Below are 144,179 nucleotides of genomic sequence, written 5' to 3'. Positions count from 1 at the left end.
TTCAGAGATGTTGAAGGGAGACTCCTGTGGTGGCCCAGTGGTTAAGAATCCGCCTGCCAATGCAGGGAACATGGGTTTGATCCCTAGTCCGGGAAGATTCCACATGCCATGAGGCAACTAAGCCCGTGGGCCACAACTACTGAGCCTGTACCCTAGAGCCTGCGCTCTGCAACAAGAAAAGCCATCACAAATGAGAAGCCCGCACACCCCAACTAGAGAAAGCCCAAGTGCAGCAAGCAAAAAATGAAGACCCAGCACAGCCAAAAATAAACAAATAAATAAACTTTTTTAAAAAAAGAAGAAGAAATGTTAAAGAGAATGTTAGGGAAGGTTTGGCAAACAGGCATTCCCATTTGCTGTCAATGGTAGTGTACATCAATATATCCTTTTTTGGAGAATAGTTTGTAAATAACTAAATGCATGTAACAAGAAATTGAGAGGGACTTTTTCCTCTTCTTAAATTTCATTTTAAACCCAAAGTTCATACTATTGGACACTAGGTAAGAAAAGAGACGTATACGTTTTCAAGACAGCCATCAGTCACCTTGAGATGGGAGTCAAATACTTTCCTGGGGCTTCTGGAAGGAAGCAAAACTGGCACTCTTACCATCAACACCTCAACAACATGCTGAGTCAATTTAAGAAGACTCAGAAAGAGTGGGAGGAATGGTCACTGGTGGTCTTATGAGAAAAGACAACCATGATCACTGTGAGAAGCTTTTCATTCTTATTTTTGAGAGGGAAGAAAGGATGCCCCCTCCTCCCTGAGCCCAACTGAATGTAACTCCAAGGGTGGCAAGGACACTTAGTTGGTCTATGGGTTGAGAGGACCCTATAGAAGGTTTCTGGGCTTGAATTATCTTGCCAGTACTTCACCTAAGAAGGTTACCCATTCAGGGAGCAACAGCTGTGAAGCGGACCCCCATAGTCCAGTGGTGGGTGTTCAGGAAGAGGCTGAACTACAGCCATGTTGCCCACACTGGGGAATCATGCAACAGAGGAGGCCTTGTGAGACACCTCCACCGAACTGAAGATCTTGATGCCTGCCACACAAATAGCATCAACCATCCACATGGTCAGCCAGAGAAACAGCACAGCCCAACAAGAGATGTTTAAAGTCAAGAAGGGTTTGCTTTTTCCCCACCTCCATTCCTCTTCTGTTCTTTCATTGAAGGAGTCCTTGCAAGTATCTCAAGGGAAAAAGGAGAGCTTTGAATCAGCTTTGAAGTTTTAAATGGACTGGGAAGTTATGGAATCTGCTCAAGATGCCCTTAAAAGCCCGAAGGGTGTTCAAAATAACACAGCTGAAAATGATGGTTTGAGAAACAAAACCATTTCACGTTTAGACTCTACAAAGAAGAGTCTTTAAAATAAACGAGTTACATGCATATGCCCTTTGATCCTGGAATTCCACAGTTAGGAACTGAGACTAAAGATGTAGTAACTAACATATGACATATTATATATACAAGGATGGTTATGGCAGCATTATTTGTAATAGCAAAAACAGCAGTTACAAAAAGAAAAAAATAATAGCAACAAAATGTTAGAAACAATATGATACTGTCAATAGGATACTTGTTAAATCAATTATCTTATAAACACACGTTTAAAAACAACAACAAAAATTGGTGGAATTATATGTGTTGACACAGAAACAGTTCCAAGATGTTTTTTTAAGTAAAAAAGCAAAGGCAGCACAATAGGCATAAATCTTTAAAATTAAAAAATCTGCTTGTATAAATATTTTTAAAATATACAGTACATACTGTATATTGTTGTTTTTTAGTGGCTAAGTTGTGTCCAACTCATTTGTGATGCCAAGGAATGTAGCCTGCCAGACTCCTCTGTCCATGGGATTTCCCAGGCAAGAATACTAAGTGGGCTGCCATTTCCTTTTCCAGGGGATCTTCTCGGCACAGGGATCGAACCCCTGTTTCCTGCACTGGCAGGCAGACCCTTTATCACTAAGCCACCAGGGAAGCCCCACATACTATATATACTGATATATAAATTAAAAATAATTCTGGAAGGATCCACAAGAAATATGAGTGATTTCCTTTGGCACAAATGACAGCCTAGTTTTTCATTTGATACCTTCAGGTGCTATTTGAATTTGTTACTAATTTTTTTCATGTGAAAATTAAATAGGTTGTACAACAATGTGAATGTACTAATGCTACTGAACTGCACACTTAAAATGGTTAAAATGATGTTTTATGTCATGTCTATTTTCTGCAATAAAAATGTAAATAAATGAACATAAATTCATTTTAAATAAAAGAAATATCAAGAGAAGAATAAGGAGCTGCAAGAAGAGAGAGTATGTGAGAAAGCTCTGGCAATGAAAACAAGTCCAGTGCCTTGTCTTGGGCTCTCACGGGAGGAGCCCTGTGCAGGAGCACAGGAGCACAGGAGGCCTCGTGGGGCGTCCATGGAAGGGGTTTCAGAAAGGAGCCAGGACATGAATATTTGTCTGGAGTAAGTTGGGGAGGGGAACCTAGTGATTTTTCATTTTCACAGGAGTTGTGGTTACACTCTGCACTGTTGTATGAAATTAAAGAGCAGGAGGCTTTATTGGGCAGTGTGACCAGTTTTCTACCTGAGCAACGCAGGGTTTGACTTACACAAAGTCCGGTATAAAAGCAAACTGGATTCATCATGGATGAGACACTGCCCTAGACTCATGAGCTCCCAGAATATCAGTGCTAGAAAGGGCTTCTGATAGACACTTCTTTTACTTTAGGACACTGAAACCAGGGAGTGACATGTCCTGGTCCAAGTTACACAGAAGCTCCTGAACTAGGATTAGAACTCAGATCTCTGGGCCCTTGGTCAAGCACTGTGTTTCTAAAAGTGATACCAGCACTGTTCTAGTCGTGACTTGACTCTCTTCACTCAATTTTTCTTCCTATTTATTATCACTGCTCCTCAGATTTGAAGGTCTGCTGTTTGGTCATTATTCCTTTGATGCATTGCAGGAGTCTCATTGCTGATGTTCCAGAATGTTTACACTGTATTCCATATGTGAGATTATGTTTTGCACTATTTTTCTTCAAATTTATGATGCATATTGTTTCATGCTTTAGAATCTCTGAAATCAAGGTGCCACTGACAGTTGCCACAGGCCAGGTCTAAGTTGTGACACAGCTGTTATTGCTGTTGCCTGTGTGAACTTGTCTGAAATCTTTCATTGACACCTGCAGCAGGGGTAAGAAATATGTGGCATCAAAATTTGCCAATGTCAGCATTTTGGGGGGAAAAAATCCAGAGACAGCAATGGACCCTTCTCTGAAGAAAGGTGGTATTACCAATGCTTTGGTGGTACAATATTTTACAGGACAGTATTTTATGGAAAACACAAACATCATCAGCTTTGGATTGAAAAGTGATTCAGAAGAGCTTGACTCTGAATATGAAGACCTTCTTTTTTATGATGCACAAGAGTGATAGAAGATAATTTTTTAAAATAAGCCTGCTGCTGCTGCTGCTAAGTCGCTTCAGTCGTGTCCGACTCTGTGCGACCCCATAGACGGCAGCCCACCAGGCTTCTCTGTCCCCGGGGTTCTCCAGACAAGAAACACTGGAGTGGGTTGCCATTTCCTTCTCCAATGCATGAAAGTGAAAAGTGAGAGTAAAGTCGCTCAGTTGTGTCCGACTCTTCGCGACCCCATGGACTGCAGCCCACCAGGTTCCTCCATGCATGGGATTTTCCAGGCAAAAGTATTTGAGTAAATTCAAAATAAAAATTCCAAGTCCTAAGTATTTTTGTTATGGTACATAAAATAATGTGAATTTTGCCATCACTGGCAAATTAGATGAAATATGTCAACTATATCAAGCTTTGATATTAAATCTTAAAATGAACTGAAGAGTCCTATTTTTTGCTCTAGGTTTTGACCATTTAAAATAACATAAGATTTAACTAAAGGTCAACTAAGGCTCAACTATGAATTCCATGTAATCTGGGGTCTTTCCAATGCAAAGTTGTTAAGTACATTTCAAGATTTTCTGTGTGAGGTGGTCTATTTATATTTATCTTAGTTTAGGATCCATTTTGGTAATTTGTATTTTTACTAGAGAATTTCCCATTTTACCTGGGATTTGTTTGTTGCCATAGATTTCTCTTATACTTTAAATTTCTCCTCCTCTGTTTGTCATTTTCTACAGAATTCTTTTTTTCTTTCTATAGAATTCTTAATTTTATCTACTTTTGCTCAGTTTCTTTTCTTAATCAGAGTGGATATTTCTTTTTTATAAAGTTTTATTAAAGTATAAAGGGGATAGAGAAAGCTTCTGACATACGCATCAGAAGGGGTACCCAGAGTGGATCTTACTCATCTTTTGCAGAGGAAGGCTTTTATATTTATTTGTAGTATCTACTTTTTTTCTATTAGTTTAGCTTTAATCTTAATTCCCTCTTCCTAATTTCTTTTGGTTTACTTTGTCACTCTTTTCTGCCTCCAATTTCTTAAGATAGAAACTACCCTTATTTTTTACATTATTTTCTTTAATAATTAAAACATTTTAAGATATAGATTTTCTTCTAAGTACAGTTTCTACTGCGACATTTGGGTTTTGGTATAAAGTGTTCTCTTTTTCACTACTTTATAGATGCTTTCCAATTTTGTTTTGATTTCCTCTTTGTATGGTTTTGGTCATCCTTACATTATTTGTTTTCAACTTTATTAATATCAGAGAATGTGGCTTTAGAATCTGTTAAAGTTTTCTCTGCAGTCAAATGAGTGATTTTTGTAAATATTCTATGGGTACTCAAAAATGTTTTGTTGCTATTGTTTGAGGGATATTAGATTCTTAACATAGGTATTACATCAAATTTATTGATTGTACTATTCAACTCCTATGTTATCCCATATTTGTTATATACTAGATTTGCCTAATTCTGAAATAAAGTATTAAAGTTTCTGCTATAATTGTTTTTTGAAATTCCTCTTGTATATAACTTTTTATGATTTCATAAATCATGGCTAAGGTAACTAGATAGTACTTAACTGTTATATTTATATCTTATATAACAACATTTCGCTGTTACATTGTTTGGTATATACATTTATACATTCTCAGTCTACAATGATCTCTATTTTTTTATATATATCTCTATCAGTTCAGTTCAGTTCAGTCACTCAGTCATGTCAGACTTTGCAAACCCATGGACTGCAGCACGCCAGGCCTCCCTGTCCATCACCAACTCCTGGAGCTTGCTCAAACTCATGTCCATCGAGTTGGTGATGCCATCCAACCATCTCATCCTCTGTCGTCCCCTTCTCCTTCTGTATTCAATCTTTCCCAGCATCAGGGTCTTTTCCAATGAGTCAGTTCTTTGTATCAGGTGACCAAAGTATTGGAGTTTCAGCTTCAGCATCAGTCCTTCAGGACTGATCTCCTTTAGGATGGACTGGTTGGATCTCTTTGCAGTCCAAGGGACTCTCAAGAGTCTCCTTCAATACCACAGTTCAAAAGCATCTATTCTTCAGCACTCAGCTTTCTTTATAATCAAACACTCACATCCATACATGACTATTGGAAAAACCACAGCTTTCACTAGACGGACTTTTGTCAGGAAAGTAATGTCTCTGCTTTTTTTATTATTTTTTTTTTTTCATTTATTTTTATTAGTTGGAGGCTAATTACTTTACAATATTGTAGTGGGTTTTGTCATACATTGATATGAATCAGCCATGGATTTACATGTATTCCCCATCCCGATCCCCCCTCCCACCTCCCTCTCTACCCAATCCCTCTGAGTCTTCCCAGTGCACCAGGCCCGAGCACTTGTCTCATGCATCCAACCTGGGCTGGTGATCTGTTTCACTATAGATAGTATACATGTTTTGATGCTGTTCTCTCGAAACATCCCACCCTCGCCTCCTCCCACAGAGTCCAAAAGTCTGTTCTGTATATCTGTGTCTCTTTTCCTGTTTTGCATGTAGGGTTATCATTACCATCTTTCTAAATTCCATATATATGTGTTAGTATGCTGTAATGTTCTCTATCTTTCTGGCTTACTTCACTCTATAATAGGCTCCAGTTTCATCCATCTCATTAGAACTGATTCAAATGAATTCTTTTTAATGGCTGAGTAATAGTCCATGGTGTATATGTACCACAGCTTCTTTATCCATTCGTCCTGCTGATGGGCATCTAGGTTGCTTCCATGTCTCTGCTTTTTAATATGCTGTCTAGGTTTGTCATAGCTTTTCTTTCAAGGAGCAAGCGTCTTTTAAAATTTCATGGCTGCAGTCACATCTACAGTGATTCTGGAGCCTCAAAAAATAAATCTCTCACTGTTTCCATTGTTTCCCCATCTATTTGCCATGAAGTGATGGGACCAGATGCCATGATCTTAGTTTTCGGAATGTTGTTTTAAGCCAACTTTTTTCACTCTTTGTCTATACTGATCCATTATCCTAAGTTTTGCTGCTCACTATCATCTCCTTCCCTCTTTATCACTTCATGCTCTCTGTTATGGCTAATCTGTTTTTTGGCTGGAGCCTTTTCTGAAATATTTTTGTTAGTGGGAAATGTAGGAGTTAGTTTTTGACTTCTTACATACCTGCAAAGATCATTCATTCACCCTGACAACTGAATGTTGTCTTGGGTGGTAATGGAATTCTTGAGTTGCAGTCCTCTTTTGTCAGACATCTGTAGATGCTAATTCTCTAAATTCTAGCTGCTGGTAATAAGATAAAACGTCTGATTCTATTTTCATTATAATAAGGAGCCTATTTTTTCTATACGAAAGCTGGTAAACATTTCTTTTCTTTCTTAGATTTCAGGAATCTTATCAGGATATTTGTGTGTATGTATGTGTGTTTTCATCATTTCAGCTTGGAACTTAGAAAGACCATTCAATCTATAGACTGAGGCTATTTCTTGTTCCAAGGAAATTTTCTCCTTTTCTGTATTTAATTATTGCCTTTCCTTCATGTGTGACTTTTTCTTCATCCTGATGTCCCAGTATTATATGCTAAGCCTCTTAGAGCTATCCTCAAGAGCAGAGCTATTCTCAAGAACAGAGCTATCATTCTCGTCTGTTCTCTCATGATTTCAATTACATTTTATCTTTGCTTTGTGCTTTAAGATACTTTCTCCATACTTTCTCTTCTAGCCTACTAATTTAGTCTCAACAGTGACCATTCTTTCCTTTCATTCATGCACAAAATTAAATTGGAAACTCTTGTTTTCTTCCCTTTCTCTTTCTTCTACCCTCCTTCTCTCCCTCCCTCTGTCCTATTTTTTTCTTCCTCTTCCTCCCTCTCTCCCTCTCTTTCAGCTCCAGAGGCCTTTCTTTTTTTCAGCACTTCTATCTTTCTGATATATGCTTTGTCTGTTCTGACTGATTCTCTTTTCTGCTACTATTGTTATGCCCGTTTTTTACTCAGGGGTGCTCAGGGCTGGCAATGAGTTTCCTCAGAGGCTGCAGCCTTAGATATTGTGGAAGGCAAAGTGGTCTCTCTTTGAACTTCCTTTGTGGAGAGAAGCTGTCCACAAAACTGAAGCAGGGAGGGAGATGTACTGTTTCCTATTCTTCATAGATTCTCTCAGCCTCAGAGGCAGGGAAGATACAGTTCGCTATTCAGTTCTTTCTTGCCTTCTTCAGACCAGAAAAATCAAACTTTATCCTTAAGATCCACAAGATCTCTCAGAGCCAAGTTTTCCCTAACTTTATGAGTTTATTCTACCCCTGGGCATTCCCAATGGTGGTCTCTCTTATTTATAGTCTTTGGTAAGGGGATCCTGGCACCCTATCTTCCCTCTGAGACTCATTCAAAGCCTCCCTTTCATTCATACACTCATAGACTTAGCTGCCACTCAACAAAAATATCAGAGTTGCTAGTTAAAGAGAAGGCAACTCTACTCAAATTACTATCTTCTCAGTGTTCTAAATCTTAAATTACTTACTAAGCCCTTGGAAGGCATGACTGCCTCTCATGTCCTCCATGTCTAATCCTGTGACCTACACGTCACTATTATAATCAAGATGGAGGAGAAGGGAGAAGAAAAAGAGGGGGAGGAGAAAAAGAGAATGAGGAGGAAGGAAAGCAAGATACAAGTGCTAAAAATCTTCAGTGATACAGCTATCTTTTGGAGATTGGTTCTTAGTGCCAAGGGATTTCCTTAAATCAGCATTTGCATCTTCATGACCTTCCCTCTTTCCTAAGTGCCCAATTTTATGACAGCATACACCCACGGGGCCTTGTTTTCCTGGATCTGCTAGTATATGAGTGATTGCCTGATCCTGACATGGTGTTCAAGCATAAAGAAAAGAGATTAGGTGCTGACTGTTGCTGCTGTTTAGTCACTAAGTCATGTCAAACTCTTTGCAACCCCATGGACTGTAGCCTGCCAGACTCCTCTGTCCATGGAATTCTCCAGGGATGGAGTGGGTTGCCATTTCATTCCCCAGAGGATATTTCCAACCCAGGGATCGAACCCACGTCTCCTGCTTGGGAGGCAGATTCTTTACCACTGAGCCACCTGGGGAGACCTAGGTGCTGGATACCCGGGACTAAAGGGCATATGAAGGAAAAGCACTCTCATCAGGGGAATAGGCTTATCAATGACAGGCAGATCCCTCCAAATCTTCATTTGAGAAGAAGGCTATCTGCTTTATGTTAGATCAAGTACTCAGCCTCTGCTCTAAGATGGCTTTGGCAGTGCATTTCTCAAAGGAAAAAAGAAGTCAACAGTACCACACAGTGAGCCCAGTGCTGTGAGTATTGTCACCCAGCGGCTCCTTTCTCTCTCTTTGGTCCATGTGGTAAACTGAAAATGACAGGCACATTCTGCAATCTGTGCTCAATGACCAAACTTTAGTCTTTGGGTGTGCATGTGTATATTTGCATGAGTTATGTGTGTGTGTGTGTGTGTGGGGGGGGGGGGTTGTATAAGGATTTGGACTTCTCTGAATGTAAATACTGGTTTGACCCAAATCAAGTTTCTCTCCTTAATGGTATCTTAAGCATATTATATTTACCTGAGAGTACAAAAAACAAAGAAAAAATAAATAAAGTAAAAGAGTAGATCTTCTCTTTGGGATAGTTTATAACAATTAACATGTACATAGACACATATGATGATTTATATGTATATGAATATACAATCTCACTTTGGTTCACACATCAGTCATGAACCTTCATCACAGGGAGATCCATGAAACACTCAGGCAAGTGTCCTTTCTTCCTTCTGTATACATCAACTCCTGTATCTATACTAGTCAGTCTGTTTCCGAGTCAAGAACACAAGTCATGGAGTTTCTTTCAAGGGTCACTGTCAAGAATTCTCTTTTCTCAACTCATCATAGCTTTATGTACAGTTCTTTTATTATTGGATTTATGTCTCATCTGCACAGAACTGTGATCTTGCTGTTCTCGCATTTTTCTCTAATAGATGTTGCACAAAGACTTAAAAGGCAGGAACTGTTGGAAGTGTGACTCCTTTTATAGTGGTGGGAGTTTTGGACTGGGAGAAAGGATAGAGAGAAGGTACCGAGAGGAAGGGAGCAGCAGCATTTGGGAGCCAGGCAAAGAACAAAATAGTGCACACAGGCGTGTTCACAGACACACACACACTCATACACACACACAAACACACACACTCTGGTCTCACTAGTGTCATTGTGCCTTTCTGCTGACACAGTTTGACGGTTGCCAAAGGGGTCCCTTCAGAGACTGCAGCTGCCAGTGCTCCTCTCCCCACAGCGAGCCACCGTTGACCTGCATGTCCGCAGGATATCCTCCAACACTAGCAGAGGAAAGGCCTTGTGAGGACATAGTGAGAAGCTGCTGCCTGCAAGCTAAAGAGAGGAGTCTAATCAGAAACTAGCCCTGCTGGCAGCCTGATCTTGGACTTCTAGCATCCAGCACTGTGAGAAAGCAAGACTGCAGCCTCCCTGACCTTCCCTGAGTGCAAAGAGTAGATTCCAACAATTGCTAATCAAGGAAGGCACAGGCACAAAATCACTTGAGGCAAGATTAAAGGGACTGAGAAGGGGACGGACAGCTGCAAACGTGTGAGACACGAGAAAAGTTTAAAATAGTTTATAAAGCAGAAAAAGCAACCTCAAATCATCTGCAATTAAATTGTCAACAAAGGTGTATACTTGTGCGTGCACAGGGACAAAAAAAATAAACAAAGGGACCGAGAAGCTCAAAATCAGACTACCACTTGAGACCCTGCAGGCACCCTAATCTCGTCAGTAACCCCACTTTTTTGAAACTGCAGAACAACGAAGAATGCAAGACTGTCACTGCCTTGATCCTTATCACACAGCCCTTTCTAACCTCCCTGTTCACCAGGGAGGGCAGCACAGTTCTTGAGGCACTAGCCTACTGTGTTTCCCTTTTGCCTAGCAAAGGAATAAAGCCACTCTTTCCTCCCCTCCCCCAAACACTTTGATAGATGCTTTCATATCAATCTGGCTAGCACAGATCACAAGAACCTTAGGAAATACTCCCTTTAGTGACAATTGCTAAACTTCAGAATTGCTATATAAGTAAATTTTTCTCTAAGGTATTTAAAAATAGGATAGGTTCTTATCCTGAAGGTTGAGCTATCCTCTGCGTAAAGTGGTCTGATGAAGACTTCTCAAACTGTCAAATCTTTGATTCTGTGATCACTTAGAACCACAGAGGAATTCATATAGCAGGCTACAGTTAAAAATATAATTATAGTCATGTCACAGCTTAAGTCATAGGGATCTAGCAACCATCTGATTCATTTTTATCCACTGGTCATTCACACACATGCCTTTCTTTTATGAGATGCTGCCCTCAGCAGAAATAAAAATGATTGTTTCAAAGCTGCCTATTGACTTGTCATCCAATACAACAAACCCTTAGAAGTGATATAAAGGGTAGACTTTTAATTGCAGAGTCAGGGGCAAAGTCCTCATTACTCCACTAACATTGCCGCTGGCTGCATGTACACTAGTTTAAAAGAAAAGATTAAAAGACCTAAATAGAGGTGACTAAAAAGGGTGTGGTAAGGGATGCAAGAACTTACAAATATTTGAGAGCTACAAAAATAGAAATTTTGAACACAGATAATTGTAGACTCAAAGTTAGAAAGAACCTCAGCGATCACTGTTGAGCTTACAAACAGGTTAAAATTACAAGTGATGACAAATTTCAAAAACTAGCTTTCTAGCTGTAATATAAGTTTAATTTCCAGGAAATTAAACTTATTTCTATTTCACAAATCTTTATTTAGTTCAGCTTAAAAAAAAAACCCAAAGCAACATTAAATCCAGTCTTTATTTATAGAAAATACCCACAGTAACATTTTAAGAATATTTTTTCTTTGAGTTTCCATGGCATCATGAGCAAGTTTACTCTTCCATTTAAATCTTCCAAATAACTAGATATTTTAAGATTGCATTATTTTTCAGATTTAAGTAATAAAATAATCATGTAATATCATAGCTAGATCTAAAAGAAACTAAGGGTAGAAATTATGCATAGTGTTTATAAAAGTGTGTAGTTGAGTTGAACATTTCTGTTTCCTAGCGAGAGAGTTTATATTTATGGAGGATCTATAGCGTTTTTATGTAGGCGGATATCTACATTTTAAAAATCTTACTTAAAAAGAAAAAAAACTTTCTTGGTATTGTTAACTTCATCCCTGCTGCTAAGGATATTAGCCACTTATCTGTGTGCATGCTAAGTTGCTTCAGTCATGTCAGACTCTTTGGGACCCCATGGACTGTAGCCCACCAGGCTCATCTGTCCATGGGATTTCCCAGGCAAGAATACTGCAGTGGATTGCCATTCCCTTCTCCAGGGGATCTTCCTGACGCAGGGATTGAACCTGAGTCTCTCATATCTCCTGACTTGACAGGTGGATTCTTTACCACTAGCACCACCTGGGAAGCCCCAGCCATTTGTTTACCTGTGGTCAAAAGCAGCAGTGCACGACTCGACGAGGTTTTCCTTACCCATGGAAAGGCTCTCCTGCTTTGTGACTTTTAAATTGAAATGTCTGACCAAGCCATCCTCTTATGAAGGTTTTTGGTCACACTGATCTGGTTTGCTGCTTTTGCATTCCACGATTCAGCAGATATTGTTAGTTGAGGCTGGCTTCAATCTGGCCAATCCACTTGAATATATCATCTTACAACCACAAAACGCTTTCAGTTCAGAAAACAGGTAACTTACAGGGAGAAGCAAAGAACATTGGATTAGTAATCACTGCTTGGTCTAAAGTAGGCATTCAATTAAAACAATTTTTTTTCCAATAGATAAATGGATTCTAGCCACAGCTCTGTCACAATTTATCTTAAGAGAACCTGGGCAAGTCACTTCTTCACTCTCACCCATTTCTTCATCTGTAAAAATCCTAGTTCACTGATCTCATTACCATGAAGGGACTTTCACAGGAGAGTAAGCACCCTTGTCGTGTAACTGAGTCATGGAGAGCTTCTATAACTATTGATGCCCAGACCCCACCTCTAGAGATCAGGTTTCAATTGGTCTGGTGATGAGGCCCTGTACTTTTGCGTATTTTGAAAGCTCCCATGGTGGTACTGTATAGTCCATGGGGTTGCAAAGAGTCGGACACGACTGAGTGACTTTCACTTTCACGGTGGTTTTAAAGCACAACCAGGGTTGAGAATAGCTGCCCAGAAATCTTTTTACATCTTTTCCTAATTGGGGAGCATTTGACCTCCTTCAGATCTGTGGTGCTAAGTCAGTCTCATGAAATGCTATCGAAGGGTACAGGACCCATGCAGGGGAATCTGTGTTTAGTTTGTTATACTCATTAAGGAGAGTAGAAATTCAATTCTGATTTGATAAAGCTAAATATCCCTTTTTCAAATCTATGTCAATTTCTTGACTTCTCTAAGGGAAAGGGTATGACAAACCCACACCAACAAACTACCAAACCAAGTCCTACTTCAGTGTCATGAAGATTAAACAAGGCACTTTTGAATGTGCTTTGTAAATATAATGAGCCATCCAAGTATGTATCGTACCAGTAAAAATGCAAAATTCTGAAGTGATAGTGTAAAATCTTATTTCCTGTCACACAACAGAGTACATATTAATTAAAGAAGGTAGCATAATGTAGTGGAGACAGCACTGACCTGGGAACCCGGAGGCTTAGATTTAAGATTCAGTCATGTGAAGTCTTGGACAAGTCTCTCTGGGCTTAAAACTTTCATCTCTCAAAAAAGCGAGTCAATTTCAGACCTCTAAGATTTCGACACCTGATGTTCAGATGGGACACATCCAAATCTCACACAGCCTCTGGAATGTACAGGCTCTCTCTTCGGTACAACAGAATTAGATGAGCCATTGAAGACATTTTTCTTTTAACACTTGCTCTAAGGAGAATATCCTCAACTGGGCAGGTTAGGGAGTTTTACCCTCAGGAAAGATCAGTTACAACTGACAATTTTTCTCTTGTGCCCTCAAATTTCTAAGCCCATCTTTATCAAGAAGTCTTCTTATATACCAACCAGGTAAAGTGCTCTAAGCCTTTTCCATTTCAGCAAATTTTAAACAATGGCTGTTTTGCAAAGTGTGTGTCTTTCCTACCCAGTCTGTTTACCATAACTCACAACCAATCATGATATTCTTCCAAATTCCAGAATCCAGAAATGTCAGTTGTTCTAGAGTCAACCAAAATAATGGCACTGGATAAGGACTGTAATATCAACGTGCTCAGTTAATACTATACTACTTTGCATTAAGATTGCTTGGTTCTGGACTAAATGCAAGAAATAACTGACTTTCCACTAGCAAAATGACCTCACCCATTTCATTTTAGAGTATGCATCTGTAAGTCTGTTAAGGCTGTGGAAGGAGGAGGAAAGGATCTGGTCTAGTTCATCTTTCATCCTTTGCATCTGGCACAGAGAATATAAATGCTTATATATGCTTAATGCATTATTCATGGATTGAAAAAATTCAATGAATAGATGAGCAATGGTACAGCAAGTAATCAGGCAAAAACCAACAGTATAAGATTTTTAAGTAAATGCTTGTCAATTAAAAGACTTTTACTTTTCCAGAATACAGAATTAGATTCCAACAAAACACTTTTAATAAAATAAGGCACAATGTTTGATAAGGCAAAATTCACACAGAGGGTTAATGTTAGATCACATTCTTGTGTGTGTCCTGGGTGGGGGGAAAGGAGGTATAGAATTTAATTAGCTTAAATATTCTGATTAGAGCATTTACCATTACAGGTAATATATAAATCTGATGCAATAAACTGTATCTTGTTCTGAAAATAAAATGTAATTATTGAGTCACATTGCTTAGTTACACTGTTACTACTGTTTTAAACATCTATATACCTATAGATAAATTAATTCACAAGATATCAAATACAGAAAATTAAGGACTCAGATAATAAGATGTAATTTAACTAAAGTAAAAGTACATTTATTTTCAATATCCTTTGTTGATACTTTAAAATTTCAAACTTTATAAAAAGTTAAAATACTGGTTATATAAAATATTTCTCCCATTATATTTTTGTTTCTCAGGAGTACAAAGTGGGCTCAGAAATGCAACAGATACCAATTACAGACACACAAGTCTTTCCATGACTGTTGTAAAGTGATTGTTGAGGTTAATACTCCTTTTCAATAACATATCAATGCCAATCATTTAAGTTAGTGAAAGGATTCTCTTAAAACACTAGTTGCAGACAGAACTAACCAATTTAGTAATGTTTCTGTTGAATCAGCAATAGTGATGTCAATCTTATCCCCAGTTTCTTCCTGTAACTGGAATTGAAAATACAATAGTTTTACCTGATTTATTCACAGCCAAAGGAAGAAAGTAACTTCTGGTAAATGCAGATAGTCTCTCCAACCATGGCTTTCTGGTATAATGGTATATAACCTTCATTATACTAACAAATTTAATATTAAGTAGATTGAATACTATCTCTTACAATAAACTGAGACTAATAAACAAGTTCTAGTTAAGTCTAGTAGCACCCAAATCAATATTACCCTGTGAAATGTTTGATAATGTGTCATGTTTGCTGTTAGTGAACTGTTATTTTCTACATCAATTTTTAGCAAATATGAACCAAGAAGAGACAGAAAAAGAACACGGATATCTACACGCAAAAATATTAAAACATACTCTCCCTTTAACCTGGTATTACAGAGAAAGCACAAAATACGCTAATATCATCTTTATATGATGCTATCAATATGCACTGGCTAGGAACTGGAAGCAGATGTATTTTCTTTATAAAGTAATATGAAAAGAGAATATACCTTTTCACTGATTTTATTTCAGGGACCCTAATCCTTCTGTGATAGTATGCCTGATTAGGATTCCATCTCCAGAAGCCCTCAACTCATAGGCATTAGGCCTGCTTTTAGGGGAAGAAGCCCTTCAGGATCACAGTCATTCTCCCTTCATTCAAAAGCAAGTGGTCACAAGACTGTCACATACAACCTGATGACACAGTTCCCCGAACTTTGGCTCTAGAAGGGGAGATTTAAGGCACACACCTCCGAAGCACGACTGAAGGCACTGCGACCTTTAAAAAGATCATGACTATAATAAAACACAAGGATGGATGCTATTAAACCCATCAGATTAATGTTACACAGAGTGCTTAATACAGGGACAGTGAAGGTCAAATACCTTTCTAAACAACGGAAAGAAGAACTACGCATTCCAGGTCATGTTGCCTAAAACCTACACAGCAGTCTTTACTGTTGTTAAATACTCAACACAACTTCAAAGCTATTTTGGACTAAATGGGGAGAAATATTTATACTGACATAATAAAATCTCTACTTTGGATGAGAAGACTATTTCTTCTCATTCAGGTAAAAATTAGGTATTTCTAAATAAATGCAGCTTTACTAATTTTTATACACTACATATATACACTATGATAACAAGTTCTGCCTACAAAGGGTCTTATTTAGAATAACTTTTTATATAAACAGCTACTGCTAAGATGCTTTGTAAGATCAAACTTTATTTGCACTAATTATTTGCCTAGTATTTTTTTCTCTTTTATATAGTGAAAAGGTAAACATTAACCAAGTGTGTACCACAAATTCCAGGTTACTGAGGTATTACTTGCTCCCTTTGGAAAGACCAAGGTTAGCTGTAAGAAAATCCTATTTGCTGGCCCTGCATTACGGCGGAGTGTAGACAATCTCCCACCAGCAGAAGCTGAAGCAATTTTGTGATAAAGGCTTCCAGATGGTAGTTAGTGGGCCACTTAGTTTCAAAACAATTTAATCTTATTTTAAAAAACTTTCTTGTCTCAAGGATCTCCCTGAGTGACTTCTCTTTCTCTGTCCTTTGTTGTTTTTAAAGATTTCTTTCACTTAACACTCCAGCAATCAGCCTTTTCCTTGTCTTCTATTTTTTTTTTTTTTTTTTTGTCTTCTGTTTAAAATTGGTATTTACAATGCATGGTAGACTTGGTCTGCAGTGGTTCCCCGCACTAGTGTGGACTGCTTTCAACTCTATATTTAACACAAAAATTTCTCAAATTTGAGGTACAGTTCATGATGCCAAGTCTTTACTTTTAAATTTGTTAACTTAAAGTTCCAAATATCAAGAATTTTAGAGTAAGAGACGCTTCCTAAATCAGCAAGCATTTAGAAGTAAAATATGAACAGTAACCCTCAGATCTACCTCTACTACACAAATACAGGGAATGCTGAGAACCCTGACTGGCTTGTCCTTTGGTCAGCCAATCCCTGGCACCATGGAAGCAAAACATTCTATTACCTAATCTTCCGATTTCCTAAAATCCTAGGACTATTTCACCAGCTCAGTTTGGTGACACTTGAGAGAACTGGATTCTAGGAATAAAGATTACTAAGAATGTTCATTTCAATTTCAAACCCGCAATGAAGAATTCCATTCTAAACACACTAATGTTCCTCCTACCCTCTTCCTTCCCCCGCTGTGAATGCTTTGGTTAAGTAGCTTTATCCACACTAAATTTTGGTCATTAAAATTGCCCAAGTGGAGCAATATCAAAAACTTACACAAAAACAAGTGACTTAGTACCTAGAGACACTATCAATTTAAATGTGCAGTTAGCTATACGACTCTGGAACTGTATCTCACTCCTGGTTAATTTTTATAGCCATCAGTTACCAAAACAAGGAAGGCAGAGAAAAGAAACAGGGAAAAGCTTAGAAATTATTAGCAGCTCTTATAAAGACTAAGTCAAGATTTAAAAAAAATAAAGAGATAAAACTGACAGCTAAAATGTAGATTTCAAGTAAAAGTAACCAAAGACAGCTGTATACTAATCAGAGATTTTCAAATGTACATACAAATATAACATTTTGCTGGAAGACATTTTGCTATATACAATGTATACATCTATATTGTGCAACAAAGACTAGACACTATTTCTGGTTGGACTGAGTTAAGCCTGTAAAAAATCAACCAGAATATCTTCTTTCCTGGAAGCTGGCAAGGTTAAGTACCATATCTACATTAGAAAATCACCCAAGCTGTTACTTAAATCAAACTGGTAACGAATTAGGAAGTAAACCTAAAGCATTTCAGCCAGAAAAAATTTGTTCCTATCAATTTTAGTCTTTTACTATGAACACATTATTTACTTTCTATGAAAATATTTTATGAATCTTACCTAAATCAATTACTGACAGAACACTTTGGGCTTGCCATTTAGGCACTGCCTAAGTCACCTTTATCTTTCAGTCTTGTATTAATAGTACGTAGTTTCGTGCATGTTAAGTCGCTTCAGCCCTATCTGACTTTTTGCGACCTTGTGGACCATAGCCCACCGGGCTCCTCTGTCCATGGGATTCTCCAGGCAAGAATACTGAAGTGGGTTACCATGCCCTCCTCCAGGGATGGAACTTGTGTCTCTTTTGTCTCCTGCACTGGGAGGTGGGTTCTTTACCTCTAGCACCACCTGGGAAGCCCAGTTGTGTGGCTCAAATGGAAAAGTAAACAAAGACTTTTTATTACTTCCATTTAATGATATAATCACCTATGTACTACTTTGCTAGGCAGTAGAAATATACTACATAACTTCTATAAACATAGAAAATTTCTGGATCAAAAGGAAAAAAGAATCTTATTACAACAGAGTGAAGGGATTCACTCCATAGCAGCGTTTCACAACTGCAGTCATGAAACTCTCATGATGTTTCATGAATTAACATATAATAAACAAACAAACTATCCTACAGTATATTCTCTTCTAAAATAAAATATATATATGACAAAAACCTAACATATGTACATATCATTATTATACAATAACCTGCTTTTAAGAAAAGGTGTGCCCAGTCATGAATCCCAGAAGTCAGAAGGGAGATCATCTGATGTTCCAATGTGTTTCAGGACTATGTCTTACTCTACAGGTAATATTCTCCAACAAACCATTATGTTATGACAAGTAAGTTATCTAATGATTGCTAGGGTGTGCTGTGTGTTTTATATTACAATGTCAACTTATAGTTGTACTATTAGTTTTTACTGCATGCTAGGTTAATAAAAATTTGGTCATTTCTACTGGCAATATGTGAAACCATTTCTCTGCTATATTTTAAGGCTGTATTAATACATTTAAAATATTTTATCATTATTTTCAAAAAGTACTCCATGGTTAAACTTGTTTTAAAAACTGTTCTACTGTGTAAAAACAATGACTGCTGTGCCCAATTTTGTTTCAATTGTTGTCGTTTCTCTAGTTTTTCTTTAAAATTGGAGGAAGTTACAATTCAGTACACACAAAGTCATATCCGACTCTGTGACCCCATGGACTGTAGCCCACCAGGATCCTCTGTCCATGGAATTCTCTAGGCAAGAATACTGGAGTGGGTTGCCATTCCCTTCTCCAGGGAATCTTCCCAATCCGGGGATCAAACCCAGGATCTCCTGCATTGTAGGCAGGTTCTTTAGTACCTGAGCCACCAAGAAAGCCCTTTTACACAGAGGCAAAGGAGCTACAGTGGACTCCTAAAACCTTTAAAATCTTTCTCCTGTTCCTTTAATGCAAGATATAAAGAAGTTTCCTACCTAACATCTCTTTTTTGTTGAAAGAAATCTGATAGATTTTTCCATCAAAACCTATTATTCTTTCTTAAGTTGAAGCTCGTTGGCTCCCCATTAAGTATAAAAGTGATTTGTTTAGACAAAAATGAAGTTAAGGTGGCTATGAGCTCAGATGTCAGATATACGTTTGTTTACCTAGCTCTGTTAAAGCATATTTTAAACCATTCTGCATAGTATGTCAGGTTATAGGCTGCTCTGGTATCATTTCTTGAATAAATTTCTAAATTCTTGTTATGATTAAGGCACTATTACAGTCACTGCTGGATTATACAAGGGTAACAACAATCACATAGAACAAAGGAGCAGAACTGAAGAGTTTTAAAACCCCACATAAGAGTTATATCCCTTCCTTTGCCAATCAGTAGCTGAGAAAGGTTTAGGTCCTATGTAACCACCTGTGAGCTTATCTGAAAAACTGTAATCTAGACACAGGGGCAATTCAAGAAAAGAGGGTTAATCCTGTTATGGTATAGCGGTCAACCTAACCTCAAGGACAACACTGATAAAAATTACAGCTGTGATAATTTCTATCTTCATGTCAACTGTCACAAGCCAAAGCACTGGTGGTTTATTATAGTACTGCTCTGCAGAATGTTCCATTCTGTTGTGTGATTCATGCAAAGCTTGAAAACTGCAAACAATCAGCTAAATTTGAAACTGCCATTCAGAGCGAATTATATTCCAAGAATCCAAACATGGAATTGGGCTTCTTCCTGCTGAATGGCGAGAAACACAAAATCTCCAACTATGCCATGGACATTTAAGATACAGTTTCTAGTGAACCTCAAAGTCTAGTCTCTTTTCTAACCACCGCTGCTCAGTCTTTTACTGTTTCACACCACCCTGCACCCTTTTCAACCAAGAAGAACTTTCTGCATTCTGTGTGCAGCCACACTAGCTTCATCTTCTGAGTCAGATTCACTCTGGGATGTGGAGCTATGAGAGGCAGAACTGCAAGGGGAAGAGCATTCTGGCGAACACAGGTAGTGCATCAGAGGGAGGCGGTATTTCCCACAGAAGTCCACAAATTTAATTTGTCTGACGCAGCAATCAAAGTAGACTCCTGGAGAGAAGGAAGAATAAGTACAAAGTAATCATTACAAAGCAAAGCAAAGAGCCACGGTTTCTTTTTTAACCCTATATTCATCACTCTGAAAAAATCTTACAGTCTTCTTTTTTGAGAATCTTAAGCAGAGGTAGTGGCTGTTTCCATAGTTGTTTATAGAAATACTGAAAGGTCTTAGAGATATCAATCTGACTACAAAGAAAAGGTCAGGAGGTTTACTTTAAAGGGAGTTGGCATTAAAAGGACACTGTTGACTCAGCTTGTTGTCTCTGGTAACTTGGTGGACAGGGACTGATAGAGATTATAGGATACCTAAAGTGCCCTTTCTCCATCCCCCAAGCCACTCCATGGTACTACCCTACAGTCAAGGAACTTAAAAAAATATAATAAAAAAAACCTACACACAAAACTCCTTTGATAATGATCTTAAAGAATTAATTGTTATACCCAAAATTTGCAGAAAGGAGATGACTGCTGGTACCCCTGTCCTTATGTAATGAAAAGGAAAAATTAAAAGTTAACCAAACGCCATCATATTTCCACAGGGTCCAACGGTACAGCTTCAAAGTTGTCTCACTGCTGATCTCAGCTGACTTTCATGCTGTTATATGCTGCGACACAGACTGAAACTAGTAATTAGCTTTCTTGATGCCTAATTTAGTGCTCCTGATCTGTGGCCCTTCAGCTAAGTAAATATACAGCTAGTGATGACAGGCAAGCAGAGACTGCTGTGTCGTGGGCTTCCGGCTGCTTCTCCTCCTGTAGGTCTCTAACTACGAAGGCTGTCACAACAGCTGCAGTATAATTGGGACACTTAGAACCCTGGGTCCCATCGCCTCTCTGGAGAAGAATCTCAATCTTTACACTCTACCTAAGATTCCTCTGTAACCAACTACTCTGTGTATATAACATATGGGACCAAAATAAAAAGATGCGGTCCAAGCAAAGGACAACTTTTCTCCTATTAATTTTTCTTCTGTTATTTCTCCATTGACTTTCTGATTTTGTGATCCTGTATTAAGTCAGTATAACTGATAGTTTAAAAAGGGAAATTCATAGTATGTTACTTTGAACAATGTAGGAAAGTGGACCAATTCAGTAAACTGATCAATCAATATTAACAATAAGTCCCCATAATGTGCTAGCTTCTAAAACAGATAGAAGTAATAAAGCATTTATAAAATTAAGCATTATAGAGTTGCTGTTGTTTAGTCACTAAGTTGTGTTTGACTCTGCAACCCCATGGACTGTAGCCCGCCAGGCTCCTCTGTTCATGGGATTTCCCAGGCAAGAACATTGGAGTGGGTTGCCATTTCCTTCTCCAGGGGATCTTTTCCACCAAGGGATTGAACCTGCATCTCTTGCATCTCCAGCACTGGCAGGAGGATTCTTAACCACTGAACCACCAGGGAGCCCAGTATAAAACAGCTGAAACAGTATAATACTATCTTGTCATTTGTAAGATCTCCAGACTATACAAAGACAAATTTTCTCACAAAATAAAAAATTACTTTTGTTTATAGAGTTCAACAACCAAGGAATCTTGAGGGGGAAAATGTCAATAGTTCACTTCAGATTATTATCTCAAATTTTAAGCTAATAATGTAAAATGTATTTTTGTTCCTAAGATAAATAACATACCAGTATACTAAAGAACTCATTAAGAAGCCATTTAAGAGAGACAGGAGAATTCTTGTAGAGGTCCATTTCTAGAAAAGAAAGAAAGTGAAGTTGCTCAGTCGTGTCCGACTCTTTGCAACCCCACGGATTGTAGTCTACCAGGGCCCTCAGTCCATGGAATTTTCCAGGCAAAAGTACTGGAATGGGTTGCAATTTCCTTCTCCAGGGGATCTTCCCAACACAGGGATTGAACCCTGGTCTCCTGCACTGCAGGCAGACGCTTTACTATCTGAGTCACCAGGGAAGGACAGATTCAGAGATTAGATACAGACTATTAAGCCTGAGGGCCTGGTGTGAGTGCTGTCTCTTGCCACTGTTAAAGCCAATTTGGAAAGGAAAACCAGAGAAAACCAAAAGCACTTCTAACTTGGCACAGCAATCTCTACTTCTAAGAATAAGTGCCCAGAAATGGCCCAGAGTAGCATCATTTTTCTTTTTTAAACTATTAGTATCCTTGACCTTTAATATTCTTTGAGAAACTTAAATCACCTTCTCTCTTTTTAACCTTGTAACACTTTTCAAGGTATAATAGGACCTTGAGAGCTGGGGAAAACCTCAGCTCTGATCATATTTATGCAGCATTTTCCTGGCACCCACATTTATCCTACAATAATAAAAACCTTCCTGTACCCCTATTAAGTTGGATTTAAAAAAAAAAAAAGTCTTTTATGAGGGAGACAAAATAAACTGACCTGTTATCGTTTACTGATTCCTCAGGCTTAATAGTCTGTATCTAATCTCTGAATCTGTCCTTCCCTGGTGACTCAGATAGTAAAGCGTCTGCCTGCAATGCAGGAGACCTGGGTTCAATCCCTGCGTTGGGAAGATCCCCTGGAGAAGGAAATTGCAACCCATTCCAGTACTGATCCCTGGCGCTTCAGGCCCTTTATAACCTGGCCTCAATGTACCTTTTACTCTTCTCTCGTTACTCCTTTAACTGTACATTTCAAATTGTTTCTCATTTGACATTTTTCTGCTTTTGTTCCCAATTTTACACTCTCCAGCTGAAAAGTTTTCTATCCTCAATCAAACCATATCAAAATTCAATTCACGTTTCAAGAACCGTCTCATCTTTTCTAGATCTAATAAACATACTCTCTCCCTCCTATGATTTCCAATAGTATTTTGGATTCCTACTTTACTCTGAGTTACATCACATTATTCATTTCTCTCCAAATGCTCTAAACTCAAGAAATCTTGAACCACGAGTTTAAAATAATATTGAATTCCAAAAGACACTCTGAAATTGGGACATGTTCACCCTATTCTCATACATTTTGAAATATACTTTACAAAGGCACCTGATACTCAGAATGCTGAGTCTAAAAAAATGTCCTTCAAATAAACATGAAAGGTAGCTAAACATTTTAGAGACTCTTCTAAAGCATTTAGAACTATTTATGCGTTGTGTTTCCCCTCATATTACCAATTTAGCTTATCCTATGATAGTTCCGTGACAGGATAAGACTTTCTGGGTATTTTGCCTTGTGTATGAATTTGAAAGTACCATGAAAAGAAGAAATGAAAGAAGAGAGGGAGGAAAGAAAGGAGGGAGGGAGGAAGGAAGGAACACAGAGAGGGTGAGATGTCTTACTATCTGGTAAAAGGGTAAAAAGATAAAGCAAACAGAAACAGAGACAAATCACCTTTCTCTGAAAGAAGACAGCTAATTATAACATTTAGATCATTAATTTAAAAATAACTAAATGAATGGGTAACAGGACACAATTAACTTACCTCCACACTTTGGGTTTGGACAATTGCTGGCTAAACTCAAGTATCTAAGAAGATTCCCAGGAAGATCATAGGGAGTGTAGGAAATATTTCGAATTTTAATGGTCCGTGCAGCTAACTCCAGGAGAGTTGGAGGATCATAGGTTAAATCTCTAACGAAACGAACAACCAGTGGGTTCCCTCGCAAACTCAGTTCTTCCAAATGAATAAGGTTGAGGATCTCTCGAGGCAGGTATGTCAGCAAGTTATTGTGAAGACTAAGGGAACGAAGTGAATGCAACCTAGAATAAAGGCAGTACAAAAATCAACAGCCATAAGCAAGGTAACTACCCAGAGAGTTAAGTGAAGAACTCAATCTCCCCATAAGAATGAGCCATTAAGGTTAATATCAATGCAACTAAAATTAAAAGATGCTGAAACTAAATTAGAGCCCAAATTTGTGTATATCATAGAATCTTAGAGAGCTCCAAATACTTAGAAAGTATTCTGTGCTAGCTGATATAAATACTAGATGTAAAGGCTTTCTTTTTTGGCATGCTTTATCATTCAGATATCTCAAAAAGCAAAGATTTCAAATGCAACAGGAATCAAGCTCTTTCACATTATCTCACTGGGTATGAATGCTACATAGCAAATATGAGTCACCAAAATTCCATAAAACCTTGGGGATCCTATGCCAAAGTAATACCCTATTTTTGATTACAGAAGAGAGGCTCAGCAACTATGGAAAACAGCATGGAAGTTCCTCAAAACATTAAAAATAGACCTGTAATATGATCCAGCAACCCCACCCCTGAACATACATTCAGATAAAACTATTATTCGAAAAGATACATGTACTGCTATTTTCACAGAAGTACTACTTGCAACAGCCAATATGTGGAACAATCTAAATGTCCATCGACAGATGAATGGATAAAGAAGATGTACTCATACACACACACACACACACAATGGAATACTACTCAGCCATAAAAAGAATGATATAATACCATTTGCAGTTACATGAATGGACCTAGATTATCATACTAAGTGAAGTAAGTCAGGAAGAGAAAGACAAATACCACATGATATCACTTACATGTGGAATCTAAAATATAACACAAATGAACATATCTATGAAACAGAATCAGACTCACAGACTTGAAAACACACTTCTGATTGCCAAGGGGAAGTACGGTAGGGGAAAGAAGGATTAGGAGTTTAGGCTTAGAAGATGCAAACTGTTACATACAAGATAAACAATAATGTCCTACTGTATAGCACAAGGAACTACATTCAATATCCTTTGATATACCATAACAGAGTAAGAAAAAGAATACATACATATGTATAACTGAATCACTCTGCTGTATAGCAGAACTTAACACAACACTGTAAATCAACTGTATGTCAATAAAATTTTTAAAAATAATAAATTTTAAAAAGAGAAAAAGAGGCTCAGTAATATTGAAGAATGTCAGAGCATTTAAAAGTAAAATTAAAAATAAGCAACCCAATTCACAGCATACCTCAGAGCTTTCTGTATCATTTACTTTGATAACACTTAATTCTTTTCCACATACAAACCATGTGGGTGAATGCTGGACAGTAATTCCTAAGCACAGATGTGTATCTACACATAAACTCCTGCAAATACTCACTGTGAAAGCTGAGGAGGCACACTCTGGATTTTGTTGTCACATAATACCAAGTAATTCAGAGAAGGCAGATTTCCTAATTCTGGTGGTATTTCTTTGATGAAGTTTCCTCCAAGATATAAACACTCTAAACTGCAAAAATAAATGAAAAAAAAAGTTGGACAAGTACCTCATTGTCTTTATTAAAATGAACACATATCATTTATCCATTCAGCAAATGGATAAATATTATTCAGGATTTCTTTGTCTATACAGTCTTTGAAGGAAGAATGCAATCTTCAGGGAGCTCGTATTTTAGGTAAACAGGCAAGACACTCCAATGTGAGACAGGATTGTAATTAAATGCAAAATAAGGCATCAGATAAGCCCAATGTGATTAAAATACCAAAATGAGCAGAACAATCCATAAATGATGTAAGGTTTAACAAGTAGAGAAATAATAAAAGGACATTAGTTCTGATTAGAAAGGATCCCAGAAGTGTTGCGACTTCAGCTGGATTATGAATTTAGCCCATTTAGGATAACAGCAGGAAAGAGGAACTTCAGGTTCCTCTTCAGGAAAGAGGGTTTTTATGGGATAATGAGTATACCTTTTGACACATGAAAGAATTCATTTTGAGGAACCCAGAGTACAGCTGGAGAAAGGCCAGATTATAGGAGCCCTGTATTCTATGCTGGTGGGTTTGGATTCAATACATTATCATTCCACTGAAGAACGGAAAAACATGCTTAACTTTATATTTCTTCTTTGCTCTTATTATAGCAACTGTAAACTTCAGAGGCTAACTAAACAAATTATGCAAAACTGAACCAGTATTATGAAATTAAAGTTCCGGTTAATCATCTTATTTTCTAATAATGCTAACAATATTTTAGACACAGCATATATAGAACCAAAATGTACTGCTACTCCTTGTGGTGATGACCGGTAGACAGGCTCTCGCCAAAACTTTCTGGAGCAGCGGGAGCAGAGGTGGCACAATCAGTTCTTGCTGTATACCTAAAACACAGACATACAGATCTTCTCCATTACTATGTTATTTTGTCTTCCTGCTATATCTGCTAACTCAGTAGACACTATCATTCTTTTAAGATAACTTTAAATGCAGGGAAAAATAAGTCTACTCAGTTCAGTTCAGTCACTCAGTCGTGTCCAATTCACCCAAACTCGTGTCCATTGAGTCAGTGATGCCATCCAACCATCTCATCCTCTGTTGTCCCCTTCTCCTCCTGCCTTCAATCTTTCCCAGCACCAGGGTCTTTACAAATGAGTCAGCTCTTCGCATCAGGTGGCCAAAGTATTAGAGTTTCAGCTTCAACATCAGTCCTACCAATGAACACCCAGGACCGATCTCCTTTAGGGTGGACTGGTTGGATCTCCCTGCAGTCCAAGGGACTCTCACGAGTCTTCTCCAGCATCACAATTAGAAAGCATCAATTCTTTGGGACTCAGCCTTCTTTATGGTCCAATTCTCACATGCATACATGACTACTGGAAAAAATCATAGCTTTGACTATATGCACCTTTGTCGGCAAAGTGATGTCTTTGCTTCTGCTTGTCATAGCTTTCTATCCAAGGAAGAAGAGTCTTTTTAATTTCATGACTGTAGTCACCATCTGCAGTGATTTGGGAACCCAAGAAAATAAAATCTGTCACTGGCTGCACTTTTCTCCCTTCTATTTGCCATGAAGTGACAGGACTGGGTATAATGATGCTATTTTTTTTTTTTTTTTTCTTTAATGTTGAGTTTCAAGCCAGCTTTTTCACTTTCATCTTTCGTCCTCATCAAGAGGCTCTTCAGTTCCTCTTCACTTTCTGCCATTAGAGTGGTTGCATATCTAAGGCTGTTGATATTTCTCTTGGCAATCCTGATTCCAGCCTGTACCCTGCATATTAGTTAAATAAACAGGGTGACAATATACAGCCTTATTGCATCCCTTCCCAATTTTGAACCAGTCTGTTGCTCCATGTCCATTTCTAACTGTTGCTTCCTGACCCACGTACAGGTTTCTCAGGAGATAGGTTAGGTGTCTGGTACTCCCATTTCCTTAAGAACTTTTCACAATTTATTATGATCCACACAGGCTTTAGCATAGTCAATGAAGCAGAAGTAGATGCTTTTGTGGAATTCCCTTGCTCTCTCCATGGTCCAACAATTGTTGGCAATTTTATCTCTGGTTCCTCTGCCTCTTTGAAACCCAGCTTGTACATGTGGAAGTTCTCAATTCACACACTGCTGAAGCCTAGCTTGAAGGATATTGAGCATAACCTTGTGTAATGAGCACAACTGTATGGTAGCTTGAACATTCTTCAGCACTGCCCTTCTTTGGGACTGGAATAAAAACCAACCTTTTCCAATCCTGTGGCCATTGCTGAGCCTTCCAAATTTGCTGACATATTGAATGCAGCACTTTCACAGCATCATCAGCATCATCTTTTAGGATTTGAAATAGCTCAGCTGGAATACCATCACCTCCACTAGCTTTGTTCATAGTAATGCTTCCTGAGGACTGCTTGACTTCACACTCTAGGATGCCCGGCTGAAGGTGAGTGACCACACCATCATGGTTATCCAGGTCATTAGGACCTTTTTTGTGTAGTTCTTCTGTGTATTTTTGCCATGTCTTTTTAATCTCTTCTGCTTCTATTAGGTCCTTACCATTTCTGTCCTTTATTATGCCCATCCTTGCATGAAAAGTTCCCCTGATATCTCCAATTTTCTTCAAGAGATCTCTAGTCTTTCCCATTCTATTGTTTTCCTCTGTTTCTTTACATTGTTCATAAAAGAAGGCATTCTTGTCTCTCCTTGCTATTCTCCAGAACTCTGCATTCAGTAGAGTACACTGGAAGGTCAAAAAAGGTTTATCTTAAGAGGTGACACTTGAATGGAGATCTGATTGAAATGACTGAGGGAGTACAAATCTCTGAGGTGGAAAAAAGCTTGGTGTGCTGTGAAAGAGCAACACAGCCAGTGTGGGTACATCAGGGTGACAGAAGGGGTTTAGTGGAGGGTGGCGAAGTTAGAAAGGTAGCCTGGGAAAGCCAGATCACAGAGGACCTTCAGGCCTTAGCAAGGATTTTGAATTTATCCTAGGTAGAAGGGGTGTGAACAAAGGCTAGTTGTGTAACTTGACTCACACTTTAGAAGGATCACTTCAGTTACTGTATGGAAAACAGTAGAAGTGGCAGGGAGAGGTGAGTACAGTGGGAGGGGTGAGAGCAGGAAGACCAGACTGGAACCTATGGCAGTCAACTTCAGATGTAAAATGGTAGAGAGATGCTTGGTACATCTTTTTCTACCCTTTAACTTTAAACCTACTGAGGTATTTCTATTTTAAGTAAAACTCTCATAAAACAGTGCACAACTTGAATGTTGATGTGTTTGCCCTGGTGTTTTCTATTACCATGGTGTATCTCAATATCTTTTCCCCAACAGCCTGCTTTTGGCTGTGTCCATCAAGTTTCCTTTTGTCTCATTCCTCCTTTATTATCTTGAATTGTATGTGCCACATCTATTTTGTTAGTAGTTACCCCTTCAATTTCCTTTGCCCTTCTTCTAACTTCCAAACACACATCCATGCTCCCTTCTCTGTCATCTTCATATTATCATCTTGAATTAATTCTACCTTGATTTGAAAATAAACTAAAATTTATTCCCAATCAATAATTACTCAGAATCATCAGTAAGTTTTATCAATTTCTCTGTTTACCACTGTTTTTGGCAGTTGCTATTTCTTTTAAAGTTCATTTTTCTTAGAGCACATCCTTTAGAAGTTCTTTCAGTATGGACTCACAGTTGTTCATCTTTTAGTCCTTTATCTCAGATTTTTTTTTTTAATCTCTGATGTTTTTATATTTTCCCTTCACACCTGAATAATAGCTTGGCTGGGCATAAAATTCTAGGTTGACAAATACTTTTCCTTAGCACAAGGAAGATACTGTTCTACTATCTTATTACAGCCCATATTACTATTATTCTTTGACGGTAATCTGTTTTACTTCTTATTAGGAGTTTTCATGACCTTTTTTCTTTATCCTTACTGTTCTAAAGGCTTTTTTTATGCTGTATCAAGATACCAGTTTAGAGTGCTCTCTTTCTTTAATTGTGGGAAATTCTCAACTACTATTACTTCTGGCACTGCCTTTCCTATATTCTCTCTATTCTCTTTCTGGAATTCCTAGCAAATAGCACTTTGAACTTCAGGATCTATTTTCCACCTCTGTTAACATTTCTTTCATAGTTTCTACTTCTTTATCTTTTTGTGTGGCATTTCAGAGTGTCTCAGTAATCTCTTTATGCTTACTGATTCACGGCTCACCAGCTGACTTCAGTCTGCCAATCAGCCCACTGAGTTCCTAGTCAGATATTTTTATTTCTAGAAATTCCAATTGGGGTTTTCATAGTTATCAGTTTTAAAAGTTCTTCTGTTTTTTTTTTTGCACTGATGAAGTTCCCTCCTTTATCTTCTGAAGTTAGGAAATAAACTTAAAGTCCTTTATAGGCTGCCTTATACATATTTTCTCAGATAAAATTTCTTCTATTTGTTGATTTTCTTATCTGTATTTCATAATCTCAGATTTCCTTGATGTATGGTGATTCAAAGAGCCAATTTGAATCTGAATCTCTGTCATTTAAAAAATATATTTATGATACCTCTTTTCTATTCTTATTGGGTGAATCTTTTCAAGACTGCATTTCTCTCTTTAGATTTACAATGCTCAGTAAAAGTAAACAGAAAACTTTAATCCTGACAGCCTATTTTATTTTTCTCTTTTAAGTATCATCTTGTGGCAAAAATCAACAGTCTGGATACAAAACTGAATTCTCCTACATGTAAGTGCTTAAGCACTGGTGAAAGAGGTTCCTAGGCAAGATTTTTTTTATCTTACACATTATGGTATAAGCTATTTCTCAGTTACTTAGAAATTTCTATTTTTCAAACATGACAGCTACCAGAATAGAATGGAATGGAATAGAGTAGAGTAGAAAAGAATATTTGGAATCCAAAACAGAAACTTCTCTGGAAAAAACACTTTTTACTGAGACCACTAAGAAAAAATTTTTTTAGCATACTGGGAAGTCCTTTTATAAAGGATCTGACAGTAAAATAACAACTTGCAATTTAGTCTAGTGAGGAAGAAAAGAAAAGAAAGTGATGAAAGGGACAAGTGAATCTGACAGCAAATATAAATATGGTCCTTTCTATACATTTAAGTCAGGAACTAAGAGAAACTACCATCTGGTAGCCAGTTACTACTTAGTGTTTTCTCTTTGTGTTTTGGAGTTGGTGGGGAAGTACACAGAAAGGATGCCAAACTTTTAATAGTTAACGTGACTTTGGCAGAAAAAGATATGATGTCCCAAAATATAACCAAATCCATGATTTCAAAACCATATGAATCTCTTTGCAACTGATGGGTATCATTAATTAGCATATACAATCAGCATATTAAATTTACATTTTTAGGTTTATGTACCACTTCCAAACTCAAATAATTTCCAAAATTCTTGAACTTAAAGCTTTTCAATGATTTGTGGGAATTACATTTCTAAAACACACTCTACTATTTCCAAACATGCTTTTCTATAAGGATAAAGGAAACTACTGTAGAATTTAAAGCAAAACTGTAGTGTTTATGTTTAAAAGTTCTTGTTTTTGTCAACATTGCACGTCTGTCAATCAGCCTTGAAACAACTCTATTCTTTTGGTGTTTGACAAAAAAACAAAAATCAGGAAAGTCATTCTCAAAATTTAGAGAGTTCTTCCTTTCATTGTTGTTTAGGGTTAACAGGCCAACCTTAAATTTGTTTCCTGAAGAGTATCTCACCTCTCCAATCCTTAGGGATACTGGGTGCCTTTCTTCTAGGAAGCCCAGTGACCCACTAGAAAAATACACTAGGCTCCCCTCAGTGCCAAACAACTTAAACACAGGTGTAAGTAGGACATGTTTTGTTTTTCCATCCAAACAAAAATCATGTTAAATATAACAAATATATACATGAGTCCTATATTATGGTTGGTAACATGGAGATGGACTTAAGACAGACTGGTTCATAAAGATGCAGAAAACAGAAAATAAGAGAACAGAAAGCTAAGAATCATACACTTGTGGATCAAGAAAGTTGTTTTCCTGAGGTAGCACGTTCCGACTAAATGATTTTCAAATACTCACCACAGGCTTTTAAAGTACATTATATGTTCAAAAGCAGAAGCACAAATGTAGGAATCATTTCTTGGTATTTGCCCCAGACTAACGCATTGAAAGAAAGAAGCCAGAAGGAAGAATTGAGAGCCAGTGAAAAACTCAGTATGTGACTCTAATGGGGTAAAGAGTTTTGATTTAAATTTTACTGCATTCTTTTATCATCTGGTTGAGTCATCTCTTTTTGTAAGATATCAACCTATTGCAGCTAGCTTCAAAACATTCCAGGACATTAATATTTAGTTTTTATTTCTATCACAATTCTCATATTTTTAATTTCTAAAGCAACCTGGAAAAGGTCAGTTTTCATTCCAATCCCTAAGAAAGGCAATGCCAAAGAATGCTCAAACTACTGCACAACTGTACTCATCTCACACGCTAGTAAAGTAATGCTGATAATTCTCCAAGCCAGGCTTCAGCAATACGTGAACCGTGAACTTCCAGATGTTCAAGCTCGTTTTAGAAAAGGCAGAGGAACCAGAGATCAAATTGCCAACATCTGCTGGATCATGGAAAAACCAAGAGAGTTCCAGAAAAACATCTATTTCTGCCTTATTGACTATGCCAAAGTCTTTGACTGTGTGGATCACAATAAACTGTGGCAGATTCTGAAAGAGATGGGCATACCAGACCACCTGACCTGCCTCTAGAGAAACCTGCATGCAGGTAAGGAAGCAACAGTTAGAACTGGACACGGAACAACAGACTGGTTCCAAATAGGAAAAGGAGTACATCAAGGCTGTATATTGTCACCCTGCTTATTTAACTTATATGTAGAGGACATCATGAGAAATGCTGGACTGGAGGAAGCACAAGCTGGAATCAAGATTGCCGGGAGAAATATCAATAACCTCAGATATGCAGATGACACCACCCTTATGGCAGAAAGAGAAGAACTAAAGAGCCTCTTGATGAAGGTGAAAGAGGAGAGTGCAAAAGTTGGCTTAAAACTCAACATTTAAAAAAAAAAAAAAACTCAACATTTAGAAAACTAAGACCATGGCATCTGATCCCATTACCTCATGGCAAATAGATGGGGAAACAGTGGAAACGGTGTCAGACTTTATTTTTTGGGGCTCCAAAATCATTGCAGATGGTGACTGCAGCCATGAAATTAAGAGACGCCTACTCCTTGAAAGGAAAGTTATGACCAACCTAGACAGCATATTAAAAAGCAGAGATATTGTCAACAAAGATCCGTCTAGTCAAGGCTATGGTTTTTCCAGTGGTCATGTATGGATGTGATAGTTGGATTGTGAAGAAAGCTGAGCGCTGAAGAATTGATGCTTTTGAACTGTGGTGTTGGAGAAGACTCTTGAGAGTCCCTTGGACTGCAAGGAGATTCAACCAGTCCATCCTAAAGGAAATCAGTCCTGAATATTCATTGGAAGGTCTGATGTCGAAGCTGAAACTCCAATACTTCGGCCACCTGATGCAAAGAACTGACTCATCTGAAAAGACCCTGATGCTGCAAAAGATTGAAGGCGGGAGGAGAAGGGAACGACAGAGGATGAGATGGTTGGATGGCATCACCAACTCAATGGACATGAATTTGAGTAAACTCTGGGAGTTGGTGATGGATAGGGAGGCCTGGCCTGCTGCAGTCCAGGGGTTGCAAAGAGTCAGACACAACTGAGCAACCAAACTGACTGACTGAAAGCCACATCAGGCTTTCAGTGAAAGTCTGTGAAAGAGGTCATGGTCAAAACAAGAATTATACCTACTTTTCCAACATTGTAAGAACAAAACCAAGTTTCTCCATATATTAGCTGAACAGTTACTATACCTACTTGTTGAATAAGAACTTCATATTTTGATGGAAAGAATCTACATCCACAACCTCATGATTCACATTGAGCCTAATTTACTCCAGGGGAATGAAGCTAATCATAAAAATAGGATTTTCACCTTCTACTTATTTGTTATTCTTCAAAGTCATCTTTCAGAAACCACTTTTTAAAAATTTTATCACTAGGATCAACTGAGTACAGGAAACAAACATCAAGATAAACTGCTAAATTTGGAGGATCAACTCCACCAATTAAGCCAGGAGTATTTATTTGTTATTCCCTCCTGGAAGGATGGAAGGTGGGGAAAAAGGGAACCTTTACATGGATTATATACTTTGCATTATTTTTTAAATTGTTAAAGAGGGCAGATATATTCCAAGTATCCAGAAACACCTCAATTGGTTTTAAAAGCAACTTAGCACAATACACAAAACACATCAAGGTTACCAATGAGGTCGAGGGAGCCCACGTATATTCTAAGAGAAAATGGTGTTCTTGGGCAGGTACCTTAGTTAGAGTTTGAGTAACCAAACTTTTGCCTCTCCTTTTTTGAAGCTTTAATGTATTATTTCAGTACTAAGCAGCCTACGAGGATTGAACCACATGAATCACACTGTCACTGTTTGGCCTCAAGCAAATCACTGATACTAAATCTCAGTTTCTTCATCTGTAAAAAGAGGGTGAATCAGGACAAATGCCTAGGCTGTCTCTGCTTCTAAGAGTATAGCATTTCTACATGACCCTTTCAGCCTACATTTGACTAGTGTCTATATTTGGAGCATATAATCTAAACATTTACTGATTCTTATCAGTAAAAAGAAATAGAGCATACAATTGGAAAGTGAAAACACTGACTTAAAAGCATCTACACACAATTGGAGACAAAAACCACACATAGTGGTCCAGAAAATGAGATCAATCAGGAAAATGGCTTTAGCCACAGTCCTGATCTGACTCAAGAGAACAGCAGTCAGAAGAATTAGGTTCTAGCCCTACTCTGTCACTGTGAGAAATTCATGTGTTTGAAGTCAGAGATCCCAAAGGTCAAATCCAGTTCTACCACTTATTGGCTTTGTTATATGAAGATGTGACTTCTCAGGGCCTCAGTTTCTTCCTCGCCTCACAGAAACATTGTGAAAATTAAAAAGCATATTCAGAGGACCTACCACAAGGCCTGCTGCATTTTAAGTATTTAAAAAAAAACAGGACTTTTGCCTACCTTTTCTCCCATGTGATGGAAATAATGTTTATCCTGAGTTTTCCTTAGTACGTTTAAAAAAAAATTCAAATGAGAATGTTGTAACTACATAACATCAAAATTAGAAAGAACAAGGTCTGACAATTTTACATTTAAATCCCTCTCCAGCTCTATTTCTTACTATGTCTCCTAGCATTACCCTAGTATAAGCCACCATCATCTCTCATTCTAGTAGAAGAGACTCCTTCCAACCAGCCCTCAAAGTCTCTTCTCAGCTCTTTACTCCCTCCCCACTCTATTCCTGCACAGCAATAAGACAGCCATGCTTTTATAAAACTCAGGTGTACTTCGAATAAAATCCAAGCTTTACCATGGCCTTCAAGTTATGACATGGCCTAGGATATGGTCCAAATTTATATTTGCCACCTTTCCTGTTGCTTACTTTCTCACTATGCTCCAGTACAATGACCTCCTTTCAAAATTTTGGCCTTCAGTCCTTCTTGCCTCTGGGTTTTCACGTGCACTGTTCCTTCAGCCTGGACTGATCCCATCCCATCCTCTCCTGCTTAACTCCTAACTCTACCTTTAAAAGTTCACCTCAAACGTTACTTGCTCAAACCAAACGAAGTTACTTCATTTCAACGCACTCCTACTTCTTCACAGAACTTCTAACAATTGTAATTAGACAATGAAGTTAACAGCTGTTTAACCTCTCCTCTGTTACAATGCTCCAGGAGGGTAGGATCCCTTTCATCACTGGATCCCCAGCACCTAGGACAGTGCCTGACACAGGGTAGGTACTCCATAAAAATCTGCTGGGGGGTAAACAAAGGGACATCTTGTCCAAGCGCCTTTCTTTGCAGATTAGGAAACTGTAGTCAGGATACGGTAAGGGACTTGCCTAAGCCTGGGACACCAAGAGTTCTTACTCTCAGGTCAGTGTTTTTTCCACTACACTTAACTCTGAGGTCCCTTTCAGCTCTAATATCTGGTTATCTCAGAAAACTCAATAAAGGATGCAAAAACACTTTATAGACAGTAGTTACTTTTCTTTCACTTTGGACAAAACACTTGCTCTTGCTTTATTTCCCACTTTACTGAAGGGACCTTTGTTATTTCTCTGCTTCCTTCTTCCATTTAATTCAACATATATTTACTGAATAATCCAGTCGATGAGGCAGATCTGTAAACACGGAGTTATAATCAATAAGGTTAAATGCAATGGCAGGGTGCATGAGGTACAAAAGAAGTACAGTTTAGACAATAACTAATTGTCCAGGAAGCAGTACAGGAAGGAAACAAAGAAATGGCCTTCAAAACAAGTTTTGAAGGGTGATCAGGAGTTTGCCAAAGTGCAAGCAACATTCCAGACAAATGTAACAGCAGCACAGAGGCACTGTACCCATTCAACACATTATTTAGTCAGTGCCTACAAGGTAAAGTGCACAGATTAGGGAACTCCACAAATACTGGAATACCACAAAACCACAAATTGCTGGTATCGCTACAGAGAGGACGGATGGAGCAGGAAATGTCGTGAAAAACAAGGATCAGCTCCGAGCACCTTGTATGTCACGCCACAAAGCATAAACATTGGTTTATAGGCATGGAAAACCACCCAAGACTTCGGAGTGAAGTGACAACCGCGGATTTACATTTGTTAAGAGTGTGTGCTCGGTTCGGTCACTCCCCCAGACCCCAGAAAGACGACAGAAAAACTGTCTTGAAAATCTGCACAGGGCAAACACAACAAACCAAATGCTGCTGTCACACCCATGACCTTATTAGATCTCCACTCCAACTCGACGAGCTGGAAGGGCAGCACTCGCAGTTAAAGAGTTCAAAAAGAGCCTGGACTAAAGACGGGTACGTGATCCCACGGCGCCAAGACCCGATGAGGGGCTCCGGAGCTCCCGGACCCCGTCCCGGGCCTCCCTACTGTCAGGAAGGCACCCACTCACCTCCTCAAGTTCTCGATCTCGGCCGGGATGCTCTGAAGCTGGTTGCCGCCGAGGCTGAGGGTCTGCAGCGCGCGCAGCTCCAGCAGCGAGGTGGGCACCTCCTGGAAGCAGTTCCCGCTGAGGTTAAGCACCTGGAGGCTACGGCAGAGCGGCGACTGGGCCAGGCCCTTGGGGAGGGCACCCGGCCCGCCGAGCCGGTTGTTCTTGGCCAGCAGCGTGCGCAGGCCGCGCAGCGCCAGCAGCTCCGGCCCTAGCGCGGTCAACGCGTTGCCGCTCACGTCCAACAGCTGGAGGTGCGGGAAGCCGCTGCCCAGCGCCCGCGGCAGCGACACCAGACGGTTGTGCGGTAGCAGCAGCCGCAGCAGCGCCTCCCGCGCGCCGCGCCGCTCCTCGCCCCGCGCCTCCAGCTCCGACTCCAGCGTCTCGAGAGACACGCTGAGGCGAGACAAGTTCAGTTCGGCCTCCCCGGCTGTGGCCACAGCCGCTCCAGCCTCCTCCATCCCGGCCGCCGCAGAGGGCCGCGCTCGACCCACAGGCCGGGAGCTCCGTGGCGCCCCGGAACCTGAACCTCCGGCTGCGTCGGAAGTGGCGCGGGCGGGCGCTAACCCCGCGCGCCCCCGCCGAGTCACGCGACGCGAGGCGGCGGGGTGCGCGCGCCGCTCGGGGGCCGGGCTCCGCCTCACGCGGCACACGGCGCGCGGTGCGGTCGGGGCGCTCCGGCAGGGGCGGAGACCCGGCGTCCTTGGCGCTACCCAGTTACCCTAGGAATCCGGCAGTGTGTGGGCAGCCGCGCTTTATAGTCTTTGGCGTCGGCTGACCTGCCTCCGGGGTCCAGGACCGCCTCGGTAAACAGCCCGAGGACAGTTTAGTTGTTTTCACTTTGAGGGTTCGCGCGTCACGGTGCACCGCCTTCTTGGTTCCTACCCAGTTTAGGAGTGGGCCCCCTGGTCTGCGGGATTCAGCGAGCGCTCAGGAATGTAGTCGTGATTCAGCTCCGTGACTGCAAGGCCCAGGAATTTCAAGTCCCGGGATTAACCAAGACGACTTTGAAGGGCGGAGGCAGCTGGACTAAAAATCAGAACTCTAGGTTCTTACCTGGGGTTCAGCTCTTAAATAGCCTTATTTTCTTGGACAAGGGATTTAATTTCATTTTCACCACCCATAAAATGTGGATAATCTTTGCCCTCCTTGCCCTACAGCATTTTTAAAAGGAATGTGTATCAAATAAGGGCCTTTCGCCATTTTAGCTGTACTTCTGTAGGTTTTTTGGTTTAAGTTGAAGTGGCTGGAAATCAATCTGGGAGCCATGGAGGAGTTTTAGTTAACTCGGGACAGACAGTTCGAAGTAATTGATCAGCTAACGAACGCGGAAAGCATTGTGGATTGCCATTTCCTTTTCCAGATTGATGTTTTACTTCAGGTCAAAAACCACAATTTAACTGAAAATCTACACTCTGGCTTTAAGTCAGTATTTCTGATTAACATTTTGTGCCTGGCCCTAAACTCAGTCTTTTCTGAAATTACTTTTTATAGTTTTGGAAAGTCATGAATAGAAATATTATTTAGTGTATTTTTTACAAAGTTAATGCATAAAAGTGTTAAAAGATTGTGTATAATCAATTCCATTAAATTGCTTTCTTCCTGAAAAGGAGAATAAAGTAACTTTTTTCTTGCCAGTCATTTGTGTTTTTAAAACCTAGTGAATTTGAAACCTGTTTGGAAAGGGCCCTTTCAAAAATCAGACTGTCCTTACTTTGGATCAAGATTACATTACGGCAGGAACCTAATACATGAAAATTGCAAATATTTAATACAGTTTTATGCTCTTAAAAATGTGAATGTGCCTGTGATAGAAATAAACTTAACAGGAATGTAATATAAAATGGGAAAAAATAATTCAAATATGATTCAGAAATAGAGTTAAGATCACAGATCAGTGAAATTAAGGGGGGAAAGATGAAAATAGTCTCAGAGACTGAAGCTACCTGGTAGAAAGTTTTAGAGCTATGTTGAGAGTAATGGAAGGATCCCCCTATTGTTCATGATAAGAACCCTTTCTATCTCAGGTACTTTGTTGAAGCCAAATGGGTCTAAATAAAGCACCATCCCTCCATAATCTAGTGGGCCTTGATACTGTCCAGTCAACTTGGAGAGTTCTGAAAACTCTTTGGGAGGTGAAGGAGCTTTAGTGGTTTGTGAACCTTCACAGTGATGGAGGCAATGGGGACCCCAGGAAATGTGAAAGGAAAAGGAGACCACATGTTCAACATGGTGCGTTATCTAGGGAAAGAGAGATGGATTACAGGTAGCTGGGAAAAGCATGGCATACTTGCCCACTTAGCAAAACTTCCCCAGTGAGTCACTTTTGGGTCAAATTGACTGTTTCACGATAAGTCTCCTGACTAGAATGTTACTGGGGAAAAAAAAAGGCGGGGTGGGGGGGTGGGGAGGGTGGTTACTAAATGAAGAGCTTTTTCTCCAGCCACCTTGTCCAGGTTCCCTGAGGGCAGGAACTGTGTCTGTTTAACTTGGCCCCACACCTGAGACATAGTAGGCACTGGGCAAGTGAATGAAATAAATACATGTATAGGTTTTGGCATACCTGATTAGGATGGCTGCAATTGCCTAACTGTAGAAGAAACAAAAAATCTGAGTGAAGAATGATTTTATAAACCACACTGGGAGCCCATGTCCTAAAGTAAATAAAATGTGGACTTTGGCTTTTATCAGATATAGGTTTCAAGTCTCACCTCTGGAAGTCATATTTCTTTTAATCTTGATTTTGTTACTTAATCTACTTAAGCCTTGATCTCATTATCTGATTATTATGTTTTGTAGGTTTATTATAAGAGTTAAATCTAAAAGGTTTAGCTCAGTATCTAGCATAAAGTAAATAATCTGTAAGCAGTGGCAATTTTTATTACTAGTAATAGCAGTTATTGTTATACCTATTACTCTCTCCCACTTCTTAGTTTATGATCAGGGTAAAGAGAAATAAAGTTGAGGACAATCTTTACTCAATTTTCTGTATAAATGGTGGTTTTCTCTTCTGGACCAGGCAATGTTTTAGGGATTAGAATTTGAGAGATTTGTCTGAACTCTCCTTGCCCTTGATCTTGACACCCAAGATATATGCTTATTATCCTATCTATCTCCAAATTATATCAAAACCTCATACCTCCTAACCTTCATCTCAGCTACCTCTGACAAAGCAGTACTTTGATTATTTCAAGCTATGTATCAATCTGTCTCCCTCCTTTCCTAACCCCATGTCTCTTCATTCCTTATCTGATGAAGGTCAGCTGCTTAGCTTGGCATGCAACATTTTGGATTATTTCCATTGCTGAGTCACTCTGAGGTTGGCTTATCCAGTTTGGCCTGGGATAGCTTAAAGTTCTGACATCTTACCAACTGTAGTCCAAATCTCAAACAACAGTTACTTTCTATTTAAGGCAGCATAGAAGGCAGAGGGAGCTGTAATCTTTCAATCCATTCTGAGGAGGACTCTGCCTCTATGTTTATCGGAGCCTAAAGTGAGTCTGCTGAAGCGACGCAGCAGCAGAAGCAGCAGAGTGAGTCTGCAGCCAGTTTTGTAACTTAAGGTCTGCAATTTGGTTACTAGCAGTTCCTTCCTCTGCCTCAGTGTATTCTTGCCATAGAATGGATAGATCAATACTAATTGGTAGACTAAGATTTCCTCATTACCTTCCCCCAAATGAATATTTACTGAAGTATGGGATGTCTTTACTCTGAAGATTCAAATAATGACATGACATTTTTGCATCTGAGTGACTTTGACTAAGAGCTGTGAAAGCATCCTCATGACTACTTCCATTGAATTCACTTCATATAGGGGTTTTCTCACATCTGGTGAGGTGTTTTTCTTGGTAATTGGGGAATTTGAGTGGCTATGCATATTTTAAATTTTATCCACTTGTGAAGCCTATGTTTCTATAATTGGGTTATTTTACCTTTTCATAGATAGCTATTCATAAACAACTATAAACAAGCTAAAATACTTTTAGTCCCCAACTTATTCATTCATAAATACTTACTGAACACCTTGTGTGTAAGAAACTGAAACATTGGAGATGTATAGAGATAAATAAAAAATAATGGCTAACTTTTTTTTTCCCAGTGCCAGATACTTGGGCCAGGTACCTAGGCTACTGAGTCCTAGGGGCTTTGTAGGCATTATTTTATTTAGTGCTCATACTCATTCTGTAAGATATTATCTCCATTTTTTACAGACAAAACTGAAGTGTGGGAAAGTTAAGTAACTCACCATGTCATGATTATGAAGGAGTTGGATACCAACATAGTAAAATATGAGTCCAAAGTTTATGATTTTGTCCAAATGCAATCACTGGTATCAAAAGATTTATAGAAGTGTAACAGATTACAGGGAATCCAGAAAACCCGAAGTAATCCAATTTAAAATTGAGCAAAATATCTGATAGACATTTCTGCAAAGAAGACCTACAAATAGCCAGTAAGTACATGAAAAGATGTTCAACATCATTAGCAAATGCAAATCAAAACCACAAAGAGATACCACTCACACCCACTAGGATGACTAAAACCAAAAGATAGATACTCAACTCATGAGGATGTGGAGAAATTGGAATCCTCATACACTGCTGGCAGGGATGTAAAATGGTGCAGTCTCATAGTTCCTCAAAAGGTTAAAGAGATAGACTTCCCATATGACCCAGCAATTCCACTCTTAGGTGTCTGTCCAAGAGACCTGAAAAAAATATATCCAACAAAAACTTGTGCACAAATGTTCATAGCAGCATGATTCATCACAGCCAAAAAGTGGAAACAACCCAAATTTCTATCAACTGATGAACTGATTTTAAAAATGTGTTTGTTTATCCATATAGTGGAATGTTATTTAGGAATAAAAATGAATGAAGTACTGATATGTGTTACAACATGTGTAAATCTTGAAAACACTATGAGAACACAGGTGACTAGAAGAAACTAGTCACAAAAGACCACATGATGCAGGATTCCATTTACATGAAATGTCCAAAACAGGCAAATCTATAGAAATAAAAAGGGCTTCCCTGGTGGCTCAGACAGTGAAGAATACACCTGCATTGTAGGAGACCTGAGTTTGATCTCTGGATCAGGAAGTTCTCCTGGAGAAGGGAATGGCAACTTGCTCCAGTATTCTTGTCTGGAGAATTCTATGGTCAGAAGAGCCTGGTGGGCTACAGTCCATGGGGTCACAAAGAGTCAGACATGACTGAATGACTAACACTTTCACTTTCATAGAAACAGAAAATAGATTAATGCTTATCAGGGGCTGGAAAGAGTTGGGTATGGGGAGTGACTGTTAATGGCTACAGAGTTTCTTTTTGGGGTGATGAAGATGTTCTAAAGTTGATTGTGATGTTGTACATATAACTCTGTGCATATACTAAAATCATTGAATTATACACCTTAACTAGATGAATTGTTTAATATGTGGATTTTATCTCAATAAAGCCGTTATAAACACAGAGCAATTAAAATATTAAGTAGCATTTGCTAACTGTTGTATGGCGGCATAAACAAATACTATGAAAATTCAGAGGAAAGAGACAATCTCAGGCTTCTGCAGTTAGGAAAGCCTTTATTGGGTGGTGGGGTTTTGGTAGAGATGGGATGAGGCATAAGAAATCGGAGAGGAAAAGAATGAGGAAGATATTTCTTGGGACAGAATGGCAAAAACGAGAAGGAAAGCTTGTGTCTGGGAAATGGTGAAGGGTCTGATTTGGCTGATATGCTTTGTCCTGATGGTTGTGATAGCCCAGTGTTGGTGCACTTTGGAGAATAATGGGAGAAAATATTTTAAATTGTAACATTGCCCCCCAAATATAAGGTGTACTGTTATTGTATCATACAAAGGAGGGGTAATGCTTTTGTCTTTAAGGACCAACTTAAAGATAAGTTGGTCTAGATTATGAAGGGAGAGGTGTGGATATCAGGTGAGGAGGGCGTCTCTGATTCGTTTCTTACTGGAAGCTCAAAAATCTCATTTCCTTACTAGCTCAAGTAGACATATGTGAAAAACTCCTAGGTTTGAGGGAGTCTGTGGGAGTGTGGCACGTATAGGAAGAGATTTGTCTATGAGGACAAAATATTCTTCCTCATTTCTCAAGACTGTGGTAGTAACATCAGGATGTTTCTCCTCTGCCTCAGAGTGGAAGTCACATCTAGATCAAGTCTCAAGTCCTGTAGCAGGAATTAGAGAGAAGTGATATGAACTAATCACAATTATTTCATTCTATTATGTCCCATTTCACAGTTATTTTATTGAGCAACTGTGTAAAAGGTCTATGGTAGATGTCGTAGGAGCTTTTAAAAAAAGACATTCCTCGACAGTTCATGTTTGTCATTTTAAGTTTACTTCGAAACTTCATAGGTCTTTCCTTCACTCAACCACTAAAGATGATTAGAGGAACTGAGAGGTTCTGGAGATGCAAGGGGAGGAACTAACTGCTTCATTCACAGTCAGAAAGGCTCAGGGATCAGAGGTAAAGATGCCTCTGGCACTGATCCCCAGCAGGAGGCCTGCTGTTTCTGTCTTTATCTTATTTGCCAAGAGTACCTTCACACCCTTGTCTGTAATTCACCTGCATAATGTGCTGAGTATAAGGACTAGGGCAACCCAGTTCAGACTCAGTAATCCATTTGCTTTGGTGGTGGGAGAGGGAAAGGCACCCTAATAAAGAGCAGGCCACCACTGAACTTGAATTTAAAGGTTAATCAGAAAGACTTTAAACAGGAGACACAAGCTGTACTCATTCCTAGGAGGAAGAGAATGGAGAATAAATCTCATTTGCTCTCTTTCCTGTACTCTCACTCTCCGTACCACATTACGTGTGTAAATTCTGTCTGTCCTCTTTGTTAGTTTTTCAGCTATATTTATTATAATGTAAATATAAAAGGTCATTACAGAAAATTCAGAGATGTGTAATAAAAAGCAACTAAAATCACACATAATCTTACCATCCAGAAGTAATCACCACTGACTTTTTAATGTATTTCCTTCCTTTTCTATATGCACACATTTTTTTCCCTCACAAAATTGAAATAATACATGTGTATAAACATATGTTAAGTTTTATATTTTGATTTTTTTCACTAAAAATTGTATAGTGAGCATTTTCCATGTTATTTAGTTATTTTTCAAAAATGTGATTTTTAAAAATTGAGTGCAGAATGATTCTCCAGTATTGGACATGATGGTGTTCTACTAGTTCCACTCTTCAGCCATAATGCCTCGCAAGCACTTTTTTTTTTAAGTCAACAAATTTAGCCATGAGAAATATTACATCTCACAGAGCTCTTTGCTGAGCTTTTGCTGCAACAGCTTGATAATAACAGTATCACCAAGCCCTCTCCCTGAGGACTGCCACACAACCATTCCTCTGAAGACATGCTAACTCCATCTCACTTGCTTCTCACCTGGCTGATCAGAGGGCCCAGCTGTGATACAGGTAAGCTCTTTCAATAAACAGACTCTTTGGGACAATTGTAGGCCTTGATTGTGAGCTGGAGAGCCAAATGATGGATAACATGCCTGAATTATTTAGGTATCTACTTCAACTGTATGTGTTCCCTTTCATGTATGCCTGTATATCAAGCTAGTTCATAATCTTCTCATAGGTTTTCTGTAAATGAGAGGTGAAAAGGGTACAAGTCCTAGAGGCAATACCGGGGTACACTGCTGGAACTTCTGCTTTGGCACAGTTGATGCTTATCTTCAGTAGTGTATGAATTTCTTTTCTATGTTTTTTCTACTTTTTCCTATCATAGAATGAAAATTTGTAAGAATATTACACCAAATTAAATTTAATTTAATTAAGGCAATAAATACATATTGGGTCTCTATGACATGTGGAACACAATGATGGAAATATGGAAGAGAGGACCTAGGCAGGCCCTTAGGAGGCTTACAGTCTAGTAGGGATGATAAGATATGCACACACATAACTATAAAAAAGAGTAGACCAGATTGTAGGAATTTTAATGATGAAGAAATGATCATAAAACGGTGTCATGAGGAAATTTAAACTGCACACTACATTGTATACAAATTTAGTTCTCTTAAAAAGTCCCAAAATGTTAGTATTGGTTGTCTGGGTGATGGACTTAGAAACTGTTGTAATATTCTTCTTTATTCTTTTCCATTTTTCTAACATTTTAAAGCAATTAAAATGTGTTACTATTAGAATCATTAAAATATCCTCTATTAAATGTGTGAGAGCACTATATAGAAGTACAAAGTATGTTGGAAGTATGGAAGAACGATTATGTCTGACTAGGGTGGGGAAATCAGGAAAGTTTTAGGATTTATATCTTTAATAATGATGAAAAACTTTTACTTGGAAATAACGAAATTTCATTGAATTGAAAAGGCATTTTATATTCCTACAGCTTTTTATCTCTATGACATTTGACTACAGTCTCTATTAACTATCTGTAGCTCTAGTAACTGCTATCTGACATATTATCTTTTATTTTATTACTTTAGATATATCTTAAAATTTTTTGCTACATACACCATGGGGAGATGTTTCTTAAATCAGTAGTTGTCACTAGTCATATTCCTAGGCAGAGTATATATTTTTAGCAAAGACTCTTTCCGCTTGTCCCACTGACCCCAGAAAAGCTTTATTTAGACATTCACTGGGAAGGGCTGTTTCTTTATCCTCTTGTTCTTCTGAAGACTTCTGTATCTTTAATATTCAATGCACAGAGCACATATTCTCCAGGGTCCAATAGGCTTCTAGCAAAAAGACTCCGCAAACCATCTGCTTCATCAGCCATGAGCTTCCTGTTCTTTTGGTGGACACCCTAGGTGATGAGACTTCCCAAGGTTTTCAGTGAAAGTGCAGGGATTATCAGGACAGAATTTAGGTGACATGACAGGCTTCAACTAACCTGAAAGATGAGCATCTTGGTTGTGTAACCCTGATGGATTATTTACCCTCTCTATGGCTTAGTTTCCTCACTTATAAATGGAGATAATAAAGAGAAAAAAATGGAGATAATAGCAATCATTTCATAGGCGTATTTTGAAAATTAAATTTGGCATTTGTTAATATTTGATATATAGTTGCCCTTATTATGATGTATCATAGACCTGGGGGGTTGTAGAGTTTTATTTTTCTCCTGAATAGATTATAGGAAGTGGTGGGATTTTGAATGACAAGTGAGTTGTGGAGGGCAGATGAGGGTGGTGGTGATAGGGGATGTGCCAGGCAAGGACGGTTGGAATAGCACCATGACTTAGGGATGCTACTGGTGGAACTTCAGGTGTAGGGAAATAGTGAGAGATGAGACCAGAGAGGGAGACTGGATCCAGGCCTTTACTTGCTGTGGGTGTACATTTACGTCAGAGCTTATTAAAGAGGCTGAGGATTCCCTGAGCCCTTTCTACCCCCGCTCCAAAGAGGTCCCAGGCTTGTTCATACCATTCCCAGTAAAGTGCAGCCCTGGCTGGGCAGATGTGTTTAGTACTGTTCTTGTTATTTTTCTGTTTGGGAAGCATCAATCCATAACTTTTCAGATGCACCTGGATATCTACTAGTTATACCTCCCCTGCTGCTGACTTCCCCCAAGCAACATCCAGAAAGACCAGTGACAATTGCTCGGGAAGCTGTCACTGACCTGTCAAACATCATCTTAGGGCTAACTCTGATCCAGAATAATTCAAATGTAACTCGCTTACAGAGACAGACTTGCATATTGCAGAAATAGAGTTCCAGGTTCATAGAGCAAATCAAACAAACTGTCTACCATCAGCCTGGGTGAACTTGACTCAGTGGACAATCTCACACAGAATGCTGAAGTGCTGGAAGCCTCTGTCAGCTAAGAGTGCATTCGGTGGGCATGGGGCTTGACAGTGGTGTCTGTAGGGGGCTTTCTTGGACCCACTGGGGTGGCGGCTGGGTTGTGCTGGTTCACATTCTCAGCTGAAGCAAATTTTCTGCTTTTCTTTCTGTTCCTTACAGAATGTCTTTCTTTTTGGTGACTTTCAACATACTTCTACTTATTCATAATGTAGGTGAGTCACTTTTCAAAAAATCTTTATGGATATTTCTGAAACAGCTTTGGGATAGTGAAGGAAATACTGATTTGGAGGTTAAAAAAACAAACAAATGACTTAATCTCTCTGAACCTCAGTTTTCTCATTTTTTTAAGATGGTATTAACAATGCCCTATTTGTTTAACAGGAAATGGTGAAGGACAGATGGGAAAATCTAACAAACCCAAATAGTAAAGCATTATTGTTTATTCTGTTTTCATGTTTTTAAATGAGAAAAGCCTCCCCGCCTGCACCGCCAACTTGAATTGTTCATTCGAGGCCATATCTGGATAACTACACTTATTTACATCTATAATTCGAACTCCCTCAATTAAAAAAAAATCTGGACAGTCCTCCCCACTTCAAGTGCCTGATAAATGTCGATTTAGAGTATAGCATCACAGAATATTTGAGATCAGGTCTGTCCTAAAAATTCTGGATGGGCAGTCAACACAGAGTTTGTATAAGTTTTTATATTCAGTTCTTCAAAAATGTTGAGATAAATAGTATATAGATGTTGAAAAAGTTAATGTAATTCAGCTAACCAAAAATATATGTGCAAAAATTTCTTTAAAAAATCACATGTATCCAAAACCTGCAATATAATTACTTGAAAAGTGATCAAACACATTTATAGGTTTCAGGTACATTCAGTCTCTCAGGGACCTGCAGCAGCTTTGCCAGTCTCTTAAAGCTGGCAGCAGTGGAAGGCATCCTTAGGAGATGCAGCCAGGGATCGAATCAGGAGTTAGTGCAAGGCCAGTCCACCCAGATTACATTTACTGGTTCTTTTCTTTTGATGCTTGGCTACTGTGTCTGTGTGTGTATGTGTGTGTGTTTGTGTAGAAGGGAGCAGTAAGGCAAAGTGAGATGGTAATCCATTCATAGATAGGAACAACCCAACCAAATAAATTAAAGGAAAGTGTATATATGTAAGTGAAAAAGAGAAAGCTAATAATGTATTTTATAGCAACAGTGACAGTCTAATATGAGGTGCTATAGATATGGTGTCTTTCTGCTGATCTTTTGAGTCAGTTTCTTGGACCTTGGGAAGCTAAAGATACAAAGGCCTAGAAATAAAACAGATTGAAATAGACAAAAGAGTTACTCAGATTCAAGCAGGACCATCTGCAGACACATCAGTCAGAGCTTGGCTTTTATATTACCAATTACATCATCGACAGTTCCTGTTTCATGATTCTTTAATACAGCCTTTGGATTCCTGAGTCTGAGACCTTTTCCCTTGGGGCTAGAAAGTGTACAGCTGTAGCAAGACCTCCTGGATATAACCTGAGAAGCTAGAATTAAGGACCTTTCATGAGTGAGCTGCACATTTTATGAGAGAGACTGGGAAGAGCGGAAGCTTACTAAAGTATCCATCTGTCTGGTCCACTCCTTCTGTCCCTCTGGAAAATGACTGAACTTTGTCATATAAAAACAGTCCCTAAGATCCCAAGGCATTTCATGACAATGCTGGGACAGATGTTCCTACCCTAATTATATGTAAGAAAACTATAGCATAAGAGAGATTGACTTGCCTAATTACAAATGACTAGTAAAGAAAACTTAGAACTAAGTTTTAGTTTAGCAACTTAGTTCTTAAACTTAGAACTTGGATTTACAAATCTAAGAAGAGTTTTTACACCTGTAATTCACTGCTTCTTGATGATAACCATGTCAGACAAATAACAATCTGAGCAGGAACGCATTTCGTTTTCTTATATGCAAATCCATCCTTCTAAAGGGCAGACAAGTTATTTCTCCCTGACTCCTTTTTTCCATTGTCATCTGTCTTTGTTTATATTCATTTGATCATTTATTTCATCAGTCATTTTTTTATTCATTAAACTTAGAATGAGTGCCTACGGTCGGGAAGCAACAGTTAGACCTGGACATAGAACAACAGACTGGTTCCAAATAGGAAAAGGAGCATGTCAAGGCTGTATATTGTCACCCTGCTTATTTAACTTATATGCAGAGTACATCATGAGAAATGCTGGACTGGATGAAGCACAAGCTGGAATCAAGATTGCCGGGAGAAATATCAATAACCTCAGATATGCAGATGACACCACCCTTATGGCAGAAAGAGAAGAAGAACTAAAGAGACTGTTGATGAAAGTGAAAGAGGAGAGTGAAAAAGTTGGCTTAAAGCTCAGCATTCAGAAAACTAAGATCATGGCATCTGGTCCCATCACTTCATGGCAAATAGGTGAGGAAACAGTGGAAACAGTGGCTGACTTTATTTTTCTGGGCTCCAAAGTCACTGCAGATGGTGACTGCAGCCATGAAATTAAGAGACACCTACTCCTTGGAAGGAAAGTTATGACCAACCTAGACAGCATGTTAAAAAGCAGAGACATTACTTTGCCGACAAAGGTCCGTCTAGTTAAGGCTATGGTTTTTCCAGTAGTCATGTATGGATGTGAGAGTTGGGCTATCAAGAAAGCTGAGTGCCGAAAAATTGATGCTTTTGAACTGTAGTATTGGAGGAGTCTTGAGAGTCCCTTGGACTGCAAGGAGATCCAACCAGTCCATCCTAAAGGAAATCAGTCCTGAATATTCATGGGAAGGACTGATGTTGAAGCTGAAACTCCAATATTTTGGCCACCTGATGCGAAGAGCTGACTCATTTGAAAAGACCCTGATGTTGGGAAAGATTGAGAGCAGGAGGAGAAGGGGACGACAGAGGATGAGATGGTTGGATGGCATCACCGACTCAATGGACACGAGTTTGGGTAAACTCAGGGAGTTGGTGATGGACAGGGAGGCCTGGCGTGCTGCAGTTCATGGGGTCGCAAACAGTCGGACACAACTGAGCGACTGAACTGACCTGATGTTCTCACTTTTTCTCTTCTACTCAAATAATTATACGTATTTCTTATTCCCATGATGAGAGTTAGGTATTTAGAATGTCAGTTCATCTTATCTAAAAATATTGCTCTGAACTACAGGTATTACATCCGTACCTGGATACATCATTCATTCATTCAAATAAGCAAACAAAACATAACAAAAACATTGGTCCTATCCCAAACTCACCAAACAAACTGTAGCACTGAAAAGCCAAAATGTTTCATAACACCTACATGAAAACTCTGAGATATGATGTGTGGTTTGGGAAGAATAGCCCTGTGTTGGGAGTCGGGAGGCCTACGTGGTAATTGCATGACTCTGGACATTTAGATTTTCCAGGCTTCATTTTCTCACTCTTCTCACTATTAAAACGTAAGATGGAACTGAACCAGTGGATCTCTATAGTACCCTAAGGATCCTGACTCTTTGCAGGATTACATGGAGAGTGGTCTCACGAAGGTGGAGAGAGGCACAGCAGAATTCCTCAGGGTAAGAGTTGGAAGAGACGGGAAAGTGGTGCTGATAATCATTTGCTATCTTCTGTGAGTCTCAGCAGGGTATCTGAGGGCAGCAGAGTCTGAAATGAATCCCCTCAAGTAGGGTAAGTTTCCAAAAATAAAGACAGCAGCGGTAGATGAGACCTGGAGGGCAGGAGCAGGTGTGTATCCTGATATCCTCTCACTGTGCCTGGATCAAAATTTCAACTATAGTGAACCTCAAGATGTGTTGCCTATATAAAGGTTAATGTAAAAACTCAGGGCAAAATTTCTGCTAGCCTGATCCTCTTGTGGCTGAAATTAAAAAAGGAACTAATTGTTTTGTTATTTTTCCAACCAGACTCTGAAATGCCCCAGGTGCAGTTTGATACGACTGATGATGAGGACATGGCCACATGCGTCTCCAAGGGCTGGTACCTCATGCCCAGTGTCACCTGGCAGAGAGGGACCTAAGCAACCGCAGTACAGTGGAGGTCCTGGAGGAGCAGATGAATGGCTTCTACAGGGTGTTCTCTGTCCTGAAATACCCCATCAAGTTAAATGAGAAATATGTCTGCACACAACAGAGACAGATGTGAACAACCAGCCCTTCAGAATCATCCGCAAGTACCCAAGTAAGTGAGTTCAAGCAGGATGTATTTCACCACAAAGAAGCCATCATTCAGTAATATCCACCAAATGCCAAATGTATCAGTCACTTCTGGGCACTTTGGAGATTTAAAGAAACTCAGGGACAGAAGCCTATAGCTTTGGGCAAGGGAGGGTGATGAGGTGGAATCTCTCTGGGTTTGAAAAAAGGCCACACTTCAGGGACTGACAGCTTTCATCCAGATCAGTGTGGCTGTTACTATTGGTGAGGCTTCTCTCCCTCTGGTAAGGATGTCAGCTTTATGATGTGACAGTCTGAGTAAGCATGCTGCTGCTGCTGCTAAGTCACTTCAGTCGTGTCTGACTCTGTGTGGCCCCCATAGACAGAAGCCCACCAGGCTCCTCCATCCCTGGGATTCTCCAGGCAAGAACACTGGAGTGGGTTGCCATTTCCTTCTCCAATGCGTGAAAGTGAAAATTGAAAGGGAAGTCGCTTAGTCATGTCCGACTCTTCGCAACCCCAAGGACTGCAGCCCACCAGGCTCCTCCATCCATGGGATTTTCCAGGCAAGAGTACTGGAATGGGGTGCCATTGCCTTCTCTGCTGAGTAGGCATAGCTGCCATTTATCAGCCTCTCACCCCGTGCCTGGCGCTCTACTTACGTCATTTTAAGTCATTGCCCTGAACCTGCAAGGTAATTGTTAGTGCTGTCCCCCTCCTGTGTGAAGGAACCAAGATGGCAAATAGTTTGACCAAGGACATAGCTAATAAGCATATGAGTTAGAATTCAAATCCATTCTTTCTGAATCCAAAATTCATGTACTTTATTTTCATATGTGCTTAGTCTCTCAGTCATGTCCAACTCTTTGTGACCCATGGACTGTAGCCTTCCAGGCTCCTCTGTCCATGGGGATTCTCCAGGCTAGAATACTGGAGTGGGTTGCCATGCCCTCCTCCAGGAGATCTTCCCCACCCAGGGATCGAACCCAGGTCTCTTGCATTGCAGGCAGACTCTTTACCAGGTGAGCCACCAGGGAAGCCCAAGAATACTGGAGTGGGTAGCCTATCCTTCTCCAGAGGATCTTCCTGAACCAGGAATCAAACCAGCGTCTTCTGCATTGCAGGTGGATTCTTTACCAGCTGAACTCCCAGGGAACCCCTTATTTTCTTATACCACTTAGCATTTGTGTATCTAAGATTATAGACTCCGTGAACAGATTTAAAGCATCTAAGAAGGGGAACCCATGTGCGATAAGTAATAGGCTAGAAATGAAGTTGCTGCTCCACTCGTGAACCCTGGAAAGTCTTAACATTGCTATCTAACTGTGCTCTGCTGAACCCTGCAGCTCCTTGAGGGAAAATTTGATGGATAATTTTTTGTGTGTCAGTTCTATTTCTTCTAAACTGTGTCTGAACTCTTTAAGGAAGGGTTCAAAGTCTTTATAAAGCATATAAGAAAAGGAACATAGGGTGGACCCATGTCCCTTTCCATACCTCTGTTGTTGTTCAGTTGCTAAGTGGTGTTTGACTGTCTGCGACCCCATGGACTGCAGCATGCCAGGCTTCCCTGTCCTTCACTGTCTCCCAGAGTTTGCTCAAACTCATGTCCATGGAGTCGGTGGTGCTATCTAACCATCTCATCCTCTGCTACCCACACCCTCTTCTCCTTTTGCCTTCAATCTTTCCCAGCATCAGGGTCTTTTCCAATGAGTTGGCTCTTTGCATCAGGTGGCCAAAGTATCATACCTCTGAGGTAGATGCTAATGTTACCCCATTTGGCAGAGGAGGAAACTGAGGCTGAGAGAAGATAAATTACTGAGAGCTACACAACTGAAAGTGATAGAGCCTAGGATTTGAATCCAGACTTAACTATTTCAAGGCTTGAGTACTTTCCACTCTACCATGGTTGACTCATGGGCATTAAGTTCCTTGTGTTGTAATATCCAGAGCCTCAGGCAGAGTGACTGATCTGTGCTACCATTCGTGGCCCCATGGGCCTCTCCTTCCAGGAGGAAAGTGATGGTGATGAAGACACTTGCACATGAGCTAATTCCTTCTATTTTCCTTGGAGGATTAGATCTGGCAGGGACTTTTGCCATTCTCTTCTAGTAACCACAGCATGTGAGAGAGAGGAAACAGCAGTCCAAAGAGTTGGAGCACAGCTTCTATATAGGAAGTAATACATAGGCAGAAGAGTCCTCAGAGCTTTCTGAAGGATTGCTTCCTGGGTTATAATTCTCAGTTTGGCTTGAATAAAATTTTCCATTTCTTTTTTAAATTGAAGTATAGTTATCTACAATGCCATCTCTTTTTCTGGATTTTTTTTCATTGGCACTCTCATTGAATTGTCTTGACATCCTTGTCAAAGATGAATTGATGATAAATCAGGGCTAATTTCTGGATTCTCAATTTTGTTTTATTGTATAAACTCCGGGAGTTGGTGATGGACAGGGAGGCCTGGCGTGCTGCAGTCCATGGGGTCGCAAACAGTTGGACACGACTGAGCGACTGAACTGAACTGAACTGATGTATCTATTCACATGCCAGTTCCACACTGTCTTGATAACTGTAGATTCTTAGTAAGTTTTGACACAGTGAAGTGTGAGTCCGCCAAGTTTGTTCTTTTATGAGATTGTTTTGACTGTTCTTGTTTTGACATTTCTGTATGAATTTTCAGATCAATTTGTCAGTTTCTGAAAAAATGGCACCTGCGATTTTGATGGAGAACGTGTTGAGTCTATAGATCAGCTTTGGGAGTACTGCCATCTTAACAATATTGTCTTCCAGTCTCTGAACATGGATGTCTTTCCATTTATTTGCTTTTTCTTTAATTTCTTTCAGTGATGTAGTTTTCAATGTATCAACCTTGTACTTTTGTTCAATTTATTCCTAAATATTCTATACCTTTTCATGCCTTGTAAATGCAATTTTCTTAATTTTATTTTTGGAATGTTCTTTGCTAGCAAAAGAAATACAACTGAGTCTTCTATATTGATTTTGTACCTTGCAACCTCGCTGAATCTGTTCGTTAGTTATAATAGTGTTCTTTTTGTGGATTCCTTAGTATTTTCTATTTATACGATCATATGATCTATGAATAGATATAGCTTTATTTTTCCTTTCCAATCTTGATTACTTATATTTTATTTTCTTGCCTAACTGTCCTAGAACCCCCAGTACATTGCTGACTAGTAGAAGTGATAGCAAACATTCTTGTTTTGTTCCTAATTATAAGGACAAAATTTTCCATCTTTCATTATTAAATATAGTTTTAGCTGGAGTTTATTATACATGGACTTTATCAGGTTGAGGATGTTGTCTTCTGTTGCTAATTTGCTGAATGCTTTTCAACAGAATGAATTTAGGATTTGTCAAATGTTTTTTGTGCATCTCTTGAGATCCTGTGGTCTTTGTCCTTCATTCTATTAATATGATATATTAATATGATATGATTAATATGATTGATTTCTTATATATTGAACTGATCTTATATTCCTACACTTAGTCATGGTACATAATCATTTTTGTGCTTCCTGGGTATCTCAGCTGGTACAGAATCCACCTGCAATGCAGGAGGCCCGGGTTCAATTCCTGGGTCAGGAAGATCCCCTGGAGAAGGGATAGGCTACCCACTCCAGTATTCTTGGGCTTTCTTGGTGGCTTGCACAGTAAAGAATCCTCCTGCAATGTGGGAGACCTGGGTTCGATCCGTGGGTTGGGAAGATCCCCTGAAGGAGGGCATGGCAACCCACTCCAGTATTCTAGCCTGGAGAATCCCCATGGACAGAGGTGCCTGGCGGGCTACAGTCCATGGGGTCGCAAAAAGTTGGACATGACTGAGCAACTAAGCACACAGCACACACATGATCCTTTTTATACACTATTTATAGGTATCTTTGTGAGGATTTTTGCATATTCTTTTTCTTTTGACCATGTGGCACATGGCATGTGTGACCTTAGTTGCCCGACCAGGGATCTAACCCGTGCCTCCTGTAGTGGAAGCCAGGAGTCTTAACCATTGGACTGCCAGGGAAGTCCCTGCATCTATATTCTTTAGAGATATTAGCCTGTAGTTTACTCTTCTCAACTGAATATGTTCCCTTATCGTCTATTTTTTGTGTGTGAAGATTTGTGAAGATTGGTATTAATTTTTCTTCAGTTCTTCAACTTTTAGTTTTATTTCTCTATTATTTTTCTATTCTGTAATTTCTCCTTCCATAAGGAGATAAATACTTTGACTTCAGTATTGTTTCCCTTGTGCTTATTTTGGGTTTAGTCTGATTTTCTCTAAAAACTAAAGGTAGAAGTTTAGATTATTGATTTGAGATCTTTCTTCCTTTTTATAAGTATTTTATAAGTATTTACAGCAGTAAATTTCCCTCTGAGCACTGGTTTATCTGCATCCTGTAAGTTTTGGTATTTTATGTTTAATTTTTATTCATGTCAAAGTATTTTATAATTTCCTTTAAGATTTCTTTTCTGGCCAATTGGGTTATTTAGGATTGTGTTGTTTAATTTCTATATATTTTTTTATTCTCTAAGTTTTATTCTGCTATTCTATTCTAATTCTATCCATTTAAATAAGCTTTGAAAATGTAAAGTGTGAGTTATCCAACTTTATTCTTCTTTTTGGCTATCCTGTTTCTCTTGAGTTTCCATATAAATTTTATGATCAGTGTCTCAACTTCTGACCAAAAGAGAAGCTGACTTTTTGATAGGGATAGTGTTGATAGGTGCTATCATGTTGATAGGTTGATAGGCAATAGATAACATTGCCATTTTAATGATACTAAGTCTTTTGACCTGTGAATATGTGATATCTTTCCATTTATTTAAAGGCATACTTTAAAAATATATATAAAATAAAATGCAGAAGCCCTGAGGTTAAGTGAATTTGGAGGGGAAAAAGACTGGTGCATGGCACACTAAAGAAGTGAAATCAACTTTAATATTAATTTTGTTACTGTTGTATTGTTGAAGGGTGTAATGACTCATCCACCCTACCTCAAAAAAGATAAAGAGGAGAAAAATGAGGAAGAAAGAGAAAGGAAAGGAAGAAAGACAAAAGAGAGACAGAGGAATGGAGGGAGGGGGAGAATGCAACATGTGTTGGCAAGTTAGACAATAAAGACAGACAAAAGAGTGACAGAGGAATGGAGGGAGGGAGAGAATGCAACATGTGTTGGCAAGTTAGACAATAAAGACGGAAAAGGTTTATCTCATTTAGCGCCTAGCAGGTCTTTTGTGACATCGGCAAGAGGTGCTTAGTGGAGCAATTGTCCAGCAACCAGAGCAGAAAAGATTGAGGATTGATAACGATAGTAATTTTCTCATGGCATTACTGTAATAATGAAAAGATTTCGTGAAGCTAAAAGTTCCTAGCATAGTTTATGGAACAATGTACACCTAACACTTCTTATTATTTTTATTATATCAACATATTAAAAGGGCTTGTCTTTAAGAGGGTAAGATTATAGATTGTGCCCTTTATGCATTGCTTCTGAGCCATAAAATCACTGACTAATAATGGGCAAAATTTTAAATAAAAATCATGCTCTAAATAAGCTAACCAGGCATAATTGTCTCAGTATAAAAAGACAAAAACAAGAAAAGGAAACTCCAAAAAAAAACAAAAAAACAAAAGCAGATGCTTATTTTACTTTTTATATGTACAGATTATGAAACAATCAGACAATATTGCAAGAAGAAAGAATAATCTTTTTTCCTCCCTATGAGTTTATTATAATAAACATATTTTTCTAGCTAAAGAAAAAATAAAATGTAGAGGAACCATACAGGCTTTAGAGAAAAGGATCAGGTTCATACAGTAACAGTTCAAATAGTTAGAACCCAATCTTAAGAAGAAAAGATTAGAAGATTATGTCATTTTGGCCTTAAATATTTAAAGGACTTTTATAAAATTGCTGATTTGCTGTTCCTGAGATTCTCTTAGGTTAATGATAGAACCTAAGGAGGAAATAATAAAATGGAAGTCATAAGTTAAGACATGAAGATTTCAAAATATCATTTAAAAATTTGTCAGAACTGGACTAGGCAACTGAAGTGTTACTATATAGCCAGGTGCATGTGTGTGTGTGTGTCCGTGTTGTATAGCTATAAAAAAATAATAGTAAATACATAGAGTCCTTACTCGTCTTCAGTGCTGTTCTAAGGCTTTTCAGGTTTTTTTTATTCTACATTTTAATTAGTTATTTATCCTCGTTGGAATCCTATTAGGTAAGAAATATTATTATCCACATATAAGTAGGTTTGCTAGATTTAGTAATAAAAATAGAGGATGCTCAGTTAAATTTAAATTTGTGATAATAATTACTGCCACATACCTATGCCAAAAAGAGATGAACTACTTACCTGAAATTTGAATTTAAATGGGTGTCCTATATTTTATCTGGCAACCCTACGTTTAATAGATGGGGAAGCTGAAACTCAGAGATGATAGGGAGGGAGCATGCAAACTTCACTGGAAGAAGAGAAAGAAAAAAACTACAGAACTGTCATTCTTGCACATTCTCTGTGCTTCTCTGTAGAAGATAGGGGACTGGAACCATGGTTTTTGGAGAGCCCATCCTCACTATGAGGTCACAATCCGCACCATTGTTCTTTCTTTGGGAAGCCAGTTGGAGTCATTCATCTATTAATTCAAATATTAGTAGAATGCTTAGTCAGGTCCAGACACTGGCACTGCACCATGAACCTCAACAAGATAGATGCAGCTCCTGCCCTTATTCAGTGTACAGGTTAATGGAGAAGACACAGGTTAAATGAGTGAACAGCGCAGAGTGAGGGCAGTTGTTTATGGAGGGAGCTGGGTGCAGCAGGGGCATGCAGGCCTTCTCACCTGGCTTAGGAGGCTAGTGTCGGCTAGAGTAGTGGTTCTCAAAGCCGCGTCCCAAACCAGCAACACTGGCACCACCTGGGAGCTTGCTGGAAATGCAGTTATTTAAGCCCCATTCATGACCTCATGATCAAAAACTCTGGGGTAGGTCTAATAATCTGTGTTTTAATAAGGCCTCCAGGTGATTTAAACTCACAGATGTAGAAACTGGCTGCTAGGGGAGGTGAGATGCTCAGAATATCCTCCACTTTGAGGATGGGGTGCCATCCCCTCAAAGCCAGGTAAGGAGAGCAAGGCTCCTGGCTCCTTGCTCATTCCAGGAAAACAAGACTAACTAGACAGACACAGTGAATTAAATATCCTATTTTGAGTTTTTCTTTCCTTTAAAGGAAAGAAAAGAAGCAGTTGCTTATTCCCCATACTATTACGCCTTGCCCACTCCCATAATGGCCACAGACTCTCTTCTGAGACACTAAGATAAGTTATGAGTGAACTGACTTTCAAGGAGTCCTTGTTTCACGTCTCCCTAAATTTCAACACTTAAAAAATTCCTGGAAATGCCTAAAAGACCCCAAGAGTTTACTTTTCTTCATCTCCTTTCAGGAACTTGTTTGCATACAGCCCTTTGAGATCAGGCATCTGCCTGTTTTTCTTGTCTCCTAGGTCTCTGTTTTTCAATACAACGGCTATTGCTCATTGTTCTCAGTTTACTGACTCCTTGTGGTTTCTAGATTCTGTTTACTTTTTCATTCTGCCAAGCCTTTGTAGAGACTCTGCCTGAGCTTGGAATGCCTTTCTTGGACTGCCTCATGGACTCTGCTCATCCTTCAAGATTTCGTTCAGACTTCAAGTCCTTCTTAACTCTCCTACTCTCATTTCTGTTTGTCCACTATTTCATTCATTTATCAAATATGAGCAGGGTTACTGTTCTGTGTCAGATATTCTTTTGGCTTTGGTGATACAGCAATGAAGGAAATGAATCCCTACCCTTGTGGAGCTCACGCACTAGTAGTGGGGCAAAATAAGCAGGAAATAGACAGATTATTACAATACGTAGTCTGTCATGGTTTGCGTCCATTTATAAGAAATACAGAGGCAAGCAAAATTAACCCATGCTGTTAGAAGGCAGAATAATGGTTAGCCTTGGAGTGTGGAAGAGGGATCTAACTCTACAAGTTAGAATATGGGAGGATCTGGAGGTGTTAGTAATGCTGTTTTTCTTGATCTGGATGCTGGTTACATGGTTGTATTCAGTTGGTGAAAATTAATTGAGCTGGACACTTATATGCACTTTGCTGTATGTACATTTCAATATAAAGTAAATATTTGTGTAGTATATCAGATGGTGAAGAGTCAACTAGAGGAAAGAAAGCAGGGAAGGAAGACTGGGAAGAGGGGAGTAAGGGGTGGGGGGGAGGGTTCCAATTTAAAATAGGCAATCCAGAGAATCAACCCTGAGTACTTACTGGAAGGATAATGCTGAAACTGAAGCTCCAATATTTTGGCCACCTGATGCAAAGAGCTGACTCACTGGAAAAGACCTTCATGCTGGGAAGGATTGAAGGCAAAAGGAGAAAAGGGCAACAGAGGATGACATGGTTGGATGGCATCACTGACTCAATGGATATGAGTTTGAGCAAACTCCAGGAGATAGTGAAGGACACAGAAGCCAGGTGTGCTTCAGTCCATGGGGTTGCAAAGAATCAGATATATCTTAGTGACTGAACAACAATAACAATCGAGAGAAAGCCTCACTGATAAGTTAAATTTTAACAAACATTTGGAGGAGATGAGGGTGCTAGGCCTTGAGATGGGCGAAGGCTGGTGGTTTGAGGGGCAAAAAGGAGGCCAGTGGTTGAAATGGAGAGAATGCAAGGGAAAGTGTAGGAGAGAGTATCAGGTAGGTAACAGGAGGCTGGACTGTGTGGCACTTTATAGATCATTGTAAGAGTTTTGACTTTGCTCATACTATGGGAAAAGATGGAAAGCTACTGGAGGGTTTTGAACATAGGAATGAGATCATCTGTCTTATATTTTTAAAGTATCTTTCTGGCTGCTTTTGAGAAAAGACCCAAGAGAGGCAAGCATGGGAGCAGGGTGACAGCTGGGAAATCGTAATAATCCAGGAGAAGAAGAAGATGGCTTGGTCTAAGGTGATAGTAGTGGAAGTGGTGAGAAGAGAGTGAGTTAGGTATATATTTTTGAAGGTAAAGCAGATAGAATTTGTTGACAGGTTGGATGATGGGTGAGAAAGAAAGGGGGAAGTCAGTGATGACTAAGGTTTTTGCCCTGAGCAACTGAAAGTGTGATATTACCATTTATAATAATCAGGAAGTCTGGAGTTTAGTTTGAGATGAATTAAGTTAGAGATGTCCATTTCAGACATTTGAGGGGCCAAGTTGAGTAGGTGGTTCAATATGAAATTTGGGCTTAGAAATCCAGGGTTGAAATGTAAACCTGGGTGTTGTCAACATACAGATGGTATTTCAAATTATGGAATTAGATGAGCTCACCAAGGGGACAGTCATAGAGATGAATAGAGGTCCAGGGACTGAATCCTGGAACTCTCCAGCATTTATAGGTCAGGACGGTGAAGAGAAACCAACAAAGGAAGATTAGAAAAAGTGGGCAGTAAAGTAGAAGGGAACCTAGGGAAGTGTCATGGCTTGGAAGGCAAATGAAGAAAATGTTTCAGGGAGAAAGGAGTGATCAGCTGTGTCAAAGCTGCTGAAGTGGCTTCTCTGGCTTCTCTCTAGTGGTTGAGAATCCACCTGCAATGCGGGGGACACAGGTTCAGTCCCTGCTCTGGGAAGACCCCCCATGTCACACAGCAACTAAACTCATGCATCACAACTACTAAAGCCTGGGCACCTGGAGCTTCTCTTCAGTGAGAGAAGCCACTCCAATGAGAAGCCGGTGCACCACAAGGAAGAGTGGCCCCTGCTCACTGCAACTAGAGAACGTCCGTGCTCAGCAGTGGAGACCCAGCACAGGCAAAAATAAATAAAGAAATTAAATAAAGCTTTTTTGAAAAGTTGCTGGTGTGTCAAGTAAGATAAGGACTGAGAATAGATCCCTGGAGAGGGAACATGGAGGACAGTTTGCTTCAAAGGGGAGCAGCAGAGGAATGTGTATGACGCAGAAAGGTAGAGGGTCTCATTTTTCTTTTTTTAGATGACAGAAGTAACACTGTGTATGCTGATAATGAACAAATAGGGAGGGTAAAGTTGATGATGCAGGAGACGGGGAAGAACTACTGAGTAATGCCTCTGAGTAGGCAGGGGGGATGGGTCTAATGCACATATCTAAGGGTTTGCCTTAGGTAGGACTATGTAAAAGGGTCGACAGAGTATGGGAACAAGATGCAGGTAGCTAGATACTGTGGTAGTGGGAGCTTGTGGAAATTGTCCTCTGCTTGCTTCTAATTTTCTCAGTGAAACAGGGGACAAATCATCAGGTGACTGTGAGGCTGGAAGTGGTGGTGTTGAAGGTGTGAGAAGAAAGGAAGAAATGGACCACTAGGAGAGCAGGAGAGAATAACCCAAGGAAAGTAGCAGGCTTCCTGGGCAGTACTAAAAGCACTTTTGAGGTTGTGGCTGTCTAAGTTTGAAGTGAGAATGCTCAGCATGGTTGTGTGTTATTCTCTAGCCTCATTCAGTTGCTTGTGTGTAGACACAGAATGGGAGGAGAGTCAGGTTAACCAGATGTTGGGATTTGGCCATGCAAGTATGACAAAGGAAGACAGATGAGAGCTAGAAAATGAAAATGATGATCAATTATGCTATCTAAGCTAGATTAGAGGATGACGGATGTGAAGCATGGGAAAGACAGTGAAAGAGTGGTAAGATAATTGGGTTTGGGGTCTTAATGGCTTCCAAAGTATTTTAGACTTGGGAACAAGAGATAGTGAGTGAGCTGGAAGGATAGAGGTGGTGGTTGCAGAGTTTCAGTGCTTGAAATTGAGGTAATAAAGTGGTTTGGTTATTGCTAATGACAAAATCTAAGTCCCAACTATGGGGAGGGTGGTTAAAATAAGATGGAAAAAAGGGTCCTTGGAGGAAAGGAGGTTCTGGTCCAAGAAGGTCTATGAATGTCTTCAGCAGAGTCAAATTTCAGTTTGAGGCAGAAGGTGAGGGAAATGTTAACAGGAGCTGAGAACAAAAGGGGTGTGCTGATGGTTGGTAGCAAGTTTCAGAGAGCACAGTAGCAGGGTTTCAGAAGCTGGGAATAGGTTGGAAATGGGGTCAATAAAGGGAGAAATCAATAACCTCAGATATGCAGATGACACCACCCTTATGGCAGAAAGTGAAGAGGAACTAAAGAGCCTCTTGATGAAAGTGAACGAGGAGAGTGAAAAGTTGGCTTAAAGCTCAACATTCAGAAAACTAAGATCATGCCATCTGGTCCCATCACTTCATGGGAAATAGATGGGGAAACAGTGGAAACAGTGTCAGACTTTATTTTTGGGGGCTGCAAAATCACTGCAGGTGGTGATTGCAGCTGTGAAATTAAAAGACGCTTACTCCTTGAAAGGAAAGTTATGAGCAACCTAGATAGCATATTAAAAAGCAGAGATATTACTTTGCCAACAAAGGTCTGTCTAGTCAAGGCTATGGTTTTTCCAGTGGTCATGTATGGATGTGAGAGTTGGACTGTGAAGAAAGCTGAGTGCCAAAAAATTGATGCTTTTGAACTGTGGTGTTGGAGAAGACTCTTGAGAGTCCCTTGAACTGCAAGGATATCCAACCAGTCCATCCTAAAGCAGATCAGTCCTGGGTGTTCATTGGAAGGACTGACGCTGAAGCTGAAACTCCAATACTTTGGCCACCTCATGTGAAGAGTTGACTCGTTGGGAAAGACCCTGATGCTGGGAGGGATTGGGGGCAGGAGAAGAAGGGGACGACAGAGGATGAGATGGCTGGATGGCATCACCGACTCAATGGACATGAGTTTGAGTAAACTCTGGGAGTTGTGATGGACAGGGAGGCCTGGTCTGCTGCGATTCGTGGGGTCGCAAAGAGTCAGACACGACTGAGCGACTGAACTGAACTGAACTGAACTGAAAGAGCCGTGTGGGGCTCAGATGCACTGAAGGTCCTGGAGCATCTTGTACGTATGTGCTTAGTCTCTGAGTCATGTCTGACTCTGTGCAGCCCCATGGACTGTAGCCCACCAGACTCCTCTGCCCATGGGATTTTCCAGGCAAGAACACTGGAGTGGGTTGCCATTTCCTCCTCCCGGGGATTTTCCCAACTCAAGGATTAAACCTAAGTCTCTTGTGTCTCCTGCATTGCAGGCAGATTCTTTACCCGCTGAGCCATCGGGGAAGCCCAAAGTGTTAGTCGCTCAGTCGTGCCCGACTCTTTATGACTCCATGGATTGCAGCCCTCCAGGCTCCTCTATCCACAGAGTTCTCCAGGCAAGAATACTGGAGCAGGTAGCCATTGCCTTCTCTAGTGGATCTTCCCAGCCCAGGGACCAAACCAGGGTCATCTGCGTTGCAGGCAGACTCTTTACCATCTGAGCCACCAGGGAGCCCAAAAGCACAGGCTCAGTAGTTGTGGTGCCTGGTCTGAGTTGCTCTGTGGCATGTGGGATCTTCCCAGATCAGGTATCGAACCTGTATCTCTTGCATAGGCTGGTGGATTTTTTACCACTGAGCCACCAGGGAAGTGGTGGTAAACATAAGTTGGGAATCAAACCTGATGAGATTAGATATGGTGGTCTCAAGGCAGACTCTGATGGCCTAGCTGTGATTGTTGTGGAGGGGAAAAGTGTGAGGGTGTTATGAGGAGCACAGAGAGTTCTGAGTTCTCCTCTTCATTCTGTGTGATGGAGGTGTGGAGGCCAGGGTGGAGCAGACTTACCTGTAGCACGTGGAACTGGGACTCCCTTTTGATTCTTGTGGGTAACAACATGGAAGTTGGAGAAAGAGAAGCAAGATGGCTTAAACTGTGTATGTTACAACTCAAGAGTGCCCCACGGACATAGACTCTAATATGCCTGGCACCCCTGGAGAAAGGCAGTATGACTGCCCTGGAGAAACACGCTCTTTAAAGCACCTCAAACACACTGTATGTGCAAACTTACTGCATTGCTGGAATTCAGTATTATTCATCCTGTCATAAGACTTTGAAACCCTCCAACCAAACCGCTCTGTGTATGACTCAGGACACCCTGGGAACATCCTCCCCCCTTCTCCCCTTGTAAGCTCACAAGCTAATAAGTAGACTCTGCAGTCATTCCTTGGCCTGAGATGTGTTCCTTCCAACGTATATTGGAATGTGGTGGGATCTGGTGACGGATGATGTTGGTTCCTCTCAGATCTGTCTCTGTCCCACGAACCTAACAGACACAGGAGTACTGTTCCAAAACCCCAAGCCTATTTTGCTTCTGTTTCCCTTCACTTTCTTCAAGTTGGTGGGAAACATCCCATTCATTTTCCTTTTTCTTTTTGCTCCTCTCATTTTTCCACTAACGTTATTGTTGAACTCATGAATTAGTACATTATTAATGAATGAGTAGCATTATTATTGAATTAATGAATGAGTAAAGCAGAATTTTGCCTTACAAATGAAGGAGAGTTGCTGGTGGTGAATGAGTTCTTTGAGGGCTGCTGCTCTTAGGAGGAACACAGAGAACTCATTTTTCACAACTGTTCTTTCCTGTGTGACTTTCAGGAATGCACTGTAGCTGAATGCAGGTTTTGCTTCTAATACACAACTGCAGTCTACCATGTTTTCTTTCTTTTTCACAAGGAGGAAGTATTCCCATACACATGACTACTATTAAGAGATTTGAAAACATCTGCCCAAGGACAAAGCTGTCTTGCCTTTGGCGATAGGAGCTCCTGGCTTTCTCTTGTGAACTATATTCTCTTTGTCCTAGGCACCTATCTGTCATAAACATAACAAATTAGGAGGTAACAGGCCCAGTGTACTGGATGTTGACTAAAACTATAGGAGATCCCCTGTTTTATCTCTTGTAGGTCTGTAGATTAGTAAATTCTTGTTTCTTTATCTCTAATTATCTTATTTATAAGATTTACTTTTATTTGACCTCATGCCTCTCACATGTCAAGTTCTCTGAATAAAATTTAACAATCTCTTCTGTGAGATGAAGGATGATTAAAAACCTCATGAACGTTCCGCTCTGTGTATGACTCACAGATGTGGTGCTTCAGTGACAGACGATTTGTTGGAGACTCCAGGGCAGAGCAGGTTTTCTCTAAGCCAGAATTTTTGGGTTTTGGTATTGATGTTATTATATGGGCACTCTACCGATACAAAGTTAAGAGAAAGACATCTTCCTAAAGGTGATTACGGACAGGAATTACTGTATTTGTAAAAGCCTTCTCTGGCATACCTGAACAAAGGCCATGAAAATCATAGAAAATCAAAGGTGAGGTCAACTCTTGAACTTTTCTGATTTGCCCAGTTGATTTCAGAGTCTCTATTATTCTTAAAACTCACTTTCCAAATCTCTCCTATCTCTATGCTTTTTGTACAAAATCTCCTCCTTTGTTCCTTTTGGAAGGAGATGGGGGTGATATCTTTCCTGGGTCTTGTAGGAATCAAGGTTAGGTTATGGGAAAGAGGAGAAAAACGCATGTAAGAGAAAAGGAAATTCAGAAAATCATCCAGGAACCAGAGATTTTAGTTGGCTTAATACCCAAATTTTTGGAATTACTGGATTCAGTGATAAAGTAGCTTTGAAGGGGATAAGACATATGTCTGCTTCTAACACCTCCCCATAGAATGTCACAAAAAGGAGGCAGATCAGAGAGGTTTACCCGGCCAAACCTCTGGGGTGTGCACTGCAGGTTGCTGGGGTCCCACGCTGGCTGGTGTGACCCCTGGATGCATCGTCTCTGGGGAGACCAAGTTGGACTGGGGGTCATGCTTCAGGGAACTTCAGAGGCCTGGTCTGTACTCACACATCTACTTAAAAGTGAGAAGATATGCAGACAATTATTAGAACTAAATGAAAAAATTCATTAATTACTAAATGTGCTCAGCAATTACATAGAGAACATTAATGATGAATTAGTGGTTCATACTGATGCAATAATTTTTAAAATAAAGGGAAGGATTATGGCAAGGTAAAATGAGTAAGAGAGGGATGCAGATTTGAATCCCAACTCTGTTCTTTGCTAATTGTGAGGTCTTACCTAAGTTCCTTAAACTTTACAAACTGTGTGTTCCTCATCTGTAAAATATCTTTTTCACAAAGTCATTGTGAAAATTTTAAGACTGTATTGTAAAATAGATTAAAATAATTGGTGATAAAGATGGAATTTGCTACTTACACAGCACTGTTATGTACCAAAGACGATTTGAAAATATCACATACATTAGCTCATTGAATCCTTGAAAAAAAGAAAAAATGAGGTAGGTACTATTGTTATGCCACTTCAAGAGGAAACTGAGACACAGAGAGGTAAAGAGCAGGGGGAGGATCAGGATATAAACTCAAGATGCCTGGTATTAAACATTACATTATATTGTTTCTCAGTAAATTATCAGTCAGGCTTCTCTGGTGGCTCAGTGGTAAGTAATACACCTGCCAATGTGGGAGATGTGGGTTTGATCCCTGGGTTGGCAACATCTCTTGGAGAAGGAAAATGGCAACCTACTCCAGTATTCTTTCTGGGTAATTGCATGAACAGAGGAGCCTGGTGGTCTACCCTTTGGCAGGGTCACAAAAGGGTTGGAAACAACTTAGTGACTAAACAACAACAAAGTTATCAGTCACAATGAGGACAATGTTATGATACAGGTCAGTTAGACCTGTAACCCCTGAAACATGGGATTAAAAATGGCATTTACAAAAGACAAAGAATATGTAAAATTATACATATTACTGGCTACCTGGTTTAACTATGGAGTCTAGTGGAAGAATTTTTAAGCAGGCATTTTGTTTTGAGTTGTCACTGCTCCTTGGAAAATGACAAATTCTGCTAACTTATATAATTTGAATGAGGCTAGGCCTATGGATAAAGTCCCTTCTCTTCTGTAGGACAAAATTTTCTTTCAAATGTTTCATCCTCTTGACAATTGTGTATGGGTTTCCTGGTTAAATATTTTATTTTTATCCATTAACAGTCTTGTCTCTTATTTTCCTGGCAATTCATTCTTTTTATAGGTCCTGACATTATCAAGTTTCCTAAGTTTCTTACCTGACCAGTGCAAGTCAGTTAAGACCTATGCATTCCAGGGGTCATGATCTGGGTGCATTTCCTGTTCCTATTTCCTAAATCTACTTATCCTGTTTTCCAGCAAGTTGTGTTACTCCACTTCATACATTCATAGTGGTTCCTTCTCAGTTTTGACCTGTCTATAGAATCCATATCACCACTGCCCATCTGAACTCTCTACATGCTGTATTTTTGCTTATGAATTCAACCCAGTGTACCATTCTTCTAACTGTGTACACTTTTTGTTAACGATGCCATAAGAAAGCAGGAGAAATACATATATCCAGAGTTTCTCAAAAAGATTCTCTGTCTTTATTATGGACTTTCCCAACTCAACATTGTCTTTTCTTTTTTTCCGCTCATTTGATATATTCTCCATAGACCATCTTGTCTATACAAAGGAATACTATCGCTATACTTTTCCAAAATCTTTATCTCTAGTCCAGATCTCTTCCCAAACCTTCCTATTCAACTATTCACAAGATCTCTCCAAACTCAGCCTCAACCTGTGCAAAACTGAATTCATGTCCCATTCCTTCCTCCCTTCCCCAGCCAGTGGGTTTCTCCTGCTCTCTTACCAACCCCAGGAAATGGCATTTTATCTACCAAGTCATCCAAGTTGGAACCTTAGGGTCATTCTTGACCATTGCCTCCTCAACTCCCATAGCCAGTCATTAGCCAGCTCTTGTCAATGTTACCTCCTTAACCTCCTATTAGACCCCCAATGCCATTATCTTAATTCAAGTCATCATTATTTCTCACCTCATTCCTGAAGTAACCTTCTAATTGATCTACTACTGCCAGATCTTGCCACCCTAACAACAAACGGCTAATAATAATTTATGAAGAACTATTACAAACCAGTAAGAAAAAGGCCAACAATCAATAGAAAATGAATGACGGGAATGAAAGAAAAGAGCAAGGACCAATAATTCATGGAAAGATGCTCAATCTCACATAAGGAATAATACAATAGATTAATTAAAAATAAGGCAACAATACTGGTTATAACTGTGATTTCTTTTCCTTTAGAAAACAAAGCATTCAGCTTTTTCCAGATTTTACCATGCAAGAACTCCTGGAATTCTTGAGCTAAGGAGTAATATAATCAAAGAGGTGCTTTAGGAAGGTACAGGTTGAGGGCAATGGAATAGTAGAAAGGGAAGAACTAGGAACAGAGATGAGTTAAGAGACTATTGCTGTCAGTCATTGAGAAGAAGGTCTGAATTAGAATAAAAACAGAAATAATAATGTGTTTAATTTAAGGGATGTGTCTACTCACAGCTTTAGTCATAGATATATACATTTATATGCTTTCATGTAAATGTATATAGTTTTTGCAAGGAGAGAAATTTACATAAATAGATGTGCATTTTTCTGTGTTATCTTTGTTTTTCACTGTCTGTGACTGCATCATTTACTTTTTTATTTGTCAAATACTTACTGAGCCCTGATTTTGTGCAAAGCAATGTTCCAGGTACCATGGTAGAACATGAACATGAATCAAACACAAATCCAATGTTTGAGGAGCTTACAGACTAGAAAGAGAGAAAACACATTCGTCAAATAGCTAAAATGCAAATTAGTGAGGTGATAAATATCAAGTTAGAAAGTTCAGAAAAGGAAGTAATTACCTTAGCTGGAGAGATAAGGGAGAAGATGGCATTTGAATTTGGTTTTAAGGAAATAAGAGGATGATAGAGTTACCATATGATCCAGCAATTCCACTTCTGAGCATATATCTGGAGAAAACTCTAACTTTGAAAGATGCATGCACCCCAGTGATTATAGCACCACTATTCACAATAGCCAAGACATGGAAGCAACCTTCCATGTCCACTGACACATGAATGGATAAAGATGTGGCATAAATACACCACAAATACACACACACATCCATATAATGGAATGTTGCTGCTGCTGCTAAGTCACTTCAGTTGTGTCCGACTCCGTGTGATCCCATAGACGGCAGCCCACCAGGCTCCCCCATCCCTGGAATTCTCCAGGCAAGAACACTGGAGTGGGTTGCCATTTCCTTCTCCAACGTGTGAAAGTGAAAAGTGAAAGTGAAGTTGCTCAGTTGTGTCAGACTCTTAGCGACCCCATGGACCGCAGCCTACCAGACTCCTCCATCCATAGGATTTTCCAGGCAAGAATACTGGAGTGGGGTGCCATTGCCTTCTCTGATAATGGAAAGTTACTCAGCCATAAAAAAGAATGAAATAATGCCGTTTGCAGTAACATGGATGGACCTAGAGATTATCATACGAAGTGAAGTAAGACAGAGAAAAACAAATATCATATGATATCACTTATATATGGAACCTAAAAAATGATACAAATAAATTTATATACAAAACAGAAAAAAGAAAAATAAGGCAATGAGTTACCATTTTTCCTCTATTAGAAGCCCACAGTGCTTGCAAAAAATTTGGAAAATGTATACGTTCAGTATATGTATTTTTGGTGCAATTTTTGTATGCAAAAGTAAATGCATACAAACTTCTTTGAAGGAACAACTGGCAATTAACAAATCTATAAGTGTACACACCCTCTAAGAGGATACATTTTTTCACTGTATTTTGACACAATTTGAATTTTTTGTTTTATGATGTGCATATATTAGCTTTTCAATAAGAAATAATTGTTAAATAATTATAAAAAATGAAATCCCATTGACAGGAAGACCTTTCATTCAGACAGTAACATGGTACTTCCTAGTTACATCATGCATCAGCCTTCAGCAGCAATAGCCTAGGGTTTACTTTCTTCATGTCTTCCATCTACGCTACATTTACTCCAGGACTCTGAGGATATCTGCTTAGATTTACTCATTCAAATGATTTCTTTTTTCACTCCCTCCTTCCCCTATTTTAGAAATAATTTAAGAGGACCAATGGGAACTTGACATAGGCCCTCTGAAATTAAAGTTAATCAAAGTAATTTGTTCTAATAAAAAAAACCCTCATATTTTGATTATAGGTTGCTTACTTTCTGAATTATGCTTTCAGACTATTTTAACTCATTTTCATTTCCAGAACACATGCAGCCTATAAAAGCAGGAAAAGTGTTTGCAGAGCACACATGTAGAAGATTGACAGAAACCAGCCAGTGTTTAAATGGTTGTGGACAAAATATCCTTCATATTTGGCTTAAGAATTCTGAGAATGAAAGTTTCAAGAATCAGACTGTGACTAATAAGATCACTAATTTGTAGCAATAACACAACCAGAGATAATGTTTTAGTATCTTATTAGCATCTGAGTAATACCTCAAGTCCAATCAAGGTGACCTGCTTAGAGAAGCAAGACTTCTACACATTATGACTAAAATTCAGTTCAGTTCAGTCGCTCAGTCATGTCCGACTCTTTGTGACCCCATGAACCACAGCACCCCAGGCCTCCCTGTCCAACACCAAATCCCGGAGCCCACCCAAACTCATGTCCATTGAATCAGTGATGCCATCCAACCATCTCATCCTCTGTCATCCCCTTCTCCTCCTCCTTTCAATCTTTCCTAGCATCAGGGCCTTTGTCAAATGAATCGGCTCTTCACATCAGGTGGCCAAAGTATTGGAGTTTCAGCTTCAACATCAGTCCTTCCAATGAACACTCACGACTGATCTGCTTTAGGATGGACTGGTTGGATATCCTTGCAGTCCAAGGGACTCTCAAGAGTCTTCTCCAACACCACAGTTCAAAAGCATCAATTATCTGGTGCTCAGCTTTCTTTATAGTCCAACTCTCACATCCATACATGACCACTGCAAAAACCATAGCCTTGACTACATGGACCTTTGTCGGCAAAGTAATGTCTCTGCTTTTTAATATGCTATCTAGGTTGGTCATAACTTTCCTTTCAAGGAGTAAGCGTCTTTTTATTTCATGGCTGCAGTCACCATCTTCAGTGATTTTGGAGCACCCCCCCACCGCCCCAAAATAAAGTCTCTCACTGTATCCATTGTTTCCCCATCTACTTGCCATGAAGTAATGGGACCAAATGCCATGACCTTAGTTTTCTGAATGTTGAGCTTTAAGCCAACTTTTTCACTCTCCTCTTTCACTTTCATCAAGACGCTCTTTAGTTCTTCTTCACTTTCTGCCATAAGGTTGGTGTCATCTGCATATCTGAGGTTATTGATATTTCTCCCTGTAATCTTGATTCCAACTTGTGCTTCCTCCAGCCCAGCGTTTCTCACGATGTACTCTGCATATAAGTTAAATAAGCAGGGTGACAATATACAGCCTTGACATACTCCTTTTCCTATTTGGAACCAGTCTGTTGTTCCATATCCAGTTCAAACTGTTGCTTCCTGACCTGCATACAGGTTGCTCAAGAGGCAGGTCAGGTGGTCTGGTATTCCTATCTCTTTCAGAATTTTCCAGTTTACTGTGATCCACACAGTCAAAGGCTTTGGCATAGTCAATAAAGCAGAAATAGATGTTTTTCTGGAACTCTCTTGCTTTTTCGATGATCCAGCGGATGCTGGCAACTTGATCTCTGGTTCCTATGCCTTTTCTAAAACCAGCTTGAACATCTGGAAATTCACGGTTCACGTATTTGCTGAAGCCTGCCTTGGAGAATTTTGAGCATTACTTTACTAGCATGTGAGATGAGTGCAATTGTGCGGTAGTTTGAGCATTCTTTGGCATTGCCTTTCTTTGGGATTGGAATGAAAACTGACCTTTTCCAGTCCTGTGACCACTGCTGAGTTTTCCAAATTTGCTGGCATATTGAGTGCAGCACTTTCACAGCATCATCTTTCAGGATTTGAAATAGCTCAACTGGAATTCTATCACCTCCACTAGCTTTGGTCATAGTGATGCTTCCTAAGGCCCACTTGACTTCACATTCCAGGATGTCTGGCTCTAAGTGAGTGATCACACCATCATGATTAATTGGGTCATGAAGATCGTTTTTGTACAGTTCTTCTGTGTATTCTTGCCACCTCTTCTTAATATCTTCTGCTGCTGTCAGGTCCATACCAGTTCCGTCCTTTATTGAGCCTATCTTTGCATGAAATGTTCCCTTGGTATCTCTAATTTTCTTGAGGAGATCTCTAGTCTTTCCCATTCTGTTGCTTTCCTCTATTTCTTTGCATTGATTGCTGAGAAAGGCTTTCTTATCTCTCCTTGCTATTCTTTGGAACTCTGCATTCAAATGGGTATATCTTTCCTTTTCTCCTTTGCTTTTTGCTTCTCTTCTTTTCACACCTGTTTGTTAGGCCCTCCTCAGCCATTTTGCCTTTTTGCATTTGTTTTTCCTGGGGATTGTCTTGATCCCTGTCTCCTGTACAGTGTCACAAACCTCTGTCCATAATTCCTCAGGCACTCTATCAGATCTAGCCCCTTAAATCTATTTGCCACTTGCACTGTATAATCATAAGGGATTCGATTTAGGTCATACCTGAATGGTCTAGTGGTTTTCCCCACTTTCTTTAATTTAAGTCTAAATTTGGCAATAAGGAGTTCATGATCTGAGCCAGTCGGCTCCCGGTCTTGTTTTTGCTGACTGTATAGAGCTTCTCCATCTTTGGCTGCAAAGAAAACTAGCCAATCTGATCACATGGACCACAGCCTTGTCTAACTCAATAACTTTAAGCTGTTAAGACAGCTTAAACCTCACCAACTGTAATGTGTTCTTCTGGAAGACAGAATTAATGGTCATGGGGACTGGTCATGGGAATGATACCTCTAAGAATCATTTGGACAGGCAGTTGGAAAACAAGTATTGGTCATGTGTCTCCAAGATGGTATTGATCGGACAACATGCAGTCCACTTGGAAATGTTTACTCCATGGGATCATGTGTATCAGGTAAACAGCCACTAAGGTTAGTCAACCAGATCTTCATAAGCTTCCTGTGCCACCTTCCCAGGCTTGACTTCTCATACAAGTTAACCTGTAATCAGCCTTCAGTCTCATCAGATTCTTGGCAGCTTTAGGAGTCATTTAGTTTAACCTCTTCCCAATACAGGAATGTTCCCAGACTTCTCATCACTTCTTATCCAGACCCACCATCAGTGCTTTTTTAAAAAAAATAAACTTGTTTTATCAGTCCATGAGCAAACCTTCCCCTCTACAGCTTCAGTCCCAAGATTAGGATAAACATTTCAGGCCTCTTTTAAGCCTCTTGAAACTCAAATTAACTTTTATAAGGTAAATGGTTAATGTTCTTATAACTCTCTCTCTTGCTCCATGCTCAATCATGTCTGACTCTTTGCGATGCTTTGGACTATAGCCCACCAGACTCCTCTGTCCATGGAATTTCTCAGGCAAGAATACTGGAGTGGGTTATCATTTCCTATGTCAGGGGATCTTCCCAACCCAGGGACTGAACTTGCATCTCCTGCATTGCAGACGATTCCCACTGAGCCCTTGGGAAGCCCTCTCACAACTTTATTTGGCCTTAATTGAGGGGAAGGAAAATGACACAATTATTGTTTTAATTTCTTTATTTATCAATAGTATCCAAAAAAAGAATCAAGAGTTACAAAAACAAGTTAAATGCAATATGGAAGCCTACTAAATACAAATACATTTCACAAACACACAGGCAACAGAAACCTGTCCAAATTTGCTTCTTGAAATTTGACTATTTAAAAACATAAATGTAAAGGAAAAGGAAAGACATTCAGACTGGTCCAAATGGGCTTATTAGCAGGTGGAGGAGCCCTGCTTTCCAAAAACAGTGATGGAGTCCAGAGCCATGCCATATGAGGTTTCCATGGACACTGAATCTTAACAGATGCTATAATATGTTTTAAAGACCATAGACACACAGAGAAAGCCCAAGGAAGCTTGCAGTCTAAGCCCTGTGCTTTTAGACAGCTGGAGGAACTGAACCTGATTTAATTCTATTTGCTCCATGCAAAGCTCTATGCAAGACTCCCCAAACTAGGCTATTTAGCAGCTTTCTGTGAATGATCATCATCACGTGACTCTATGGTGCCGACAGTAGCTTCCCTATTTACAGGAGGAATGCAGGTTAGGTCTTGGGACTTCAAAGTTGCAGGGTAGGGTCATCTTGGATGGCAGCCACTGACCTAAAGGTAACTGGTGAGAAGGCATTCTACCTTCTTGCTTTAAACAGACTGGTACTCCCGCCCTCTCTTCTGGTGTCCAAAGCCTGGTAAAACTTGGTCAAGATGTGCTGTTGGGAGCTCTCCAAGGCACTTTGACAGGGAGGTGCATTTCAAACTGTATAAGTTGGGTTGGAAGACAGCTTTTAAGTGGGATGATTTACAAAAACTCAGAATTCTAAACAAAGTGGAATGTTCTTCTTTCAAAGGAGAAAAAGGAAACCTGGTTAGAAGGAATTCCATTTTCAGCATAACTTTCTCAGAGTTGTCTGTGCAATACAGCCCTCATGATTTCCCTCTGGTGGTCTGTAATCTGCTTTCTGAAAACGAGATCTTATGTCAAGTTTTTAATTTTGTTATTCCAAATGCATCTTAAACATGGTATTGAATGGGGTTAATTATCACAGGGGTCAAAAGACACAGAAATGACTGACTTCTCCCCAATCACACTTTTAGGATTTGATTCCACTTTTTTCCCTGTCTTAAAATGTAAACCTCTTTTTCCCTCATCTCTAAAGGGAGAGTCATTTCTTTTCCCAAGAAGGTTAAAGATGAACTGCAAAAGTGAAGACAAAGAAGTGGTTCTCTTTCTCACTCTCTTTCTGAGTAGGCTTTACCTGAGGGCCCTGTATCATAGCACGACCCGTGGGGCCATTCAGTCCGAGGTCAAATTTGGTCATCTTGTTTTTGGTCATCTGATTCTTACATAAAAACAAGGTTTCATTTATCCTAAGGAGGAGAAAAATCACATTTTCTCCTTCTGGACCTATTACCAGAACCACAGAATTTACAGTTCCTCAAATCAATAGTTTAATGCATTCCTACCTGCTCACTGAGGAAACTAAGGCCCAGAAATAGGAAGAGACGGGCCAGAGTCACTCTCCCACTTAGTGCAGGATCAATGAGCTACTGATAGGCTGGGAACATCTAAGTCTTGCTTAGCTGCGCGTGTCTCCATCCTTTGGAATACTGATTTGCATGGATCTATCAGAATAAATGAAAACAAGTTAGCTTTTTAGATCTTAAAGGCTTTGTGTGGGGACACTTCTCATAGCTTCTGTCTGAGGCACCCCCTGCTCCTCTGGTAGACTGCAGACCCACTGGAAACCACAGGAGAATTCCAGACTGCATGTGGCAGGTGGGGGGATGTCTGGGTGATAGCAGTCTCTGCACAAGGAAGAACCCCAAACTCCCCATCTCTGAAATGTAGGACTAATGAAAAATAATTACAAAAGCTTAATTTCTAGTTAAGAAAATAAAATATTAAACAACAACAATAATATAATGATAATAATTGAAGAATGAAATCAACTTGCCAAAAGAAGTTTACAGAAAAATAGCACCTTTGGTAAAAAGTATTTTAAAAATTTGGTTAGGTCTCTAAGGGGCTCAAAGTCTACAAGTATCTGCATCGTTTGGGGGCACCCTCTCTCAGACACTGGGGAACTAGCAGGATGGCCGTGTATCTACAGCCAGTGGCTGGGGCCTTGAGGAGAAGCACAGATGTTAGAGGTCTGTCATGCTGATGGCGGCAGGAAGCAGAGTGCAGTCTCCTTCGCCGAGTTTCCCAGTCCCCTCCCCTGGGGACAGCCTGCTAAGCTCTCTCTCATTGCCTGCACTCCCTGCAGCATGTTCACAGCTGTGCTATTCTCAGAAGGGTTCCAGATCCGGGTCCACTCTCCCGGCCTGATGCAACTCACTTTCCTTACTTGCCTCCGGCCCCTGAGCACCACTGACAGCTTCTCCCAAACACTCCTAGAAATGAAGGCTCTGGCCTTGCCCCTCCTAGCCAGCCACCTCCATTTCCTCTATTGCAAAACAAACAGACAAAATAAAACTCATTGCTATATAAGCAAATACAGGTGATTTGGCGGTGTAGCAGACACTTGCATATACTGGACTCAGCGCTGAAATTGAAGAGAAGGTGCCAGGCTCCAGACACCATTCCCAGATGCCTCCTCATTAGATCTCTTTGGTGCTCACTCTCTTGGACTTTTCAGCTGTTTCCTTTGAGAGGCAAGAGAAAATAATCATTATGAAATATTTTTAAAAATTATTGGCATTTATCTAGTCTTCAAGACCAGCATTGACAGAAACATGCTCATGCTGAATTTTAGTTCTGTTTACTTGTCTGTCTCCTCCACAGATGATGAACAACTTGAGGGCAAGGATCATGTCTTACCATGACACAGTTGCATAGGACTGTGGCTAAATTAAGAGCCGACTCTAAACTCCTATGAAACAATAAGGTCAGACATTATTATATTCATTTGAAAAATGAAAAAAAGGATGCTACATGGAAGTGCTACAAGATGTTTTGAATCCAAGTTTAGAGAAGCATTGAGAGTGACAGGCTCCGGAGGCAGATTGCCTGAGCTTGAATCATGGTGGTGCAACTTTCTGGGGGACTTTGGGCACTATTATGAAATCTTCTGTGCCTCAATGTCTTCAACTACAAAATAAAGAGTAATAAAGTAAATACTACCTCTTCTAACAGTGGCACATATCTCCAGAGAAGACATTCTTACAGCCAAAAAGTATATAAGAAGATGCTCGACATCATTAATAATTAGGGAAATGAAAATCAAAACACAATGAGATGTCATCTCACACCCACTAGGATGTCTAATAAAAAATAACCACAATGACAAATGATGGTTAAGTTTGTGGAGAAATTAGAATATGACTGGTTAGGATATAAAATAGTACAGTCACTTTGGAAAACAGTCTGGCAGTTTATCAAAAGATTAAACACAAAGTTACCCTGTGATCCAGCAATCCCACTCCTTAGGTACATACCCAAGAGAACTGAAAACATATGTCCACACAGAAACTTGCACAAGAATGCTTACAGCAGTCTCATTCATCATAGTCAAAAGTAGAAGCAACCTAAATATATACCAACTGATGAATGGATATACAAAATGTGGTATATTTATCCATGAAATGTTCTTTAGCCATAAAAAGGAATGAAGTCTTGATTCACGGTACAACAAGGATAAACCTTGAAAACATTACACTAAATGAAAAAAGTCAGACAGAAAATGCCATATATTGTATGATTCCAATTATTTGTGTCCATAATAAGCAAATCTATAGAAACAGAAAGTATAATAGTGGTTGCCAGGGGCTGGGAGACGAGAGAACATAAGTGACTTCCAATGGGTTTGGGGTTTCTTTTGGGGATGATGAAAATGATCTGGAAATACACAGTGGTAATGGCTGACAATCTTGTGAATATATTAAAAACCATCTGATTGTATACTTTTAAAAGGCTGAGTTTTATGGTACGTGAATTACATCTCAATAAAAAATTAAATAGGGAATAAAAAACGACAGTGTCTGGCATCTAGTAGGCACTGTCAGTGCCCCGGTCCATAGCCCTTGTCTTCAACATTTCAGTACAACATTCAGTACAACATTTCAGTGCTGGCTTCTTACTGCCAGCACCTGCATCTTTTTGCCTGAGGCTTTCTCTGGATGCTGAAGCCCACTCTGCCCACACATGCTGACAGGCCAGAAATGCCAGGGAGTTCATGTTTGCTGGTGGCGGCTCTCAGGTAGTGGCTGATGGGAGCTCATGCAGGCATAGCCGGGCTCCCTGCCCCCTGTGTACCATAACTGTTTCCAGAGTTCTCTAACAGGACTAAGCTTCACTTACCCCCAGTGGTAATGTGCCAGAATACACACTCACTATCATTTCTTCCCTCCTTGGGCTCACTTCCCAACTCCCCTTCTGGTGTTTGCTGAGGACTTCCTCCCAAATAAACTGCTTGTACTCAAGTTCTTACCTTAGCATCTGCTTCTGAGGCAACTGACATAAAACGGACAGACTAAATAATGTTAGCTATTATAATTCACTCCCCACTGTCTACTCTGATCATTTTTCCACCTTAGATGAAAGGAATTCCTATTAAGTGCTTTTTGCTTTTGTGGGTTTCTACTAATCTGGAAGCTCAAGGCTGCTGAAATGTGAAAAAGCCAAGGACTAGGAGCTTCTGCATTTGTTTAAAAAACTGACACGAGGTTTCTACACTATCAGTGACAAAATGCACATGAAAAACCATTAATAAATATGAGCAATTACTATTAATACAAATAATTCTTGATTCTCAAGTCACATATTTCATCTCAATAGTTCCTGTGAGCATTACATTGCTTAAAAACTTACATGTCAGGGAGAAGGCTTGTATCACCAGACCCAGTTTACAGACAGATGATTCAAGGAGCAATATCCTTTGTTAGGACTACAGGTAAACCAGTGAAGACAGTCCTAGGAGTCTAGCTCATCTAGGTTTTCTCTCTAGGCCCTCAGTAACATATATCAGTGAATCACTAATCTGCTAAGGATCTTCTGGAAAAGAAGGCCTTCAACTTAATGACACAGAACCTGAACAGAATTCTTATTATCCTTTCAGGTCTCTAGGAAACTGAATCTCTAAATTCTTAGGCTATGTTCCAGCCAGCTTGGCATTTAACAAATCCTTTCTGCTACGGTCTAAATCCACTAATTTCATGCTCACTGAGAGCCAATTATACAACAGTGTTCATAAGTTCATAAGTGAAAGTTGCTCAGTCAGACTCTTTGTGACCCCATGGAATTTTCCAGGCCAGAATACTGGAGTGGGTAGCCTTTCCCTTCTCCAGGGGATCTTCCCAACCCAGGGATCAAACCCAGGTCTCCCGCATTGCAGGAGGATTCTTTACCAGCTGAGTCACCAGGGAAGCCCAAGAATACTGGAGTGGGTAGCCTATCCCTTCTCCAGCGGATCTTCCTGACCCAGGAACTGAACCAGGGTCTCCTGCATTGCAGGCAGATTCTTCATCAACTGAGCTACCAGGGAAGCCCATGATACAGCAGGCCCTGTGCTAAATGCAGGGCTACACTGGTGAGCAGGTCAGAGAGCCTGCTCTCAAGGAGCTCACAGTCTTTGCATCCAGGCACTGGTCATGACAAGAAATAGGATGCTTCTTTAGACTATGCTTATATGCAAACCACCACCCACCTGATTCTAACTTATAAAGCAATTTACCAAGTTGTAATCTACATCTGCTGGGGCATATTGGCTCTATAACGACTCCATCAGGGAACTATCTGTATCATGATCTGCATGGCACAGGTATATAGGTGTGTTGTTCAGGACCTACCGTATGGGACAGAGCACATGTCCTTGGTCACCTGGGGCATTAGGCAGTGTCTGAGTGGAGGACGGGCCTGGTGGTGACAGGACTACCTGAACCAGCATGGAGGTTGCAACTTACCTGGTGCTTTTGGAACTCCTGGACATATCTGGTCATTTCCTCCTCTGCCTGGGTCTGGGCCCCCTTCTGATTCTTTCCTATAAGAAGAATCAAGGCTCAGAGCAGTGGTGGCTGGGGGAAGCCAGTTAGAGATCCCTCCAGTACCTACTGTTTAGGCTCTCAATTTCATCTCCTATTTAACTTACGGAAGGAGAAATGAAATACCCACATTTCTCTGAATATAAAGTGTCCCAGGGCAATGGACACCTCCAAAGTAACATGCTTGGGTAGTAAGTGACTGGGCCAGGGCTCAAATCTAGGCCAAGTGGGGAGGGTGCAAGCTAGAGTTCTAGAAACCTTTTCTGAAAGATCTCTTGGTAAAACGGTGCTAGTGGTGATGCTGGCTTGGGCACTGTCCCCCCCTCCTCAGATGTCTGATGTCTCCCAACCTGCCGTGCCCATGTCTCAACTATCTCAACTTTCTCTATTTTGGCTTACCAAAATTCTGTTAAATTGGGCTTACCCAATTCTTTTAATTCAAACATGTTTATGAACATGTCACCTTTTCCTGCTGTGCATGGATGGCAAGAAGTGATTCTGCCTTCCAATCACCTAAGTCTTTGACATAGAGGATTTCCTAAGCTGTCATAAGGATTAAGTGGGTTAATATGTAACTTGCTTAGAAGAAATGCATGCGTGTGTGTGTGTGCTCAGTTGCGTCCCACTCTTTGTGACTGCAAGGACTGTAGCCTACGAGGCTCCTCTGTCCATGGCATTTCCCATGCAAGAAAACCGGAGTGGGTTGCCATTTCCTACTCCAAGAAATGCATGTAATTCTCACTAATATGTGTTTGCTTTCCTTACTACTTTTACACTCTAATCTCTTGCCAACACTTGATCTTGCCCTGGGTCTTGAATCTTTCTTATTCCCAATCTCTGGAGTGACTTTCTAACACAGTGCATCTAGCATAAGTGCTGTGCCCTCAAGGCTGCTCTCTGGGAACCCTGACGTTCCAAGCGTGAGCCGGTCTCTTGCCCTATCGTTTCTTTTCTCCCAGCCAATGCACTCTTCTCCATCATCCCCACCCTGACTTCTCTCATGGTGATTCATGAAGACAGCGCTCTCCCTGCCGTCCCTTCTTTCTCACCATCACAGGTCATGGCTGTGCAGACCCAGTTTCCACAGGCACACACACAGCGGTTACAGTCCACCTCGGTCTCGGCTCCATCAGCATACGTTTCATCCTCCAGGGCACACTCTGTGAGACCAGAAATAAGGGGCAAAGGTTTAGGGTAAGGGTGGAAAAGGACGTCCTGGCTACCGTCTGTGCACCTCACCACCTTCCAGACAAGACCTGCTTGTCCCTCAGAGGCACCATAACTGAACAAATGCCTCTATCAACCCAAAGATTTTCGGACCTGAACCTCAGCATAGAGATGATGGGCTGGGGCCCAGTCTAGAATCATGGAAGGGAATTTTCTTAGTAAGCTCTGGAGAGTTCCACAGCCCCCTCCAAATGCCCCCAATTCCCTATAACCTGCTATTTCTTAGATTAAGCATACTCTTCTCTGGAGGGTTGAAGGATGGGTTGAGGCACTTGAGGAACTCTTGGAAGCTGAGTTTCCAGTCAGCATTTTCATCAGACAGTTCAATGAGAGCATCAACACAGAGTCCTCTATAAAGAAAACACAGGAGAAATGTGTCGGCAAGACCTCAGCTTCCCTCCTGAAGGAATTAAGCATCAGGATTACATATACCTAGGCCTCTGAAGGTGGCCAAAGAAACTATTTAAAGAGAAAGTTTCTACACTGACCTTCTACAACCATCATGCATCCTGGACTCCAGTAAGCATCCAATCTTTAGTTTATTATATGGGATGTCAGATCATTCAAGTTGTTCAAATGATATTCCCAATATGACTGAAGTTTCCTGGACGGTTTTGTCCACTTGGATTGACAAATGTTTCACCATCTGCATATACCTTCCACTAGCAATTGCCTCCCCCGCCCCAGGTGTAATGTATCAAGTCAACCCAACTGGAAAAATCAAATAGAAGTGGTAGGAACAGATGATATGAAAACAATGTGTGATTTGAAAGAGTATGAGTTTGAAACCAGCAGCACCACTATCATTCTTTTATTATACAAAGAGATCGTTTAGAAAAGTTTTCTAGAACTCCAGCTCCCTCCCTCTCCCCTTGGCCTGGGTTTGAGCCCTGCTCAATCACTTACAACCCAAATGGCCTTGAGCTAGTTATCCAACCTTCCTGCACCTGTTTTCTCATCTGTGAAATGGGGACAAGCATCCCTCCTTCACTGCAGTGTTATAAGGATCAAATGTTGAATTTGTAAAATATTATCTTATTTCAGGTCATCAAAATAAGTATTTACAGATATTATACTTCAAGGCCACAAAAAGTAAAAGTTTAAAGCTCAGTCATGTCCAACTCTTTGTGACCCCATGGATTGCAGCCCGCCAGTCTCCTCCACCCATGGGATTTTCCAGGCAAGAATACTGGAATGGGTTGCCATTTCCTTCTCCAGGGAATCTTTCTGACCCAGGGATCAAACCCCGGTCTCCCATACTGCAGCAAGACTCTTTACCATCTGAACCACCAGGGAAGCCTTAAGGCCATGGGTTATCATTAAAAAAGAACCCTAGAGTCTGGGTTTCATGCTTTGCATTCTTCTGAACAAACAGGTGCTTTCCTTTTTTTCCTCATTTGTGTCCGACTCTTTGCGACCCCATGGACTATACAAACCATGGAATTCTTCAGGCCAGAATACTGGAGTGGATGGCCATTTCCTTCTCCAGGGGAATCTTCCCAACCCAGGGATTGAACCCAGGTCTCCCGCATAGCAGGTGGATTCTTTACCAGCTGAGCCACCAGGGAAGCCCTTCCTATTTTTAATTCTTACCAATATACTGGAACCACAGTTAATTTAGGGATTAATTTTTATTAATTCTTAAGGGTTAATTTTTATTAATATTTACTTAGGGGTTAATTTTTATTAATATTTACTCTGGAATAATACCAGAAAAGGAGAGGAACATGCTCCCATTTGTAATAATTAGGGTTCTCTACATGAAATAGCACTTATTATCTTAATATCAGAACTATGGAGAAGGAAATGGCAACCCACTCCAGTATTCTTGCCTGGTAAATCCCATCTGGACAGAGGAGCCTGGTAGGCTACAATCCATGGGGTCACAAAAAAAAAAAAAAAAAAAAAAAAAAAAATCAGAACTAAAGCTATTTTAGACTTATCATTAAATAGAACACTGAAGTAATTCCTTAAGAATATGAACCATTAAAACATCACCCACAACACTAAGAAACAACTTTGCTCTGATGTGATCATTAATTTTAAAACTACTTTCTTCTATTCCTTGCAAGTTCTGGCCAAAAACACCAACTCCTTGATCAGATATCAGTGGTGCTCAATATATTAGTTCATAATGTTCACGGAAGAGATCTTTTTACTTTTACTTCACATTGACTTTGACACTGGAGGCTCCTTGGCAGGTAGGAAGGGGTTTAAATCCCTTCTTCTACAGCCTCCCCTTGTGGGCCTCACCCTGACCCCCTCATTCCACTCACCTGAGAAGCTTGTTGTTCTCCTGGTCTGCATAGGTGGTGATGTTGATGGCGGTTTCGTTTTGCTCCACAAATTTCAGAAATTCACTGGAGTCCAAGCGAGAGTCACCGTTATCAAAGTTCTAGAAAGGAGATGAAGAGATCTTTCTGGAACGTTTTGTAAAACCCCAATTCTATCATCCCTCCACTCAGTTTGGCCCGTCTCTGGTTCATCTTGTGCTTAACACAGTCCAAACTTGCTCTGCCCTTTGAGCAACAAAGCCTTGAAGCCCTGGGGCACCCAGAGAAGGCACCTGTGCCCCAAGATGAGGGACAAAGTGTCTGGGCAAAGGCTACTCAGGCCCTTTCAATCCCAGACCCTGCTAAGGAGGGCAGCCTGAACCCAGGCCTGTGCTGTCAAGGAGCCTGGGGGTGCTTTGGAGGTCTCTGGAGCCCCATCGCTGGCACTATCCTCCAGACATTCTTGAATTCACTCCATCATACCATGTTCTCAAACCCTAACGATCATGGAACAACAGACTTGCAAATCAGAATCAGTGTCGGAGCCCAGGATGCATATTTCTAACAAGTTGCTTGTGAACAGTGATGTAGGTGACCCTCAGAGCTCACTCTGGGAACCACAGGATCATTTCCTCCTGCTTGATTTCCAGCCTTCCTGGCCGGCTCTCAGTGCTTATCTCTCACACTGGTACCCTTAGCCGACCTCATTAAGGCAAAGGCCCCTGTACATTATCCACATCAACAACCTGCCTTGTGGAGGTGGCGCAAATCCCCCCAACCTGCCACCCTGTGCTGTGGGCCCCACTGTAGACAGTGCAGCCTGAACTTGTGATCCAGCTCACGTTCCATGAGCATAAGGCAAGGGTAGAGTGAGCTCAACATTATATTCCCTTTGGCAAGATGCTCAGCTGAGACCGTAGCCATCTGGGACCATTCAGGATGCCCAGGAACTTGCTGCAGGTGGAGGCCAGCAACTTCAAGGCTCTGATCAAATTCTAATTTGGATACTGCTGCTCTCCAAAATATTTCTAGTGGAAATAAAAAATTTTTTTCAAAATACTTTCTCTAGGCTGCCTCATTCTGCTACCCTGGGAAATAATCAGCAACCCACGTTGCTTTCAAGGTGGCTCTCCAGATGCTGGAAGAGTTTCTGGAAGAAAAGTCTGCATAGGTTTCCACGTAGAAGAGAAAGATACAGCTACTGACTCTGATGCATGACTATCACACATCATGTGTATCCTACTCTAAGATTGTAAATCTTCTAGTGGTATGTATGACAGGTATGTATAAAACAACTCTGGGGGCCCTTGCTTAATGCCTATTTATTATTCTTGTCCTGATTCCTAGGAAAAGATCTCAGATGCTTTCTTGTCATTATACTTTTACCCTGGCTCCAGTCTCAGTCCCGGTCACCAGGAATTCAGGGTGTGTGTATGTGTGTGTGAGAGGAGAGATACACGGTCATAAAAGGCTCTGTGTATGTGTGTGACATGGTCATAAAAGCTCTTTCTACCTGAGGCCTTCCCCTCTTCACTCTGTTGGGCTTTTGTCTAAAAAATAATGACTGAATCACCAGTTCAGATGAGAGTCTGATTTTGGTCTTATCCAAATTCCGATTAGATTTGTTTTGCAACTAATTTTGATGTAAGGAATATCAGTTGGGCTGGAGGGCAATTCACTGGTTCAGAAACAGTCTCTGTGAGATACAGATCGCTTAGCAACAGGCAGCTGTTTGCCTAGTGGGGAAAAGCCTCCCTTTGAAGACTGCACCATATGGTTCTTTGATGATCATCAAGAAGTAGATTGTGAAACCCTATTTCCTCAGAGGACACTTGGAAGAGCGAGCACTGTGTTTGTCAGTTATGAGCAAGCTTTCTTGGTTAGGATGAGAATGCTCTAGAGAAAAGGTACTTTCTCCAGGGGCCTTGCGGTTTTTAGACAGGCACCTATGAGAGAAAGTTATTGCCAGAGAGGGTAGAGACGTGTGAGGCCCTGGTCCTTAGGAATCAAATTAATAGCAGCTGCCAGTGGTGCCCAAGGCATGTTCCATCAAAGGGCCACTATGAATGGTTACAAGGTCCCAAGAAGTCTCCTGGAAAGTGTCCTGGGCCCCACGGCTCCCATGCTGTAATGACCAAGCCAAAGTCACTGCTCACGACAGACCCAGCAGGTGCTGTTCACTTGGCTTTCAAAAAATCACTTTTTTTTAGTTTAGTTTCTCCTTCTGTCCAAATCTCCTGGCTCAGCAATACGTGTTTTTCTGTAGACAAGTAACTACCCCTGCCCCCCAAGCTCCCTAATATGGGAGTGATTGAGACAGAAGACAGAGTGAGAGGGCTGTGCTTTCTCTTCTCAAATACTTGGAATCCAGAGAGACTGACTTTCTGCCACAGTGAGAAACTTCTACCTAAAGGAAGTCCTAAATGACCAATATCCTATTTCAGTCCTGTTGGGGTCCTTTAATGGACTGGAACCTGGTGGTACGGAGTCGACGATAAGAAAGTAAAAGAGACAGAGAGAGAGAGACAAAAAAAGACCCGGGGACCTAAGCTCTGATGGAGCAAAGGTGCTTTAATGATTTTTCTATGAGTATATATAGGCTGTGGTACAAGAAACTTCTTTCGGGAATGATAGAGATCAGAAAACCAAACGTACAGCAACTGTTACCAAGGGAACAAGGGGTAATGTTAGTCACAAGGTCAGGAGACAATCCATATCTCAAGAAAGGGGAACAGACTAAGCAGTTTTGTCCTAAAGAGAATGTTTACTAAAGGAGACCCAAGCCTGCCTCACACAATGACCTCAGTCCCTGGGAGCAGCGTGCTGTTCCACTTGAAGAGGGACAAAGGACTCATGAGGGACAGCACATAGGAATCCTCCCGTCAAACATTCCCTGACAAGTCCAACACAGTATTTCTCCATCTCTGGGGAGTCCATGATGTCAGTTAACAAGAGGAATCCAGAGACGAGGCTGGTGTTGACCACACTTAGTGGCCACAGAGCTGCCTGGAGTCCCTCATGTGTGGGGGTTGCTTCTGAGTCTGAGCTGGTCAAGCCTAGGACACACCATGGAGGTATGTGAGGGCATCTGAGGATGAGCCTTGGAGGGCCTCTACCCAGAGATGTGACTGTCTGTAAGTGATGGGGGCTTTTGTGGCTATGCGGGAATGCAGGCGCCTGAACGTGTGTGTCTGTGTGTAGGACAATCTCCGTGTGGCATGCACACCTCCACATGTGGTGTGTGTGTTTCTGTATGTGGTCTTTATCTGAGTGTGATATACATACGTGTGTATGTTCTTATCAATCAGCTGGAAGAGTGCCCTTAACTGCTTCTTTTAACAACTGTTTCAGGCTCTCTGAAAGATCTCCATGGCATGGCTGCCCTACTTATTGATAAATACTGTTTCCTCCCTCATTTTCCTTTTGGAAAACAGCATCTCTCCTCCCCACAAGTGGAACAATCTGTTACTTCAACCAAACACGATGGGAACATCAGTATCTAGGTTCATGAAGAATCCTGGACCCATGAAACACCAGTCCATTGACTCTCCTCAAACGAAGAGAAACTCTGTAAGCCATGGAGGGTCAAGTTAAAGACTTAGAGAAAAGCCAAACTGGGTGGGAAACAGGCTGAAGTGGCCTGGGTCTGGGAACAGGCAGCCAGCTCTGCGTGCTGGGTTACCTTAAAGTACTTGTCTAGGATTTCACTGTAGTTGCTGCCTTTGGAGAACCAGCCGTCTGGAATGATCTCCGCTTCCAGCCACTGGATGATGCGACGCCGGAGTTCATCACGGTTGGACTGATAGCAAACGACTGCGGGAAAAGGAGTTGGCTGAGCAGTGAGGACCCCAATGTCACCCAGCATCCCCCCTACTGGTGGGCTCAGTGCCTGGGGATCTGCATGTGTCATCTCATTCGGTTTTCACAGCAACCCAGGGAAACAGGATTATTACACACATTTACAAAGGAGTAAACCCAGGGTACTGGATTGTATCTAACCCAGGATTCAAGCTCATGTCTAAAAAATTTAGAAAGTTTGAGATGGTTGAAACAGAGATTATGCTTAGGTGATAAAAAAGTAGAAAGAAAAATAAAGTATATTTTCATTAACTTTAGGAAGCTGAGAGGGAAAAAAAAAATCAATCAATCAATAGAACAACTTTTTTGGTTCACAGATGAGCTGAATTAATAATGAATAAGTGAGAACATTACAATTCTTTATGCCACTGGATTTTTGATTCTTTCTATATGGCTTTTCCCTCTCTCCCACTTAAAAACTTCTCCTACTTAAAATTTTATCCGATATTATAAACAATAGAAAATGAGGCTGGGGAAGGGCATGTTGAAGCCCTGCTCTGGACAGCTGTTGGTTGTAAGCCACATGGCAACAACAGGTGAGGCTGAAAGTCTAGTGGACTGGGAGGCAGAGAAGGAAAAGCTTTGGCAAAAGGAAATTCCCAATACATGTTGGGATGTAAAAAGGGCACTGAGCCAGGGAAATAAAACTGTGGGCACTTTTCCCCACTCTGGCACTTTCTGGCTGTGTGACTCAGGGAAATTCACTTAACCTCTCTGAGTCTCAATTTCCTCATCTATAAGGTAATTATAGTAACTACTTCACAAGGTTATGCAAGGATCTAAGGAAAAGTATATGCTAAAGGAGTCTGTAACTATAAATCGATGAAATTTTAAATTTGTATTCATTGAAAACCATGGAAGAAGATCTGCCATTTCCAATTATCCTCTTTCCAAAACAGTTGTGCCTTCTGATTCTGCCTGTCCCGTGACACCCACAGGTCTCACAGAGCCTTGAAGGAGGGACTCAGTAGCTTTTCCATCCTTGCAGTTCAATCATTACTCAGCAAAAATGAAAAACACAGCCAACACTCTGATCCAATCAACTGCTTTCCACGGCAAGTACCAAAAAATGCAGTATTGCAGCTTTTCTGAGCTATGTTGAGGAGCGACCAGTTCTGGGTCACAAGCTCTGACACATTAAAGATCTTGTGAGCTTTGTGCGGAGGGATTGTGGAACATGGAATTTCCATCATGAAAAAAATTCACTCCCTAAATACACACTTTAGAGAAAAAGAGGTACTCACCTGGGCTGGCAGAAGGACTTACAGATTTCTTCTCTGTAAGACAAAAGGAGAAAATGCAGAACGTAAAGTGAAGAAAAAAGAAAATTCTGTGTATTACTAGGGTTAAAACTGCCTATAATAAGGGGGCCACTTATATCTTTTCATCATTTTGTCTTGAATCCTGTCTCCTCTCCTTCCAGGTCCCAAGTATGGGGCTCTTTTCTTTCCTACTTTGTTTGAATTTTGAGGCCACTGAGCTGCCCTCCTGATATCACATCTCCTTTCATTATTAGATTGAGGGGTGAGGGGCTGCTGGGACTTTGAGAATTCATACAAAATCATTCCGGACAAAGAAATGCAGTGGAGACCAACATGTGGAAAACAGCTTCTTCTTTTTCCAGGGAAGTTCAAGGACAGGCAGGAGGCTGGTGTCTAATTAGCAACAAGCTTGGAACCCCTTCACTCTTACTCTGATAGCAGTGGTTTGAGTGTAAATTAGAGGAACTATATCATCAGGGCTGAAAGGTACCCAAATTTAAAAAGCACAAGATATGTGAAATTTACCTGCTTTCTAAAAAGGTACGGTATTCAGCTAAATACTACTGCATTATTGATTGCTGACGTGGTCCCTATCCACTATCCTTCTCCAGACAGTGCGGGAAGCCACCTGGGGAGTCTGAGGCAGGAAGGGCAGGGTAGAAGCAGGGCCACCCAGGGCAAACCCAGCAGGCTCAAGAGCACCAAGGGGATGCCTCTCCAAGCAACTGGGTGGTCCTCACAGCTTTGGGCACTGTGTTCAGGGTAGAAAGAACTCCAGGAAGCCAGGCTGTACTGCTCCTTCTCTGGCTCCCTGGCTAGAGCTGCGACATGGTGATGAGAGCATTACTTACCTTTGCAGTGTCCATCATAATCGACCTGGATTTTGGATCCAGTGAGGCAGGCATCTCTATGCAGCTCACAGTGGTTGAGGTAGGTCTTGCCATTGCTGCCACACACAGGTCTCTTGTGAGGTTTGCATTGCTGAAACAGACCATGGAGGATGCTGGTATAGTCAAGGCTGAGTTTGTGTGTGCACCACACACACACACACACACACACACACACACACACACACACACACACACACACACACACAAGCCATCTTGTGAAGAGTCCTCCCCAGCAGAGATGACTTCTACCCTGCCAGGGCACAGGAAGCCTCAGCTCTGGCATCAGTAACCCTACCCTACTCAGTGTTGGAGGAATTACATCACCTTGCAGTCCCTCATGGTGCTCTGTGCTGATCCTGGCCCTGGGTCATCTCTTTTTTCAGTGAAAAGAAATACCCACTCCTTGACCCCAATCCTATCAAATCAGCAGGAAGGGCATTTTATCAGAAGTCAGGAATCTGGATTAGCTATCACTTTATCACTTTGTAGAAAGTCATTCTATGTCTGGATATCGAAAACCCCTTAAAATTCCAAAATTTCACGACACAAAACAGCCAGAGCTGGGAATTTGGAAACATTGAAAGGAATGTTTCCACAGCCCCTGACCCCATCACCCCAATTCTTCAGTTATTTCAGGGTCTAGCTATAAGAATCTTTGCTCTGTTGCTTTATTTAGTATTTTGTTTTTCTCCTAATCTCACAACGGTTGTTTTGAGGCAGGGGGAGGGGGTGCCAGGTCTTTGTGAAGTATGACAGAGGATCATTCTGGACCAGGAAATGGACTAAAGTTCACTTGGCAGCTTGATTCTACTTTGGCTATTAAAGTGCCACAGTGACAGGCAAGCTTAGTTTCTTTACACTTCTGTGGTTTTTGAAAGGGGGGAGGGGTAAGCAAGTTCTGCTTAGACCTAATAAAGACATTAAAGCAAAAAAGAGTAGATGTGGTAAAAGAACACAGGACCCTGGAATTGGAAGGCAGGTCAACCTTTCCAATTTATAGACTGGAAAACCAAAGCCCAGAAAGACAAACTTCACTTAACCAATATTTATCACTGGGTTATTAATATAACTCATTGGGCAAAGCAACTTGGGCCCTGAGCAAAGCCAAACATGGTCAGTCTTCATGGTATCCAGCGGCAATTAATTTGCTTAAAATCACACAATGGTATGTGGCCAAGTTGAGGTTAACCTCCAGGTTTCTGGACCCTAAATGGTCACAGAGTGGCCAGGTACACCACTAGTGAGGACCTCCCAGAATCCTTAACAGATCTGGTATGCAAGTTTTTGAGCTGAGAGACATCCTTTCTGGGGCAATGGGTCGGGATCCTTCAACTGGTCACTAAGGTGGGTGAATTAACTTGCAGCAATATGGATGAATCCAGTCTTGGGTTCTTCTGACAGAAACAGGGGAAAAGGGCATACATCCAAGCTGTTTATGTTCACCAAGTGAGAGAATTCTGCCTACAAAAGAAGTATTTCTCAAAAGCTCACTTTGTTTTTTAAATTTCATTAAAAACAAAACCAAACCTGAAAAATCTGCATTCCAGCTAGTATTTTAAAATGCACATATCCTTGACCTAGCAAGCCTAGGACTCAACCTAACAAATGGACTCAATCCTACAAGAAATAAAGGCAACAGCATGTAAGAATATTTGGCCAAAGACATTACTGTTTACAATGGTAAACAACCTGAATGTTCATCTGTGAGAAAATGATTACATGAATCTGGTTCTTTTATATCACTAAATATAACTGAGCTACTAAAAAATGAGAACTATATGTGCTGACCCATAGAGGGTTGTTGTTACATATTAAAGAGTACAAGATGCAAGTTGCATCTATCTAGCTCTGTTTACATTATGATCTCATTTTTGCATAAAATAGGGGGAAACTATATATATTTACAGTTGCAGAGAAAAAAAAAAACTATGTGGAACAAATTACACAAACTGTTAACACTGATTACCTCAGACTAAGGGGATTTGAAGGTTATGGAGGGAGATTATTAACTTTATGTTTGCATAAATGTCTGTACTACTTATAAAAAGCAATTGTTAATTTTGTAATTTGAAAATCTTTTAAAACTAAATAAAGAATTTTTAAAAGGAAAAAAATCCCTACATTCACATCTGATTTTTAACCCCTGAGATAAAAAGTTCACTTCTTTCAGAGAGTCAAGGTGTGTTTTTATAAAGATGACAAAATCACTGGCTCTACTCTGTAGACGGGCAGCTCCAGTGAGGTAACCACATGGCCTTGGCCACCGTCCTCTGGCTCTCGCCCGCAGTTCTTACCTCGATGCAGAGGCAGGTAGGCTCTCCTTTCTCTGTGACTGCACATTCCCGGCCAGCTCCACAAAACACATTGGCACAGATCTTGGATTTGCTCCTTACTTGCTCCTGAAACACAAAGCCATCAGGGAAACACTCTCCATGGGAGGAGCCTGTCTCTGGATGAGTCAATGGTGGTGATTATCTCTCAGGCTTCCGTGTGGTCCAGTCGAGGCTCCTGGTGCTGAAGGGTCCTGCACAGCCAGAAGTTCTCCCTGACAGCCGGCATCAGTCTTGCTAGCACTGCTCCTCCCCAGGCCCAGCTGCCTATGAATCCCTAAGATTGTTTCTCAAAGAGCAAGTGCATCTTTCTAGCAAGCTTCCTTTCTTCTGAAAATGTTTACTGAACACCCATTAAATGCTAGTACTAGGCTAAGGACTGGAGATATAAAGGCACAGTCCCGGTCCTCAAGAAGTTCCACGGCTATCCAAGGAAACAAAACAAAGAGATGTCTAGAAAGCAGTGGGGAAGTGTAATAGGAGGGCAAGACTCAAACGAGACTTTCTGAAGACAGGATGCCTTCACTGACTCCTAAAGGATGAGAAGAATAAGCCAGGCACAAGTGGAAATGCTTGAGAGAAAATATGGGTATCTGAAGGACCAAAAATCTCACTGAGTGGTGTTCAAGGCACTGCCATTTCAAAAGGCAAAAGAAGGATTGCTAAGCCATAGAAAACATGCATCTGCTATTATTCACATGGTCTCATGCAGCCCCTGCTCAAGTCTGCCTCCAGCTTTAAGATCAAGAGGGCCAGAGAATCACCTGACAGAGAGAACTGTTCTCAAACCACTTGTGGTCAAACATTCATGTTCAGACACATGCAGCAGAATGGACGAGGCAGGGAATAGTCCCAGTCTATGCCACTGAGAATGTGGATGTCCACAGGCACTAACCTGTCAGTGACACAGTCCTCCCCTCATATTAATTGGTGGCAGAAAGCCAGGCCCACCTCATCTGCCGCTCAGGCCAGGGGTAGTGGAGGCTGAACAAAGAAGTACATGATTTCTCTAGCCCTTTTCCTGACTGGCTGGGCAGGCAGTCATTAGGGCCTCCAGGCTCCTGTCCACTGGGGTAGCACTGGCTGTGGAAGAACCAACAAAGATGGCAGAGGTTGGGATGGGGTTGTGGGGCTGGCTATGGTAAAGGTGGGGGATGGAATCTAAGATTCCATCCTTCAGGAATCCATCTGCCACGTCACGCAGAGAACTCACAACCACAAAGCTTATAACTGTAAAATTCTTAGTTGGTAAATGTTCTATATCCAAAGCAATAAACAAAAGTGGATGATGACAGCAGAGAGGCTATGACTAATATAGTTGGTCTGCTGCCACCTGGAGGCTGCTTTGTAAATTCCAGGTTATTTTCTCTCTCAGCCAGCTTGCCTGTGATGCAGGGCTCCCATTGGTCTAGAAACTCTTGTCATGCTCTCATTTCATTGGTTCACAGGCTGTTGCTAAACCCATTCTTTTTTGGATGTTGCTAAGGAGAATTCAATAAAGCTGGCAGGGAGCAAAGAAAGCAAGTAATTCCCAGAAGGCTGGGAGTACTGGAGAACTGTTATTTCCTAAATCAGGAGTGGAAAATAAAATTGAGTCTATTTGAGTATATTCCGGCTAGGACCCTCTTGGAAATTGTGCCTGGGAATGACAAGCAGGTAGAAAAATGAAGAGGAAAAAGGCTATCACTGACCAGTGTGAAAAAAAAAAAAAATCTCCCCCTCTTCATGAAACAACATGCTAACTGAGGAATACAGACAAATAAATACCCCCAGTGAGTATGTCACATAAGTAAAAGACACACTAATGCATAAAAAAGCACGCTCAGACACATGCCTACACTCAAAGGCACACCAGCAGATAGCCCCACAGGGAAACACCCACAAGACTTTACCACTTACTAGCTGTATGTCTGTAATTAGTCACTTTAATTCTTTGAGCCTTGGTTTCCTCATCTGTAAAATAGAAGTAAATACTAGCCCTGCCTTGTGAAAATGAAGAGAGAGAATGTATTTGGAATCGCGTCATAAGCTGAAAAGCAAATTTGCCTGTTAAGTATTATTCATGTTAATGTTTATAGAGCTTCCTGCAGAATAATCTGTGGCATTTACAGAGCCTCTTTTTATCTTATGTTTGCTTTTAGTGAGTATAAAAAGTAAAAGCTTTTACTGATAGGTCAAATTCAACCCAAGTCATTTTTCAGAAATAATAATCAAAAATCTGTTTGAAGAAACAGATACTGTTTACTTAAAATATAATGACTAACATTTGAATGTTGTTGTTTAGTCGCTAAGTTGTGTCCAACTCTTGAGACCCCATGGACTTTAGCCCACCAGGCTCCTCTTCAATGGGATTTCCCAGGCAAGTATCCCGGAGTGGGTTGCCATTTCCTTCTCCAAGGGATCATCCCAACCCAGGTACCAAACATACATCTCCTGCTTTGGCAGGCAGATTCTTTACCACTTAGCCACCAGAGAAGCCCAATGTTTGGATAGTACTATTAACATTTACAGTGTTTTCATGCATAAAATTTCATCTTACTGTGGACCACCCTACAATAACATGCATATTATTAACCACATTTTATAGAAGAGGAAACTGAAGATGGGAAGGTCGAGTAACTTGCCAAAGGTCCCACAGCTAAAAATGAGGAGCCAGGATTCCAACCCAGATCATCAGACAATAGATGACTAAGCTCCCATTTATAAACGCTGGCACCTTGCTAAGTGATTTTCATTATACATGATACATTATAACAACATCATAGACACCATAACTATCGCCATTTTACAGATGAGGGAACTGTGCTTTAAGATGTTAAATAAGTAGAAAGTGACACAGCTAGGATTCTAGCCAACCAAAGAGAAAACCATTCTTTAATATTTGATTTATTTTCATACCTAGAAGATTGAAGGTTAAGGAAATTACGATGGGGAATTGATTTGCATAATTAGCAAATGTCAGGAGAAAGTGCTTAAGAGTATGACAGAGAGTTAGATTTGACTTCCAACTCCGATCTCTGCTCCTTACTTGTCAAGGTTGTAGGCAAGGTACTCTCTAAACTTCAGTTTCTAGTATGTACAATGGGAGCACTAATCTCTGTGAGGACTGGGAGGGTTATACAAGACGTGCTGCATACAGCAAAGTGCCTACCATACATCAGAAAGCATCCATAATTACAGGGGGCAACTGATGTTCAAACAGTTTTTTCCACCGAGATGCCATCATCACCTTGGGCTGTCAAGTCTCCACCCATCCTTCCTTACAGTGAGTGATAATACTGAGAACAGCACTGACTGAATGGAAAAATCCAAGGACCTAACAACCCCATTATCCTGTTTGAAGACCACAGAGAAATGCTAGTTACACAAGCATTTCTCTTTGCAGGTGGCACATCTGTCAATAGGTGGCAATCTCTCTCTTTGTCTTGTGGAGCCCGGCACCACTTGGAGCCGCAATGCAGAAGTGCAGCTTTGGTTTTTGGTTTTAGCAGCTCCTTGCAGCTCTGTCCTCCCGTGGAGAAGTAGGGAAGGGGGCTGGGAGAATGGGCAGGTACCCCTTGGGCATCAGGACACCATAAACCAGGAATTTGCTGACTTGGGGAAAAAAGTCTGACCTGAAGCCCTCATAGCACCCCTGCCCCCTAATTCTGTCCATTCACAGGCATGCTGTAATGCAAGAATCAGTAAGGAAGAAAAACTTTCTTTACAGAAGGGGTCTCTCTGTTATTAAAAGCCTTTCTCCAAGCCCTATCATCTCTGGGAGTAGGGGTGGCAGGACCACCCTCAAGGCTTCTAGAAAGTTCCTGAGACTGGTAGGTAGTCTTGCTCATCTGCTGATTCTGAGTAGTGGGGTGGGGGGAACACCTTGAGAGGGGATAAACGTGGTACGAACAGGCTCATAGCACAGGACAATGGCTGCCTTGTGTGTGAGTGGAGGAGGGCATGGTGAGGAAGAGATGAGTTGGGGTGGCAGGTGGCAAGGGGCTGGTCTTGCCAAGTAGTCTAGGGGGCTCTCCGTAGGATCTGATGCACAAAGAGGACCTTGGGAGGCTTGGGGCAGGTGTCATGATGAAGGTGGTACTTTCAGATATTATTTCTGGTCCCTTCCAGCTTGGAAATACAGACTCAAAGTGCAGGGTAGCTTCTGCCAGGTCAGTTCAGTTCAGCTCAGTCGCTCAGTCGTGTCTGACTCTTTGCGACCCCATGAATCCCAGCACGTCAGGCCTCCCTGTCCATCACAAACTCCCGGAGTCCACCCTAACCCATGTCCATCGAGGTGGTGATGCCATCCAGCCATCTCATCCTCTGTCGTCCCCTTCTCCTCCTGCCCCCAATCCCTCCCAGCATCAGGGTCTTTTCCAATGAGTCAACTCTTTGCATGAGGCGGCCAAAGTATTGGAGTTTCAGCTTCAGCATCAGTCCTTCCAATGAACACTCAGGACTGATCTCCTTTAGGATGGACTGGTTGGATCTCCTTGTAGTCCAAGGGACTCTCAAGAGTCTTCTCCAACACCACAGTTCAAAAGCATCAATTTTTCAGTGCTCAGCTTTCTTCACAGTCCAACTCTCACATCCATACATGACCATTGGAAAAACCATAGCCTTGACTAGACGGACCTTTGTTGGCAAAGTAATGTCTCTGCTTTTTAATATGCTATCTAGGTTGGTCATAACTTTCCCTCCAAGCAGTAAGTGTCTTTTAATTTCATGGCTGTAATCACCATCTGCAGTGATTTTGCAGCCCAAAAAAATAAAGTCTGACACTGTTTCCACTGTTTCCACATCTATTTCCCATAAAGTGATGGGACCAGATGCCATGATCTTAGTTTTCTGAATGTTGAGATTTAAGCCAATGTTTTCACTCTCCTCGTTCACTTTCATCAAGAGGCTCTTTAGTTCCTCTTCACTTTCTGCCATAAGGGTGGTGTCATCTGCATATCTGAGGTTACTGATATTTCTCCCGGCAATCTTGATTCCAGCTTGTGCTTCTTCCAGCCCAGCGTTTCTCATGATGTACTCTGCATATAAGTTAAATAAGCAGGGTGACAATATACAGCCTTGACATACTCCTTTTCCTATTTGGAACCAGTCTGTTGTTCCATGTCCAGTTCTAACTGTTGCTTCCTGACCTGCATATAAGTTTCTCAAGAGGCAGGTCAGGTGGTCTGGTATTCCCATCTGTTTCAGAATTTTCCACGGTTTATTGTGATCCACACAGCCAAAGACTTTGGCATAGTCAATAAAGCAGAAATAGATGTTTTTTTGGAACTCTCTTGGTTTATCAATGATCCAGCAGATGTTGGCAATTTGATCTCTGGTTCCTCTGCCTTTTCTAAAACCAGTTTGAACATCTGGAAGTTCATGGTTCACGTATTGCTGAAGCCTGCCTTGGAGAATTTTGAGCATTACTTTACTAGCGTGTGAGATGAGTGCAATTGTGCATTAGTTTGAGCATTCTTTGGGATTGCCTTTCTTTGGGATTGAAATGAAAACTGACCTTTTCCAGTCCTGTGGCCACTGCTGAGTTTTCCAGATTTGCTGGCATATTGAGTGCAGCACTTTCACAGTATCATCTTTCAGGATTTGAAATAGCTCAACTGGAATTCCATCACCTCCACTAGCTTTGTTCGTAGTGATGCTTTCTAAGGCCCACTTGACTTCACATTCCAGGATGTCTGGCTCTAGGTGAGTGATCATACCATCGTGATTAATTGGGTCGTGAAGATCTTTTTCGTACAGTTCTTCTGTGTATTCTTGCCACCTCTTCTTAATATCTTCTGCTTCTGTTAAGTCTATACCATTTCTGTCCTTTATAAAGCTCATTTTTGCATGAAATGTTCGCTTGGTATCTCTAAGTTTCTTGAAGAGATCTCTAGTCTTTCCCATTCTGTTGTTTTCCTCTATTACTTTGCATTGATCGCTGAGGACGGCTTTCTTATCTCTCCTTGCTATTCTTTGGAACTCTGCATTCAAATGGGAATATCTTTCCCTTTCTCCTTTGCTTTTCGTTTCCCTTCTTTTCACAGCTATTTATAAGGCCTCCTCAGACAACCATTTTGCCTTTTTGCATTTCTTTTCCATGGGGATGGTCTTGATCCCTATCTCCTGTGCAATGTCATGAACCTTCGTCCATAGTTCACCAGGCACTCTGTCTATCAGATCTAGTCCCTTAAATCTATTTCTCACTTCCACTGTATAGTCATAAGGGATTTGATTTAGGTCATACCTGAATGGTCTAGTGGTTTTCCCCACTTTCTTCAATTTCAGTCTGAATTTGGCAATAAGGAGTTCATGATCTGAGCCACAGTCAGCTCCCAGTCTTGTTTTTGCTGACTGTATAGAGCTTCTCCATCTTTGGCTGCAAAGAATATAATCAATCTGATTTCAGTGTTGACCTGGTGATGTCCATGTGTAGAGTCTTCTCTTGTGTTGTTGGAAAAGGGTGTTTGCTATGATCAGTGCGTTCTCTTGGCAAAACTCTATTAGCCTTTGCCCTGCTTCATTCCGTACTCCAAGGCCAAATTCGCCTGTTACTCCAGGTATCTTTTGACTTCCTATTTTTGCATTCCAGTCCCCTATAATGAAAAGGACATCTTTTTTGGGTGTTCCTTCTAAAAGGTCAAAGTTCTATGTAGGTCTTCATAGAACCGTTCAACTTCAGCTTCTTCAGCATTACTGGTTGGGGCATAGGCTTGGACTACCATGATACTGAATGGTTTCCCTTGGAAACGAACAGAGATCATTCTGTCATTTTTGAGATTGCATCCAAGTATTGCATTTCAGACTCTTTTGTTGACCGTAATGGCTACTCTATTTCTTCTAAGGGATTCCTGCCCACAGTAGTAGATATAAAGGTCATCTGAGTTAAATTCACCCATTCCAGTCCACTTTAGTTTGCTGATTCCTAGAATGTCGACGTTCACTCTTGCCATCTCCTGTTTGACCACTTCCAATTTGCCTTGATTCATGGACCTAACATTCCAGGTTCCTATGCAATGTTGCTCTTTATAGCATCGGACCTTGCTTCTATCACCAGTCACATCCACAACTGGGTATTGTTTTTGCTTTGGCTCCATTCCTTCATTCTTTCTGGAGTTATTTTTCCACTGATCTCCAGTAGCATGTTGGGCACCTACCGACCTGGGGAGTTCCTCTTAAGTATCCTATCATTTTGCCTTTTCATACTGTTCATGGGATTCTCAAGGCAAGAACACTGAAGTGGTTTGCCATTTCCTTCTCCAGTGGACCACATTCTGTCAGACCTCTCCACCATGACCTATCCATCTTGGGTGGCCCCATACGGCATGGCTTAGTTTCATTGAGTTAGACAAGACTGTGGTCCGTGTGAAATCTTTTAGGAGTGACCAGGGCCTGAGGCTAGTATTAGTCAGAGCACCTGCAACTGAGTGAGGCTCTTCACAGATCTCTCTGTCCTCACATCTTGTAGGTTTCCATATTTTTAGTCCCATATAACAGAGAAGGGGCTTTTCTTGTGGCTCAAATGGTAAAGAATCTGCCTGCAATGTCAGAGACCCAGGTTCAATCCCTGAGTCGGGAAGATCCAGAGGGGAATTTCATATTCAGACAAGCTCTGTGATGTGCAGAGACCACATTAATTAGCGAGAGCTAAGTCAGGATTGGAACACAAGTCAGCCTGACCCCGGAGCCGCGACAGTCCCTTACTGGGAACAGTTGAGGACATGAGGACATTCCACCATTCTAAGTTGTCACAGAGCACTGGGTTGAGCTTCCTATGTCACACAGCAAATTCCCACTTGCCATCATTTTACATATGGTAATGTATATGTTTCTATGCTATTCTCTCCATTTGTCCCAACCTCTCCTTCCCCCACTGTGTTCATAAGTCTGTTCTCTACGTCTGCATCTCCACTGCTGCCCTGCAAATAGGTTCATCAGTACCATCTTTCTAGATTCCATATGCATGTGTTAATATACAATATTTGTCTTTCTCTTTCTGACTTACTTCACTCTGTACTATAGCCTTCAGGTTCATCCACCTCATTAGGACTGACTCAAATGGGTTCTTTTTTTATAGCTGAGTAATATTCTATTATATATATGTACCCCAATTTCTGTATCCATTCATCTGTTGATGGACATCTAGGTTGCTTCCATGTCCTAACTATTCTAAAAAAAAAAAAAAAAAAAAAACTTTCCAGAAAGTAGGCATAACCCAGGTGGTGCTAATGGTAAAGAACCCCCCTGCCAATGCAGGAGACTTGAGACACAGGTTCAATCTCTGGGTTAGGAAGATCCCCTGGAGAAGGAAATGGCAACCCACTTCAGTATTCTTGCCTGGAGAATCCCATGGACAGAGGAGCCTGGTGGGCTACAGTCCATGGGGTCACACAGTTGGACATGACTGAAGAAACTCAGCACCGCATAGCACCTCAACATAATAAAGGCCACACACAACAAACCCACAGCAAACATTGCCCTCAGTGGTAAAAAACTGAAATCATTTCCTCTAAGGTCAGGAAAAAGACAAGGGTGCCCACATTCACAACTACTGTTAAAATAGTTTTCGAAGTCCTAGCCACAGCAATCAGAGAAGAGAAAGAAATAAAAGGAATCCAGATCAGAAAAGAAGAAGTAAAACTCTCACTATTTGCAGATGACATGATACTACACATAGAAAACTCTAAAGATTCTACCAGAATATTACTAGAGCTAATCAGTGAATGTAGTAAAGTCACAGGATATGAAATTAACACACAGAAATCCCTTGCATTCCTACACATTAACAATGAAAAATCAAAAAGAGAAGTTAAGGAAACAATCCCATTTACCACTGCAACAAAAATAATAAAACACCAAGAGATAAACCAACCTAAACAGACAAAAGAGCTGTATGCAGAAAACTACGAGACACTGATGAAAGAAATCAAAGATGACACAAACAGATGGAAAGAAATACCAAATCCTTGGACTGGAAGAATCAATACAGTGAAAATGACTATACAACCCCAAGTAATCTACAGATTTGATACTATTTGTACAGCAATTTTAACTAGCTTGTAATTTTTACTATTGCCTTTATTCTCAAAACCTCTTAGGATAGGAAGGAAGGGGTTACCTCTAAGGTCGCTCCAGATGTAACATCCTGTGATAAAGAATAAATGAAGGCTCACAGCTGTACTGACAGGTCCAGGACCTCATGGGTACAGAACTGTGTCCTGAATCAAGGTCTCCAGACTTTAGTTCCAGCCCTCTTTCCAATAAACCACTTTGACTCTTTATAAATCAGAGTTAGAAAAGCTGCTGTCTTGGATCCAAGGTCTAAAAAAAAATCAGCAATTATTTTTGCAATTGAAAAAGATTCTTTGCAAGCAAAGGGAAAACCAAGTTATTTGCAAAATCACCAGTAGAGGTGATAGTGTGTCTGAGTCTCTGGGTCAAACAGCATTAAGTCTGAACATAAAATATGCTTTGAATGTTTAAAAAAGTCTTCTGAAGTAAAACAATTTCTGGAAGAACAGTGTGCTTTGGCAGGGGTTGGAAGCTTATAAGCAAAGCCATAAAACTGTCAGCTTAATATACCATCATTTCACTAATTTGAACTGGGTAGGCTCTGTCCCTCCATCCCTTTCCTCCTTCCCAACTTTCTTTTTGAAAAAAGAAAAAAAAAGCAGCCCTACATATGCCAAGGTGGAATTTGGCTCCCCTTGCCACTATTCTGTGACAGAGCGGCTTTGTTGACATGAGAAAGACTCTCCCTGCATTGCCAGAATTAGTCATGGAAACTTCACAGGAACACCAGGGCCCCTCAGATATGCAGAGCACCACAGAGTTGGGGACAAAGGAATTCACAGAACCGGGGGGGGGGGGGGGGGGGGGGGGTGAGGGCGAGCAGCAGGAGAGCTGGGTGGGGCACAGGGTCGGAGGGCGGTTCTGGAATGGAACCCAGGAGCACAGGCCTGAGAAAGCCGGGGGGGAAAAAAATAAGCCACTTCAGGACCTTGAAATCTGGCTGGGGCATCATGTGACTTTGCTCAATTCTCTGTGATTCTTCTCTGAAAAGTTGTGTTGCTGCATGCTACATATTCTAGGAAAGAGGAGGAAGGAGTGATTTCTAGCAGTTGTTCTGATGTGCTTGGCAGGAGGCACTTTTGTCTGCAGGGACTGCGCCTCCCTTTGTGTGTATTCACAACCAATCCCTCATCTCAAGGTTTAGGCACCAGAGCCAGACAGACCTTGGTTTTGTGGGGCCTGGAGCTTAAATAATTTGATGGGCCCTGCTTATGAAAAAGGATACACACGTAAAACTGCAAAATTGGGCACAGGGCTTTGGAAGGGGCCTTACAAGTAAAAGGACTGAAACTGAAGCTTAATTAGCTTCTCAGTTGATCTGACTCGCTATATATCCTGTATTATCTTCATAAACAAGAAGGCTTTGAGGCCTTCAATCTATTAGTCAGAGCTCTATTTAATATTTTATGCACATGTAGCTTATGTCAAGTAGACTAAACGCCTGCACATTGTGGCTTCCCACAGACTCACCACATTGTCTCGCCAGAGAAAATGCTCAATAAATGCTTTTTTTTTTTTTTTTACATTAAATGTCATTTGGGGTTTTTCAGGTTGATGTCAGTGTCAGTGGCTGGTGACAATGCACTTGGATGTTTAGGGGAAAGCATGGCTGAGCTTTATGATATCAAAATAAAGGCTGCGTCACCCCCAAGAGGATTAGCCTTAAGATTAAAAAAAAAAAAAAAAATCTCAATTATGGATCTGTCACTCAAGAATGACCTAATTTTTCATTATATTCATTTTGTTTTAAAAAAATTTATTTATTTATGGCTGTGCTGGGTCTTTCTTGCTGCGTGCAGGTTTTCTCAAGTTGCAGCGAGCAAGGGCTACTCTTCATTGTGGTGTGCAAGCCTCTCATTGCGGTTGCTTCTCTTACTTCGGAGCATGGGCTCAGTAGTTATGGCTTAGTTGCTACACAGCATGTGGGATCATCCTGGATCAAGGATAGAACCCGTATCCTCTGCATTGGCAGGCATAGTCTTAACCACTGGTTATATTCAGCTTCTATCATAGCTTATGGGATAGCACATTTTCTACTCATGATGTGATAATATATTATGTGCCCGGAAATGACTACTTTCAAATTTCAAATGGGACAAGGTTGTTTACCTTAATCACTGTCTTTATTATTTTACAGATTCTGTCACATTCTCTGACTGTTGGCCCTGTCAGACAAGGATCTACACTGCCACCTTCATATCGAAGCCCTCCCACTTTCCCAGCTGCTCTGCGCCATCTCTGGAATTGCCTCCCCCTCCATATGTTTCTCTTGATGTGGCCCAGATACAGCATGGCCGACTGGATGCTTGGTTTCTATATAAGTTCAGTTTTCTGTAATGGTCTTCTCCAGTCAGAGCACAAGTATACAGCAGCACTGAGTAAGCACTTACAGAATTAGAAATATACCAGGCCCTTTCACGTGAGCTGAAAACAACCTCACACGGATCTACGAGGTTGGAGGATTCATCCCTGTTGGCTGTGAGTAGACTGACTCTGAGCCGTGACTGAGGTAAGAGTCAACCCAGGTGGCATTTCTGCTCTCATGCCTTCAGGTCATGGTCCGCCGCAGTGAGCTGCTGTCTTTCTGGGAGTGCCACGCTGTCTCCCCAACTCAGCACATCCAATGACTCCACTCTGACACACAGGGGCTATTAGGCACCCCACTATCTGCCAACAGTCCTCAGAGTGACCCCTGGGGATTCCCAAGATCACGTGTCAGTCTTGCTAAAGAGTGCTTTTTGTAAGTTCCCTAGTTTCACCATCCCATCCTTCGGTTTCTTCAGAATGCTGAGTGGAAACTTTTAAGCCAGACCACTCTCCACCCTGAATTATTAGTCTGTCAGGCTTGAACATGATATTTCTTTTCTGTTTCCCAACCATCTGTCTGAGACTTTTCCACTTTAAAGGACAAAGCAGAGGGTATGGATAATCTCCTAGTCTTCTTCAGTGAAGATCAAGGCAAGGAGTTTTAAACCCATCAGAAAGAATATCTGACAATGCCTATAACAACAAACAAGGAGAGTGACCTGTGACCAGCATGGCACATGTCGCATGGCATATACTCTAAAAGCGTATAGGATGTGGCCTTTGCCTTCATAGGAATTTCTAACCTAGCCCAGGAGATGAAATTATCACACAGAGACTAATGCAGTCCTGAAATAAATGGGGCTGACTTTGGGAGATGGGTATTATGAATGAGACGGGACTTGTGCCAAGCCCTGAAGAATGGTGGGATCGAGACAGAAAAAGTTGTTGAGCAGGAAGGTTTTAAGAACAGTTAGGTGGTGGTATATGGGAAGAACTAGGTAAAGAGGAATTGAAGGCACAAGGAAACCAGCTAGAGAGAGTCTGGGGTGATGAGTCTCATGGAAGGTGGTGACATAGACTTAGAGAAAGAAAGGAAGCCAAGAGAAATTTCTAGGGAACAAGGAGATCTGGCAGCATACTGGACAGAGGAGAGGAAGGAGAAAATCCAGGGAGCTGCCAGTATCTTTCGCTTTGAGTGCCTGGAAGGCTGCCGGTGGAGATGGAGCCCTGGGAAGGGGCTGAGTGGAAGAGGGACAGGCGATGACGAGTCAGTTATGGACATGAGTCTAAAAGGACAGTAAGATAACCCCCTGACAGCTGAAAATAAAGAGCTGGAGGTGCACAGTTGGACATCATCTGTGTAGACAACAAGAACAAATGAGTTCAGGAGGAAAGGGTGGGAGTGGAAGGCTGGGGGGAACTGAGAGAAAGGGACAAAATGAGCACAGAGAGGAGCAGGGAGGAAGGCAGGCTGCCCATGGGGGCCTTGTGCAAATCAGAAATGGTGTCTTCTCCTTTGAGCAGATGCAATACCGGGCCAGGTTACCAGGCTTGGCAAATAGAGTGCAGGTTGGAATTTAGCCCCCCAACTGTATGAGGACTCTATAAAGGCAGACCAGCCAAGCAAGCAAAGTAGACACATTCAGAAAGCTGGGAGCTAAACCAGGAAGTCTAGAGAGCTCCAAGAAATGGATGATGAATGGCACTACATGAGAAATACTTTAGCAAACACTGGGAAGAAGTAGCCAAAAAAAAAAAAACAAAAACTTTTAAACTTCTGCTAAAACCTGAATTAGTAACTCAGGGGGCAGACCAAGCAGAGGCAGTGAGGTCTTATGTAAAGAGAACTGGTGTAAGAGCCTGGAGACAGGTCCTGGATATGTCTCTGCCTCTAACATACTGTGTGATTAAGGCAATGTGCTTGACCTCTCTGGGCTTCAAATTCCCTGTCTATAAAATCAAGTCTCGTTGATGATACTACAGTCCCTTAAATTGTTAGAAGTCTCTTAACTAGTAGGCACAAGAACTTATCATTTCAGATATTCCTGAATATCAAACTTCAGTCTCCCAAGGAAACTAGCCTAAGTGTCCAAACTAAAGATATTGGTTATGTATAGACTCTCGTGAGGGTTTCAGGGTTTTTGCTGGGCTTTGGTGGGGGAATCAACGTTAGCTTTCATAGTCAAAGGATTTTCATAAGCAATGCTTTTGCATTCCCTCCTGGATCACGGCAGAGGAAATCAGGGGAGCAGTAATGGGACCCCAATTGAGGGGCCTGGTTTCACTCTTAGTTAACTGGTTGGAACCCTCTACTCCCCTAGAATGCCATTAATAATGTTTTTATTCTATTTGTGTTTGCCTTGCAAGAGAAAAAGGGAAGAAAAGAAGGGAGAGAATGGCTAAAGGAAATTCACATGAGATTCACAATTCTTCATTCCTGCCAAGAACCTGTCACTGAAGTATGTCTGGGACTGCCAGGACTCACATTTACTCAGCATTCATGCTCTAATTATTTCCACATGTAGTTCAAGGAAAATGGTTGATTAAAATTAAAAAAAAAAAAAAAAAAAAAACCCACACACCTAAATCCCAACTCCCTCAACTAAAGAGGGGAGATATAGCTCTAGGGCAGTTCAGGGAGAGTTCCGAGAGCCAGTTTCAGAAGTGTCCCCTGCAGTGCTGGCCACATCTGGACCAACATCCCCAAACACATTCCGGGCACTTCATCGCAAGCAAGCCAGCCCTCCACCTCCCCAGGCTTCCCAAGCCCTGAACCACATAGAATTCACATTCTTTGGACTTCTGAGTGGAATATAGGATTTATTCCTCTGCTCTGGTGGAACGCAGAAGAGATACGGATACAGACTGAGAGCTCTAGCTCTTTTGACCTGGGCTCTTCTGAATTTAGGTAGCTCATAATATCAGGAGGGCTTCCCTCGTAGCAGTCAGTAAAGAATCTGCTTGCAATGCAGGAGACCTGGGTTCAATTCCTGGGTGGGGAAGATCCCCTGGAGAAGGAAACAGCAACCCACTCCAGTATTCTTGCCTGGAGAATCCCATGGACAGAGGAACCTAGCAGGCTACAGTCCATGGGGTCACAAGAGTTGGACACAACTTAGCGACTAAAACACCACCTGATACCAGAACACTCCTAAGAAGGAATCCACTGTGGCAGAGAACTTGGTTACCTTCCCTGAACCGTGTCCCCTTTCCAGCATCCCAAATTGCACACACCTCCCCCTAAAATTGAAAGGTAAGCCACTACTCTCCAAGGTGGTTCACATGACTTGGCACCAGTGCCAACACTGTCATCTACTCGACCACATTTAACCAGATCTCTGGCACATGGCTCAATTTTCTTCCTCTCTCCTGGGTGACTTCATTGTTTACTTGGCCTTCTCACCTCTAGGAATCCTCATTTTTCAGGTCGTCTGGCTACAGGCACTTTAGGAGGTGTCTGTGAGTAGAGCAGGTGGCCACAGTAGACTAAAATAAAGAGGATGGGGCTTCTGAGGTTCTACATTTTGAAATGAGAACTCATTACTCTTTTAAAATGTCAACACATAAGGCATTGTTAGCTGCTTCTTTAACCTTCAGATGGGTAGAGAATGTCCCATAAGATCAGCTAAAAAAGTAATGTTACCATCTGGGAAGGCTGATTTATCATCTGAATTGCCCCAATTCTTCTGTTCTTCAAGGCTTAGCTCAAGTCATTATACACCACTCCATCTTCAGTGACTTTTTCCTTTTGGTTGGTATGAATTCCTTCTTCCATCTTTGAACGTGCATTCCTGTCTTTATGAACTCCTTTTGATTACTTTAAAAAAAACTGATTGTGCAGATTTTATCTTCTTATCTGAACTAAAAGTTCCTAAAGGACAAGGATTATGCTTAAAGTTCTGTCATAGGTCCCGGCATAGTATCCTGTGACACTCAATGAACTTTTGTTGAAAGTAGGAAAGGGGGACTGAACCCCACCTCCCTAAGGACTTGGAACTAGGGCAGAAAAGACAGTTCCTATGCCAATTCCTCTCCTAGGACTGCGCCCTTCCAGGACCAGTCTTTTTGGGGAATAGCCTCAAGACCCCACTCTTTTCTCTACCAGGCCACATAAACAGTTAGCTTGGAATTTCACTAACTAGAGATTGCCTTAGACCCACAGAAAGACACTGGGGTGTGTGTGTGTTGACGAAGTGGACAGGAGAACACTATAGGACTGAAATGGCTTTCAGTCATGCCCTTTGTTCACAATTAATGTATAACCTGGCCGACATGCTGAGGGAATGAGAATTTTGGTGGACGGAAGGGGTGTGGAAGATGAGATAATGTGAGAATGTGAGGTCCCTCAGAGGAAGGCAAAATTCGGTGAGACTTCAGAGTATAGGATACATGCCATCCAAGAACAGCCCCACAAGGTGGCAAAAACGGAGAAGAGGAAGAGAAGCATGTGACAGGAGGCCAAGAGAAATTGTGAAAATGGGCTTATTATCAAGGCAGCTGTTTTGTGTTACCTCTTCTCAGGAACTCCACCCCAACACTGCTCTATGAGGTAGAAGGAAGGCAAGATGGTCAGTCTCTCCCTAGATGAGAAAGAAATGCCTCTTGCCTTATTCTACCCCTCCTCCAGCCCCAGAATGTCTCAGCCACTCCCATCTGGCTCATCCACTAGGCTGACCCAGCAATGAGTTGGAAGACACTGAAATGTGAGTTGCCAGAGAAGGGCAAAGGCTTAGCTATGCCCAAGTGATTTATTTCCCCTGGGGCTTGGGCACCTTAAAAGGAACTATGATGTCCAACCAAATGCTGAGACAATCTGACAGAATGGAGGGGAAATAGGGTGGGGGGAAAGCAAAGAATTCAGGGCTGACTGGAACAAAGTAGAACAGAGACCCAGAGACCCAGCATAGCAGAGTAGTGTGAGTTCCCTCTTTATAAAGACATAGACAAAGCCCTGGGAATCTTTTGGGGCAGTGTAACTGAAAAGTACTTGTCAAGTTTCCAGATACTGGCGATTATTCTCCAGTCTAAGGAATGAAGAAGGGGTTAAAACCCAGCAAGAAACTCCGGGTTAAATGAAGTCTCCATATGTGTGGCTCAGTATGGTTCCAGAAGAAACAGACAGATGTAATTAGAAGTTCTTAGACATTGTGTTGCTATGGCAACTGCCAGCCCCTGGAGTGGAGGGAGTAGGGGGAAAGCCTGGAGTCCGAGGAATACAGTCTTCCAAGGAAATGCCCGAAGTGGGTGGTAATCACCCTCAGGCTCTACAAGCAGGGTCTGTTTCTCTATCCTGCCCACTCCCAGACTCTTGAGGACCCTTCCCAACCAGTTTCTCCTCATCCTCACTTCCCACTACCCAGATACACACTCAGAGCAATTCCAAATGCCAATGAAGGGTTCCATTCAGATGGCAACCAGAGAAAGTCGATTCTTGGAGGAGAGTTTGTGCAGGTGATAATGTCCTCTGGGCAGTCTCTGGCCCTAGGAGCTTTCTGAATCTTGAGTCTGAGGATCAGAGAAGGAAGCTGCAGGCTTAATTTATATATCACTAAGGAGCCCAGTTCCTCCATGAGGAGGATGCTGGATAAGTGCTGAGAGCAAGTAGGGGTGTGTGAGATTGAGTGAGGAGGGGTACACTTGTTCATAGTAGGGCAACAGTGTATTTTATCAGTCAAACTGGGACATATCTGAGAGTAGAAAGGGAACTTTCAAACAGATATACTTGTGACACATGGTCACCTTAATTAATAGGCTGCCTAAGTGGAAAATGTTTATTTCCATTTTATGATGTGGGAATTCTTAGCTGGTGTCTATGAGACCCTAGAAATCCACCTATAGATTTGGGAACTCAATTTTCCTAGGGCATAATCTAGGAAAGATGAAAAACCAAAAGAAAGTACTGTTTTAGGTATGAACTGCCTCTTGCAGCTTTAATCTCCCTTGATTTAACTGCTACATAAAGCTATTCATGTGAATTCTTTTTAATGGCTGAGTAATAGTGTATATGTACCACAGCTTTCTTATCCATTCGTCTGCTGATGGGCATCTAGGTTGCTTCCATGTCCTGGCTATTATAAACAGTGCTGCGATGAACATTGGGGTACACGTGTCTCTTTCAGATCTGCTTTCCTTGGTGTGTATGCCCAGCAGTGGGATTGCTGGGTCATATGGCAGTTCTATTTCCAGTTTTCTAAGGAATCTCCACACTGTTCTCCATAGTGGCTGTACTAGTTTGCATTCCCACCAACAGTGTAAGAGGGTTCCCTTTTCTCCACACCCTATCAGTTCTAATGAGATGGATGAAACTGGAGCCCATTATACAGAGTGAAGTAAGCCAGAAAGATAAAGACCAATACAGTATACTAACACTTATATATGGAATTTAAAAAGATGGTTAATGATAACCCTATATGCAAAATAGAAAAAGAGACACAGATGTACAGAACAGACTTTGGGACTCTGTGGAAGAAGGCGAGGGTGGGATGTTCTGAGAGAACAGCATTGAAACAAGTATACTATCAAGGGTGAAACAGATCACCAGCCCAGGTTGGATGCATGAGACGAGTGCTCAGGGCTGGTGCACTGGGAAGACCCAGAGGGATGGGATGGAGAGAGAGGTGGGAGGGGGGATCGGGATGGGGAACACATGTAAATCCATGGCTGATTCATGTCAATGTATGGCAAAAACTACTACAATATTGTAATTAACCTCCAACGAATAAAAATAAATGGAAAAAAATAAAATAAAATAAAGCTATTCATGGGGGTCTGCTGCTGCAAAGCCGGGGAACCCGGGCAGATGAGACCATTTTTACTTCAGAATCCTTGTCATTACAAATCCTTCTAACTACTTCTCTAAAAAGACAGCCATTTAATACATCATTGCCAAAAGGAGATGGTTCTCAATGAATATACGGCAATAATGTGGTCAATGGAGGGGGATCATTCCACAGCAGTGAGACCTAATAAATCTCCCCTGAAGAGAGGTTTCCAGAGGTGCTTTCTTACACATTCCTTAACAACTGAACCAAAAAACAGTGGCTCAGGGACCGTGTGGTCACAAAACCCAGGGAAAGGTCAGACTCGCCCAGGGAACCAGAAAAAAATGACTGTATTTTAGGTACAGTATAGCCAGCCTAGAAATTATGAGCATGTGGTTCAGCCACAACCTCAGTCACAAAATTGTAGGATGTTTAAAGGGTAAGGCCCACCCAGGGTGCATCCTTTGGTATTTTCTCGGGGATGCTGGGAATCAGCCATCTAGTCAGAGTTCCTGGCAGTTACTTAGCAACCATGGCTGGTGGTTAGCCCTCTTCTTTCAACTCTGCTTCAGGGTTGGGAGTCACTGGGGCTAATGAGTTTTATTTACCTGGACTTATACCCAGACAGATAGTGGAAAATGGGGCACAAATCTCTGAATTCAATGTGGAGCTTCCCCAAGAACTCTGGGTGCCAATTTACAATCCTTAACCATCAATTAACACTGTTGCTCTCTGCTGGGCCAGAGTGTCAGGAAGTTCCAGCACCTACTGCATGTCTCCTGGGTTTTAACAGTCCAGTTTAGAGGAATGTTAATCTCTCTGGAACAAATTAAGGATTACATAAAATCAATCCTTTTGAAAAAAAGCTACACTCCAAACACAATTTAATCTGCATTTCCTTATCATTGTCCAAAGTGGAATTGGACAAAAACCTACTTTGGAGAAAGTCAGCAAAATATGGGACAATCAAGCAACAAAATACCAAACATCATGCTAGATGCTGGGGACTAAAGAAACAATAAAGCATAGTCCATGTTCCTCAGCTGCTGACAGATTGGATGAGGAGATGGGGCATAAATATGTAAGAGTTTTAAATAACAGAAAAATATAAGCTAACAAGAGCAAACTCAAGACACTGTGTGGCTAAATGCAACATCTGGTGAAGTGACAACTGTCTAGGGCAGTGCTGTCCAATAGACACCAGTCTTACAAATGAGTTAAAATTTTTTAGTAGCCATATTTTAAAAGTCAAAAGAAATAGATAAAATTATTTTAAGAATTTGTTTTATTTAAACCAATATAGCCAAAAGATGACCATTTCAGCACGTAATCAATATTACTGAGACATTTTACACTCTTTTTTCATACTAAGTCTTTGAAATCCAGCATATATTTTATATTTACAGCACATCTTAACGGGACTGGCCACATTTCAAGTGCTCAAGGGGCACTTGTGGCTAGTGGCTTTTTCTACTGAACAGCACAGCTCTAAACAGTAAGTTCCGAGTTCTGATACATTACTGAGAGCTAAATCAGGGAGGAGAGTTCAGATAGAAAAATTAAGACTTTAACTGGGAATGTTTTAGAACATAACAGAGGTCAACAGATATTATCTGATAACATAGGGAAGGCAGCATGCTGGCTGCCTCTGGGACTAGGAAACTGAAATACCTAGTCCTCTGAAAATGAACAGGCATCACAAGTACTTACGCCTAATTCTGACTCAGCTTTCAGTGCCTGTGGACAAGTCACTTCACCCTTCTGGTCTCCTCTATAAGATAAAATGCTTGCTACCTCCTATTTTAGGACTTCGTATGGCTTATTTCATGAAAAAATAAGGGGCTAATTAAACTACGTATTTTGAGCCTTCTCTTAACTACTTAAAGATACTTTTTGTTTTGGCATAGAAGTCCATGGACAAACTTTCACAGTGACGTAGCTATTTCTCAAAACTCTTTCATTTTTTCCGCTTGACTGATAGGCTTACTCTGTTGCTGACAGCTTTCAATAATCTATCTCTCACTCACATTAATACACACACACTTCTAGTGCCTCGAGATTAAAGTCAATGAAAAAAAAAAAAAAAACAAAGTCAATGAAAACATGCACATTCTATTCTTCTTGAGACTCTCCTGCCTTGCATTCTTTCCTTGGAGCAGTTGGGAAGTCACAGCTCATGGGGAAGGAGCAGCGGTAAAGCCTACTTCCGCTGGTCGGGTCTTAGCTGACAGTAGTCCCACCAATGAGAATCTGCCAGGTATCCTGCTCTACTGTAGTGAAACTCCCTATTTTTGCAGATTAAAATCCTGTGAGACCTTTAAGTTATACCAGCAATGCACAAAGACCTCCTTTTCTGTTCATTTCCCCCCAAGGACTGTATTAGAAACTCTACCCCAAAACCCACTAGTTTAGTAGCTACACACAGATTATCATTTGCAGTAAAAACATTCCCAAGTATTATGTGGGAGTGTGCTTCTTAAAGCTCTGTTCGCCTTCATTTTTAACTGACTAACCACTAGAGAAATGCCACACATAAAACTGGCTCCATTGAAAAGCGGAGCAAGATGCTGTGGAAGTCAAGAACTTGGTTTGTGGGTCACCTGGAGAGCTTACAGAGAGTAAGACTGCAGATAAGTGGAGGTGGTCTGTTCCCTGGGACTCCACTCACTACTGATGACTGTGCCTCAGCTGGAGCTTTCCCAAGGATATAAGACTTCTCTGAGATTTAATGTGTCCAGAAATATTGTTTTACCCACACTAGGGACATCATAGGTGCCATTCAAATGAAACAGAAGAAAGAACAAAAACTTGAGGATCCCAGAAAGTAAAGGTCTCAGCAAATGGTGAGGTCAGAAGACAGACTGACCAGAGGCTTTGGGGCAAAGCATCACCAATAACAGAAATATAATGCTTTATTTTACATTCCTTTGGGACATTTGCTTACTCTAGGAATGATGTCCAGTTAAATCAGAATTGCTGGTCATGGAGAAAAAGAATAAAAATATTTACTATTCAGCTAGTGTCTGTGTAAATTCCAACTTTTCCTGGAGCTGAGAGAATCAGGTTTCAGATTAAGTAAGCCCAGCATTACTACCAAGTCCAAAGTTAAGCAAAGTATCGATGGGACATGCTATCAACCACCTTCCCAGGTGCACAATATTCTTGCAGAATCTGGCACAGAGATGACTGAGGTAGGCAGGATACCATGCATCTTCTTAGATTGCAGATGACATATTTTGGTGCATTGAGCAATGCATTTAGCCAGTGGATTAATCCCACAAATTACTTACTGAGCACCTACTATATATGCTAAACTCAGTTCTAAGTGCCCAGGATTCACTGGTGAAGGAAAAAGAGAAGGGCTCTGTCCTGACGAGTACATATTCTAGAGGGAGGATAGTGAATAAACACAAATAACAAGATCCTTTTGGACTGTGATGAATGTTTACAAGAACATAGAGCATATCTGACAGAGCAATCTGGAGAGAGGGCACCACTTAGATTGAGTGGTTAGGAACCATTCTCTTGAGCTGAGATATGAGGATGAATGGAGCAGTTCAGACAGAGAGAAGAAAAGCGTGAAGGTTCTGACGCAGGGTGGAATTGGTCATGTTCCTGAAACAAGAGAAAGCCCAGTGTGGCTGTGACACTGGGCCCAACAGGGAGAGCAGTGAGAAGTGAGCTGGGAAAAGCAAATGAGGGCTGCAGCATGTAGAGCCCTGGAGGTGCTGGCAAGAAGTTGACATTTTCTTCTTAATGAGACAAAGGCTACTAGAGGGTTTTACATAAAAGACTGCCGTGAGTGTATGTGCTTTATGAAGATGACTCAGGTTGCTGTGCAGAGAAGCGGATGGAGAAAGCCTAGAGGGCAAAAAGAGCAGCTAGGATATTACTGCAATAGTCCAAGTACAAAATGATGGTAGCATGGACTAAGGTGGTAGTGATGGAGACAGAACAGTCAATGGATAGGTAATAGATTCTGACAAAAGAGCTGAGAAAATCTGCCGATGGACTGACTGGGTATGGATGGGGAAAGTGAAAAATAAAAAAGAAGACATCCGGATACTTCAAGCTGATTAAAAAAGAAAACAAACAAAAAACAACCCAGCCAGTTCTAGGTAGGTATAGACATGGCCATGCCAATGGGCCAGTCTAGAGTCAGGCTCAGAAGACTCTGTTGGACTGACCCTAGGATCCAGATGAGCCCCATGCCCTCTTCATAAAACTGAATTAGTTTAGGAAGTGAGTTCAGCAAGCTCACTGAGAGCCTGGGGTCAGATGTAAACAGACTCTGCTTATGGAAATCTGTCTGGAATTGACCCACGTTTCCAAACTGTTCCACTAGTCTTTAAATATTTATGGTATTTTTTGAAATGGCTTTATGTGGTGAAATGTCTGGAAAACATTGCTTACTTTTCTTTTAGAGAGGAAAATAAATAATACATATGAACATTATAAGGCTCTGAAGTCTTGCAACAAAAAACCCTTTTATCCTAGCACATAATATTAACATCACTCAGTACTCAGTTTGAGAAACATGGGTTTAGGCTCTGTATGTCTCTCCCTGTAGTTCTACTCTGCCTTGGAATTCAAGCAAGAGAAAGAAAAATAGCAGCTACTATTTATTGAGCACTTACCTTATGTAAGGTACTTTATATCATTATCTCCCTTGCTATATGCACTATATACAGGTGCTATTTTAATTTACAGCTTGTGTGTTATCATTTGCTGTCGTGACATCTAGCAAAAACCTTTCTTTTTGGGTCATATGTATCAACAGTGCTTACTCACAGTATTTCCTCACAAAGCATTCATGATAGAAACCAGATATTCTTCCTTTTATCACCTCTTCTTCATTTACTTACCCAACTACAGCTAACAGTAAGAGTTTCCCACCCCCATCACTGCCTCCCTCCTCTTCCTGTAGTCTTCCCCATTACTATTTTCCTTCTTCCTATTTACTCCACCCATTTCTAAACAAGAAACTGTTTTAGGACAGTTCTCATGCTTTCAGCACCCTTGGCTTTAGAATCCTTTGTCTCTCCCTAAAAGAGAATGCCATGACTTTCCAAATATGGCTATTGTCACATCTAAATCCACAGATTGGTAATCTAGCGCCCATAATAGCCCTCAGCTGCCTGGGAGCAACCCTCACCACCCCCCACCCCCGACACACACTTGTTTGTGTGCACTCATTTCACCAAACCTGAACAGAGGGAAGACTTTCCCAGAATTAAACAACAAATCATTGGGGAATGAGACAGTCTTTGCATTCTAGGCCACTGTAACATGAGTAATTATGGTCACTACATGACAATGCCATTTACACTGGGCAAAATAATGATAACACTACCCAGAAACATAAGCCAATCACCAGCTGAAATATAGCCCCTGGGGAGGAACCCAACTTGCTCTCTAATCCACACAGCAATTCAATGAAGCAACTTAAGCAGGAAATGAAGAGCCTGCTGTTTAATCAAATGTGTAAAAGGAATTTAGAGGGAAAATGCAATTATCTAAGCTGTCAAATGACCAAACAGTGGGGTTAATAAACCTCAAGATATGGTTTTTCTTACAGGATTTCATATCACCTTCATGGTTTCTTTAATTTTATGTAAAAAAAAAAAAAAAAGAGAGAGAGAGAGAAAGCCTAGATAGGGTATATATAAAAAAAAAAAGTTTATTATCATCTAGGTTATATTTAACATGTTTTTCATAGAAGGCAAAGAAAAACACAAAGATTCTTTTCCAACTGTATTTCTCAGAGAGAAAACTGTTAACTTTGAAACTATTATTTAAACAATATGGTCCACAAATAGCTAAGCAAGTTTTATTAAAAAATAAGTCTGCAGTGAGTACTGAATTTATTATACCCGACATTTAGCAAAGACTTGAATGTCTGGCCTCTGCTCAAAACACTTCCCAATCCCATTCTCCCTTCTAGACATCCCCCAGGAAAGGAAATTGAGAAACCCCAAACGAACTCACACCTGAAGTGGATATCCTTGTGCTGGGGTTTTCTTTGATCATTAGCCAGCCCTTGGTGCATGCAGAAAATTACTCTTTTGTTGAACATGATACAGACACCAATTAATGCATAAAGTGAAAGGTTTCACCCTTAAAATAAATAGCTAAACCAGGAAGTCTGCTTCTCGGCATGTGGCTGCTGGCAAGGCCAAGGCCACACAGGCTAAGAAAGGAAAGAAAACAGAAAATGCCAAGGACAGAAGAGGGGTAGGGAGAACAAAGCACAAATGAACAGATTTCCTGAAAGATCCTTAGGACTCCAAGGAGAAGCCAAGTGAACTTCCTGCTTCTGATGTAGACCTCAGTCTGTTCCAATTAATTGTAGCACTGCAATTATATAGCACATGGTGAAGACCCACAGATGGGAATGCCCTTGGGAAAGTGAAGGTGAACATTCTGAGCACTTGTGAATTCTGCCTCTATTTCCAAGCAGGTTTTGTGAGCTGGGCCAGGCCACCCAGAAGCCACACCTGGGTCCTCCTGATAGGGACCCTGACAATGAAGGGGACTCTGGTTACGTCTGAGTCTGAGCTCAGTGAGGGCATCTGGAATTCTGCTTCAAAAGTTTTAGCTGCTCTAATAGAAATTCCACACTGGTGTGTCAATTTTTCACTAACATCTACATGAGCCAGGTATGCTGGTGAGTCACCAGGAATTTTAAGTTCTCCATCCATTTTATTTTTCTCTGTTGTAAATGTATAAACTTGGGTCCTTCTCCATAACTGAAAATATGCCTAGTTAGTGTAACCCTGATGGAAACTAGTAGGACATGCTAGCCATAGGATTTGAGAAGAAAAACCTTCTTATTCTTGGCATGAGGTAGGGAATGAATGAATGAACGACATATATTAAGTTAATATTCATTAACAAGCAAACTTCACAACCACAAGTACTGATCTATATCCCTAGGTTCAGAGAGAAATCAGGACAGTATAACAGAAGTTAAATACCCAACTAGAACAAACATAGCAATCAAATTAAGGGAAATTTAGTAATATATATCCTTCTCTTCATTAGTTTCCACAGGAATTTGTTTTTGTGAGGGGAGTGTATTTGAACTATAAGTAGATGGTCACATTCTCCAAGTAGTGAAACTTAAGTCAATTAAGCAGTAAAATTTATGTGTGTGTCTGTGTATATAGTCTACCCTGGAGCACAGCCAATTTCAATTCAATTCTGACACTACAAGTGGCCTTATTAGGAAAGCCACAGACAACACCAGGCTGGTCCCCCCTTCAGAACCAAAAGTCAGCACAATTTAGCATACTGAGATTGTCTAGAGGGATCCAGGAACTAGAGGGCAGTTAAGGCACCAGGCATTAAGCAGGACTGAAATATCTGCACTAGCCTCTGCTTCCTTACTGGGTTCACCCTCTCAAGTCACTCAATGTAACCATGGAGGTCAAGGCCAAAAGAGCAGGGCCCTTAGCTGTAACAAGAGCCCTGAACTGATTTAGAGAGAAGGCATGGGGACCCGGGCAGGAACTTCATCAATTTCTGTTGAGGAAACCCAGGATCTGGTCATGGGCCAGGCAACACGGTGAGAAAGCAAGATGCATTCCAGAAAACAAAATAGGGTCCGTGCAGCACTTTCAGACAATGATTTTTTAAGCCGTGAACATTTACAAAGGTCAGAAGAAAGTTTTGTTTTTGTTTTTTTAGTAAGTTCAGCAAAAGCTCAAGTTGCACATTTTGGAATTTTGAGGTCTTTCATTAAAAAACAAACAAAAAAAAAGATTCCTTGCTCAACCCCAAGAGGATCCCGCATCCTTCATTTCTTGCCCAGGGTTGTAGAATAGCTACTTTCTCAAGTGGAGTAATCAAGTGATTCCTTTCTGTAGAATAAACAGCAATTGGAATTCCTGGGCATGAAGACTGTTTGGGTGCCACAGGATCTCCTGGTTATATTTCATTCAATGCACACAGGAGGAAGCAAGGGACACAACATGACTTCTGCTTTTACTTGTTCTCTTTTCCCATTCCCGGTCGAGCTTCTCCTTGGGCCATGACTTAAGAGCTAATCAAATATCCTAACTCCATTAAGTAAATACTCTGACAATCCAACCTAAAACGCCTGCCTCCTTTTATATGGATAGGATATCAGAGCTGAGTTTGGGAGCTCACCTGCTCTAACCCCCACATTTTATAAATGAGGAGCCCAGTGACTCGCCCAAGTTCACTCCACCAAGGACAGCATGAAGCTCATTACCGGGGTGCCCCTGTCAGTCCTGGGTTCGCTCCAGCCCATCTCTGGCCAATAAATGGAGGCTTGCTGGAAGCTGGCTCACGTCAGGGATCACTGTCAACCCAGCCACAGCTGCAGCCAGCGCTGCTGATATTTTCTCAGCTCTGAACCTCTCAAGATCGCTGAATTCTCATGGTCTCACAAGCTCATTCACCTGCTGCTTATATATGCGGCACATGTCAGTACCCTGAGACAGTTTAAGGCTAACTAAGAAAATGGGGTGAGGGTGGGGATGAGTGAACAGAGGCAACTGAAGTCAGAGCTGCAGAACTGTGCAGATTGTGCTGCAAAGGCTCACTGCCAAGCAGACACTGTCTAGACTTTAACTGGCCTCTCCTGGGGGGGCGGGGGGGGGGGGGCGTGTGTCGGACGGGGAGCAAGGCCGGAAAGCCTGCTTGCTTTTTGTTCAGCTAATGCAAACACATGACACAACCTCTGACGGGTTCCGGGCTGGGAGTTCACTCTGTCTAAGACATTTCTTCCTTGGAGCTGGAATTCAGCTGTGGGCTGAGGGAAGTTGTGCTAATCCAGCAATCAGGGGGAAGCTAGGAATGCTTTTCTCAATTCCTGGGGAATCATAGTTTCCAAACTAGACTGAGTTGGACATGAGCCAAAAGCAGCACATTTTTGGTTGCAAAACAACAGATTTTTAAAAATTTCCATTTGTATCATCTTAGGTAATCCATAAGGAAAATCCACAAAAACAAAGGACTATGGTGGCTTTCGATGGAGGCCAGTTATGAAAACTTTCTAAGACCCTAAAATGATATTGATTTACAAAATGTATGGAGGAGAAATGGCCACCATAGTCCAATAAGCATCAAACATCTGAGAGAAAATGTTGGGGTTTGGGGAGCTCTGCACATCAGTCAGAAAAATGGTGACCCTCTGGGTGGTCAGAAAAGCCCCAGGACAGGGCACAGGATGGGGGTCAACCCAATTTGCCCCCTTGGCCAGCCACTCCTGTGCAATCAACAGTGTGGATAAGCATACCCTGACACTTAGCTGGAGATTTATAGCTGTCTTGCCATTTGGTCTTATTCAATGTGGAACAGTTGTGAATACATCTGACGGGCAAAGACACTGCTATAAAGCATCTCCTGAGTCATTGACCATTATGCAGCAAGCACTCTGATAGGACATCTACACTTCATTGTGTGTCAGATAAGCACCTGGACGTGAACCAAGTCGAGGCCATGTGCATGCTGATGTGGCCAGATGACCACGACTGGCCTGAAACACTGATCCAGGCACTTGTAGCTGATAGAGCGTGAGGTGGTAAATGACAGAGCTTGGGCAGCTGTTTTTGAGTTTCGAGTTACCTAGGGAAAAGGTCTTTGCTTTGTTTTCAAAGTCACTTTCATAAATAAAACTAAGAGGACCTTAAGGACACTTGAACACAGAGTATTTGCATTGAGAATTGAAGTCCTGGATTTGTATCTTGGCTTTACTATTTATTTACTAGGTGGCTGATTTGGGGTAACTAACTGAATCCTCTGAGCTATGGTTTCTTCACTGATAAATGAAGATTATAGTAACAGCATCATCATGTTGTGAGCATTAGATAAGGCTCTTTGTCTTTCCCTGCTGTTGTCTGGCTAACATCACTCATATTTGGGGCTCAGCTTGGGGACACACCCTCTATGAGGCCTTCCTGCAACCCCCAGTGATGGCTTAGGTTGTCAGCCCTGTCCTAGCACTTACCACGGTGGGTCACCCTGTCAGCCTCCCTTACTGGCCTGAAAGCTCCTTGAGGACAGGTCTATGTCTTAGTCACCAGCGCTAACTCAGAGCGTCATAAAGAACAGGCTTGTGATACTTTCTACTGGCCTTCCTTGAGTTTACTCGGAGAAATGTTACTTTGTCCCAGATGGATGAAGCAAAATAAGGCATCAAGATTTTGTGCAGTTTTCTTTCTGTATGAGATGTGAGCCTGGTGCTCTGTGCATGTTTTGGCAGCTCCTACTGCAAGGAGACCCAACCAGTCCATCCTAAAGATCAGTCCTGGGTGTTCACTGGAAGGACTGATGCTGAAGTTGAAACTCCAACACTTTGGCCACCTCATGCGAAGAGTTGACTCATTGGAAAAGACCCTGATGCTGGGAGGGATTGGGGGCAGGAGGAGAAGGGGATGACAGAGGATGAGATGGCTGGATGGCATCACTGACTCGATGGGCATGAGTTTGAGTAAACTCCGGGAGTTTGTGATGGACAGGGAGGCCTGGTGTGCTGCAATTCATGGGGTCGCAATGAGTCGGACACGACTGAGCGACTGAACTGAACTGAAGGTAGCCCAAACACTCCATGATGACCTCTCTGTTATGGTGGAGGAAGGAGATGAGAAAGAAGAGGAAAGACAAGAAAGTAGAGGGGAAAAGATGAAGTGAGCAACACAGGGAGCAATAAAGAGACAGGCTCCAGGGCCTGGGAATTGGCAACCACGTGAAGCTGCAGTCAGGGCTGGCTGCCAGACACAGCAGTGCCCAGCAGAGGACTCAAGTTTGTGTGCAAAACACTGCAGCGCTGCCTTGGTTCCCAAACAGACAGATCAGCCTGCTCCAGCAACACTTCCTACCCTGTCTTTGAGAGAAGGTATTTATTTTTCAAACAGTGAAAGCAAAGGGTTCTATTCCTTGGCCTGATCACATTTTCTAAACCCCAAATTTAGCATCTGTGGCCTGGGAACAGGCTGTGCTATGGGGACTACAGAAAGAACATATGTAAATGACAAATCCTACAAAAAACCGAAGATATCTGGCGGCCACCTCCATATGTCAGAAGGTGGGACACAGGAAAACAACTGGATCTGCAAAAATTCCACAGGAGTTTTATTACCTCTCTTTTTACCTCACTCTTCTTCCCTTTCCAGTTCTCTGCCTTATTCACTCAGTCTTCAGAGAGAACCTATGCTGGCTTACACAGCTCACTGCCTGCGCACAGGAGGTTGATGAGTCCTTAACTCTTTTCTCAGAGGAAAGACAGAACTGTGGCTTTACCGAGGACATGCTGGAAGTCTGAAGGCAAGACTGGCTAAGTCTAAGTGGAGGCAGGATTTTGATATGAATTCTGGGCGACAAAGCATCCACTGAAATAAATACTCTAGTTGTCTTTTAAAAGGTGATCCTTAATCCCTGGAGAGAGTAAAGGAGGCAAGGGGAATTCTGCCAGCCATGAGCATGTGTGAATATGCAAACACACAAACACAACACACACAAACACGACTTTGAAGTTCTTTCATTAAGTAGAGATGCCACAAGATTGATAATAATAGTTAACATTTACTGCACTCTATGTGCCAAACCACTCTTCTACTTGCTTTACAGGGAAGAGTTCGATTCTCACAGCTAACTTATGGGGTGACTACGTCATATTAAGCCCATTTTATAGATGAGGAAACAGAACCAGAAGGTCAAGTAACTTCCCCAGGTTTACAGAGCTAATAAGGCCTAGGATTTAAACTCAGGTAATATAACTTCAGGGTTTCCCAAGGGGTGCTAGTGGTAAAGAACCCACCTGCCAATGCAGGAGATGGAAGAGAGGTGAGTTCCATCTCTGGGTCTGGAAGATCCCTTGGAGCAGGGCATAGCAACCTACTCCATTATTCTTGCCTAGAGAATCCCCATGGACACAGGAGCCTTGAAGGCTATAGTCCATAAGGTCACGAAGAGTCGGACACGACTGAATCGACTTAGCAGAGCACAGTGCAATATAGCTTCAAAGCCTGAGTGCTAAACCATTATGCTATACTTCCTCCCAAGGATAAATCAGTAAACAGAGCAATAACCTGAGCTAGGGCACAGGCTGTACAAATGCAGACAATACCTTGTGAATGTCAATGTGTAAACTGAGAATTCCTAATCATGAGTCAAAAACATTCTGGGAAGAGGCACTTCATTTCTGCAAATGTTTGGCGTTGACTGTGTGCTATGAGGAGAAGCCTTTTCTATTATCTAATTGATTGACTGGCAAGAGAGATGGCCATTATTGATTTTACAAATGAGGAAAGTGAGCTCAGAGAGGTTAGAGGTTAAGTAACTTGCTCATGGTTTCACAGCTCAGCAAGGTCAGAATTCAAACCCAGTTCATTACCTCAAAGCACTTGCTCTTAACTGAAGCTGCAAGTCAGAGATATTAATTAGGTGGCTTTAAAATGGTAATATCAGCAAGAAAGGGGAAGAGCAGGACTTCTAAGTCAAAGACTCTTTCATTATTTTATAAGGTTCTTTTCAATCACAAGAAGTTTTGTAACAGGGTCCACGTAAAAGATAAAGCTTGAAAACACCCAGACACAAGAACAAGAGAAGAGAATGAAGAAAGGAACTCAGTGGAAGGCTCAAGTGACAGGAAAATGGGAAATAAAAGAAAAGCACCAGCACTCAAAGAACAGACAATTTCAGATGAAGTCCCACACAAAAAGCTGCCACCTACTGGATAGACTGGTCAAGTGGTCTAGGTGAACAGGCTGAAAATGGCCCCAGCAGCTCTGGTGGAGCCACTTAAATTCTGAGAAGGCATCCATCCCACAGCTGCAATGCAAAGATTTTTGCACCAGCAGCAGGAGGTGATGTGGCTCCCTAGTGGCCAGGTCCATTTGAGTTGTACATTAGCTATGGTGGTAGCAGCTATTTCAGAATAGGGACCAATATGGTATTGCTTTTTAGTTCCACACTATTCTTAATAGAAGCATATGTGCAGACTGACTGGCATAATGCCTGGCACTGCTGTAGGAGATCAATAAATTGCATTCATTTACTATCACTGAAGGGCAGAATGACAGACTGTGAGGAAAAAGGCAAACTTTGCCTCAGACTCAGGATTTTAATTGGAGAAGGAAATGGCAACCCATTCCAGTGTTCTGGCCTGGAGAATCCCAGGGATGGCGGAGCCCGGTGGGCTGCCGTCTATGGGGTCGCACAGAGTCGGACACGACTGAAGTGACTTAGCAGCAGCAGCAGCAGGATTTTAATCTTGAATACAATAAAAGGTAGAAAACAGAGGCATTTTCCCTGCCTCAAGCCAATTCAAGCCAATAACCCATGCCACACACATTATAAACCGCGCGTGCATCATATCAGGCTTTTGCCATGTGTCACATGACTTGTTTTGGCAACAGCTTAGTTGGTCACATATAGTGTCTGGGATTACAGAGGAAACATTTTAAAGGTTATAAATTCAGACAATCCTGGGAACAGCTTACTGGTGATGGCTTCCAAATGAGCATATAAAAAGTCTGTGAAGAGATTACATGGAAATTCTCCAACCACAGGAGAAAATGCAGATTTACTGGATATATTTTGTACTCCAACTACCCAAAGAGCTTTCCATTAGCATGTTCTTGCCAGGCAAGTGTTATCAATGACAATAGCAGTTCTTAGAGCCTTAGCAAGAGCAACTATTTATTCCACCAGAAGAGCCAAGAAAACTCATATTTTTGTTGATGGCCAATGTTAAAGTTTGCCTTAGGTTTTAAGATGCTCGAATTCATCTAAAGAACTTAGAAGCTTGAGCTAGGAACAAACTACTGTTTTCCTGACATTTTCATCCATTTCATTTGCAACGCTAGTTCTATCACCCCATGTTGTCTTTGTTTCACATAGTCCCAAACTCTGCCTTCTAAATCATCTTAATTCTGGCTAAAGACATACCACTATCTGGCTTGACTTCCAAATTGGACTGACTTTTCCAACAGAAAAGGCAAGTATCTTTTTACCTCACACACAGACTAATCGATTGCTAGTGGCTACCTAGGGCACTGGGGCTTCCCTGGTGGCTCGATGGTTAAGAATCTGCCTGCCACGGCAAGAGACCCAGGAGATGCGAGTTTGATCCCTGGGACAGGAAGATCCTCTGGAGGAGAAAATGGCAACCCACTCCAGTATTCTTGCCTGGAAAAATCCCATGGACAGAGGAACCTGGCAGGCTACAGTCCATGTAGTCACAAAGAGTCAGACACAACAGAGAGACTGAGCATGCACACATACACTTCATCCCCGAGAAGGATTTTCTAACTTTCTCTAGTCTCAGAAGGAAGAATTCTATGACTGATTAGCAAGGTCTGTCATAGGTAAGGGAGAAGATAGTGATGACACACACATCATGTTTGTTTCATCTCTGCAGGCCATTTATCCTAGTGTTGATCTGCTTAGCCTCTCAGTCGTGTGTGACTCTTTGCGACCCCATGGACTATAGCCCGCCAGGCTCCTCTGTCCATGGGGATTCTCCAGGCAAGAATACTGGAGTGGGTTACCATGCCCTCCTCCAGGGGATCTTCCCAACCCAGGGATCGAACCCAGGTCTCCCACACTGCAGGCAGATACTTTACTGTCTGAACTACTAGGGAAGCCCCTTATCCTAGTGTTGGGAGGTACTAACTTTCATTACCTGTAGCATCTAGTAGGCACATCACATACATCTGTTAACTGACTGATGATTTCTCTGAAAGGAGGAATGAAAGGCTAGTTTAAGTTTAGGTGGTAGAATTACAGGCAACTTTATTCTTTGCTCTAGTTTTTTCTATATTCCCTGGGCTTCTTATTAACATATTTCCATATTTTATCAGAAAATAATACTACTTTTTTATTTGAATAAAATAGCATTTATTAGGAGGATAAATTCCTCTTGGAAAATGTGAGATTCATCACAAGAATCCTCATGATGGCTTTTAAGACATTTTGTCATACTTCTCTATAAATTTTTACATAGGTGTGAGGATAGGGCATTGGAGTGGGGAGTGTTCTGCTTTTTAATTTAAATCATAATAATTTGCTAGAGCCTTAAATTTTATAAATATAACTTTTACTGGCATATATTGCTGTTAACTCTTAACTCTTGTAGTAGGTTTAAAGTTTTTAGCTTTCAGAATTGATGTGATAGGCATCTTATGTAGAGTCCCTTTAAAAATAATACTGACCAGGGCAAAGTGGTCAAAGGGAATTACTTGAGTTTCTACCCTTGATTTAGTTTCTCAATGGAGATTATATTGAGCCCTGGAATATCTATTGGCAAAACAGTCAAGTCAGCTCCCCCAAAGCCTATACAAAGTTTGCTAAAATGAATTCATGTCAATCAAGACTGTATTCAACTGTGTTTGTTATGTTTTTGTAGCTAACAAGGAAAACAATCTCCTACTGAAAGCACTGTTACCTCTAAGTTAAAATGCTTAAAATAATATCCAAATTGCAAATCTCATATGGAGAGGGTTCGTTTACCTTTTCATTAATTATTAAAGGTTCATTTAATTCATTGTTAAAACATGAATTAAAATTTGCCAAAACTTGCTAGTAGGGCCAGACATTAAGAGATTGGACTAATTAAATGATAATGATCATCAAGTGATGAAATGTAACCTTGATCATATCTATTCCTCACTTTTTTCGTTGTAACTGTTTCTACACACCCCGCGTTTATGGCCTCCTTACTGCATCAATTCCCTCAGTCTTGATGGGGTGGTGGCTACATGGGTATATTCATATATAAAAGTTCTTCAGGCTATACATTAAAAATTTGTGCATTGTATTAATGTAAAAGAACTTTAAAAATCAAGGGCCGTCCTCTGTTAATGTAAAAAAAAGCAATAATAATAATAGTGAAGATACTTGTTCATCAGGTAGTTATAATCTTACGTATTTTGGCTGCCACCGTTTAAATCCCACGGCCCACCATTAGATTGTAAGCAACCTAAGGGCAGAGACCATGCCCTGTACTTCACCCACGACTCTGCCCTGTGTGGGGCATGCTCAGCCTGCAGCAGGGAATACTGCCTGAGGGGCATCGGGAAGGCAAGGTCTGTGCTGGTGATGACTCATTCCTAGAGAAAGTATCCCACACCAAAGTCACAGGTGACAGAAGACGGCACCTTAAGAGAGAAGCATGCATTTGACCTACAGGACATCAGTCACCTAGCTCATAAAATGAACCCATCCAAAGATAAGTTGTTTTTCAATCCTATAATATCTGGTGTCCTTAAGCTAATATTATTTGTGGCTACTAGAAATCTCTGTCTGGATGTACATTTATTTAAAAGGAGTAGGAAGAAGACACCATGACATTTTCAATTCTCTGTGTGTGACCACTGGCATTTACAGCTCATCCTTTACTTTCTCTGTTCTCCTGGAAACATGCATCTTCTTGCCTCACTGAATCTGAAGACTTTATTTCCTTCTTCAAGACATCACATTCATAGCAGCCATGCCCTCACCTCACAGCTCCTCCCAAACTCACTCCTCTGAGCTTGAGAATGGACCCCTGCTTTCTGTTTTCCAATCCAGAGACTTCTATGGGAATTGTGACATGTTCCTTCTAAAGATGTTTTCAGTATCCAGGGCTTCAATTTGAAGGGTGCTTGTCCCTCTGTTTTGGCTATTCAGCAGAACCCCTGCTATATTTTAACGTTCCATTTTCTAACAATGACCTCCAGAATCACAGCAAGGAGTCCTCTTTGCCAAAGGATAAACAAACAAGAGACTATTTTAGTGGTCAATATACAAGATAGATATCAAAATCCTAGCTTTTCCTGTAGAAGATGTGGGCAAAATCAAGGGAAAATGGGAAAAAAATCACTCACACCTTGGCCCACCTGAATCCACTATTAGAATAATTCTCAAGAATATAAAGGAGATCCCACATTAGCCAATAATACCCCTAGTGGTTGATTAACTGTATGTTGATAATAGGGTATGAAGGAGGTTAAGAAATCTGGCTTCAGAGGAACAATGCACTAATCTTCTTGCCTATCCGTATAATTGTTGTTATTCTTGTCACTATTATCTTAAAAGCGATGCACTCACAGTTCACGGGTTAAGCACCCCTCCCTAGAATAAGTGTTCTGATTTGTGAATCAGTCTCCTGCACTTGTGACTTATCATGTGACCTGTGAATTTACAGACCTGGAATGTTGGAAATCAGAGTGCCAGCAGACATAACCACCAGCAGACAGTGGAGTGTGCTTGGGCACTTGCCAAGGCTGCCTTCTGGAAGCAGGCAGTTGAACCACAGGGTCCCCTCAGCCTATGGTGCTGGACTCAGACCCACCCACCAAGACTCAAGGGCACACGCACCAATCCCTGACTTCTCAACCTTTCCCAGCCTCTGCTCTGCACACTTCTCAGTGAACTGCAGTAATTCCCACTGGGAGAGGGGGCGGTGAGGGAGAGTGAGCAGGTCCATACAGCCCCTCCCAAAAGATTCTGAAAAAAAAGATTCTGCTCTGTGCGGCCACTCCCCAGTCCTCACCCACAGCAGACACTAATATACCAAGAGACAGGGCTCATCAAGAGACATGTGCCAACACCCCCTTTAGGCAGACTCTAACCAGCACATGGGAGTGAGCTCAGCTGAATGGGATGGAATTTTGATGGAGGCTGCCTGAAGTATTAAGACAGAAAGACAGAGAGGAAGCAAAAAGCAACTCTGAGGTGCCAATAAGTGACCATGGAAAACATTCAAAACAGAACACTTTCTTTAAGGAGATTTGCTAACAGTTTCTTGAATCCAACCAAACAGGATTTTTACAGACTAGCACTGATAATGACGACAACCACGTTTTTTCAAGCTTGGCACACCCCTGATTCTAGAGGTCTACAGCTATTCCAAAGGCTTGACTTCTTCAAATATCAACATAATTTGTTGTGCAATCAAATGCTTTAAAAATATGCTGAATTGAATCCTTGTGCTTATATTAAATCAAAAAGCACCAAGAAAACTTTGTTTTTTAAATTTCATTTTAAAAGCTCAACAATATTTGTGTAATTTTAGCCCTAGAGACTACTAAAGTGGATGTCAATAAAGACAGTAAATTATTTGGCTTTGTTTGCTATATGTTATTATAGCTAACAAGGAAAAAAATTTCTACTGCAAGCACCATTAACCACATGATAAAATGCTGAAAGTAGTATCTAAACTGCTAGGGCTAATTTACCTTTTCATTAATAATTAAAGGTATATTATTATTAAAACATGGATTAAAGACTTGCCAAATGTTACCAGGTCCAGACACCAAGAGATTGTATTCATTAAAAAATAATCCTTAATAATCTGGGGTCATGAAATAAAACCTACATCATACCTACTCTTCACATACCCTGAGTTCACAGCCTTCTTTCTGCACCACTCCTTTCCTCAGTTTTCATGCCTCAGCACTTCTTGATTTTGCCCCTTTCCCCTCAGATTTTGCCTTGGGAATTCTGTGAGAGTACTTTCTGCTCTTCCACCTCAAGCAGGAAATTGCTGCTGAGGGAACTTCCTATGAGGGCCAAAGTTTTCCCTGCAATGCACTGGGGGAGGGGGTGTAGTACAAACAGCTTCTGAGAATAGATCCCAGACCTTGGGCTACACAGCCTTGTAACGAGTGAACCTATGGCCCCCTCACTCCTCACACTTGCATTCCAGTTCACAGAGCGATTTCACACACTAGCTGGCAATTCCTAAACCTGCAGTAAAACAAATCAGGGATTCTCCTCAACCATCAGTGGACTATAGTTTTGCCTTTTGAGGTCAACAGCAGGGGTGCAAGGATGTTCCTTAGCTGGGACTAAATCAGCCAGTGAAGAAGGGTCCTCCCTCAAACTCAAACCCTGGAAAACAAAATGCATGAGAAACTGATCTGGAAATCAAGATGAGCTCTGCCAGCAGAAAGAGCTGGGTTCAGATCCTTCTTCAGAACTAACTAGCCATTCACCTAATCTCCTGGAACCCGTTACTTCCCTGTAAAATGTGGAAAACAAAAGTGACCCTCCAAGGTTCTGGGAAGCTTTAGATGAAATGATGTATGCAGCCCAGCCAAGGTCTGCTCTATGCCAAGAAGTACATGGCAAATATGAAGTCCTTGTGGGAGGCAGTGGTTAAGAGCCTGGGGTGTGATGCCAGACTATCTTCAAATCTCACTTCTACCATTTAACAACTTAGGACTGTAGATTAATTATGTGACCTTTCTGACTTAGTATCCCCATCATTCAAATGGAGTTTTATTACAACACAAGTAGATATCCAAAAAAATTAGTCTTTTAATTTAATATAGTATCAGTTGCTCAGTCGTGTCCAGCTCTTTGCGACCCCATGGACTATAGCCTGCCAGGCTTCTCTGTCTACGGGATTCTCCAGGCCAGAAAACTGGAGTGGGTTGCCATTTCCTTCTCCAGGGAATCTTCCCAAATCAGGAATCAAACCCAGGTCTTCTGCACTGTAGGCAGAATCTTCACTGTCTGAGCTTCCAGGGAAGCCTGATTTTTAATTTCATTGTTGAGTAAAAAACAGCTCCTGTTTCCAGATCAATCAACAGTGTAGTAGTGAATTAAATGAGAATTGAGTATAATGTGCATATTTTTTTAAATCGTGAAGACCTTGCAGGCTTTTATGACTTTTCTGGGCAGGAAAGCTGTGATGGTAAGGGTGCGGCTAAACCGTAATATGAAGAAAAAAATTCAAAGAGGGAGAATAACCACCCACCAGGGAACTATTTCTTTTGTAATGTACATTCCATTTCTTCTCCCTCATGCTTTTTAATTCCTTCCACATTTCCTGCCATAATTATCAAATGTTTGGTTTCTGACCTCACTTTTCTGGAGACTAGAGCCCAGGGAATTTAGAATTGTTTATTTTCTGTCCATAAACCTTTGAGTTAATGGAGGGGCTTGTGAGTGAAGGGTTTGTTGGTTTGTTTGTAGTGTTTCAGGAAGGTCACTGGAGTTGAAAAGAAAACATTACCCCCAAAGCGCTGAAATACTTTGACTGGAAACGCGGAGCCCTCAAAGAGCAGAGCAACGGATTGCTCATACTTGCGCAATGTCCAGTTTAGGAAAAAACTGAGATTTTTTAAAGGCCGTTATTTGGCTCTGATAGTAACACAAAATCCCAGGGCACTTTACAAAGAAAGAAAGAAAAAATCAGAGAATCATAATCTTACTTTATAAAAGAGAAGAAAAAGAAAAAAAAAATATATATATATATATATATATCTCCCGCCCTAAAAGAAGAATTTCTTGAGCTCCCCGGACCGCCCCCCTCCTCCCCCAGGAGACAGACTCGGAAGGGAGAAGGCTCCAACTACTCTCTGTTTCCTCTCCAGTGAAGGAAAGAACTCAGGCGCCTTTTTGAACTCGGCTCCTGCTCGTGTCGCCGCCTCTGTCCCAACCGGCCCTGCTCGTCCTCACTCCCCCTCCCCACTCTCCCTCCATATTAGCCTTGGTGGGGCTCCAGCTTACGGCCCAAACTACTTTTCCTGATTTTTAAGGTTTAAGTTTCCTAAGTAGCATTTCTGCTCCGAGCGCCCCCTCACCCGGCGGATGGAAACTCCCAGTCCGACCCGGGGAGAGCATCCCCGGGGACGCACGCACTGCCCGCGCCACGCGCAGACCCTAGTGGCCCCGGCGCCCGAGTTCGGACCTGCTCCGAGGCTCACCTACCTCGGCGTGGACCCAGGCGACCGTCACCAGCGCGAGCGCGAGCCAGCGTCTCCACATCTGCGGAAGAGAGAAGAGCCAGCCTGAAGGCTCCGGGCCCCGTGCCGACCCCGGAAACTTCCTCGGGTCCCGGCGGCTCGCGCCCTCCGCCCGGCCACCCTCGGCTGCTCAGAGGGCTCGCGCCAGTGCGCTCGGCTCCGCGCCACGCACCCCGCTCTCACCATGGTCCCGTCCCGGTCTCCGGAGGGCGCGGGGCAGGCGGCTGCAGCGAGCTCTAAGGGAAGGTGGGAGCTTCGCGGATCGCCAGCCTCAGAGGAAATCCGACCTGGGCTCGCCGCCCCTTAAGACCCCTCCTTCCCCGACAGCCTGCCCCCCAGCTCCTCCCCATTCTCCTCCCCCTTCTGCGGCAGCGGCCCTCGCGGCTCAGGCTCAGCTCCCTCCTCCCAATCCCTAGCTACCTCGAGCCCGCGAGCGTCCGCGCGCCGCTGAGCCCCTTTCCCACCAGGGCCCTAGTTTAGCACCTTTCTGACTCCCGGGACGTGGAGACAGACTGGGGGGTTGCCCTGGGGGGGCCCTGCAACAAAGCGAGTGTGGAAGGGGGAGCCTAAACCCCACCCCCGGGAGGGGCCGGTGGCTTGCGGCAGCTCAGGCTGGCTGCGGGCGCGGGCTGGCTGCGGCGGTGGCCAGGTGGGGCGGTGCTGGGGAGGGCCCCGGCTCTGACCGGCAGCAGGAACCTGGGGGGAAAAAACCCTGCGGCCTGGGGAGCTGGAGTCGCCCCCTGCCGCTGATAGAGGGACCCCTGCAGCCCGTGGTCCGGGGCGTCACTGTCGCCAGAGCACGAGGAAGGGGACTCAGGGTCCAGAAGAGACAGGCCAGCCCGAGGAAAGCTGCTATGGGTCCAGCTGTGGATTTCCTGGGGGGCCGGGACAGGGGGAAGGGAGGTGGAAGCCATCCTCCTCTGCTGACAAGATCCTGATTCCAACTTTTGCCAGCAGCCTCATCCTGTCCTTCCCTTCAGTCCAGGAGCGACCGGTGTCCCCTTGCTCTCCTCCCAGCTTCATCTGTGTCCCTGTTCCCATCCCTGCCATCCCAAGTCCTCTCCATGTTCATGCTTTACATCTCCACCAACTTCTACCCAGAGGCTTTCAAATGTGTGCTGCCTCTGTCCATGTTGTCGCCCCAAACTGCTCCCAACCCTAACTTCTTTCCTAGCCTGTGCCCGGGGTCCTTGGTTCCAAGAACAAGTCCACTTGACAGATTTAAGGTGCCCAAGGCTGAGACCTGAGTGTTCATTGGAAGGACTGATGCTGAAGCTGAAACTCCAATACTTTGGCCACCTGATGCCAAGAGCTGACTCATTGGAAAAGACCCTGATGCTGGGAAAGATTGAGGGCAGGAGGAGAAGGGGACAACAGAGGATGAGATGGTTGGATGGCATCACTGACTCAATGGACATGGGTTTGGGTGGACTCTGGGAGTTAGTGATGGACAGGGAGGACTGGTGTGCTGCGGTTCATGGGGTCACAAAGAGTAGGACATGACTGAGCGACTGGACTGAACTGAACTGAACTGAACTGAACTGAACTGAAGGCTGAGACCCACTTCCCACAAGCTCTGGGTGTGTTCATCTACATCTTTCAGAGTGGTGCCTGAAAAAGGTATCTCCACTTCTTGGACCCCAGTTGTAACCATATCCTGGCAGTTTTCCTTTGATATCTCCCTTTCATCCTTTCACTCCAGTTCACATTTCCACTTCCCTAGACCAAACCTTCATCTTCCCTCACTCAGGAATTCTAGAAACCACTTCTGGTTGCCCTTCAGCTCCTGGTTTTCCTCCCCTGGTCTTCACTGCAGCCCGTTGCCATATTATCTCTACATAAACACAGTCTCCCTCATGCTGTTTCCTTGCTCAGAAACTTAAGCACTCTTCCCACATCAGAAACAAAAGTCTTTCTTGTAAGTCATCCATCTAACCTTACAAGCTACTTATGTAGGGCTTCCCAGATGGTGCTAGTGGTAAAGAACCTGACTGCCAATGCAGGAGACACAAGAGACACGGGTTCGATCCCTGGGTCCAGAAGGTCCCCTGGAGGAGGGCATGGCAACCATTCCAGTATTCTTGGCTGGATAATCCCATGAATACTCACAAAAAGCTACTTATATGTTCTCTACTCAAATCAGGCTGTCTTCTCATTGTTCTTTGAACTTGTCATATTCACTCTTTTACCATGATTTGTTGAATGCACACTGTTGCAGTCTTAGGAGTCTTCAGATAACACCCACAAAGCCCATGCAAGTTCAAAATCCATCGAGATAGCTGCAGGAGTCACGACTGGTGGAAAACAAAATGTCAGCTTTGTCCCTGGTAAAAACTGGAATGGTAGCCATGGCTTTAGATCTGCAGAGATAAAGACCGGCTTGTACTTCAGCCCAGAACTGAACATATCCCACAATGGAGATGTGGGTTTGATCCCTGGGTTGGAAAGATTCCCCTGGAGAAGGAAATGGCAACCCACTCCAGTATTCTTGCCTGGAAATCCCATTGACAGAGGAACCTGGTGGGCTACAGTCCGTGGGGTTGCAAAGAGTCAGATACGACTTAGTAGACTAAACAACAACAACAACAAACACCACCAATCACAAGCAGAGTTGGAAAGTCTGCTTGTAAAAGCTGACTGTAGTTTTACAACTTCTGGAAAAGCAGAAAATACATGCTTCCTGGGGCAGGCCTGCTTTCCAGACCAGAGGTTTCAGAAGGACACAAGGCCAGTTCCTCCGTCAAGCTCACTGGTCAGGTAGTGTACTCCTGCTTCCTCGTTATGGAAGTAGAAGTAGGGAATAGACACCCCCCACCAATAGTTACCCTGTCCCCGTCTCTGCGCTTGGACTGAAGGGCACTATGTTGGACAAGTTTTCCTTCTGCCCTCTAATAGCTCACAGTACTTTTCATCCCTGGCATATGCACTGTACTCCCTCAGAATCTGGCAGGGCGTCCTCTCCGCCTTCCTCCTTTGGTCTATTAAAATTTTGTCTTTTTCTTTTCTCTTTTTCTTAAGGATCCAAGTAAAGTTTCATTGCTTTTTCTAGCATCTTTTCTGGCAAAAAATTGACATAGTGGAAAGCACATGAGGTCTAAGGACAAATGAACCTGGCTTTCAATATTACATGGACAGACCATGAGGTCACAAAGAGTCAGACTCGACAGAGTGTCTAGCACATTTTCAGTATTGTTGCTACCTTATACCAGCTGTGTGACTTTGTCAAATTATTGAGCTCCCTGAACCTAGATTTCTGACAAATGGCAGCAATAATGCCTTGCAGAGGCTTGTGGAATTTAAATATGGTGACTTAGAGTAAGTGCCAGGCAGGTAGCAGACCTCCATAAATGGTAGCCATTATTATTTTGATGATGTGCTTTGCTTATGAATTGCAATTATTATATGCCAGATACCAACTACAAGAACCAGGTCTTACTTTATTTAACTACCACAACAAACTGGAAAATATTTTTTCAATGCTTCCACTTTCCAAGTAAGGAAACTGAAACTCAGAAAAATTTGGGTACTTTTCTGAGGTTAATAGTTGATTATATAGGGGCTTCCCAGGTGGCACAGTGGTAAAGTATCCACCTGCCAATGCAGAAGACTCAAGAGATGAGGGTTATATCCCAGGGTCAGGAAGATCCCCTGGAGGAGGGCGTGGCAGCCTACTCCAGTATTCTTGCCTGGAGAATCCCATGGACAGAGGAGCCTGGCAGGGTTGCAAAGAGTAGGACACAACTGAAGTGACTGAGCATGCACTCATACATACAGTGTCTAACACTTGTTTGTTTGGTTGTTGGTTTTGATTCTTCAGCTAGATTTTAAATTGCTGATGTCATAAACATTGTTTTTCATGTCTTTATTCTTTCCACATTTGGGGCACAATTGATCAAATTGATTATATAAAAACTAAAGATTCCTGTTAATGAAGGGCATCACAGAAATGTGATAGATGAAAAGATGTTCAATATCTAAAATGGACATAACTGCAATATGTAACCCCTGAAAATCAATAAGAAAAAGACAACAAACTCAATAGAAAAATGGGCAAAGGGTATGAACAGGAAGTTTCTCAAAAAAGGAATCCTAAATGGCCAATAAATACAGAAAAGATGTTCAAAGTAACAGGTACAATTTAAACTATCCAACAACCTTATAAAGTCAGTATTATCTTATTACCTCCATTTTATAGGTAAGGGAACTGAGATACAGAGTTTAAGTAACTTGTCCAAAGTTACATAAGAAATAGTAAATATTACTTTATATTCATTGTAGTGGCAAAAATGAGAGAGTTGGACAATGCCAAATTATAGTATGTGAGTAGTGTAGTCTTTCTGATATACTGTAGTGATTAAGAACACTGTTGGTAGTAAATCTTGGCTTTGTTACTTACTCAGTGACCTTGGGCAAGTTACTTACCTCTGCTCTCAGTCTCCCCTTTTATAAAATGGGGGTAATAATAGAGCTACTAGGGGAATCATTCAATGGAAGGACCTTGCAGGATACTGATGATAATTCTGTGCTACAAAGTATGGTTAACTTGACACACTATCATAAACACTAAATAAAACAAAATTAATAAAAAATGATAACAAAACAAAAAACCAAAAGAGTTGATAGCTGTATCATGAGGAATTTTTTGGTTGCAGATGATAGAGAAGCCAACTTGACTAAATGGCTTATGCAATTACATAGAATTTATTCACCTACTAGCTAAAAAATCCAGGGGTAAATCTGACTTCAGGAAAGCCTTCAACTGGAGCTCAAATAAGGTCACCAATGATCTAATTTCTTGCCATCTCTCCCCTTTACCTTCGGCAATCTTTTTTTCATCCCTGGATCCACATGGTGGCCCTGGGAGCTCCAGTCTATGCTCTTCCTGTGGTAAACTGGCTGCAGTGCCAGTCTTATCATGCCCTTGGACTGCCCCCACCTAGGTGCGTGAGAGAGGCTCTTTGGGTTCACTTTTTTTTTGGACTGCCTTATTGGATCTTAGTTCCCTGTCCAGAGATCAAACCTGGACTATGGCAGTAAAAGCACTGAGTTGTAACCACTGGACAGCCAGGAAATTCCTAGCATTCACTTTTTTAAAAAGAAAGCCAAAATTGAGTTTCTTGACATCTCCATACCAATCACTTTGATTGGAGGCTGGACTGGGCTGATTGGTTTAAGCCAATGAGGATCTACTCAGAAGAAAATCAGGGTAATGTTGACAGGAAAGGCAGGAATGAATGCTGGGATCAAGTCAACAATGTCCGCTGCAGCAATGAATCACCAACCTACACTGTGAAACCAGCACTCTCCAAAGTTGGGGTGCCCCTTTTCCCAGAGGGCATGGGAAAAGAATATTGGAATGTCTATTTTTACTCATTTCCAATCTAAAAATAGAAATTAACTTTGCAGGTAGTAGACAGACTCTGTTTCTCATATTTGGTCCCTGTGTCAGACAGTCATGGATTACACCCTATTGCCAAGCAGCATGAGGAGACAGTGGGCGTTCTCCCCACAAAGGGATGGATGCAGCATGAGGAGACAGCGGGCGCTCTCCCCACAAAGGGATGGATGCAGCTAGCTCCCTTTAATATATTGTGCTATACTGTGGTGTGCCCCCTTACATGGATTTATATAGTATACAATCTAGTTTTAACTAGATTAAAAACATTTTAGCTATGGATCCGTTAATTGAGGATAAACCTTCTTCCTATTAATAAGAAAAGGGTAGAGCTGACATATTTTCTACTTCTGAAAAGAGCTCACTGACTGCCACATTAACAAAGTAAAAACAAATGACTTAATTAGATCTGATGAGTCAAAGTCAAAAATAACAATAAGACTATTTGAGATGTGGATTCATATTCATTATTATTGGTGATATCTTCATTCTTAGTATGTTTTGAGTTACTCAGTAGGAATACTTGGAATTACCAAGAACTTTAGAAACCATGTATCTGGAACATAAAGACATTAAGACAGATACTTGTTTTTGGAGGGTGATATTTGCAATATTCATTTCAGTAATTTAGAAAATTTCACTTAATTTGATATTAAATATTTAGAGACACTCTTAGGTTTCTTACTTAATAGCAAAGGACATACCTTGAGGGGAAACAATTATCTTCCTGCTCTAATTAAGAATAGTAGGAAAAAAAAAGAATAGTAGAAATAGTACATGGAAAACAATATGATGACAAGCTAAAACACATTTTTGGTCAGCATACACCATTGGAATTGGCAAAAAAAAAACCCCAAAATCATATATATATATATATATATATATATATGTTTTATACATACACACATCTGAAAATTAGCAGGAAAAGCAAGTATTAAAGCAAGTTCAGTTCAGTCACTCAGTCATGTACAACTCTCCATGATCCCATGAACCGCAGCACGCCAGGCCTCCCTGTCCATCACAAACTCCCGGAGCCCACCCAAACCCATTTCCATCGAGTTGATGATGCCATCCAACCATCTCATCCTCTGTCATCCCCTTCTCCTCCTGCTCGCAATCTTTCCTAGCATCAGAGTCTTTTCCAATGAGTCAGCTCTTCACATCAGGTGGCCAAAGTACTGGAGTTTCAGCTTCAACATCAGTCCCTTCAATGAACACCCAGGACTGATCTCCTCTAGGATGGACCGGTTGGATCTCCTTGCAGTCCAAGGGACTCTCAAGAGTCTTCTTCAACTCCACAGTTCAAAAGCATCAATTCTCTGGTGCTCAGCTTTCTTCACAGTCCAACTGTCACATCCATATATGACCACTGCAAAAACCATAGCCTTGACTAGACGGACCTTTGTCGGCAAAGTAATGTCTCCGCTTTTTTAATATGCTGTCTAGGTTGGTCATAGTTTTCCTTCCAAGGAGTAAGCGTCTTTTAATTTCATGGCTGCAGTCACCATCTGCAGTGATTTTGGAGCCCAGAAAAATAAAGTCAGCCACTGTTTCCACTGTTTCTCCATCTATTTGCCATGAAGTGATGGGACCAGATGCCATGATTTTAGTTTTTTGAATGTTGAGCTTTAAGCCAACTTTTTCACTCTCTTCTTTCACTTTCCTCAAGAGGCTCTTTAGTTCTTCTTCACTTTCTGCCATAAGGGTGGTGTCATCTGCATATCTGAGGTTACTGATATTTCTTCTGGCAATCTTGATTCCAGCTTGTGCTTCCTCCAGCCCAGTGTTTCTCATGATGTACTCTGCATATAAGTTAAATAAGCAGGGTGACAATATACAGCCTTGACTACTCCTTTTCCCTATTAAAAGCAATTTACACCATGCAAAGTTACTACATAGGGATGAAAATATGGATGTCTCAATGTTTCTCTTCTTCTTAAAGATTGACTATATTGTTTCAATAATGAAATCAACAAGGAACTGCTTTTTGTGTGTGAGCAACTACAAAAAACTGTAGTACTAGAAAGGATACATTCTTAATAACAATTCTTTAATGAACTCAGTATCTTCTGGAAGAACTGTGTAAGTAAAGTCAAGGAGGAGGTCTGCTTTAAACAGAGCAGAAGGACTCAGGGTAACATTCCACAGCTACCCTCACAGATGGAATCCCTTGCCCTGCAATTACAGATGAGCTACAAACGAGTTACTGCAGCAAGGATACTGAGGTCAGAGCTGCATAGCATGCTATAGAAAGTCATTAGTGTGGTTAATTTTATAAATTAACATAGAGCAGGATATTTTAATATTTAGTATTGATATGGGAAGTGACTGAAAATATTTTGTGCCACACAGAGGCTTACAGATTGTCTTGAGACACAGGCCATAAATGTTGTTGAACTTGAAAACACAAATCTTTGCCTGATATAAAGACTGATGTTCCAAATTTGCTGGCTTTTTATGTGATAACAAATAGAATGCTACCTGTCAGATTAAAAAAAGAACCCACATACAATTTACCACTACATGGAAAATTTATGATACTAATGAGTGAGAAAGTAATTGCTCTTTGAAATAAATGTGCTGTGGAAAAAATATTTTGAAATTGGATATTTTGAAGCGTTTCACTGTTAGGTGATTTTGTTGTCCCAAACAAAAATGGTGTGGCACCCATAAATATTCTCATGTATGCCCATTTTAAAAACTTGAACAAAATTTTCTAACCCTGTTTAAAAAGCTTCCAACAAAGAGACTTAGTAGTTTATTTATGCATTTGTAAAAAGTTAAAGAAGGTAGCTTTCAATTAATTTGAAGAGCAAATGATTTCTGGAGAAGATGGAAATTTACTAGCTGAATTTTGACAAAATTTTTTGCATGATTGCTGTGCTGTCTGGAGTAGGAAATGGCAACCCACTTTAGTATTCTTGCCTGGAAAATTCTATGAACAGAGGAGCCTGATGGACTGCAGTCCATGGGGTCACAAAGAGTCGGACATGACTGAGTGACTTAGCACAATCTTGTGACTGGGCCATTGATGCACATCTGCCATCTGGATGTGTGAATGTTTGGAGTGTATTAGTCTGCTTGGGCTGCCATAGTAGAATATCTAGAACACCACAAACTGGTAGCTTAGCCAACAGCAATTTATTTTCTCACAGTTCTGGAGGCTGAAAGTGTGAGATCAAGGTGCTGGCAGCACTGGCTTCTGGTGAGGTCTCTCTCCTTGGCTGGGAGATGGGCACCTCCTTGATGTGTTCTCACGTGACCTTTTCTCTGTGTGATTGCATCCCTGGTGTCCTCCTCTTCTTTTAGAGACAGTAGTGCTATTGGATTAGGGTTCCACCCTTCTGACTTCTTTTAACCTTGTGTGTGTGCAAGTCACTAAGTTGTGTCTGACTCTTTGCAACTCCATGGACTGTAGCCCACCCAGCTCCTCTGTTCATGGGATTCTCCAGGCAAGAATACTGGAGTGGGTTGCCATTCCTTCTCCAGGGGATCTTCCCCAACCAGGGATCGAAGCCAGGTCTCCTGCATTGCAGGTGGATTCTTTACCATCTGAGCCACCAGGAAAGACTTTTAACCTTAACTACCTCCTTAAAAGCCCTATTTCCAAATACAGCCACATTGGTGGTTCAACATATGAGTTTGGGGAAAACACAGTTCTGTCTATAAAAAAAAAAAGTTGTCTTTTTTACCTCTCAGAGTCATCAAGCCAAATATCAAAATAAACTGGACTTAAGATCAGACTTTCAATTTTCTCTGTCACAAGATATTAAGCAAATATTTTTTAAATAAAATAAAAACACCACTCTCACTAAATTTATTATCATTATTTTGCCCAGAAGAGCATAAAGGTTTTTTTGACCATGGATAAGTAAAATGATGTGTTTTTTGAATGTTGATTATCTTTAACTTGTCATCTTATTTCATATTTCCTGTATGTTTTATAATATATTTAGTTGGTTCATTGTTATTGGTGGAGGTATGTCACCAAAAAGTTTGAAGAGCACTGCTACAGAAAACTAAATCTCACACTTAGGCCAAAAGAAGATTTCTACAAATGAATACAGTATTTACACTGTTAATCACATTCATTGTGACATTAATCAAATTCATTGTGACATTTTGTTTAATCATTGAGAGTACCTGTGACAAGATGCTTTCATCAGCAACTTGGGCAAATATTTGGTACATATTTATGTGTTTATTTACATACACAGAACAACATAGAATTTATATGTATGCCTATTCTACTAAAGGTGCTAGATCCACACAATCTTCCCCAAGTTAATTTCTGGAAATTCTGTAAATTGGTAGTATAAATTATCATGTTATATTCACAAAACTATGGTTTATGATAACAATCTCTCATGCACTTGGCAAGCCTATTCATTTGAATAAATAAAGGAATTTTTATCATGAAATACTCCAATATTTAGTATACATTTATTCCTTTTGTAGCCAGCGTGCTTTCATCCCACTTCAGGTAACCATGTTGCATTTCCCTCTAGAACACCACTCTTCTTTCACTCTTCATCCTTGTGTTCTGCTCTACTCTAGAGGTAAAGCAATGATCTCTAGGGTAAGCAAATCACTGCCTTTCATTCCTCTGATCACAGTTTAGCAGTAGGCATCTGGCAGGAGTCAGACCAATTGGGCCAATGAGATCCAATTTCAAGATTTTTGTTCTACCCATCAGGGAAATCCACTTTCTCTTCCACTGGTCAGACATGTCAGTTTAACACTGCAAGGGGCCACCTCCTGGGACTTGAGATGCTGCCAATCTTAAAGAGACAGAGCCAAGAGATGGAGCCCAATATCATCAGAGCCTCAAGTTGAGAGGTACCTGATTAGCCCCAGACTTTTTAGCTTTGTTGTCTGCTTGGTTTTGCTCAAGCGTCTTATGTTGAGTTTTTTTTATCACAATTGCAGAAAGTCCCAGCTGATCGTCAGCCATAAATATAATTACGCAGTGTTTAAACCAATAAAATACCTAGCATAAGCAAATGCAACAGTCCTTTAAGCCTTATCTTTGTAAGAGTTATGGAACATCAAAGCTGGGAAAAGGAAATGATTTTCTCAAACTCTTGCAAAAGAACAGATGTTCTGTCTATGGTACCAGGCTACCTCCTCCATTTCCCAAGCTTGCTGCAGACACGGACATGTGTATTATTTAAGACACCTTTAATATAAGTGACTAAACTCAACTTATGGCAGCCTAAACCAAGTGTTAGTTACTCAGTTGTGTCTGACTCTTTGTGACCCCGTGGACTATAGCCCATCAGGCTTCCCTGTTCATGGGATTTCCTAGGCAAGAATACTGGAGTCGGCAGCCATTTCCTTTTTCAGGGGATCCTCCCAACCCAGGGATAAAACCCAGGTCTCCTGCATTGCAGGCAGATTCTTTACCATCTGAGCCACCAGGGAAGCCAGGAAGGAACTCATTGACTGGTGATGATATATGGTGTTGAAAGAAGAGCTGCAAGAAATAAGGTCTCGGGGACTTGAATGAGACATGTAGGCAAAAAAAAAAAAAAAGGAATTCTCCCCCAACTCCCATCAAGATATACTTACTTCCTAATCTCTGGAACCTGCAAATGCTACCTTTTAATGCAAAAGAGTAAATATTACTTATATGTCAAAGATGAGATTAATCTGAAGATCTTGAGAGGAGGAGTTTATCCTGGATCACAGACATTCTTATAAGAGAGAGGCAAATGGATATTCTATACAGACAAAGGAGGAGAGGAGACACAGAGAGAAGGTGTTATGAAGATGGAAGTAGGGGGAACGGTACTGGCCGTCCCCAGAAGCTGAATGAGGCAAAGGACAGAGTCTTCCCCAGAGTCTGCAGAGGGAGCACTGCCCTGCCCACAGCTTGATTTCAGTCTTCTGGTCTCCAGAATGAGGAGATAATAAATTCCTGTTGTTGTAAGCCACCAAGGTTGTGGTAATATTTTATGGTACCCCAGGAAATGAATACAATATTCAATCCTAGATGTACTTGCTCTTTCTCTCTCTCTCATCAGTGCACATGCTGAGTCACTTCAGTCGTGTCCTACTCTTTGTGACCCCATGGATCGTAGCCTGCCAGGCCCCTCTGTCCATGGGATCCTCCAGACAAGAATACTGGAGTGGGTTGCCATGCCCTCCTCCAGGGGATCTTCCTGACCCACGGATCTAACCCACATCCCTTATGTCTCCTGCATTGTCAGGAGGGTTCTTTACCATTAGTGCCACCTGGGAAGACTCTCTGCTTAATCTATAGTTTCAGTTTCTCCATTTGGCTGAATAGATGGCTGGTGCAAGTGCCCAGATTGCATCCTCTCAGCTTTGGTACTGCAACAAGAAAGGAGTGTTTACTGATATTTTCCCAAGGTCCCTACATCCAACCCAGGGAAGGTTTCTGATTGGTTCTGTTTGTATAATGTTCTGCACCCCACCCCCATCACCATGTGTTTGGAAAAAGCATTTTGTCAACTGGGTGATCCTTTTCTGGGCTGTATTTTGGTTGTGATACCATCCCTGTAGCAGGCATCACATGCTGATTAACAGCTTCCTAAACCACATGAGGCTAGAGGTTTTTCCTAAGAAAAGACACGAGGTGGGCTGAAACAACAAATATCCATAACAAGGCTTTTGGCCAGATTCCTGGATTCTTTCCTAGCTTGGGACACCATGAGGCTGTGTAGGGTTATGGGCAGAGGAACAACAGACTTGTCCCTGGGACATGGGCTATTGGATATTCCTTCCTCTAGTCCAGATGTACGGGCTGCCCTGGTGGTTCAGAAGGTAAAGAATTCGCCTACAATGCAGGAGACCTGAGTTCGATCCCTGGGTTGGGAAGATCCCCTGGAGAAGGGAATGGTACCCACTCCAGTATTCTTGCCTGGAGAATCCCATGGACAAAGGAGACTGGCAGGCTATGGTCCATGAGGTCTCAAAGAGTCAGATACGACTGAATGACAATCACTTTCACTTTTTTCACTTTGAATCCAGATGTAAGTGTAAAGAACTGCCTTTGGAATTTATGTGGTGATCAGAAAAGTTGCATGTTTGATCGAAATGTTGGTCCCACCCTCCTATAGGTTCCAGTCAGAATGGGACTGGTCTAGGCTGGATGAGAGGGTGACCTCAGTGGTGCCATGAAGTTAACTGGCAGTCGCAGGTTATGGATGGGCTGGGCCTCTCCTGAGAGGACCCCTGGGGATAGGGATTTTCATGGCCACAGCTCAAGGTTGAAGAGAGCCCTTTCTCATTTTCTGGCAACTTCATTTCCCTCTCTGTTCCCCCTTTTAACCTCCCTTCCTCTTTTTTTTCCTCTCGTCATCTCTCCTAACTCCTACCCTCAGGAGAAGAAGCAGGACGTTAACGCACCAGTTGTGGGCTTTGTAGAAAGCAGATTATGATTTTTTTCCCCAGCTGAAAAGCAATGCCTTCCCTGCCTAGTTTTGGTGGAACACTCTGTTATCAGCATAATCACTGATATTTATCATAAAACCTCACAGACAGATTCTTCCAGAGTCTGGGCTACTCCCTAGGAGCAAATCAGGCACTTTTGAGCAATGGCAGGGCTTAGGTATTATTTTTAATGTACCAGCAAAACCTAAAAATGGAAGTGAATAAATGCAGCTGGTTAAAGGAACTGACCTGCACATGAAGGTCATGCAATAGAAGAATTTGGTTCACTTAGGATATGCAAAAGTGGCAGAAAATGTTCATTTTTACTGGCTTTTCATGAAATAGAAATGTCACCATTAACTTGCTGAATACAGCTCAGAGTGAGCCTGCCAGAGAAGCACCCTCCAGCTAGGTCTGCCCCCTTGATGTTTCTTCTTTTGCCCTCATTAAATTTTTAGACACTTATGGCTTCTTCCAAAGAAAGTTGGCTCTTTCAAGTTACAGACTTAAATAGCTGTAATGGATATATGGTGGAAGGGAATGTAATGTCTCTTCCTTGCAGAGAGGCTTACTAATTTTTTTTAATGGTGCTACTGCAATATGAATGGAAACCTGTGACCAGGTTGACTGTGTGTTTAGGATCCTCAAGATCACTTCCAGTTCCACGATTCTCTAGGGGGACTAACAGGACTGGGCACATAGTTGTGTTTACAGCTATGATATATTATAGTGAAAAGATACAGAGCAAAAGCAGCAAAGAGAAAAGGCACATGGGGCAAAGACCAGAGGAAACCAGATGCAGGCTTCCAGGAGTCTGTTGCTATTGGAGTCAGTCATAATGCATGGAAATCTTCCAGCCACAAATGGGGACAACATATGTGAGATGCTGCCCATCAGAGAAGCTGATTAAGACTTGTGACCAGGATTTTTAGTGGGAGTTGGTCATGCAGGCACACTCTGCCTAGTACCTACCAGAATTCCAGAGCTTTAGAAGAAAAGCAAGTGTTTGGCATAGCCACACTGCTTGCACAATTTAGGCACAAGGGACCACTCTCATAGTTTCTGGGAATGGTGGGAACCCTCCTGAAATCCAACTTTCTTGATGCCAGTCATGGACCAACCTTGCAGTCAGGACCTTCTAAGGATAGCTGTCTCAGATCTGCTATGTTAACTTGTTAATCTCCACATTTTTCCAGTGTCTGTAGCTTTTCCTGCATTAAGGAAAACTTGAAGTTATAAAATAGAACTTATTAAATATAAATTGGGTGATAAACCATGAAGCCTCAAATGTCTGTCATGACCCCACCTTTCTTTCAAATTGGGTTTTTATGTCACATGTTTATCCTGTTCTCCTGGCCATAAATGATGAAACAAGAGATTTCTCCTTGAGTCAAAAGCTAAGAATGCAGTTGGATATGACCTAAACCAAGAGTCACAGAGTCCAATCAGAAAGGGGGACGTTATGGTGGGACATAACTACCTGATCCCATCCATTGTCTTTTGAAAAATAAATACTAGATGGAAAAAGGGAAAGTGGGTGACTAGAGCTCAGACTGAGTGAAGCAATGTTGAGTTGTTATTCCAGGTCTTTATGAAGATTGCTGTGCTTCTCAATCTTGGAAGTCTACGGTCAAGACAGAGAGGAACCCTCCTGTCTGACACTCTCATGTATCCTTGCAATAAATTCCTTCACTGATACGGCTGTGTCTTTTCCAAGCAGCCTGAAAAAGCCTAGAGAACATGGTGTAAATACTTCCTTTACAAAGAGATTTGGCAACTAAAATGAAAAGATTGTACTAAAGAGTGTCCAAGGAAACTTAAAAGAGTACAATTTAGGTCAATAACAGGAAATAGTACCTTACACTGCAGAAAGGAAGTTT

At 41.4% G+C, this 144,179-nt stretch overlaps 2 protein-coding genes across 2 annotated transcripts; both read right to left on the bottom strand.

Annotated features, from left to right (window-relative positions):
- Window positions 1–11,258: 11,258 nt before the first annotated feature.
- On the bottom strand, window positions 11,259–36,920 carry LRRC58 (leucine rich repeat containing 58). Its single transcript, XM_061167074.1, has 4 exons — window positions 36,342–36,920; window positions 25,191–25,319; window positions 23,551–23,828; window positions 11,259–20,130 (listed from the first exon to the last, which is right to left on the bottom strand). The coding sequence occupies exons 1-4, from the start codon at window positions 36,839–36,841 to the stop codon at window positions 19,922–19,924; spliced, it is 1,116 nt and encodes a 371-aa protein (XP_061023057.1). The 5' UTR covers window positions 36,842–36,920; the 3' UTR covers window positions 11,259–19,921.
- A 35,937-nt stretch (window positions 36,921–72,857) lies between these two features.
- Window positions 72,858–129,835, bottom strand: FSTL1 (follistatin like 1). The gene is made up of 11 exons (XM_061167073.1): window positions 129,690–129,835; window positions 129,472–129,528; window positions 90,647–90,751; window positions 88,314–88,443; window positions 87,445–87,477; window positions 86,025–86,155; window positions 82,346–82,464; window positions 80,307–80,419; window positions 79,892–80,002; window positions 78,765–78,841; window positions 72,858–75,509 (listed from the first exon to the last, which is right to left on the bottom strand). Exons 1-11 carry the CDS (start codon window positions 129,690–129,692, stop codon window positions 75,465–75,467), a joined length of 924 nt encoding a protein of 307 aa, XP_061023056.1. The 5' UTR covers window positions 129,693–129,835; the 3' UTR covers window positions 72,858–75,464.
- Between the last annotated feature and the right edge of the window lie 14,344 nt (window positions 129,836–144,179).

This window comes from Dama dama, chromosome 19, assembly GCF_033118175.1.
Source record: "Dama dama isolate Ldn47 chromosome 19, ASM3311817v1, whole genome shotgun sequence".
NCBI classification, from domain to species: domain Eukaryota; kingdom Metazoa; phylum Chordata; class Mammalia; order Artiodactyla; family Cervidae; genus Dama; species Dama dama.
This window is presented reverse-complemented; position numbering and strand designations above follow the sequence as displayed.

Excerpts from the sequence above, each read along its gene's own strand:
- LRRC58 (XM_061167074.1), bottom strand. The coding sequence starts at position 36,841 with ATGGAGGAGGCTGGAGCGGCTGTGGCCACAGCCGGGGAGGCCGAACTG. Across the intron at positions 25,320-36,341 it reads GAGATCGAGAACTTGAGGAG|TTTAGAGTGTTTATATCTTG; the intron begins GTGAGTGGGTGC and ends TTATTTTTGCAG. Across the intron at positions 23,829-25,190 it reads GTGCCTCCTCAGCTTTCACA|GTTGCATTCACTTCGTTCCC; the intron begins GTGAGTATTTGC and ends CCTTTATTCTAG.
- FSTL1 (XM_061167073.1), bottom strand. Across the intron at positions 90,752-129,471 it reads TCGCCTGGGTCCACGCCGAG|GAGCAAGTAAGGAGCAAATC; the intron begins GTAGGTGAGCCT and ends TTTGTGTTTCAG. Across the intron at positions 87,478-88,313 it reads TTATGATGGACACTGCAAAG|AGAAGAAATCTGTAAGTCCT; the intron begins GTAAGTAATGCT and ends TTTGTCTTACAG.